The sequence below is a fragment of the Callorhinchus milii genome, unplaced genomic scaffold, assembly GCF_018977255.1.
Source record: "Callorhinchus milii isolate IMCB2004 unplaced genomic scaffold, IMCB_Cmil_1.0 Scaffold2, whole genome shotgun sequence".
NCBI lineage: Eukaryota > Metazoa > Chordata > Chondrichthyes > Chimaeriformes > Callorhinchidae > Callorhinchus > Callorhinchus milii.
In genome coordinates, this window is record NW_024704743.1 from 22,902,575 (window position 1) to 23,046,753 (window position 144,179).

General features: G+C 41.1%; 4 protein-coding genes across 7 annotated transcripts; 3 read left to right on the forward strand and 1 right to left on the reverse strand.

The window, feature by feature from the left end:
* Nucleotides 1-11,560: 11,560 nt before the first annotated feature.
* On the reverse strand, nt 11,561-24,188 carry mrpl32 (mitochondrial ribosomal protein L32). Its single transcript, XM_042331859.1, has 3 exons — nt 24,071-24,188; nt 14,261-14,442; nt 11,561-11,926 (listed from the first exon to the last, which is right to left on the reverse strand). Exons 1-3 carry the CDS (start codon nt 24,171-24,173, stop codon nt 11,675-11,677), a joined length of 537 nt encoding a protein of 178 aa, XP_042187793.1. The 5' UTR covers nt 24,174-24,188; the 3' UTR covers nt 11,561-11,674.
* A 367-nt stretch (nt 24,189-24,555) lies between these two features.
* Nucleotides 24,556-35,183, forward strand: psma2a (proteasome 20S subunit alpha 2). Its single transcript, NM_001292355.1, is given in 8 exon segments — nt 24,556-24,694; nt 27,459-27,535; nt 29,987-30,119; nt 32,144-32,266; nt 32,740-32,821; nt 33,396-33,469; nt 34,833-34,890; nt 35,009-35,183. Coding segments are annotated over 8 exon segments (705 nt in total). The 5' UTR covers nt 24,556-24,653; the 3' UTR covers nt 35,126-35,183.
* Nucleotides 35,184-40,671: 5,488 nt separating this feature from the next.
* Nucleotides 40,672-83,697, forward strand: LOC103176260 (uncharacterized protein C7orf57). 3 transcript variants are annotated; one of them, XR_006084861.1, is made up of 10 exons: nt 40,672-40,727; nt 41,428-41,453; nt 42,374-42,448; nt 47,628-47,681; nt 60,012-60,209; nt 64,151-64,253; nt 65,995-66,145; nt 68,167-68,294; nt 70,943-71,091; nt 71,185-71,335. XR_006084861.1 is itself a non-coding variant. In XM_007889696.2 (10 exons), exons 4-10 carry the CDS (start codon nt 47,651-47,653, stop codon nt 83,486-83,488), a joined length of 771 nt encoding a protein of 256 aa, XP_007887887.1. In that variant the 5' UTR covers nt 40,672-40,727; nt 41,428-41,453; nt 42,374-42,448; nt 47,628-47,650; the 3' UTR covers nt 83,489-83,697. The 3 variants fall into 3 exon arrangements, 2 of the variants coding, with proteins under 2 accessions (XP_007887887.1, XP_042188186.1); XM_007889696.2 differs by lacking the exons at nt 70,943-71,091; nt 71,185-71,335 and adding exons at nt 74,079-74,212; nt 83,463-83,697; XM_042332252.1 differs by lacking the exons at nt 70,943-71,091; nt 71,185-71,335 and adding an exon at nt 83,463-83,697.
* Nucleotides 83,698-92,999: 9,302 nt separating this feature from the next.
* Nucleotides 93,000-120,874, forward strand: LOC103176259 (uridine phosphorylase 1). 2 transcript variants are annotated; one of them, XM_007889691.2, is made up of 9 exons: nt 93,000-93,060; nt 93,377-93,477; nt 96,627-96,685; nt 106,319-106,433; nt 106,531-106,689; nt 107,865-107,979; nt 113,455-113,664; nt 116,278-116,424; nt 119,505-120,874. In XM_007889691.2, exons 3-9 carry the CDS (start codon nt 96,642-96,644, stop codon nt 119,672-119,674), a joined length of 960 nt encoding a protein of 319 aa, XP_007887882.1. In that variant the 5' UTR covers nt 93,000-93,060; nt 93,377-93,477; nt 96,627-96,641; the 3' UTR covers nt 119,675-120,874. The 2 variants fall into 2 exon arrangements, with proteins under 2 accessions (XP_007887882.1, XP_007887884.1); XM_007889693.2 differs by lacking the exons at nt 93,000-93,060; nt 93,377-93,477 and adding an exon at nt 95,530-95,693.
* The last annotated feature ends 23,305 nt before the right edge of the window (nt 120,875-144,179 follow it).

Sequence of the window (144,179 nt, forward strand, 5' to 3'; positions counted from 1 at the left end):
CATGCCCAGTATTACATTGGTATGTCAGCTTCAGGCGATATGAGTTCCAAGTCCTGATTTGGGGCCTGAACCCATAACATTCTGACTCAGTCATTGTGCCCCAAGTATCTGGAACTCCCTGAAACAGAAAGTTGTTCTGCCTCAATCTCTCCATCTTGTCCCATCTTCTGGCATCTATAAATTACACCTGAAGACTTTCCTCTTTAACCATGCCTTCAGACATCTCCCCCCTCTTCCCAGCTCTGAGAACCTACCCGCGTGAAGGGCATTGTATAAAAACAAGTTGATGTAGTCAAAACTATCAACCATAGGGAAGGAAATCACAACTAGCAGATGTGAATAAATAGGAAGATGTTTTATTGCAATAGGAAGACATAAGTTCGAGATGGGCTGAATTTTTAAAAGAACTTTTGCTAATTCAAGATCCAAAGAAACAAATAAATATCATGGGTGAGTCACTGCAACAAATGCTAATTACAGTAAACTCCTGATAACTCGATCTTGGCTTAACTTGTCACGATCACTTAAGTCATTATACTGTCAATATCGCAGGCGCATTTAATTATGTATTAATACATATGTATAACTTGCCACTACAGATAACTCGTCACTGAGACCTTTTTGCTTGGAGTGACGAGTTATCAGGAGTTTATTGTAAGTTGCAAAATGTACAAAGACCGGAGAAACAGTTGGAAAAATGGAAATATTGGAGACTGTGTATAGAAAATGAATCTTTGCAACATGAACTACAGCTTGAGAATTCTACCATAAACGTTGTTAGATTTATATACATGACAATGTTCCCTCCTCCCCTACTCCACAAAACACAGAGGTTACAGAATGTGGAGAAACATAGAACTATCAGTCTCATGAACACACTGGGAGCTGCTGTTAAAAATCTTACCAGATAGAGTAAAGAGAAATAGTTGCAAATTAACAACGAGAACCACTTTGATTTTAGATGTGGGGAAAGAACCGGTAAGCGAATATTTGACAATGATCTGTAAGAGGTCAACAGAAATGAAAACAGAAGTTCATCTATATATTTCATATATTTTGACAGGATGAAGCACAAAAGATTAATTCAAATCTTAGACAAGGTTCGAATCGCCGGTTTTAAGTATTAGACGTATTAGGAATCTTTACCTCTGTCAAAAATAATATTAATAATCCTTACATTTGATGTAATGCCTTTCACGTCGAGAGGATGTCTCAAAGCGCTTTAAGGGAAATACTGTAAAGCTGAGTGACTCCTTTTGTGGGCAAATGTGGCACAGCCCAGCAACGTCCCACAAACAGCCATGGCGTGACTGACCAATTTTGTTTGTTTTTATGAGGATAATAATGAGATAACAAAGGATCTGGAGAGGAAAGCAAGGATGCGATGCCACCCAATCTTTTCATCAGATACTCTGAATTCATGATGAGAAGCAGTCGGGAGAAAGAAATATTTACTTACCATCAATGGAAAACTGACAACCTATGGTAGAGTACTGACTGCTGATATGAAAGAGAGCTTTGAAGTGATACTCAAGAAATTAAACCAGATCACTTTGGAACATGGCGATTGTGAGTGAGTGAGTGAGTGAGTGAGTGGATTTGATGCACTGAGTGTGGTCCATGGGTGCGTGGGGTTATTGGTCAGAGTGTATCAGTATGCGGAAGCAAGTGCGAAAATTCCGGTGAAAAATGCAATGGTTCAAAATAGTCAGTAATTGTCGAATCTGTCACAAAACCCCTGCATGTCCCTCATGCCTTCCATTCCACCATCGATGGCCACACTTTCAGCCACTACTCCGCCACTGTCAAGCTCTCTGGGACGCTACCCTGCTTGTGGGGTGCTATATAAATACAAGTTGCTGTTGTTGTTGAGACACCCCATTTTTCATCCTCTGTCTATTCTCTGTTAGTTTTTGCCTGTCATGGTTGGGCAAGTCACGTTAATGGAAGGTGGCTCTTTAAGTGAAGTTTCCACACAGTGTTAGCTTGCAGGGAGCTTTGATTAATGAATAGGCCATAAGTCACTGTTGACATGGAAACTTTCCTCTCGGCAGCCAGAGGTCTTCAATCAGTGCAGCTTTCTCAAAAACAGGAAATTTGCCATAAAGTCAGATCATGCCAAAGCAAATGATTTAAACGTTTCTCCAAAAGTCTTTCCTGGCATTTATTTTCTTCAACGGTTGGTATAGAACCAAATAAAAACATAGACCCAAACGTTGCATTCTTGTTCCGTTGCATTTCTCCTGCTCAGAAAGCTAATTTATGTTGAAGGTATTTTTAAATAGACGTGCGGTGGGCGAGACCCAAGGGATATGTTGTCATCTGCATTTTGTAGCTTACAGGCCGAAGCTTCCTGTTTACAAACAGTGTGGCCTCTTCGGGTTATCGGAGATTGTGGCAGATATAATATTCAGTCCCAACTTTTACAATAAAGGTAAGTTTAGAGAGCGCAGTATATATTATTTATCGAACAGTCTTTTCCAACACAACTTTGCTGCAAGACATTATATCCGATTCATATTCAGACACCGTCATGCATCGTTCTTTGACAGCAGCAGCAGCATCTTAGAAGCTGCTCTAGATTATGACCACCCTTTCTCCCTACCTTCCTTCTGGGATGGTGCCATGAACTTTCAAAGCTTTAGAATATTTGAACAAAATTATTTTTTAACGTTAGACTGTGCTAGAACGTCTTTGTGAATACTGGCAGGCAATGAAACGTCTACTGTTCCATTTTGTTTATTGATGGTGTTGAAATCAGTTTATCTAAGCCAACATAAAGACACAATTCCTACAATTCCCAGCACCATGACCTGTGAAGGTTTCTAAGTGTTTGGCAGAAGACATTGCAGCAAACTTAAAAATGTCAAAATGACTCCCCCCACTACCCAACACCACCAACATACGCAGACAGCCATACAGTTCACATGGGATCAGGGCAACAATCCATATTAAAAGGAGGTGGTGTTCCCCAAGGAACTAAAGTTTATGTTAACACCACAATGAAAAAATTTGTATAGTGCCCTTCACATTGGGAGGACAACAACCTTAGGATAAAAGCTCTCTTTCAATGGCTTCCACACCCCTGTATCCTTGCTCGGACAAGAAGACGCAGCTTTCGGGGCTGTGAAGAGCAAGTTTAGGACAGGCATCCCAATGCCATGCTCTTTCACCCTATATTTTTATATTTATCTTCCTCAAATGTTTATCCAATTTCCTTTTAAGTGTTTAAATGTTTTAGAGTTAGTCAGAGAGTATACATTATTGGTGTAATGCAGCATGTAATACAAACACCTTTAAAACATCTACATCTTCTTTAAGGCAAAGTTGCTCATTTTTTGCACACGCAAGTTATACTTTCAAAATAGCAATTGAGCTGTGTTGGTTTCTTCATATAAAAATTTGCCAGATTTAAAATGTCATTGCAGTAATACTGGCTTTTGAAGTGCAATCCAGCTTCAGTTAGTAAAGCACAAGGGTTTAAATGTGACTGTGGCAAAATAGAATACAAACATTGCTTTTAGTCAGATTCTAAATAAGCATGAATGAAATAACAGCTGAAGCTTTGAGAAAATTCTTTGCCTGTGAATAAAATTCTTGCCAGTCATACAGCCATATTAAAGTATGCTCTGGTGGTGTTGTCATCTTTCACAGCCCGACATGTAAATTGGTTGTGAAGTAGCTTAGAGAGGACCCAGCGAAATAGCTTATAAGGAACCCAGTGCTGAGATATTTACTGTCAAACACTTCACCCCTATTACTTTATGGAGTTATTGGTTTCCATGTGGACATTATTGTTTCATTTATGTTTTAACCATTTGAGTTTTGACCAGAGTATATCTTTGTACCTTACAGAATGCTAGTTCAGTTTGAAAAAAATAAAGTTATATTATATTAAGGTTATATCATATTCCCTATAAATAAATCAAGGCAGGTGCCAGATAGCCATTAGATATAATGGAGGGCAATTTAGTGCTGCATTTGATATTTAGCACATCGAGTGGACCTGTATGTTTCATGACACAGAAGTCACCTAGTGTTGTTTAACAGTGACGTCTTTGAATCCGACTTGTTCTGACGAAGGGTCGTGGACCCGAAACATTGACTTACTTTCCTTTCTCCATAGATGCTGCCTGACCTGCTGAGTGTTCCAGTGACTTCTGTTTTTATTTTCAGTAACTTATTATTCTTGAATCTATTTATTCTTCAAGCAAATTGCTGTATAAAAAAACTTCAAATGAACACTGAGTACCTAAGTGCTAAAGAATTATTAGTTAATGGCTCATTTTGGTCATAAAGCAAAAAATCATTTCAGGATGTTGAAGGCAGGAAACGGTTTAAATTTCAGGGGTACTATTTGCCTGCGGCTTGGTTCGGTTGTCTTCAGAAATGCTTGTTCAAATTGTGCCTTGGGTGTGAGAAATTCCATTTTCAATAGGTAAAATAATTATTTTAAAAAGTTGATTATTTTCCCCAGGTTTGAACGTGCAAGAATTGGTGCTGATTTCTGCCCCAGGCATAGTCAACCCATGAACTGATGACTAAACTTGCAATTACGTGAGAACAACATCACTGATGCAATTTGCCTCTACAGCACTGCTCTGAACTTTTATTTTATTGTTTCAGTCAGTTACAGCGAAAGTTGTTGAAGCAAATGTATTAAATCACTTTTTTTTATTGGTTTCAAGAACATATCAAGCTTTATAGGTTTTGGGAACAGAGACTTGATATGTAGGGAATAGGGATAGGAATTAGACAGGCCACCCACATGTGCGCTCCCATTAAACACAAGCAGGATCATGAATCAGTCTTTGCCTGTGATACATGTGACTCTGAATCAAGGAAATGTTCTTGGTGCATTTCCCACATTCAGTGCTGGATGTTTTCAATCAATTACCAGATATGGGATGACAGAAAATTCACATTACTTAGAAAGCTGAAAAGAACACTGTGTACTCAGAGGATAATGTAAGGGTGTATAATTGGCAAATGCAGGGACATTCAAAAGAATTTTAGTTAATTGTAAGGACGATTAAAGCTTTTAAAGCCATTTACAATCCACTTTTGTACCTGTTTCCTTTGCTCAGCCGGCTCTGGCTTTCTGCACATCCCTCGTCCCTCCACTCCACCATCAGCAGCTGTGCTTTCAATCGCTACACCCCGAGACTCTGGAACTCTCTGCCTCAATCCCTCCGACCTTCCTCTTTGACCGCGCCTAGTCATTGCCCCTCTCTCCCTGACTCAGCGACAAGCTCCACCACTGTTAAGCACTCTGGAACTCTACCCCATGTTATATAAATGCAAGTTGTTGGTCTTATTCCCCCAAAAAACAAGTATTTTTAGGGGCTATTTTTTCTGTCAAAAAACAGTAGAAGATTGGTGGGGGAGGAGGAATTTAAGAGAGAAAGTCATAGGTAAATTTGGAAGAAATTCAGGATTTTTTGGGATCATCCCTTTAGTGTCTAGGTCCCAAACTTGTCTGGCTGTAATGTGGGTCCCAGCCAATGTGCGGTCAATCATACAGCATTGCGGGTAGGTGGTCTTCAGGATAGATGCACACAGTCACGGATCGCAATGAAAACTCAGCGAAATGATTGCTCTATGAAAGAGCCAGCACAGACATGATAGGCTTTTTCTGTGCTGTGAATTCTTATGGTTCTATGGGTGGGTAGTTGAGCACATGTGACACAAGCACTCAGTTTGTCTCACTTAGTGTCACTAGTCAAAAGTTCTCAGGAAACGTACCTTGTGCAGAGTGGTTTTGTTGCGTCAAGTCAAAGAGGTTGTTTTGTACCTAGTTTATATTAAGAATTTACATTTTCTATAGCACCTTATCATATCATTATCTTAAAACACTTTACAGTAACTAATGTCCAGTGTTCTGACTGAGTTTGTAGGCAAACCATTTTGCACACATCAAGGTCCTCTAAACTTCTGTGAGGTGAATTTTACCTGGAGGATTGTTTGTCAGTGAGAAACTTCCTTTTCTTTTTAAACACCAATTGTACCTTTAACATCAACCTGAAGAAAAGGCAGGTGGGATCTACGTTTATCTTTTCATCTGAAGAACAGCCCTTCAAACAATGCAACTTTCTCCCAATACTGCAAGTGAGTGCCTGCATGGACTATAATAAAAATAATAATAATTCTTGCATTTGATATAGCATCTAACTATGTCATGAGACATCTCAAAGTGCTTCGGAAGGTTTCACTGGGAACTGTGTATTTTGTGGGCAAAAGTGGTAGCCAATTTACGCACAGCAATGTCCCACAAACAGCTCAAGACTCAATGTGAGGTTTGAACCCATGATTTTCTGACTCAGAGATGAGAAAGCCAAAGCTGACATGCTCTTACGCTGGCTTGTAGCGATTGAAGAAAAAAGGTTTTAAAAGGAATGTATAGAAACATGCAACATGATCATGTCTTATACAGGGTGATTTGGATATGTACATGCCATCACCGTGTTTTGGTTTTTGTGACATTGCATGTTTGGGACAAGTAAATGGAAAGTACAGCAAAAGTGGGATATGAAAGTAGAAAGGGAAGGGGCGAGGTGAAGGGAGTAAAATGGCTAAAATCTCACCTGCCGATAGATCTTGTTTAAATTCCTCCATGATCTTGTTCTGCCTTAACTCTGTGATCTCTTGCCACGCTACCACCCTGTCTGCTACCTCCTCTTGACGAGCACCAGCCTACTTCGTGCTCCCCGACCGCCATGCCTCACCATCAGTGGGTGAGATTTCCGGCATTCTGTCCTTGCTCTCTGCTCTCCATCCTTGAGTTCCACCTTTAAGACCTTGTTGTTTGGTCACCATCCACCCCAACCCCACACTCCCTTCTTCTTCACCTCTCCCGCCTACCCCAGCCCGAACTCCCAGTCGGCTGTGAAGCGCTTTGAGACATCCTTCTGATGCGAAAGGCACTGTATCAGTTAAAATTGTTGATGTTGCTGTAACTGGGGCTGTTGTTTGGAATACCATACACACTATCCCTTCCTCAGCTGTGAAATCACAACAGTTGCAAATTGTTTTTCCCATCATTTCTACAATATTATTTTAATGAGTTAAAAATAATCTGCTAGAAAATAAACAGAATAAATATAAAGTCAGTACCAAAGGGTCTACTGTACTGCGTTATCTATACACAGTACATTTTTAAGCCACCTCTTTTTTATAGTCACAGGCTTATTAGAAATTACTCCTGACACTGCAGACACACATGGCCAGTTTAAACCTCACTAAACACAAATATCTAATCTAATATCTTGAGTCACTCAGGCACTGTTAAGATTTGTTGCTCGAGCAGAACCTAACATTGAATTCAAAGTCTATGGCATCCATTTAGTCTCCACAGTAAGCACGAACGAAAGAGGATTCCACACAGCTCACTTGAATCATTGTGTCTGGTTTGAGGCTATTTTGCAAAAGTTCCCTTCTGCTTCTCTCCCCCCGAAGAAAAACAGTATCTGAACAATTTACCCTTTAGGTATTGTGACCAGATATTTCTCAGAAAAGGTTCGTCTGTTTGCTGGTTTCCACTTAGCTCTGAAAGCGACAGTCACAAAAACAGCACTGTGACCACTAGAGACTGAACCGTTGCTATGGTGCTGTTTGTGGATGTTTTTAAATAGTCTCATATTTGATCGACAGTTTGATGCCTACCATTAACTCACAGACAGAAGAAGTCTTTACGTTCTTGTATGATGTCACAGATTCATGCCGTTTTACGGAGATTTTCTTCCCTGTCAATCCACCACCTTTCTTCAAGAACAATGACAAGATACTGTTCCCCACTTCCTATTTCTTATTTGTTACATAGTGCAAAATGCTAACAAAATAGCGTAAACGTTCAGCTTTCCTCCACCTCTGCAACACTGCCCATCTCCGCCACTACCTTTGCCCTCGAGTTGCTGAGACCCTTATCCATACTTTTATCACCTCCAGGCTTGACTGTGCTAACCCTGTGCTTTCCAGACTTCCCAACTCTTCCCTCCACAAGCTGCAGACTATTCAACACAGCAGTTTGTGTCCTCACCCTCAGAGGACCTACCATCCCCACCCTCGCCCGGCTACACTAGCTCCCCATTCTCCCAGAGGATCGAGTTCAAAATCCTTTTCCTCACTTTTGAAGCCCTCCATGGTCTTACCCCACCCTATCTCTATGACCTTCTAAAACCTTATCAACTTGCCCACCTCAACACCTTTCTTTTTGACTACGACTTCAATCATCTTCCCACACCACTGGCCCCCACCCGTCTTGAATCAACCCCCAGCTCGGGTGCAAACCCTCAATTGTCCAGCGCCTTGGGATGTCCTCTCGACATGAAAAGCGCTATATGAATGTACATTTGTTGTTGTAAAACACGGAAAAATAGACTGCTAAGTGTCCTTTTAATATATTTTTGCCAGCCGGGTGTCTGGCACATGCAGAAATCCATCGCCATGCTTCAGATTATCCAAACCAAACTGAGAATTCCATATATCTCACCTACACATGGAAATCCCAGAGACAGATTGTTGGTATGGAATGCGCACTCTCTCCCTGAAGGGATGCACCCCGCTTACCTAATTCCAGAAAGTATGAGGCGCAGGTTGGCAAGAGCCAAGGCTTGGGGACCGCAGAGTGTGCGGGTATTGCTGGATTCTAACCAGCGCAAACTTCTGTCATTGACATCGCTGTCTGGCGAGCTTTCCTACTGCCTGTCCATCTGGGAACACCCTACCCTTTAGGGCTTTGGTTTCCAGGGTTACCGGGAGCTGAGTGAGATGACTCCCTGCCCCAAGTGACTAGTCTGCCCTTCCAAATCCTGCCGATGAGCAAGGCTGGCAGTACTGCGATCAACAGTACCCTGGAATACTACTGACCCTCTTGGCTCAGGAACTGGACTGCAGAGATGGCCTGAGGGTTGGCTCGATTCTGACATTCCGTGGCCAAGCATGTCACCTTGGACCCAGTTCAGCTCCCAGCAGACCACTCTTTCCCCCCGGCCCCCAGGGTATTTTTTATATTTCCAAATTTTATACATTTTTTAATTTCCATATTTTATATTGCCAAAAAAACGTATCTGATTTCTTCTCCCCATATGGCCTTACTTTGTACGGATTCTTGAGCTGTTTTGAGGGAATAACACGCAGTGTGTGCTCTTTTCTATTCTTTCTTTTCCCGAGCACTGCAAGGACATCGGTCTTACAATGAACCAATTTGTTAATTTACACACGTTAGCAGTTTCTACCAATCTAAGCAAAACATTTCACCTGCATGGAGTATTAGATCACCATGAATCTATGCTCCAGGTTCAAGAGTTCTGACCAGGAAGACACAACGAAAGTGAACTCTGGCACAATATCCTTGTACCTTTTATACTCCACATTTGACAGCCTTGACAAATGTAAGATTTTGAAGCATCTTGATTAAAAGCAGGTTTGGTCTTCTGACAATAAAAATGACTTGTCAGCGAATAAAAGGTTGCTGTGAGTGTAGAGAATATCTCAAGGGCTTTTACAAAGGAGTGGGACTCTGAGCTGGCATTGAAGGCAAGACATAGATCTTAAAGTTGATCCACTGGGGGATATAGAGCCAGTGGAGCCCGGTGACAATGGGGGTGATGGGCGATTTGGAGCCAATGCAAATGTTCTAGTTTTGTTGATTGTGGACAATTTTTGCAAGAAAGCACAACATGGAATATCAGACAGGACCTGATAGACAATTGAGGTGTGTGCCTATACAGTATTATATTTCTTCTCTCCCCCCACTAGCCGTGGAAAGCAAGCAGGCAACTGATTTCCAGTCCTTCCAATTCTTTAACATGTCACTTTGAGCTGCTTGTTGGAAGACACACCAAATAATAACCGTTGCATTTGATAATAGTGCCTTATCATACTGTTGAGGTATCTCAAAATGCTTCACAGGATGTACTGTCAAATGGTTTTGACTGTATTTTGTGGGTGAAACACAGCAGCAAGTCTGTACACAGCAATGTTCCACAAACATCCATGGAATGAATGACCAATGTTTATCTGGGGGATTGTTGGCCCTTCTCTTTTCGAATAGTGCCATGGGACTGTTAACAGCCATGTGAACAGGCGGACAGTTATGTCTCATCCAAAGGACGGCACCTGCATCAACACAACATCAGTGTTTTGCCTCTGCTTAGTGATTGCTCCGAGCTTGGTTAAAAACAATACAGGGAATCTACAGGCAGAAACACTTACTGTGCTAACAGAGTAACACATGCCTTGTACCTGAGCAAGAGTTGATTTTATAAATCTGAAGCCTAACTTAGAAAAGGATATAGACCAGCAGTCCACTGTTACAGAAGACACAAATTCTTTATAAACATGTGGCTGTTCAATTAGAACGTCTGTTTAGCAGATGAGATTTAATCTACCAGTTACAATTGCCTTGAGTTTGCCAATGTTCAGATTGAGCAAAGTGTCCATGTGAACATGACGGAAATATTACTTTTCAAAGCAGGCTGAGCAAGACGTAGATGAACCTACTCTTCTCTGCTCCCGTCCATTCTTTCCAGCCGAGCATAAAATGGGATCCAATTCAAACTTGTTGGTATTCAGACTGAAGGAAATGCGTTCCCAGCAGGGTGTGGCTTGGGAGAGCCAAGATTGCAGGAAAATATGAGATACAATGGAGAGGATTGGATTTTAAATGTCAATGATGACAAATGGCTATGAACCCCTACCCCCACTTGGAAAGAGTTCACAATTAAATTAATTCCAGTTCATTTCCTTTTTGTTTAGCAAAAAATAACCTCGCTCTGACAGATCTTCAGATGGAAGAACAACAAATGTTGTCAGTCCTCCTTAAATTAGCTTCAAGTGCATAAGTTCTCCAAAAGGCTAAGTGAATGCAAAAAAAATTCACAAACATCTGACTCGTGAAATCACCAGGCCATTCACAACAGGTTTAGGACAGTCACCAGGCTATTCAGCCTGGCGCAGTTGTAGCACTCTCAATTATAGTTGCGAGGTTTGTGGGTTCAAGCCTCATTTCAGGATTTTGAGGTCAGTCTGGGCACTCCAATACTCTGGCTGATACACCAGTACAGTGCTAGAGGTGTGCTGCATTGTCAGAGGCACCATCTGCCAGAAAAGACATGATACAGAGGTCCAGTCTGTCTGTTCTGGTGGACTTTCAAGATCGCATGGCACTATTGAGAAGAGAGTTTCTCCCGGTATCTTGACTGACAATCCCCTAGATTAAATTGGCCATTCACTTCATGGCTGTTTGTGAGATATTGCTATGCACAAATTGGCTGTATTCCATGCTGCATCACTATGTAACTCTAATCCATTCCCCTTACCGTTAAATGTTTCCTCTTCAAACATTTATCTGGTTGCATTTTAAATGCTGTTGTGGTCTTTGTGTCAGTACCTACTTGTAGCTAAGCATTCCACTATTACATTTCTTTCCATGTTTGTCACAGATGACTAGACCCATTTAAAACCACAGCATGGTCTGTGGAAAATAGTTCTTTAAGGTAACACAATGTCTAGGTTTTCCGATTGCTGAAACACATTGCTCGTGAAACCCAGTCGAAAGTGGTCTCATTTGAATTGCTTTTATTAGTGATTTTTTCAAAAAAAATTGAGACAATTTACCCAGTTCCCCAACAATTTTTAAAAGAAGAATCATTAATCAGATTGGGAGTTCGCAGCATCAGTACTGCGTAAACCACAATGGGCGTTTTCTGTTCCGTTCAATTACCCTCTGGTTCTCAGTGTCTGTCATTTTCTCTCCTTCGTACAATACCACCGTCTCTACAGCGGGTGCGTTGTGTGGTCTCCCTTCCTGTGCTTGAATCTGAGCTCTTATAAGGCTTGTCTCACGCTGAACTTTTTGATAGCAGAAACTACAGAGAACGTGTTTCAATTTCAAATGCCCGCACTCTTGGCAGACCTCTATATTGTTCTGAAATCAGAAGAAATTGCAATGTAAGAAATCAATGTAAAATTACTAGAATTACCTGAATTTTTGTGTTTATTGAAGGCAGGCAGGCACGTCAGCATCAAGCACTTCAGATTTGGCAGAAGTCAGCTACTGCAGGCTAATCTCCCGAGTCTCCAATTTCAACCCCTCCCACTCACCCATTCCCCATTGCACTATTTTGCTTTCCCACACAAGCCATCTTTTGTGGTATCAATGAGTGAGATAATTAACCTAATACTAAAATACTTGTGCTGGGGCCACAGAGTTGACTGCAGGACAGACACAGACATCATTAAGTCTAGGCTGAGTATGAAACCCAGGTCCCAGAGGTGACAATGCTTTGTGCGAACCCACTTCACTAACCAGTCGATCCCCTGCAGATCTATATATGAAACATAGTAATTAGAAATAAACACGTACAATCAAGTTATTTTCAGATGTTACAATAGTACAAACATCTAACATCTAACAGCCTTTCCTCCAAATGACAGTAACTGTGATTGTGCAGCCCCTGGAACACATTCCCTCTGAGAGTGAGATTCTATTAAGAGCGTAGATCTCCTGTGGGCTCATTCACTCCTCAGCGTCCTCCAGATGTGAAAGGCGCTGTACAAATGTACATTTGTGGCTGTTGTCATTTTACTGGAATCTCGGTACACCCGGCTTCCCAGCAATAAATAAATGGCTGATGTCCAGGTCGGCTGATAGGTGCTGATGTTATTTCCTGTACACTGGGAAGGAAATGACATCAGCTGTGACCTGACTTTGTTACAACTCGATCTGACATCATGAATGGAGCCCAATGCATTATATATGGGGTCGCCCTGTTCAACTCGTTGCAATCCAAGTAAGGTTTGAAATGGTAATAAAACCAATGACTAGTGTCCGTGCAACATGTCAAGGTAAGACCCTGAGGCACCACCTAAATTTTCTAAACTATGAGAAGCTGACCCCAGAGCAGGCACTCAAACAAAGTACAAGACAAGCCTGGATAGTTGGGAAACTTGAAAACAATTATTGAAAGTAATTGTTGCTGCATGCTGTATAAACGTTATTAAACAGCTGAGGGGCTGTGTGCTAATGTGGAAAATCACAGCATGTAACAAATTACTACATGTTACAAATTATTGTATTGGGAAATATGAGCATGGGGAGATGTCAATTTTATTAAAGTGACCAGTATTATAAAATTTCCTCCTAAATGATCACTAGGCTTGGGAGAGAGCGGATTTGGTTTCTATAGAAATTGATAATTGGGAGTTTTTCCGCTTGCTACATTTTCATTCAAAACACCAGGTTTTCAAATGATTTGCTGGCAGTACTCAACTCGCATTTCAGGAGACATATGAATGGAGATCACTTGGTGGTATTTTGAGGTTCCACTGAGTCTAATATGGATTTACAAATGTTTTTTTATAACTGAAAGCCGTTTTTTTAAAAAACAAGTTTACATTCTGTTACACTGTTTTCTTGTTGTGTTTCTTGTGTGTTGTCCGGTTTTGTTTAATCACCAAGCAATCTAGAATAGAATTTGGCCTCATTGGATTCAGTGTAACCTATGAAATTACAACACCAGGTTGCAATGCTGAATTTCTATAACAGCTTTGCGTTCGTTTTCTTCCACAGTGCTTTGATGTTATTTGGTACAAAAGTTAATAATAATTCCTCATTGGTTATAGCACCTTATGCCATCTTTGAGACATCTCAAAGTGCTCACAATATTTACTGTAGAGACTGTGTATTTTATAGGCACACCTGACAGTTTACTTACGCACAGTGATGAAGTGAATGACTTGCTAAGTCGTAAAACATGATGTGGAACATTAACCAGAATTCAGGGCACAGCGGAGCATAAAAATTGTTTCAGATGTAGCTTAAATTCAGGAGGCAGACCAAGACCTCCAAAATATATAAAATTAGGATTCTAGAAACTCTATTCAAATCATGATTCAGCACAGCTAAGATATTTTACGGTTCAGGTAAATAACATTATCCTTCTCCATGGCTTATGCTATAACAAATGTAAGGATTATTATTATGTATTTTGAATGAAGAGCACTTTGTAGAGGTGGTAAAAGAGAGGAAGGGCAGACATGGTTTCAAACCTTCATTCCATCTGAGTCTAAACATTTTCTAATAATAATCCTTGCAATGATATAGAGCCTGATCACGTCTTCGAGACGTCTCAAAGCACTTCACAGAATATACTCAGCCACAGCCATTTTGAGGCAAGTTAAGAGACAACCCTTGACCTCCAAAGTAAAATATTGCTGCTTAAATGCAGTGTTGCTCCAGTGGCTTATTCTGTGCAAGTACCTTGACTTTCTCCAGTTTGTTCGGGTTTCTCCTCCTGCATCGGTTGACTTCAATAGTACGGCGCTTTTTAGGTGCTGCCATCCAGAAGATGCTGTCCAGAAAGCTGGGGCTGTTAGTCTCACCATCATCGTGAGACTCATTGTGAGGCAGAGCGACTGGAGCATGTACTGCCAATGCAGGAGCTGAGAGGAACAGAAGGAAGCAAACCTTGTCAGCACATTTGACGTTTAATCACTGTCGACATGTTTGAAACCACAAGGTAGCCATACCTTTACACCCGAGGCTTTGCGCTCAATTATACTACATCAGCTCACTTTGCAGTATATTCTGCAAAGCGCTTTTGAGAGATCTCAACGGTGTAGGAAATGTGCTTCAGAGATTCAACCGGTCATGGAAAATTGAGCCAATTAACACTACAGACTTTGTACTGTGTTTAGAAGCCGGGCAATGCACAATTCCCCTAGATCCATGGGGCCCACAGTTATAATAATAATAATAATAATAACAGTTAGCTTAAACTGACAGGATTGTAGCTATTGGCTTCCTGTATACAGGGAGAATCACAACAGAGATCATCATTTGCATACGAGTTTCCCAGGTACCTAAGAAATACCTGTAAATACTAACAGTGAGTGAGAGAGAAAAATTTATGAGAATACGATGGTGGGCAAGCAAAATGTGACCTTTGGACAAATGTACCAGACATTTGCACCAGCACTGGGCTCCCAGTTTAATTTGATCAACATCGAAAAGATTTGGTACGTCACCACCAGGAAAGGCCCGAGTGATGTGTTTATGTGTAACACGGATCTGACTGTGTATTCTGCAGAAAGCAAGTCAACAACTGCTGAGTCAGGATTTCATCATTGGTTCGCTCTGCATCATTTCATTCTAGGTGTTCGCGTGTAAAATGCACAGCCACTACATTTAATAATAAATAATAATCCTTGCGTTTGATATAGCGCTTTTCACGTCGGGAGGACGTCCCAAAGCGCTTCACAAAACACACTGTAAAGTGAATTGACTGTATATTTGTGGGCGAACGCGGCAGCCAATTGCGCACAGCAATGTCCCACAAACAGTCGTAGATTGAAAATGACCAATTTATTATTGTTTTTGTTTTGGAGGGATTATTATTAGGCTCTGTGTGGAGTAAGGAAACTTGCCCAAGGTTTCGCCCTCTGCCTGGAATTGAACTCAGGTCTCTCACTTGCAAAGCGAGTGCTCTAACCACTGAGCTACAGGACTCCACGACTCCACATTTGACAGTAAATCTTGTGAAATCCTTTGAGATGACCTCCCAATATGGAGGTGCTGTCTCAAATGTAAGGATTATTATTATTATTATATCATTATTCTGTCGCAAAGCACAAGTTAAGAAAGTTCCGGGATTCCAGGTTCACTGATGTTCTGACCACGTGCCTGACAGCCATCCACTTTTGGAAGAGCCTCAACTTTCTTAAAACTAAACAGACAAGATGGAAGCCACCCTCCTCGGTTTTCCCATCAACACTTCCAAACTTCTGGCTGCAATTTCCTCGATCCCTGCCTCTCTCTCCAGTCAGTGCCTTACCTTGGCATTCAGTTCACCTCTCGGTTTCCTTTTGTTACTCACATCTGGTTCTGTGTGTCTATGATCACATCCCTCCTACGCTCTCTCTTCTCCCCCTCCCCACTGACAAGGTATCTGTTACCTTCTCTGTTAAGAAGTGCTGCGGGATATTGCTCTACGTGAAGGGGGTTATATAACTGAAAGTTGTTATCAAAACTGAGATAATATCAAGAAATCGTTCAAGAAATACTGCAATTTTAAAAAAAAACTGCAACTTTCATTGCACGTGGGAAAAGAATTTCACAGAAAGATCATTTTAAATTAAAAAAAAATATATCAGTGTTTAGCAAAACAAAGGCATCAATGTGCATTCAGGGGAACCTGAAATTCTCTGAAGTGAAGGGCGGCTGTTGTTGAAAAGACATTTTCTTGGGGAGTTTTCGGACTCCACGATATTTCACAGAAAAGGGCTCAAGTGGACTTTATTTCAACAAATACAGACAGCAGAAAACAGTTTGTAGAAAGGAAGTGAACCCGGTATAATAAACTGCCTTCATTAGAGCTGCTTTCCAGTCAACGACACTATAACCACAACACCTGGCTCCTGTGCACTGTGCAGATAGGAGGTCTGCTACACAAGCACTCCTGGGATTTGCTGCATGTCCTCCGCTAATAGGAACGGGCACAGCCACCCCTGGTGGCGTCTCAAAGTATTTTTCATCTCTTGTGAATTTGACGAGATTTGTCCTGCTCTTAAATAATCTTATTTGTTGAGAACAGTGAGGGGCTTCCCACAACATCATCAAATCCCTGTCACCTCCTTCTCCTCCCCAATTCATTTATCTTTTAACAGTTCCACTTGTTTTACATTTAAAAGATTAATGATAATCCTTGCATTTGATATAGCGCCTTGTCGCGTCTTCGAGACGTCTCAAAGCGCTTCACAGAATTTACTGTAAAGTGAATTGACTGTATATTTTGTGGGCAAAACGCGGCAGCCAATTGTACACAGCAGTATCCCACAATCAGTTGTTGGTTGAGTGACCAAATTATTATTGTTATTTTTTTCTGAAGGGATTATTACCCCCAGAAAAATGATCCGCTGATCGATGAACAACCGGGTTCCTACGTACTAAGCAGAACTTTCCCCCAAGAGATTGAGGGGATAGAATTCACTGTAAGTAACGGTTTCTGTGGTCAGGAACGCTTGGGATGTGATAGGCACTGTATAAATGTAAATTTGTATTGTTGTACTATATCCTAAAAACTTTGCTCGCAATCTCAGAACATTTGCACTATATCTTTGCAGCATTTTTTTCTCACATTAGCCGCCTTTTCTTGTTACTGTACCAGGCAAAAATCATTTCATTTGGGGCTCAGAGAGGATAGCATTTTATCACACCAATTTAGCCTGGATCCTTAAAGTTGAAAAGACAGTGGTGTATTTCATTGCATCATCTAACTCTCTGCTTGTCAGTCTTCCCAACTCTTCCCTCAAGCTGCAGATCATTTCTACAAAACTCTACAGCTCATGTCCTCTCCCACACCAAGCTCCATGATCCTATCACCCCCATCCTCGCCCGACTCCATTGGCCCCTCCATCCCCCAAGGATAGAGTTCAAAATCCTCGCCTTCAAGACCCTCCACGGTTTTGCTCCTTCCTACCTCTGTGACCTGCTATCCATATTGATATGTCCACTCCGCTCAGCAGGCTCCTGCGTGCTCCATGTCCCCTGACCAGCCCACCCCACCATCGGTAGTCGGGTCTTTAGCCTCTTTGCCCCCACCCTTTGGAACCACACCCCATAGTAGCTTCACCTCACTTCCTCCCTTGACTTCTTCAAGGCCCATCTCAAGATCCTCCTCTTTGACAGCACTCTCCTACCCCTCCCCATCCCAGATCCAAACCCCTAACTGTGAGGCGCCTTGGGACGTCCTTCGAAGTGAAAGGCGCTGTACAAATGTAATTTGTTGTTATTGTTGGGGCCTTTTAGTCTCCTTTCCACTCGAAGGAAACATCTAGGGTGAGTGAAAGGACGCAATTTGGAAATCTGCCCTCCTGCGACTAAATCTGGCCAAATCTAGACATTCACAATTATAATTTAATCGTGTAAAATCTGAAAGTTAATGAGATGATATAAATGAAATTAAATGTCAAGTTGTAATGTTTTGGAAACAAGATCAAAAATAGCAATTATAAATACATTAACTTTTAAGAATAGTCTTTCCAATTCCCTTCATGAACTGTAAAATAGCCTGCTTTGGTTCCTCAAGATGCTGTAATCACCTTTTCTCCTTCCTCTCCCACCAGTCCCTCTACAACTTTCTTCAATCGGCTTCCACCCCATTTGGAGCGGTAAGTGTGCCCAGGCAACTCATCTCCAATGACTCTCTCTCCATCTGCAACCAGCGCTCCTTTTGTCTCCTTGTTCTCCCTTTGCTACCTCGAAAACCAGCAATGATTTTATCCTTCTCCATCATCTCTCCTCTCTGCTCCACTTCCACACCTCTGTCTATTCCTAGTTTCACTCTTACGTATTCCAAGATCTTCACTTTGTCTCCTCTTTGGCTTCTACTCTCACAATCACTTGCAGTGTTCCTCAGGACTCTAACCTCTCCTTTTCACCATCTATTTGCACCCCGTTGGTGACATCATCTGCAGACATAGGGTCCACTTCCACGTGTACAAGGAAACTTTATTTTTCTGCCTCAAACCTCAATTTCAGGACCAACTGCATATCAGATATCAGATGGTTGAATATTGACAAGACCGAGGCCCTAACCCTTGGCTCCTGTCAGCGACTCCTCATCTCAGGCACTGACAGCATCACTGCCAATGGACGGAGGGAGTGGACAGGTTGATAAGGGGTCAGCAGGTCAGAGAGATAGGAAGGGACAAGGCCGTGGAGGGCCTTGAAGGTGAGAATGAGGGTTTTGAATTCTATCCTCTGAGGGATGGGGAGCCAGTGGACCTGGGCGAGAGTGGGGGTGATGGGGTCACGGAGCCTGGTGCGGGAGAGGACACGAGCTGCAGAGTACTGGATGATCTGCAGCTTGTGGAGGGAAGAGTTGGGGAGACCGACAAGCAGGGAGTTGGCGTAGTCCAGCCTAGATGTGATGAATGCATGAATGAGGTCTCGGCGGCCTGAAGGGTGAGGCAGTGGCGGAGTCGGGCGATGTTGCGGAAGTGGGGGAAAGCAGAGCGGGTCATGGTATGGATGTGGGGGAGAAAGGACAGTTGAGGGTCAAACAAGACACCTAAGGTTCCGGACTGGCTTAGTAAGGTGCAGTGTGCATCCATGGATGGTGATGCACTCAGCGCCTGAGGTGTGGAGGCGCTGACGGGAGCCAATCGGGAGAGCTTCGGTCGTGTTGACACTCAACTGTAGAAAGTTGGCTCTCGTCTTGGCCTTAGATATTCTGTCAGGACAGCAGTGGTCCTGGAGTCGAGGATGGAGGCAGAGAGATAGATTTAGGTTCTAATCTGACACAAACTTAGAAGCCCTTTTTGTCTGAACTCCTCTCCACTAAAAATACCCCTTCAAACACTAGTGGAACACATGGCAAATAGAACAAGCAGTGTGCATTTTTTGCACAATAAAACCAATAAAACAGCAATAAACACAGCATAAGGCATTATTCTCCCTCCCAAAAAAGAGCGAAGAGCTAAACCAAACAAAATTCCTCACTATTCAGACAGAATGATGCCTCGCCAGATCAGCCCAGCATCCTGTTGGCCTTCTCTGAGCCTATGTAGCAAGATTCACAAACCGTTATTATATCAATAGTAACTTTTGCTCTATGATTCAAAATCAATTTAAGATTGAATATTCATCACCCGTTGTCACCAACATTCATTACATCTCCCAAATAGAATCAATTGCAAAAAAAAGAGGCAATTTTCACATGTGGTAATTCTGCTCAGGAAGCACCTGCCCCTCACCAACTACTTGCATTTATATAGCGCCCTTCACACAGGGTAGCAACACAGAGCACTTTTCACCCTTTAGAAGTGTGAATGCAAAGAAAAAAATAGAGGCACTTTGAATTGAACTGATAAACCATTGCCACAGTAGACAATAATCCCGTATCTTCAACCTGGCTCTGTGGTAACACTCGTCTAGAGTCAGAAGCTTGGGGTTCAATAATAATAATAATCCTTGCATTTGATATAGCGCTTTTCACGTCGGGAGGACGTCCCAAAGCGCTTCACAGAAAACACTGTAAAGTGAATTGACTGTATTTGTGGGCGAACGCGGCAGCCAATTGCGCACAGCAATGTCCCACAAACAGTCGTAGATTGAAAATGACCAATTTATTATTGTTTTTGGAGGGATTATTATTAGGCTCTGTGTGGAGTAAGGAAACTTTCCCAAGGTTTCACCCTCTGCCTGGAGTTGAACTCAGGTCTCTCGCTTGCAAAGCGAGTGCTCTAACCACTGAGCTACAGGACTCCAAGCTCAAGCTCCATGTTGGGACTTTGAGCTCCTGACACTGCATTGTGGGTGGTGGGGGGTGTCAGAGGTACTATCCTTTAGATTTTAGTCCTTTGATATCAGTTCTTACCATCATTGTGAAGAAGAATTCACGAAGCATTGGACTGTTCATCCTTTCATTGGACTGTTCATCATTGGACTTTTCCTATGTCCTGCCAGTGAATACAGTCTGCCAGCAGAAATTGTTCTTAATAGCTGGGAAGGTATTTAAAAAATACAATTTGCAGGTTTCAGGACTGGAAAGAACAAGATGTCTTGTTCAGCTTCTAAAAGTGGAGAACCCCATAGTGCCAAATTGCCTGAGCAATCATTTGTAATTTGTAAAGCTTTACCTAATGCTATCTACAATCGCTTTCAAGTGTTTTTTCCTTTCGACTTCTGATGCAAGGTCATATATAAAATTCATATTTTAATATAAAAATCAGAATTTGAATGCATCGGAGTCCTGTAGCTCAGTAGTTAGAAAACTCGCCTCGCAAGTGAGAGACCTGGGTTCTTTTCCCGGCAATCCAAAATGTTGTGAAAGTTTCCTTACTCCACACGCCCGTTTACTGAGCAGTAAGTAGGAACCTGATTGTTAGTCGATTAGCCGATCGCTTTTCCGGGGATGATAATAATACCAAACAAAAAAAAATAATAATTTGGTCACTCAGTACACGACTGTTTGTGGGACACTGCTGTGCGCAATTGGCTGCCGCATTTCGCCCACAAATATACAGTCAATTCACTTTACAGTATATTCTGTGAAGCGCTTTGAGACGTCTAGAAGACGAGAAAGGTGCTATATCAAATGCAAGGATTATTTGCTGGGTTAGAGCATTGTGAGGCAGGTTAATTTTATCCTACTGATAACATGTTGTTGCAATTGTAATTCTGCAATAGTCTAGAAAATGACCTTTTATCGGAGGGATTGATCTTGTGCTATGGACTAGAGAGAGGGGGAAACATTTCTCCAACACTGGGAAGACAAAGGGAATGGAGAGAGAATCAGAAGATTATAGGTTCAGCCTCACAGATATTGCAGTCCTGGGGAAAGCACTGCCTTGTCAGATATTAACGTGAGGTCACATCTGTATGTTCTGGACATTATGCGTCTATTGTATGTGTCATACAGATTTTATGGCACCATTCAAAACAAAAAATGCTGAAACTGTATAGGGCCCTGGTGAGACCACACCTGGAATACTGTGTGCAGTTTTGGTCTCCTTATTTAAGGAAGGATGTATTTGCCTTGGAGGGGGTGCAGCGTAGATTTACTAGGTTAGTACCAGGGATAAAGGGGATGAGTTACGAGGATAGGCTCACCAATTTGGGCCTATATTCTCTAGAATATTGAAGAATTAGAGGGGATCTTATAGAAACCTATAAGATCATCAAAGGGCATGATAGAGTAGATAGTGGGAGATTGTTTCCCCGGTTGGAGAAACTAAAACCAGGGGTCACAACCTTAAAATCAGAGGCCAGCCCTTTCGCACTGAGTTGAGGAAAAACTTCTTCACTCAAAGGGTGGTGAATGTATGGAACTCACTACCCCAAAGGGCTGTTGACGCTCAGTCCTTAGACATATTCAAGACTGAGATAGATAGATTTCTTACTGCAAAAGGGATTAAGGGATATGGGGATAAGGCAGGGTCAGGTTATTAGCTGGAGTTGGATTAGAAGATCAACCATGATTGAATGGCGGGGCAGGCTCGAAGGGCCGAATGGCCTACTCCTGCTCCTACATGTTATGTTATGAAGGGAATTTCTCTCAGTGTCCTGGCCAAAACAACCACTCACCTTGCAAGCGAGATCTGGGTTCAATTCCCGGCAGGATGAAACATTGGGCAAGTGTCCTTCTCCACATGCCTGACAATAATCCCTCAAGAAAAAATCATAATAATTTGGTCACTTCAATCCACGACTGTTTGTGGGACACTGCTTTGCGCAATTGAATGCTGCATTTCGCCCACAAATATACAGTCAATTCACTTTACAGTCTATTCTGTGAAGTGCTTTGAAACATCTAGAAGACATGAAAAGTGCTATATCAAATGCAAGGATCATTATTATAATTGATAATTCCCTCCATGGCTTCTCGTTAGTTAGGTGTGTACAAATTTGCTGCTGCATTCAGCTACAAACATAGTCACTATACTTTACAATAAAATCCTGTAAAGAACTTTAGGACATATCTGCTCAGTCAAATGTAAGGATTATTATAACCGGCACTTCACAGAATGTACTGTAAAGTGAATTGACTAAAGTATATTTCGTGGGCGAAACACAGCAGCCAATTGCGCACAGCAGTGTCCCACTAACAGTTATGGATTAAGTGACCAAATTGTTATTTTCTTTTGGAGGGATTATTACCCCGGGAAAGCGATCTGCTAATTGACCAACAACAGGATTCCTACTTACTGCTAGGTAAACACAGTCGTGTGGAGGAAGGAAACTTGCCTAAGGTTTCACCCTGCCAGGAATCGAACCTGGTAACTCTCACTTGCTTTTAACCAATAAGCTACAGGACTCCAGTGTGAACCTGAATGGATAAAAAGGCGTAGAGTAAAATTTGGCAGTTTTGCAGTGAACATTGGCAACTTTGTGTTGACAACACATGATGAGCTCACATGAGGCCCTAAGTATGCAAGATGAATATCATCATGGACTTACTTCAAGATGAAGTACAACAAACCCCAAAAGTACAGCAAACTCTTAATTCATCAATTTAGCCGTCCTCCCCATTCTATATCTAATGGGACATACTTTTTTTTTACCAATTTCCTTCACCTTGCCCCCTTCAAGGCCCGTCTCAAGAGCTTCCGCTTCGACTGCGCCTTTGGACGTCACCCTCCTTACCCTCACTCTCCCTGCCCTTTCACCCACCTGATCCCAAACCCCGGCTCGGGTGCAAAACCTTGACTGTCCAGCGCCTTGGGAAGTCCTCCCGAGCACGAAAGGCGCTATACAATTGTAATTTGCTGTTGTAATTGTCGGCGCAATGCTGGGGTCTAACCAGCTAAAACCGCCGAGCTTGCCGTTGATGTTGCTGTCCGGCAAGCTTTCCCGCTGCTTGTCCAGCTAGGACCACCCTGCCCGTTAGGGTCCTTTGACTTGCAGGAGCCGAGTGGCATGACTCCCTGCAACCCCCCCCCCCCCCAGTGACCGATCTACCCTTCCAAGTCCCGCCGATCAGCCAGACTGGCTGCGCTGTCGTTAACAGTGCCCTGGAATACCACGGACCCGCCGGGCTCAGGAACCGGACCGCCGAGACCGCCCCGGAGGGCTGTCTCCATTCCGACATTCCGTCGCCGGGCGCGTGACCTTGGGAGCCAGTTCAGCTCCGAGGGGACCCCCCCACCCCCCCGCTTTCCTCTCTCTCCACCCGCGCGCACCCCCACCCCACCCAACCACCCACCCAACCACCACCACGAAGCCATTTCGACACGAGAAATAAAAGCGAGCGCGCGCGACCTTGACGGGATGATCGCAAACTCGGGGGGGGGGGGGGGGGGGGGGGTTGGCTTTGCGCTCAAGAGGGTGCACCGCGTGACAAAAGAGAGGCGTCTTCTTCGGACCCAGGAAGGAACCAAGTGCTGCCATTTCAATCAACTTCCGGAGGTGACCGCGTAGCAGCTGCTGCTGAAGGCAGGTGGTGGGTGGGAATGGATGGATAGAAAGATGGGGAGTCCTCTTCCTTCCTTCCCCTACCACACCCTACCCTGCCCTCTCTCTCTCTCTCTCTCTCTCTCCCCCCACCCACACCCTCAGCAGGACTCTCACCTAAAGCCGGCGGCTGTCCCAGCGCCTGCAGCAAAGCGGCCCAGGAGCGCGCGAGCCGCCCCAACAGCAGCGGCAGCAACAGCGGCTGCACCGGCGGCGCCATTGTGACGATCCAATCAGAAGCTCGCCCGGAGCCGACGCGGGGTTCCAACCCCGGCCGCGCGTGCGCCGAGGTCAGGCGGCCATCACGTGACCCTCGTCCCTTTCTTCCTTCCCCCCCTTCTTCCTCTCCCCCCCCCCTTCTTCCTGTTCCTGTCTTCCAATGACGTAGGCAACGCTAAGCGTCGGAGCGCGCCCGGGGCGGCGGTTGAACGCTGATCGCTCGCGACCCACCAACCAACCAACCAACCTAGCTGCGCGTGCGCGGCAGTGCAAAGAGCAACGAATCCCCCCCCGGGGGCCAGGGCCGCGTCCCAAATGGCACTACAACTCCCGCCATGCAGTGCGCGGCGCGCCGCGGGGGGGTGGCGCGGCGCCCGCCGGGTGATGTCGTCGGATAGGCGCGGGCGAGGGGGCGGCTGGGAAGGCGGTGTTGCGCAGGCGCGTTGCCCTTCTGTGGGAGAGCGTCGACCCGGGTGAGGATATGGCGGACCGGGGCTACAGCTTCTCGTTAACTACGTTCAGGTAAAGAGCGAGAGGGGGAGAGTGAGAGAGGGGGAGAGAGAGCCTAACACCCGGGCGGGGGGGCCTGTCCCCCACATCAACCTGTCCAGCCGCCGCCGCCTCCCTCTCCCTCTCCCCCCTCTGGCGGGGCCCGGCCCGCGGAGCCGAGCCGAGCGCTTCACAAGTTTGCAGAGTCACGGCCTGGCGCTGGGGGAGAGGGAGAGGGGGAGAGAGAGAGGAGGGAGGGAGAGGGGGGGGAGGGAGAGAGAGGGGGAGAGAGAGGGAGAGTTGTTTCTTTTTTATATAAATATATATACTTTTCCTTTCAAAATAAAAGTAGTGGAGTTTTTTTTGTGTGTGTGTGTGTGTGTGTGACCCACCGTTGTTTCCTTGGCCTCGGAAAGGGGAGGGAGAGAGGGAGGGAAGGAGAGGGAGGGAGGGAGAGAGGGAGAGGGGCCGCTCAGGTTGCGCTCTGGTTTCCTGTGCGCTTTTCTGAGGGGACGACGACGACGACGTGTGGAGTCAGGATGTGGGTGAAGGGCCTCCCAGAGCCCGGGCTGCTGTGGGGGGGGGGTGTGTGTGGGGTGTGGGGGGGGATTCTGTCGTTTCACTTTCGTTTGCAGCTCTCACTGGTCGGGGTCGGGGGGGGGGGGGGGTTGTTGTTCGTCGGTTCCGGCAGCAAAAGCACCGGCAGATACACCACTCTTTCTATTCCGTGCTTCACTTGTTTAGTCAATTCCCTTATTTGTCCGCCAGCAATTGCACCGGAGGTCGCGAGTTTCTGATCCTGGTTTCGTTTCGTCAGCTCTGGGCCTTCGTAAAAGAAGCTTTGCTGCTTCACCCAACGGGTTTGATTTTCTCCCTTCCCCCTCACCCCACCCCACAAAAAAAAATCACGAGCTGCCGCTTTGCATTACTGAAAGACCGAGGATGCAAACAAAAAAAACCACACATTTGTGATTAAACCAGTGATGGTGAACTTCGTTTTTCGTTTGAGGGGGAAAAAAAACGGTTCAAAAGTAATCGAGTTTTTCTGAATTCTCCCCCGAGTTATTGATTTTTTTTTTGCAAATTGTTAATGATGAATTGGCTTATCAATGCTACTGGTGTTGAAAGGACTATTTGTTGATTATAGTCCAGGCTGACATCCTTGTGTGGGACTGGGACTGGGAGAGCACTGACTGCACTATTAGAAATGTCATCTCATTTGTGATGAGAGGTTAAACTGGAATCCCGTCTACCTGTTCAGTGGATGTTAAAGATCCAAAGACACTGTTTAAAACAAGACGGATATTTCTCCTGGTGTCCTGACCGACAATCCTCCAGATAAATTGGTTATTTATCTCACATTTTTTGTGGTATCTTACAAATACTGTTGTTGCATTTCCCCACAAAAATAGTCTCTACTCTTGCCAGTAACTTCTGCAAAGTGCTTTGAGACATTTTAATGTAATCTGGGCTATACAAGTTCTTTGCTTTCCTAGTTGTTTTTAATAATTGTTTGAAAATGTCATAAGAATTTTATGCAGGATTTCTGAATAACCTGCATGTAAAGTGCTTTAGGATTGACTGACTAATTAATGAGTTTCCACCAAACTTAATTGTAACATATTACCTCGTAAGCAGCTCAGGTTAATTGCAGAGTAGGTTTTCTCTTAACTCACAACCACATAGCTACAATTTTAGATTTGCTGTCTGTCTACAATCAAAATAACTTTTCAATTGTATTATACAACAACAACAAAATTACATTTGTATAGCGTCTTTCACTTTGGCAGGACGTCCCAAGGCGCTGATAGGATCAGAAACCCAGCTGACCCCCACAAAAAATGTAGGATGAGGGTTACAGTGAATCACTGAACTACTTTGTATCCCATTAACAACAACAACAAAATTACATTTATAGAGTGCCTTTCTCGTCGGGAGGACGTCCCAAGGCGCTGGGATGGCTTATCAGTGCAAAAGAACAAAATAAGAATGTCTTGGATAAACTGATGTGGATGACTTGAGTAGTCATTAACTTATCATTCATTAATTATCATGACTTGGGCTGCAAATTTGACATAGCATGTTTTGGCAAAGATCATCGAGCAGTCCCGGTAAATTTAGTGAATGTCACGGGTTTATGGGGAAATGTTAGGAGAAGTCATGGGCATGGAAATTCAACTATACCTCTTACCTCCCAACATTTCCAATTTCTAAATCGGAAGACAATAAAAAAATACACCTCCGAGAACTGATGGGCTTTTCCAAGCATAAATGTTTTTGCTATTTTACTCCCTTGTTAATCATTTTTCTGTTTAGCATCTTTCAAATGTTGGACTTTCTTTGGATAACAAACTCACTACTAGTTTTAAAGCATTGTCTGCCCATTAGATGAAAGGGGGAAACAAAAGAAGGATACACATTATGGTATTGTGTTGGGTACATTAGATTGTACATGTGGAATTTAAATGTCTGAGTAACCTTTACTCATCCTAAGCTGTGTGGTATTTTTGTCTTTACTGTTACTGAATGTTGTATGTATAAAGTAGTAACTGTTATACTTTGATGTACTGTATGTTTGTGACAGTCAAGGAAAGGGATATCAGCACTGGGAAATGATGGAGAATTCCAGTGTTTGTAGCTGATGGCGACATCAGGAAATATGCAGAGCGGAGGGGAACTTGACTGAAAGTGTGGCTGAGGACAGATCTCCTGCTGTTACACATTCCATGTTACGTTCCATGCTATTCTAAGTCTGATTGCTGTTATACAATTTTATGTGTTTTGTTTTATCTTGCAGCCCTTCTGGCAAACTTGTGCAGATTGAGTATGCTCTGGCAGCTGTAGCTGCAGGTGCTCCATCAGTGGGAATCAAAGGTATGACAATTATATATCCACTGACCTCCTCTCACAACCTCTTTCTCCACACCCACTCTGTCACCCTTGTCTATGATCACCCGCTTGACCTGGTGATTACCCGGGCCCTCAGCATCTCGGACCTCACCATCACCAACAAAGCCAACTAGTACCAATCCTTAACTCCTCAATCCCTCAACCCACCTCCATCTCCTACCGCCCCTGGAAAAACATCTCTCTCTACCGTCCGCTGCTTTGGAGGCATCTGAACTCCTCCCATTCTGGGCTTCCTCCCGCACCAACCTATCCACCTCGGTCACTCTCCTCCACAACTCCCTCTCCACCACTCTCGATGGTCCCATCACTTCCCGAACAGTCCCCTATTCAAGGAAGTCACCCTGGTACACCAGCCACCTCCTCTCCCTCAAGGCACAGGTGCCTGCTGCTGCACGCACCTGGCTCAAATCTAACTTAACAGTCCATCGGCAGATCTGGCTGGACCTTATCAAAATGTATTGCTCTGCTAAATTGTCCTTCTACTCCATGACAACCTTGGAGGTCAAGGACCACCTCAGGCTCTTCTCCTCCATCACCAACTGGCTACTCTACCCACCCTCTTGCGCCTCGCCCGTCCTCTCCTCCAACTCCAACTGCGAGGTGATGCTGGACTTCCTCGAAACCTAAGTCCCCAATTACCCCGGTCCTTGCCAGACTGCACTGGCTGCCTGTCCCAGAGGATCGACTTCAAGATCCTCACTCTTGTCTTCAAATCCTCCTCTACACCCCCTACCTCTCTGACCTCCTCCTCACAACAGTGCCCATTGCCTTCGCTCCACTGGGTCTGGCCTCCTCCTTGTCCCCAAATCCTCTGCTCCACCATCGATGGCCACTACGCCCCGAGGCTCTGGAACTACCTTCCTCACTCCCTTCACCTCACCCTCTCTCTTCCTATTTTCAGGTCTCGGCTGAAGACCTTTCTTTTCGACCGCGCCTTTGGTCACCTTCCTCCCCCTCCCCCTGGCTCAGCCCCGGGATCCGTTACTGTGAAGCGCTCTGAGACGCTGTCAGGCGTGGAGGGCGCTATATAAATCCAAGTTGTTGTTGTTGTAAATCGACGGAATCCGCTCAGCTGCCTCTGCCTTCCGTCTACTTCCCCCTCACACTCTGGCGCCTACCCATCCCTCCCTCCACACCTTCGAACCTGTCTCCCACTCCTCACTCAACACCACTATAATAATAATAATCCTTGCATTTGACGTTTCAAAGTGCGTCAAAGAATATCCTGTAAAGTGAGTTGACTGTATATTTGTGGGCGAAACGAGGCAGCAATGTCTCAACAGCAGTCGTGGATTGAATGACAATTTTTTTTTCTTGATGGATTATCATCAGGTTATTATTCTGATTATTATAATAATTTATTGATGCAATTTATTATTGTATAGCGTGAAAGGCACTATACAAATGTAATTTTGTTGTATTTTGGCTATTTCAAAACCGATGGTGTTTTTATAACTTGTTTGCAGTGATTTCCTTTTTTTCTCATTATTTTAAATTCGTAAAGAGAAAGGAAGCTCTTGTATAAATACTTGCTTACAAATCACCTCCATCATTTTGTTAGTTTGGTTATAATAAAATTAGAAGGTATTTCATACAAGAGTGTCTTCATTGGCTTTATGGAGTGCTGTAGCTCAGTGGTTAGAGGACTTGCCTCTCAGGCGCGAGACCTGGGTTCAGTTCTCGGTAGGGCGAAATGTTGGGCAAGGTTTCTTACTCCACACGCTTCTGACCTAGCAGTAAGTAGGAACCGGTTGTTAGTTGATTGGCAGATTGCTTTTCCTGGGTAATAATTCCTTTAAAAAAAATTGGTCGCTTCAATTTACAACTGTTTGTGTAACACTGCTGTGCGCAATTGGCTGCAGCATTTTTGCCCACAAAATATAGTCAATTAACTTTACAGTATATACCGTGAAGCGCTCTGAAACGTCTCGAAGACATGATAAGACGCTATATCAAATACAAGGATTATTATTTACAGGTGAGTGATGAATTAAATGAAAAACTTAAATATTGAATGTTGACTGAGCTGCATGATGGAATCAACCAGGTCAATCCCTGGCATCATGTCTCAACGAGGAAATGAACGTGTAATACAATTTACAATATACACTTACATTCATGTTGCACCTTTCACGTAAGGAGGAAGTCTCAAAAGTGCTTGTTAGCAGTCCGTAAAGATCAAATAAATTTTGAGTTCATATCATTTACCTAAAAAATACAGTCACTAAATTCTATAGTAAATCTTCTGAAGCGTTTTGAGATGTATCACTTGTAGGATGAGATGCTATATCAACAATAGCAACAAACTGCATTTTTTATAACGCCTTTCATGTCAAGAGGAATACAATGTCAAATGTAAGAATTATTAGTTATTCTTAATCGATTATATGCAAATGTTTGTTTCTATTTTTTCAGCTTCCAATGGAGTAGTACTGGCAACAGAAAAGAAACAGAAGTCAATTCTTTATGATGAACAGAGTGTACACAAGGTGGAGCCAATCACCAAGCATATAGGAATGGTGTACAGCGGAATGGGTCCAGATTACAGGTACGTGTTGCTGAGAGAATCATAGGATACCAGTAGCTCGTTTCTTGTCTTACCCTTTAACTCGTTAACGATCAAGAACCTTGGAATTTTAAAGCTTTGGAACTCGCTCACCTATTGCAGGCAATGGAAATTAATTTCCTTTTTTCGATTGGCAGAGAGGTTTCTGTACAAGGAAATAGAAATGATAGAAAGAGTAAAATGTTGGTTTACTGCGTCTTCTATCAGGTTTTTTTTCACTAAAGAACAACAACAAATTGCATTTATATAGCACCCTTCACATCGGGAGGACATCCCAAGTCACTGGTTTGCGTCCAAGCTGGGGTCGAGTGGAGGTGGGAGGATGACCTAAACCACGGTCAAAGGAGGTCTTGATATGCCCTTGAAGGAGGTGAAGGAAGGGCTTCAGATGTTGGGGATAGAAAGGCTGAAGGCCTGACTGCCGATAATAGAGCGGGCGGGGGAACATGGAGCAAGCCAAGGCCCTCTGAGTGGAGGGAGAGGGCAGGTTGGTAAAGCTTTAGTAGGTTGCAGAGGTAGGGAAAGGCATGACTGTGGAGGGCTTTAAAATTGAGGACGAAGATCTTGAAGGATTCTCTTGGCGATGGGGAGCCAGTGAAGGCGGGCGAGGATGGGGTGATAGACTCACAAAGCTTAGTGCGGGAGAGTACACAAGCTGCAGAGTTCTGAATAATCTGCAAGTTATGGAGAGAAGAGTTGGGAAGTCAACAGGAGAAGAGATGTGTAAGAGGTTGTGTTCAAAATTCTAAAAGGATTTGATAAGGTTAACATAAGTAGGCTCTTCTCACTTGTTGGGGGTCCATAACCGGGCACACCACAAGTATAGGATAGCGATTAGAGGATCTAAAAAAAGAAATTGAGAGGAACTACTTCATGCAGAAGGTAGTGAGAATGTGTGCTTGCTAACCAAACCAGTGGTTGAATCAGAGAGTATAGATACATTCAGGAGGAAGCTAGATTTTCACATGAGGGAGAGGGAAATATTAAATAAAATAATAATGTAAATTGATGTAAACCAGCTTTCAGTGGTATACTGTAATTCCAGTTTTTACTGAACAACAACTTGCATTTATATAGCACCCTCCACGCCAGACGACGTCCCAGAGCGCTTAACAATGGTGGAGCCCGATGCTGAGCTAGGGGGAGGGGGAGGTGACCATAGGCATGGTTGAGGAGGAAGATCCTCAGGCGCAACCTGGAAATGGGGAAAGAAGGGGCAAGGCGAAGGGATTGAGGGAGGGAGTTCCATAGCTTCGGGATGTAGTGGCTGAAGGCACAACCGCCGATGGTGGAGAAGAGGATTCGAGGGACAAGGAGGAAGGTGGAGCCAGTAGAGCCGAGGCAGCAGGTAGTGCTGTGAGGAGAGAGAAGGTTGGAGAGATAGGGGGGTGCCAAGGCCTGGAGGGAAACTCTAGAGAGGATCTTGGTCGATCTGCTCTGTGACGGAGCAGTGGAGTTTGGTAAGGACTTGGGTAATCGGGGTGCGAAGTTTAGTGCGGTTGAGAATGCAGGTAGGGAGCTTTGGATTAGTTGAATTTTGTGAATAGTGGAGGAGGGGAGGAGGACCTTCACTTTCAGATCTCAAGCAACAAATCTGAGCAATGTATAACATATTCTGTGAAACGCTTTGAGACGTCTCCGTAATGTGATAAGGCGCTATATCAAATGCAAGGATTATTATTATTATACTGCTGGCACACATCAGCGGACTTGGCTACCAAGGACAAGCCCTGAAGTATGTTACATACATGCAGCACCGTGTCGATGTCACCTGTACAAGGTCACAGGGTTCAACTGTCATTTGTAAGCCTGTCAGTGGCATGTTGTCTTGCTTGCTGGACAAATTGAGATGCCAGCTTGATAATTAGGATAATTTCTTGGAGTGGAAGATGATTTGGGGAATATTTGCCCTGTTTAAAATGCAGTATGTACACACTCTACAAAAGCTAGACCATATTTAACATGGTACTCTAATTTATTGATGAAAAATTCTGGTTGCCCCACAGAGTCCTGATACGCCGGGCTCGTAAATTGGCGCAGCAATACTATCTTGTGTATCAGGAGCCCATCCCCACAGCCCAGCTAGTTCAGAGAGTGGCCTCTGTTATGCAGGAATACACACAATCTGGGTAAGTACAGTTATTTAGTTTCTTCATTTTCATGCTGTATACTGGGTCACAGCCAGTGCAGAGGGGGAAATTAATCATAACTTTTAAACTAGGGTTATATCAGCGCTATATTAGACTTCTGTCAGAGTAAGTTTGCTGTGCCCAGGAGCGGGCTGAAGGGTTGCTGCATTGGGCTTGAAGAAACGGTTAGATTGAAAGTGTTCCATTTTGTGACTGCGGAAGTGGTATTTCAAGACCGTTAATAGTGAAAGGTTACCATGAAGAGGAACCCTGCTGCCAATTATATCATCAAAAGAAGTGGCAATAATATAACTTCACTCTAAATGTGACTCATATTCCTGAGAGAAACGACTTAAGATCAGAGACTTAGCAATAGAGCTGCTGCAATCAGTAAATGATGTTCCTGCATTGATTGATGCAGTGCTGTTTGAAATAGTGCACGTGTATATGCAAGTCATCTTTCTCAATTCCAGGGGTGTCCGTCCATTCGGAGTGTCGTTGTTGGTTGCTGGCTGGGAAGATGGTCACCCACATTTGTTCCAATCAGATCCATCTGTAAGTGTTTTAGGAAGACACTTGCTCTCCTAACCTTTTCTGAGCTTTGCTTTCCAGATGTAAGATAAGCTCTGAATCACTGCCACCCTTAACTGAAACCTCCTCAAATGGGCATGTTGTAATCTTAAGTGAAGGCCTGTACATTGGGATGCTGTGAATTTGAACCTGCTGTGTGATGGTTGTCAAGAAATGAAAACTGAGATTTGTTTAATTGGTTTTAAAATGCTCATGGGCTCTTTGTGGATATTTACTTTCAAGGTGTGAGTGGGTAAAGGATTTACTGCACTTTTTGCACTTACTAATATTGTTTTCAATGTTGAAGTAGGCACAAATATCAGATTGAATAAATTCACTTATGGCTGGTGAGGAGTAAATGGGCAATGCCTTGGCCTTTTTCTTGGTGATCTTTCAGTATTTTTCAGCTCTGGAAGTGCAGAACCATTAATTGATCTGGCTTAATGCTAACTGGATTCGATGTGCAACTTTGATCTGTTTTCTTTCATCCCCCTCCCTTTTTTGGTGTATTGCTGGATAGCAACATTTTTATCAAGTTTTGTTTTTTTATCTTAAACAGGGTGCATACTTTGCATGGAAAGCAACAGCCATGGGGAAGAATTATGTAAATGGAAAGACTTTCCTTGAAAAAAGGTACAGTAACAGTCACAGCTTAAATTTACACAGACTGATTGGGCTTAAATATGAGAGAGGGAAAGGGGAGATAGAAAGAGAAACAGCGAGTGAGGGAGAGAGGGGGGAAGTGAAGGCAGAGTTTGGAGGAGGGAGGGAATCAGTGCTCACGGTTTCCATTTGAGGGAGGTGGGGGGATATCTGTCCTGCTCCATAGTCTTCACTGTGGAGGTGGGGAGGGAGATGGCAGCTGGAAGAAGGGTTGAGAGGATAGAGAAAAACATGCTCGCCTCGCTCTGGTTTGTGTGCTTTCTGCAACTCAACGTCAGCAAGACCGAGGCCCTCCTGATTGGCTCGCGCCAGCGCCTCCACACCTCAGGCGCTGGCAGCATCAGCCTCCACGGCTGCACACTCAACCTCACTAAGCCAGTCAGGAACCTGGGTGTCTTGTTTGACCCTGAACTGTCCTTTCTCCCCACATCCGTGCCATGACCGGCACTGCCTACCACCACCTCCGCAACATTGCCAGACTCCGCCACTGCCTCTCCCCTCAGGCTGCCGAAACCCTTATCCATGCATTCGTAACATCAAGGGTCAATTACGGAAACTCCCTCCTCATCGGCCTTCCCAACTCTTCCCTTCACAAGCTGCAGATCATCCAAAACTCTGCAGCTCGTGTACTCTCGCACACCAGGCTCTGTGACCCCATCACTCCCACCCTCACCCGACTCCACTGGCTTCCCATCCCCCAGAGGATCAAATTCAAGAGCGTCATCCTGACGTTTAAGGCCATCCATGGCCTTGCCCCCTCCTAACTCTGACCTGCTGACTCCCTACCAACCCGCCCGCTCCCTCCGTTCAGCGTGCTCCGATCTGCTCCATGTCTCCCGCCCGACCTGCCCTACCATCGGTGGCCGGGCTTTCAGCCTTACTGCCCCTACAATCTGGAACTCCATCCCACAGTCCTGTCGCCTCACTTCCTCCCTTGCCTCCTTCAAAGCCGGTCTCAAGACCCTTCTCTTCGATCGTGGCTTTGGTCTCCCTCCCACCTCTCTGCCTTCCCTCACTCCTACACCACACCTCCCCCATGCTCAGGTCCCGACACTTGACTGTTCAGCGCTTTGGGACATCCTCCCGACATGAAAGGCGCTCTATAAATGTAATTTTGTTGTTGTTGCTCCAGTCCAACATTATTAACTGTAGTTCAAAATGCAGACTGCCGTGATTTTTAAAAATATATTATCTTAGATGAAGGTGACACAAACTTCTGATGCATATAGTACTTAAGAGATGTGATGGCCATGCAGGAAATGTTTATTTCAAGGTAATGTGCTGTCTTCCTATAATAAATATTAAATTCTATTGTTTTATCTTTTGCCCGTAGGTACAATGAAGACCTAGAACTTGAAGATGCTATTCACACGGCAATCTTAACACTAAAGGTCATATATTTTATCTATTACTATAAACAGTGTTGAAATATTTATTCAGTGTTTGCTTTTGTAGAAAGGTATTATACCGCCTTGTTTTGATTACTTTTGTTTTTCTCTTCCTATACAGGAGAGCTTTGAAGGACAAATGACAGAAGATAACATAGAGGTTGGAATCTGCAATGAGGCAGGATTTCGAAGACTCACTCCAGCAGAAGTGAAAGATTATCTGGCTACCATTGTCTAATAACTTTCAATCTGATCAGGAGCGAGTTTTTTTTAAAATAAAAAAACTACTGATAATTACAATTTTGACACCTTTTTATTAAAGCCTTTTTTAGTTTGGAAATAGTCGAGTAAGTTGTCAGTATAATGTAAAGCTGTAATGAATCTTTCTAAGAGTTGCGCGAGTTCAAGCTTTGAATAAATATTCTCGGTTTAAAATATAATGCAGATCTGTGAAACCCCCGCAATTCGTTCATTCCACAATCTTAATGAAAGAACTTGTACATATTTTTCTAATTTTCTGATTCCTGTAATAAGGTTTCTGGGTGTTGGCAGGTTGATATTTCATTTTAGTTCCATCATCTTGTTTCTCGTTTTATAATAGCACTCTGCATAATAGGTTTTCTGCATGACTAAAATTAAGGGGAACGGTTAGAAGTAGCTTTACAAAAACACTTGGTGAAAGTTCCTATAAAAACTTTCATTGTGTAGCACTGGGAAGAGCGATAGGATAACAGACTATTATAAACTGTATATAAGCTGCATAGTCTTCTACAAAGGAAAAAAAAACTCCATCAAATAAATTGAAAAACTGGGTTGGAGTATTACAGCCCTAGCTGGCTCAGGATCGAGTCTACTAAACCAGAAGGCTGACTTGGTTTTGATATCCAAAGCGTTCAAAAGTGATTCAAGTGATCGGAGACACTACCCTGTGTGAACAGTGCTATATAAATGCACTTTGTTGTTGATGTTCCTCTTCCGAGCATTTCACTTTGGAGCCAGTTAGTCACTAGTTGGTCATTTGGAATCTGACAAGCTCAGCGCCATTAGTTCAGGAGAATGAGCCGAGGATGAAAAATATCGAGAAAGGGAAATGGTATAAAGCAAATTAGTTTATCTTTAGTAATTAGCATTGTTTTTAGGTGCTTATTTTAGAAATACTGAATACTATTTGAGTGTACTCCACACACCTCTGTTTGCCTAGCAGTAACTAGGAACCCTTTTTTAGTCGATTGGCGGATCACTTTTCCGAGGATAATAACTCCTCCAAAAAAAATTGGTCACTCAATCCACGACTGTTTGTGGGACACTGCTGTGTGCAATTGCCTGCCAGGTTTCGCCCACAAATATAGTCAATTCACCACAGTATATTCTGTGAAGCGCTTTGAGACATCTAGAAGACACGATAAGGCGCTATATCAAATCCAAGGATTATTACTAAACTACTACTAAAAAAGTCTGCGATTCAAGAAGGATCTCAATAATCGATTGACGTAGAGACATGATTTATACCTCATCTGAAAGGTTTGCATCTAGGAGTGACATGGGCATATTTGTTTTCGGGTATCTCCTATCGTTCATGAGTTATGACCTAAAATATATTTCAGTTTTGCGTTTTTCACTGCAGCATGTGTGTAGCCAAGTGGCGGCGGAAACAAAATAACATGAAGCTAAGCCGCAGCAACAACAACAAAATTACATTTATAGAGCACCTTTCATGTCGGGAGGATGTCCCAGTGATTACAAATTATAAATTTATCATCATAAAGATGCCTAAGCGAAAATCAAACCTTTCAGGGATAATTAAGTGTGTCTTGTCTGTCTGTGTGTCGATCTACATTCCATATTGGATCCTCTGGTTGCAATGGGTACAGCTAGTAATAAATAAGAATAAAGTGGAAACTTTGGGAATTGAAAAGCCTATACACCTAATTGACCCAGAAAGACAAGAATTTCACTAGCTTTGACCTAACAGTAGCATGCAGATTAAAACGTTTTGTTTTTAATTTGTCAACAGTAACCATTTTTTGGCTAAAATTTAAAGTCCAGTACTTGACTCTGTAAAATCTGAGTTTTTTTTTACAAAGATGTTTATTGATGCAGTGATGTTGCATGATTTATAAACCGAGGAAAATGTTTTACTAACTACTTTAAATGGACTAATGGCCATTCAATGCATATACAGTATGTACATTTTAAAAAATATTGCCATGCCCATTTTGCACCTTGTTTTCTTTGTTCATAAAGTATTGTTTGTGCCCTTAAATTTATATCTAGTGCTGGACAAGGCTGCTGAGGCTACCTTTGTAGATTGATGAATAATAGCGAAATATCCGCAATGGAGGATGCTCAATTTGGTATCGCATACAACAGTACAATGATCCGCAAAGTGAAAGCCGGTTTGTACCCACCAAGCATTGAAGGCTTTCCTGCATGTTTAACCAAAAAACATTTAAAAATATTAATTAATGTTGGAGGTAGTTGCTCAGGATTGAATCAATTTCCCAGATTTATCTTTCCCAGTTGGCCCATTGTCCTGCTCCAACCTGCTTTTCCATATCACCTTTTTTTTAAATTCATTTCGCTTTCCAGCTTTATATTTCTCTCGACACTTGTAGAGTAATAAATGGTGGCAAAGACTCGTTGGACCAATGTTTCTGTGCTGTAAATTCTATGCAAATGTAACACCTTTACAACAACAACTTGCACTTATATAGTGCCCTCTGTGCAGGGTAGCGTCTCAGAGCGTTTAACAGTGGTGGAGCCTGACTCCGAGCCGGAGGAAGGGCGGGTGACCGTAAGCACTGTCGAAACGGAAGGTTTTCAGGTGGGACTTGAAAAAGGGGGAGAGAGGTCAGGGCGGAGGGATTGAGGGAGAGTGTTCCAGAGTTTTGGGGGCGTAGCTGAATGCGCGACCTCCGATGGTGGAGCAGAGAGCGCAAGGGACAAGCAGGAGGCCGGTGCCAGTCGAACGGGGGCGCAGGGTGGTGGATTGGGGAAGTGAGGAGGTCGGAGGGGTGGGGGAGGTGCCGGGGAAGTGAATGGATTTTGAACACGAGCGTGAGGATCTTGGAAGTCGATTCGTTTAGTGACGTGGAGCCTGGCCGGAACCGGCCAGAGCCTGAGCTGCTCATCCAGTTGCCCTTCAGAAAGAATCTATCGTCAGCAGTAACTTGCGGGTAATTAATTCCAATCCTAGAATTAATTACCCGCAATTAATTGATTGATTGACTGATTAACTAATGCGAATGAAGCGCATGCATTTCATTCCTGAGTGTGCATATTCCCCTTGTCGGTTACTTCCTTATTAAATGCAATGTTCCCCACACACCGCCCCCCCACCCCTCACCACCCCGACCCCCCAACTTACCTCCCCACTCTTTCGTAACCCCCTCAACCCTCACCCTCTGGGGTGGAGGAAGCCTGTGATCTAATGCAGCCTCTCCCACTACCCCACTCAAGTTGTTGCTCTCCCACTGAGCAGCAGCAACAATTGCTAAGTGACTTCACTTGCCCCCCCCCACCCCCACCCCCACCATCGTTATCAGTTACGTTGCAAACTTGCACCCCCCCCCCCCTCTCCCCCCCCCCCCCAGGCTATGGTTGCTAAGCAAAGAGGAGTAACATGTCAATGGGCAGCTGTGACCTGGTGCTTTTGTCGTCAGATCCCCCTCCAACACTGGGTTTGCATTGTTAGCAAAAAGGGAAACCTGTGCCACAGGTCAATATAAACCCACACACACACACACACACACACACCAATGGTCGTTACTGCCACCACAGTTTGGCTGAAGCTGGACCTGGATGTCTGAGCTGCCCATGTCCCAGCTCACACTGACCGAGAGGTATGGGACACACACACACACACACACACACAGAGGGAGAGAGACTCTCTGCAATGTCCCATCAGAAGGTAAAGGGTGGACCACCACCAACTGTCGCCATGGAGACCGACTTTGTTTACACACAAGAGAGAGAGAGAGAGAGAGAGAGGCTCGAGCCCAACAGAGAGAGAGAGAGAGAGAGAGAAGAGTTATACAGAGAGAGGGGGTGAGAGGGAGAGAAAGTGTGTGTCTCTGTGTGTGTGTGTGTGAGAGAGAGAGAGAAGAGTTATACAGAGAGAGGGGGTGAGAGGGAGAGAAAGTGTGTGTCTCTGTGTGTGTGTGTGTGTGAGAGAGAGAGAGAGAGAAGAGTTATACAGAGAGAGGGGGTGAGAGGGAGAGAAAGTGTGTGTCTCTGTGTGTGTGTGTGTGTGAGAGAGAGAGAGAGAGAGAGAAGAGTTATACAGAGAGAGGGGGTGAGAGGGAGAGAAAGTGTGTGTCTCTGTGTGTGTGATAGAGAGAGAGAGGTGAAGAAATGGAGAAAGAGTGAGAGGTGGAAGGGGTGAGAGAGGAGGGGGATAGAGAGAGTGTGAGAGAGAGATAGAGAGAGTGTGGGGGAAAGAGGGATAGACAGGGAGAGGGGGTGAGAGAGGAGGGGGATAGAGAGAGTGTGAGAGGGATAGAGAGTGTGTGGGGGAGAGAGGGATAGACAGGGAGAGGGGGTGAGAGAGGAGGGGGATAGAGAGAGTGTGAGAGGGATAGAGAGTGTGTGGGGGAGAGAGGGATAGACAGGGAGAGGGGGTGAGAGAGGAGGGGGATAGAGAGAGTGTGAGAGAGAGATAGAGAGAGTGTGGGGGAGAGAGGGATAGACAGGGAGAGGGGGTGAGAGAGGAGGGGGATAGAGAGAGTGTGAGAGAGGGATAGAGAGAGTGTGGGGGAGAGAGGGATAGACAGGGAGAGGGGGTGAGAGAGGAGGGGGATAGAGAGAGTGTGAGAGAGAGATAGAGAGAGTGTGGGGGAAAGAGGGATAGACAGGGAGAGGGGGTGAGAGAGGAGGGGGATAGAGAGAGTGTGAGAGAGGGATAGAGAGAGTGTGGGGGAGAGAGGGATAGACAGGGAGAGGAGGGGGATAGAGAGAGTGTGAGAGAGAGATAGAGAGAGTGTGGGGGAAAGAGGGATAGACAGGGAGAGGAGGGGGATAGAGAGAGTGTGAGAGAGATGGAGAGAGTGTGGGGGAGAGAGGGATAGACAGTGAGAGGGGGTGAGATATAAATACAGACTCTCTTATAGATAGGAGAGATAGTACATCAATTTATACACATAAAAGGGGGAGATTAGAGGAGCAACGTAGAGAGATAGAGGGAATATACACAGTATATAATATATATATAAGAAGACAGTAATATCGTGTGTGGATATATGGGGGACAGAGGAGATTAAAGAGATAGGAGGAAAGTATATAGGTAAGGAACAGAGAGCGACAGTGAGATAGGAACAGAGAGAGATAGAGAACAGACTGACTGGGGTCAGACACAGGTAGATCAGGAATAGAGAGAGACTCTCTAAATCCAAGTTGTTGTTGTTGTAGTAGAGGGAAACAGACGTGGGGGGGGGGGGGACAGGTAGAGAGATGGGTTAGTTAGATCAGCTTATGTGAGTCGGAGGCTGAGTAGAGGGTTGAAAGATAGAACTACATCGGAATAGAGATAGCAAGGAAATTAGAGAGGGATAGTGGGGAAGATTTAGGCGACAGAGAAAAAGAGCAATAGAAATCGAGAGAATAGAGGAAACAGAGATAGGAGAGGGAAAAAGGAAAGCGAGTCTGTTAAAGAGGGAGACAGTGGAAAGGAGCAGAAGGAATATAAAGAAAGAATTGAGGGAGAGAACACATTTAGAGAGAAAGACGGTCCAGAACAGGTTTGGCCGAAGAGATTGGGAGAAATAAAGGCGCTCTCAGGAGGGTAGATCTGCCACAAACCCAGAGCGAAAGAAGTTCAGTTGGAGGCTCAGTCACCTCACTAGGTAACATCATGTTGGCTTGTCTTTCACGCTCGGTTGGATTGGTTCTAGGCAGAACAAAATGTTACATTTTGAAAATAAGTTTCTGAAATAAATAATTCTTAAATTGCTTGAGACATAATTCGAGATGGCACCGCAAAAAAGGAATCTCTAAACGTTGATTCACGTATCTGCTAACATCTCAATGTCATTCTTATACTTGTGTAATGACATCGATCAAGTCTCTGAGTCTTCACATTCTCGGTTTCCAACTTTGCTATGTCGAGTTGGATCTCGGTAATGCCTACGCAACTTGAAGAACCAACTTCAAGGGGAATCTGACTGCATCTGGAACCGTTCGAAAACATTTGTTGTACATTGTTGTGTCCCTCGAAGCAAATCTTAATGTAAAAGTGATTTGATGCTATCTTAGAGTTTCCAAATCTTAGTCCGTACTGAGCCCCCAAATTCAACAGCCGCCTTGCACTTATATAGCGCACTTCATGCAGGATAGGGCCTTGGAGAACTGTAGTGACAGGATTGGACACTGAGGAAGGGAGAGGTGACCGTATGCGCAGTCAATGAGAGAGGCATAGAATGGGATCCAAAGGTAGATAAAGAGAGGGTGAGATGGAGGAACTGTGGCAGGGAGTTGCAGAAATTAGAGGAGTAGTGGCCCTAACCTGACCAGCAAACTAACCGGCTTCCTCTCTCTAATATACAGGGGAATCCTGTCATTGCTCCAGTAAGGTATGGCTACACTTATAGAGCTATTGTTTTGTGGATCCGCGTTAATCGGAAAAGCTATACTGTACATCCGACTCCTGACGCTGACTAACCAGCTTCTCAGGGTGTAAATGACTGAATTCCAGATCATCAAGTAACTGCTGATGTCCGTTCCTGCGTCTTGCTTGCTGTATGCTACGCAAGCGTTATTTTCTATCATGTATTTAATTCTTCATGTTTGCCCAAGGGAACAACAATCCATTTTAGGTTGTAAAATAATGCAGTGATGAATATCGCTAGCTTGGGCTTCAGCTGAACAAAACACTGAGCATTTGAAACAATATTTGATGATGCTTCTAGTGATTGATATTTAAACCAGGGTATAAGATTTTAGTTGGAGCGGTTGATATTTATAGTTGAATGAGTGAAGTTGTAATAGGAAACTTGATGCATACATGAGAGAGAAAGGAGAAGGGAATACACAGCCTCTCATAGTATGTAAACATTGGCAAATACTAGTTGGATCGAATGGGCTATTTCCATTCTGTAATGTTCTGTGTAACAATTATAGATTATTTATTAATATGAGATTAATTTATAGTGGGCATAGAATATTTAATAATACAGCTTCTGATGAATATTCAATTTTTCCATAATTTAAACTTTTAATAAAGAGACTAGTATTCAATTTTTCTCTATTTCATAATAGAATAGAAAAAAAAATTTCAAAATATGTCTCGCCTAATATTCAGGAAATTAAAAGCCAAACTTAAATTCCAGCATATTTATTTTGTTCCAGTACAGAATGTCATATTTTTTAATGATACAGCAGAAGTGAATGTCGGAATCTTTAATCGTAGGTAATTACCTTTTGATTCAGAGAAATTATTCAGGTAATGGAGAGCTCTGGTTAAATAATGTTCTAAAAAAACCTCTTGTATTAGTATTGGATTATTTCAGGGATCCCTGGTCCTGGACGACGGTGTGACACAATTCCATATTAGTAATACCTTAGCCAGGTAAGTGGTTGATTCTTTAATTATGAGTTTTGTTTGACAATGAAAGGACACCAAAGGCAAACTTGTTATTAACTTTACCTGGCATCCACAAATTATACTTTAAGCGTGGTTCTCAATACAGCAGTCCAGACAAGAAAACCCTGGGACACCATCCCCTCTTTAGCTTTGGGATATTGAAGCCAATTAATAATACTACTAATAATAATCCTTACATTTAGTATAGTGCCTTTCATTTCAGGAGGACGTCTCAAAGCACTTCACAGGATACACGGTAAATTTATTTCTTCTCGTCTGTATGGGTGAATAGCACACCTCAAGATGCAATATCTAGTGAGGGATCATGAAAAGTTAAATTTAATGTATGGTTGGTCGGACAGACAAAGGTGATGCGCTCGGAAAATCCAATTTTGGAGGAATTTAAAAATTGAGAACATGTTTGTGCATTACTACAAAATGAAAATCATGACATTGCAATGTAGGGTACATTTTCAATAAAATATTCATTTTGGATATCTTTAATATGGGAATGTAACAACAACAACTTGCACTTACATAGCCTCCTCCACACAGGGTAGCGTCTCAGAGCGCATAACAGTGGTGGAGCCTGACTCCGAGCCCGGGGTGGGTGGCGGTGGGGGGGCGGGGAGGGGAGGAGGTGGCCGTAAGCACGGTCGAAGAGGGAGGTTTTCAGGCGGGACTTGAAAAACGGGAGGGGGCAAGGCGGAGGGATTGAGAGAGAGTGTTCCAGAGTTTCAGGGTGTAGTGGCTGAAAGCGCGACCTCCGATGGTGGGGTGGAGGGTGCGAGGGATGAGCAGGAGGCTGGTGCCAGTCGAGCGGAGGCACCGGTTGGTGCTTTGGGGAGTGAGGAGGTCGGAGAGGTAGGGAGGTGCCAGGCAGTGAAGGGATTTGAACACGAGTGTGAGGATCTTGAAGTGTAAAGTAATAGTGTACTTCAAACATAACCTTTTGAATAATTTTATACATCAATACTTGAACCGTGTTTCGACCTCAGCATTCATCTCTTGAGATACAGTCAAATGTTTTGTCATAGTGCAAGAAACTTAACGAACTCTGCAGTCTAGCCACTAGATGGAAACCCAGTGCCATTTAAAAAAAATCTCGGTGAAAAATAAAGGTTTATTGTACCTAAATAATAATCCTTGCATTTGATATAGCGCTTTTCACGTCGGGAGGACGTCCCAAAGCGCTTTACAGAACACACTGTAAAGTGAATTGACTGTATATTTGTGGGCGAATGCGGCAGCCAATTGCGCACAGCAATGTCCCACAAACAGTCGTAGATTGAAAATGACCAATTTATTATTGTTTTTGGTTTTGGAGGGATTATTATTAGGCTCTGTGTGGAGTAAGGAAACTTGCCCAAGGTTTCGCCCTCTGCCTGGAATTGAACTCAGGTCTAAATAAGTGGCTTAGGGTCAGCGGGGCAAATAGAATACCAGGAGTGAGAACATGGATTCTTCTTTGTCATATAATAGCTGACAAAATAATTTAAATTAATTGTATTCTAATGGCTAAAATTGAAAATTTAAATCTCACTTCATTTTGAAAGAACAAGATGGTAGGAGTCAAGCTGACAACAATGAGATAGAAGAAACCATTCTCCAGAAGGCAGAGGAGTGTTCTGTCTTTAGCAGTTGGTTAGGGTTAGGCATAATAAGATCATAAATTCTATTCTTGTGACAACTGTCTCATCTGGTGGTGCTCCTCAATTCAATGCCCCATGAAAGTTCGCTAGGTTGACACTGTTTATACAAATACACAGTCAATCCCCTTTATAAAATATTCTGTGATGCACTGTGCGATGTCTCAACAACCTGATCAGGCGCTATATCAAATGCATGGATTATTATTGGTGTATTATTTATACCATAAATTACAAATGTTTTTATTTTTGTTTAATTTTTCACTTCATTGCCCTTATGTTGCCAAGGAAACCACTCTGATGTCACAACGTTTGCATAATGTTAGATTTTAGTGTTTAAATTTAATATAAAAAGTAGATTAAACAAATTATGGTGCCCGCAGCAAAATTTAATATCCAATGGTAAATCAGAACTGCCTATCAAGGTCCTATACAAGTTACTCAGGACTGTTTTCCTTTTAAATTATAAAGTTTACACCGGCAAAATTTATATATTTCCCTGCATCTATTTATTTGCCTGTACATTTGTTTGCTGAGTTGGTGTATACAGTGCTCTTAACTATTTAGTTGACCCCGTGGTGGAGAGGTTATATTTCTACCCACCCCTTCTTCATTTCTTGCAGCAGTTACACACCCACATACTTGAAATTGCATAATTCATTTTTAATCTATAAACCATGTTCAGATTAATTAAACTGAAATCTCAATAAAATGTTAACCTTTGGGCAATTTTTCAATTCATTTCATTGTCTGTATTTTGAAATCCCTCAATATAAGTTTAAACAGAAAATGCAAACCCTCAAGGTTTACTTTAAATGGATTTTTTGGTATGTGTGTTGGTTTAGAACAGGAATGTCAAACTTTGTTTTGGAATTATAATTTGGGGTTAAAGCTGAAAAAAGATGGCCTTCACTGGCCCAGAAAAATAGCACAAATGGCTGTGGTTCATTTTAGACCATTGTTATCCCTGGGTTAATACTCCTGCAAATCACTTTTTTTATTAATCTAACATGGTGTTTAGAGCCCTGGAATTTATGTGGGGACTCATATAGTCTAGGCTGACAATTCAATGCAATGCTGGGGAGGTGTTGCAATGTTGGAGGTACTCTCCTTTCAATGAGAGATGTTAAAGATAGGACCTGTCTGCTTCTTCAGATGGACATTAAAGATTCCATGGCACTATTTGAAAAGAAAGGGGAGTTTCTCCCAGTGCCAAAAGCCCCCGCAAACAATTGGTCCTTCACTTCATGGCTGTTTGTGGGACATTCCTGTGTGTAAATTGGCTACTGTGTTTTGCCTAAAAATACAGTCACTGCAGTTTACAGTATGTATTGTGAAGCTCTTTCACATGTTCTGATGAGAAAGGTGCTATATCAGATATAAGTATTAATTTTATTGGGCCAGTTGTTTTGCTAAAGTGATCCGAGAGGTTGGTGTGAGAATGCAAAAGTCATCAACAGGCTGCAGATTTGAGATCGGAAAACATTTCTTCGTACATGGGCTTGTTAAAATATGGAATTCACTATCATGAAAGGCTGCTAATTGCTTTGAGAAGTTCATCTTATGTGAAAAGTATCATCTTATATGAATCTACATGTTGTTGTAGATGCAGAGGTAATTGGAATCCTTGATAGGGAGATAAACATTTGGGAAGTAAGGATTTTAAAGAATATGGAGAAAATCAGATAAATGGGTAAAGGGATTTGACATGATCTAATACATTGGTGATACTGGCCTGATGGGCTGAATGACCTCGCCTTGATCCTGTGTTCATATATTCCAATTTCTATTAATCTGGAAAGTAATAATAATAATTCTTGCATTTGATATAGCCCCTTTCTAGTCAAGAGGTCACCTCAGGAACACTTAACAGGATATACTGCAAAGTATAGTGCCTATCTTGTAGGTGAACCCGGCAGCCTATTTAAGCACAGTGAAATCCCACAAACAGCCATGAAGTGAGAAACTAATTTTATTTAGGAGATTGTTGGCTAGGACCCATGGAGAAACTCCCTTCTCTTTGAGTTGAATTTACGAAGTTATAGTCAAATCTTTGTTTATATGTCTTATTCGCAACTTGGGACACAGATTTAGGTTGGATACTATATTTGAGAGATCCACACATGGAAGAAGAGCTTTGACCCTGATATTCTGTTCAGATATTAATGCACAATGTTGAACTGCAGCCATAGCCATTCTCATGTTCTTGTTACTGGGAAGTGTGGCTTAAGTCTTAGAAACTCTTACATTGCTCCACTCATGGAGATGAAATTTGTGGTGTTTCATCACGTTTGATATGATAATTATTGCCTAGTATTAACTACTGGCTTATCGACTCGCCATAATAATCAATCAGTACTCAGTGATAATTATCACATCAAACACATTATGAACAATGCATATTTCACCCCTTTTTGCAACAATAACCAAAGATATTTTTGTGATGTTGCATCGTGTTGCCCACTGTCATCTGCAGGAGCATTAATAAATCATGCGGATATGAACGCTTAACAAATGCTCATATTTGAAAGCAAGAATGAACAAAAAACATCTTGTGCTGGAAGTAAAACAGTTGAAATTAATCAAATTAAAATGGCAAATTTTCCCACGTTTTAATATCTTGAAGCCTGGAGGAGGTATTGACAAAGTAGATCTAAATCAATTCCAACCCACATTATCCTATTTTCATAAATTTAAAGGCAATGAATCATGTAGATCACATAAGTTTTCAATATAAAAAAAACTCAATTTTCAATTCATATTATTATTGTAGGAACTGCACAAATTCAAAACATGTTTGAATTATTGTAATAGAAGTTGAAAGTTTGAGTTTGTTTAACTTTACCATTTATTGGACAAGGAAATTAACAATGTTTCCTCAATAATAAGGATGAGGAAAACATTTGTAATTTGAATGTGGGGGAAGTTTTCAAAAGATCTTTGGAAAACCATACTAAGCTTTTTTTCTTCCACTAACTCATTTATAATACATTATGTATGAAAGCATCTCAAAGAATATGATATCAGTTAAACAAACACTCCTCCAGTACTTGTTTCGCCCACAAAAAAACACATTCACTCCACTTTACAGTATATCAAACGAAGTGCTTTGAGCTGACCTATCAACATGAAAGGTCAAATGTAAGGATTATTATTATATTATACCAAATGGAAGTATTATTGTTATTATCACCAACCTAGAGTATCAGGTGAAACCAGTGGTGGCCAAGTTTTATTGTCAGCCAACAAAATTAATTTAAAATAAATTAAGAAATATTCCATCAAAAGATTGAAAACATGCTACCAATTGAACATGGACTTACCTAGACTCGTGCGAATGTATGGGCGGGGGGGAGGGGGAAGGTACGCTTCTTGACGGCTCTATGTTTGGTCACCACTAGTCTAGACTGTGATGAGTCTTGGACACACAGCCTTACGGTCCAGAGCTGAGAATGCTACCCACTGAGCCAAGCTGACACATAATACGTAATTAATCTCTTTTTATTCTCTAACAGTATTTGAAAGAAGGAGCAACAATATGTCAACCCATGGCCAATATAGTGAGTGCGGTAAGTTTTTCCTCTTATTCTAAACCCCTTTGTAGCACATTAAAATTTTATTGTTTTCCCCTTCAATCTGTCTACTCCTCTCCTGAAGGTGGTGACTTAAACTTCAACTCGCTTGGTTTCACTGGCTCCCCATCACTCAGAGGATACAGTACAAGATCCTGGTCCTCATCTTCAAAACCCTCCACTGCCTTGCTCCTCCCTTCCTCTGTGACCTCCTAACACCCTACCAACCTGTCCACTCCCTCCGCTCAGTGGGCTCCGGCCTGCTTCCAGCGGCTTGGGTTGTCCTCCTGACATGAAAGGCACTATACTGTAATGTGTTGATGTTGTCACCGATTACCCAGTTGGCTTTCATCTTAGAAATTGCAATTCGTGAGTGTTGATCAGGTATTTAAAGTATGGATATAAAATCTTAAAAAANCCTTCCATTCGATATAGTGCTTTTCACGTCTTCTAGATATCTCAAAGTGCTTCACAGAATATACTGTAAAGTGAATTGACTGTATATTAATGGGAAACGTGGCAGCCAATTGCGCACAGAAGTGTCCCACAGACAGTTGTGGGTTGAAGTGACCAATTTACTATTGCTTTGTTTCTTGAGGGATTATTATCAGGTGTGTGGAGTAAGGAAAGTTGCCCAAGATTTCGCCCTGCCGGGAATCAAACCCAGGTCTCCTGCTTGTGAGGTGTGTCCTCTAACCACTGAGTTGCAGGATATCCAAACCAAGCTGATCCTGCTCTCACTCAGTGTCTACCCATAAACATGTTCTACCGTTGGAGAAGCTTAGAGTGCTTAGGTGAATTGTTGAGACATTGATGCTGCCTCTTGTGAGATTAGCTAACTCAGTACTGATTTGGAATCAAACCTGGGACCTCCCCGGTTTGCACAACTTAGTTTCACTTTAGTCAGTGTCGCTACAGGCTGAACATTTGGATATTGAACTCTATGTTACAGTAGGGTAACATGTAATACAGCGGCAGAACTTTCTTACTTTATATTCTGTCTACTTTGAATTTGTGACTGTGCCAGCAAGCGGGTATGATCTGTACTATAGCAGAACACTACGTACTCAGATGATCATAAAATTGCTTTATTGGATGAAACATCTCGTTTCATCTCTTGCTACTGGAAATCTCACTGCATCGTTATTTTATCTTAGAATCATAGAATTATACAGCACAGAGGAGGCCATTCGGCCCATTGTGTCTGTGCTGCTCTTTAAAAAGAGCTATCCAATTCAATCCCATTCCCCTATGTTCTCCCCATAGCCCTGCAAACTTGTCCTCCTCAAATAATTATCTACTTCTCTCTTAAAGTTGTTATCGAATTGGCTTCCACCACCATTTCAGGCAATGCATTCACAACTCACTGTGTGAAAAAANTTCTCCTTACCTTCCTTCCGGTTCTAGTGGGTGCTGCGCAGGTTCACCAGAATTCTACCAGGCCAAAAAGGGTTAAGTTAAGAGGAAAGGCTGCGTAAACCTAGATTGTATTCCCTCGAGTTTAGCAGATTGAGGGGTGATTTGATGGAGGTTTTTAGGATGATAAAGGGATTTGATAGGGTAGATGCAGAAAAGCTATTTCCTATGTTGGGGGAATGCAAAACAAGGGGGCATAGTCTTAAAATTAGAACCAGACTATTTAAGAGTTAAATTAGGAAGCATTTTTTCAATCAAAGGATGGTAGAAATCTAGAACTCTCTCCCCCAAAAGGGCGTGGATGCTGGATCCATCCACGCCTTCAAGAAAGAGATTAACAGAGTTTGGTAGGTCAGGGTGTTAATGGATATGAGGAGAAAGTGGGAAATGGATTTGAAATTATTCTAGTAAAGATATAGATCAGCCATGATCTAATTAAATGGCGGAACAGGCTTGATGGGCTGAATGGCCTACTCCTGTTCCTATGTTCCTATCAACAATTATTTTAAATTGATGTCCTTGGGTCACCGACCCACCCACCAGTGGAAACAGTTTCTCCTTGTTCACCCTATCGAATCCCCTTATCATATTAAGTCTCCTCTTAACCTTCTCTGCTCCAAGGAGAATAATCCTAGCTTCTGTAGCCCTGGTGAGACCACACCTGGAATACTGTGTCCAGTTTTGGTCTCCTCATTTAAGGAAGGATGTACTTGCCTTGGAGGGGGTGCAGCGTAGATTTACTAGGTTAGTACCAGGGATGAAGGGGATGAGTTACGAGGATAGGTTGACCAATTTGGGCCTATACTCTCTAGAATATAGAAGAATTAGAGGGGATCTTATAGAAACCTATAAGATCATCAAAGGGCATGATAGAGTAGATAGTGGGAGATTGTTTCCCTGGTTGGAGAAACTAAAACAGGAGTCACAACCTTAAAATCAGAGGCCAGCCCTTTCGCACTGAGTTGAGGAAGAACTTCTTCACTCAAAGGGTGATGAATGTATGGAACTCACTACCCCAAAGGGCTGTTGACGCTCAGTCCTTAGACATATTGAAGACTGAGTTGATAGATTTCTTATTGCAAAAGGGTTTAAGGGATATGGGGATAAGGCAGGGTCAGGTTATTAGCTGGAGTTAGATTAGAAGATCAGCCATGATTGAATGGCGAGGCAGGCTCGAAGGGCCAAATGGACTATACCTGCTCCTACATGTTATGTTATGCTACTCTAGCTGAGGCCTAACCAGTGCTTTATAGAGGTTCATCATAACTTTGTGACTTTTGCATTCTATACCTCTGTTTATAAAGCATAGTATCCCGCATGCTTTTTTTTAACAGCTTTATCTCCCAGTGCTGCTCCTTGGTCTCTCTGTTCCTTCACCCCTTTTAAGATTGTACCATCAACTTATATTGCCTCTCCTCATTCTTCCTCCCAAAATGCATCACTTTACATTTCTCCACATTAAACTTCATCTGCCACGTGTCTGCCCATTTTACCAGTCTGTCTATGTCCTCTTGCAGTCTGCTGCTATCCTCCTCACCATTTACTACTTTTTCTAGCTTGATATCATCTGTAAACTTGGAAATTGTACTCCCTATACCCAAGTCCAGGTCATTTATATAGATCAAAACGACCAGTGGTCCCAATACCAGCCCCTGGGGGACACAACTGTACACTTTCCTCCAGTCAGAAAAACAACAGTTCACAACTACTCTCTGCCTTCTGTCTCCCAGAGAGTTCAGTATCCATGCTGCCACTGTCCCTTTAATACCGTGGACTTCTATTTTGCTTACAAGTCTTCTATGTGCCACTTTATCAAATGCCTTTTGAAAATCCATATAAACTACATCAACTGCACTACCTTCATTCACCCTCTCCATTACTTCATCAAAAAACGCTATCAGGTTTGTTAGACACGATTTGCCTTTCACAAATCCGTGTTGGCTGTCCTTTGTTAACCCATACTTTTCAGAAATTAATTTTGTCCCGGATTATCATCTCCAGAAGTCTCCCCACCACTGACGTTAGGCTGACTGGCCTATATTTCCCCGGGATTATTCTTCTGCCATTTTTTGTACAGGGGAGTAACATTTGCAACCCTCCAGTCGTCTGGCACCACCTTGGTGTCCTAGGATGATTGAAAGATTATGCCCAGAGCCTCCGCTGTTTCCACCCTTACTTCCCTCAGTAACCTTGGATGCATCCCATCCTGACTGGGTGCATTATCTTCTACAATGCAATCTGTTAGCCAAACATTAGGAATCATTTAGTTCCTGGTGCACTACTTTTTGAGTACCCCTGTTCATCACTTTCTCTAATTCCTAAATTACAATCTAGAATATATTCTCATTTCATTTGATCAATATCAGCAACATTATTTTTGAGAACAGGATTCTATCTTGTATAGTATAAGGTGACATTTAATGCAAAAAAAGCCTGTGGGCATTTGATTTTCTTATTGATGGGCAATAGTATGTGTTGGTTATTGCCCCATATCAGCATTTCCCCTTGTAGTGATGAGCGAAAAATGTAAATATTGTATCCAGTGGATTGTACTTGTTAAAGAAAATTCTTTAACATCTGTTGTTAGTGTATAACGGTCTATAATTAGTTTGACAAATGGACACTTTGTGTAAATAATTAAAGATCATGAAATTTAGCTGGAATCGTGCGAAAAATCATTGCTGCAGTTCAACTGCTGTAGATACTTTTTAGTGATATAATAATGATCACATCTGTTGCTTGCATATCTGTTATTAATGCTGTAATTGTTGGCACTGATCAAAGTGCTATGGTTCTGTGAAGCTTGATGGGATACTGGGCTAACTCAGATTGATTTATTGGTGTTGTTAATTTAAGGTGGTATTTTGTGATGGCACACAAAAATGTCAACTTTGAAGTTTAAAACATCATTCAGCAACAACAACAACTTGCATTTATCTAGTGCCCTTCATGCGGGTGGCATTTCGGAGCGCTTAACAGTGTCTAAGCCCAATGTCGAGCCGGGGAGAGGGGGAAGTTGACCGTAGGCATGGTTGAAGAGGAAGGTCTTCAAGTGCGAACTGAAAATGGGGAGAAAGAGGCAAGGTGAAGGGAGGCGTAGGATATTGTGGCAAAGTTCCACAGCTTCGGGGCACAGTGTCTGAAAGCATGGCAGCTGATGGTGGGGTTGGGGGAATAAAAATGAGAGCAAAAATAGTAAAACTGGTTTTAGACCCAACCATTGTTTTGAGACCACTCAAGGACATGATAAAGCACTATATCAAATGAAAGGATTATTATTATTATGCAAATTGGGTTCACATCAGGAACCAGTCAGTAGTAATAGATTGAAAATTGTGATGTTTTTAACAAAACATCAAGAAAGTTAAGAAACATCATGTTGCATCCTATGAACCCGGTTGTTAGTCGATTGGCGGATCGCTTTTCTGGGGGCAATAATTCCTTCAAAAAAAAATATTGGTCACTCAATCCACGACTGTTTGTGGGACACTGCTGTGCGAAATTGGCTGTTGTGTTTCGCCCACAAAATATATTGTCAATTCACTTTACAGTATATTCTGTTGAAGCGCTTTGAGACGTCTCAACGACGTGATAAGGCGCTATGTCAAATGCAAGGATTATTATTATCACCACTAATAATTATCACATTAACTAAAATTGCTGTCAAGACCCATTGGCCCTGTGGGTAAATCAGTTAACCCACTCCCTACCTCCGACTTGGCCATAATGATTTGGCGCTAAACCAGCCTAAACATGTAAACATTTCCGCGCTAGAGAGTACTTTCAATTTGTATCAGTTTGTAAATTTAACAGTTGAGACTGTGGCCGTGTGAGTTTATAATAGGATTTTCGCATTCAAAGCTCATACTGCCAATTTACTGAACATTGGAGCACATTCGCCTGGCAATGTCAGTAAATTTAGACAAACGAAAAATCAGTTGAATAAAACTACACTGACCTGTCACTAGACAGAGCAGGTTAGTTTATTTGCCAAAGCCCCTCATATGAGGATGTGGATTAAGCACATGATCTTGAGTAACCAAGTGTGCATAATTGGACTTCAACCTACAGAGCATCAAGTTGACTGTCACATCATAAACTGTTCTGAATAAGTCCTTGATCACACTGAACCATATTTATCTGTCAAGTAACTGATGAAACTGAGGCTTGGGATGAAAGCTGCTAAAAGGCATTACAGGTTTGTGAACATACTGGGGAAGGGATTCTTCCCACTCAACTGTTAACCTTGCAAGTCAAAGTCCTAATGAATCCGATGGTTTAGCTAGACAAGCAACAGGAAGCTTGTTCTCAAAAGCAAGTCACATATCTTTACCTGGTTAAAATCAAGCAATATCCGAATACACACACTGTGGTGCCTAAGCCTTGGCTATTGTCAACCCAAGCCTAATACTTTCTTGAATTCAGTAAGCAGAGTGCATCCCTCCCGAGAGAAGGTTTTACATTCCATTACAGGAAGTTTTCATGTGTAGATAGCATACATAAGTGGAACTATCTGTCTAGTTTGGATACTCTTAAGCATGGCGATAGGTTTCTGTAAGCGTAGGACACATTGGCTGACTAAATAAAACCCACATGGTTTGGTTTAGGCTTGGTCTAGTTGTAGAATGTCTGGTTTGCCAACCTCTCAACAAAAACATTTAGATCATAAGAGTTGCATTTCAGATGTTATTTCCCTCATGTGAACAGTTTATATTACTCATTTGCAACTTCATAATAGAATTATTCCAGTTGTGCTTGAACCTATGCCCTTATCTCTATTGGCTCTGTTCCATATTTGTTTGATTTGTGTTCTGGTGCAGTATATTTCCATTTTGACCATCTGCCCTCTGATTGAATTTGGCTGTGTTCCAATTTACTTGACTTTTTGCAGACTTTTCCTTTTCTTCCTCCTCCAATTGTAGTTAAATCATCCTAACAGTATTTTGTTCTTTTGTTCTGATTATGTTGTGATTTATCCAGCTGCGAGACTTACACTCCAACTCCATTCTGTTTTTGATTTATATATTTCCTTTCCGGCATAACTTGACTCTGCTGATGTCTGTATGTTATATAGTGAAAGACCTGAGTTCAATTCCAGGCAGGGTGAAACCTTGGGTAAGTTTCCTTACTCCACACAGAGCCCTAATAATAATCCCTCCAAAACCAAAAACAATAATAAATTGGTCATTTTCAATCTATGACTGTTTGTGGGACATTGCTGTGCGCAATTGGCCGCCGCGTTCGCCCACAAATATACAGTCAATTCACTTTACAGTGTGTTCTGTGAAGCGCTTTGGGACGGCCTCCCGACGTGAAAAGCGCTGTATCAAATGCAAGGATTATTATTATTATTATTATGTTATACTCTAAAGTGATCTTAAAATAATCAGGAGGCATGTTTTCGCATTTTGTTGAGGGGTGGGAGAGTGTTCCAGGCAGTGGAAATCTGGAACACTCTCCCCCAAAGGCTGTGGATGCTGGATCCATTCAAATTTTCAAGACTGAGGTGGATATATTTTTGATAGGTAAGGGTATCAAGGGATATGGGGCAAAGGCGGGTAATTGGAATTGAGGTACAGCCGCAATGTAAGAGAATGGCTCAACAGGTTTGAGGGGCTGAATGGCCTACTCCTGTTCATTTGTTCCTCGCCTCTGAGAGCTGCTTTGCATCGGCTGAACACTGTGCTCTGATACCCCCTGCTCCCTAGAATTACTTAAATTTCCCATTCAACATTGTTGTCACTTTTTTTTCCAAATTCTGAAACATTTTTGTTAATGCTCCAATCGCAGATTAGAGTACTTTTCTGGGCTTTGATGCTGGTGTTTTAGTCCTTCAGAGGACAGAATAATCACGCATTCATAACGTTGGCAAGAATATAAAGCTAATTGTAACATATGATAGATTTTATGCTATGAAAAAATATTTTATATTTTAATCTGATTTAATTTGTTAGCAGCTCCCATAGATCTAGATTGTTTTGCATTTCCATGAGAACATTAGTAATAGGCATTAAAATACAGGAACTTATGGAGGCTAGAATCTGGTCACCTTTTCATTATCTTTCATCTTTAAGTTGGTATAAAGATCTCTTTAGTAGCACTTTCTACATAACAATAAAAAGGGTAAAAATACCACTGATTTTATTTGAGAAATAGAGTAAGTCACATTCAACATTTAATTTTGCTCTCTCTTCATGAGACCAAACTTATGTAAATTTGAGATTGGTGTACATGATTTTATGTTAATATTAAACAAGACGTTAAATGCAAAGTTAATAATTTATTAGGCATTAGCAAATTCTACATTACAAAGTATAGTGTTGTTTAAACACTTCCTAATTGATCTCTTAGGGGGATTAAAAAGTCTACGTAATAATTATCACAGCACATAACACAATTTCGCCCTCTTTCCCTTATTTGGCAAAATGGAAGAAGTTTGTAACTCTGATCTTGTTTTTAGTGATTTGCGTACGTGGACACCCAAATCCCTTTGTTCTTCCACAGTTCTTAGTTTCTCACCATTTAGAAAATATTCTGTTTTTATTTTTGGATCCATAGTGAATGACCTCACACTTCCCCAAGTTGAATTCGATCTGCCACAATTGTGAAGTGCACTATATAAATGCAAGTTGTTATTGTATATCTTAGACTGCGAATATGGTTACCTCAGTATTCCCTTCTCTCCTCTCTCTTGCTTGACTTTCCACGTCATTAATGTCAAGGCACTTTTTTTGTGAAGGGCACTTTGGAATGCTATAGAATAGTGGGATTGGATGTCAAGCAAAGGGGTGTGGGAGGTGATTGACCCTATGCACAATTGAAGATGTAAATCTATGGTGGGATTTAAAGGTAGAGCGTGGCAGGTGGAAGGTGTGAAGCATGGAATTCTTGTGGTTAAAAGCATAGTTGGAGTCCTGTAGCTCATTGGTTAGAGCACTTGCCTTGCAAGTGAGACAGCTGGGTTCAATTCCAGGCAGGGCGAAACCTTGGGCAAGTTTCCTTACTCCACACGCCTAATAATAATCCCTCCAAAACAAAACAATAATAAGTTGGTCATTTTCAATCCACGACTGTTTATGGGAAACTGCTGTGCGCAATTGGCTGCCGGGTTTCGCCCACAAAATATATATGGTCAATTCACTTTACAGTCTATTCTGTGAAGCGCTTTGAGATGTTGAGAAGACGTGAAAAGTGCTATATCAAATGCAAGGATTGTTATTATTATAGTGACTGAAGACATGGCCACTGGTGGTGGCATAGAGTGGTCAGGGATACACAGCAGGCCTATGTCAGCTGAGCGAAGGGGATGGGCAGAGAAATGGAGTAAGAGCAGATCAGAGAGGTAGGCAGGCGCTAGGGCATGAAGGGTGAGGGTGTATGTGAGGAAGTATGTGAGGGTGAGAATATTGAAATCCTGAGCATGCAAAATGTTGTTATTGTTCCTTAGGATGTTGGAACTTCCAATGTGAGGGGCGCTATATAAATGCAATTTGTTGTTGTTGTTGATATTACACTTTGAAATTACTGGCTGTGCTTGACCTTAGTATGCTTTCTGTTGAGTTACACAGCTCTATTACCAAGCTAGACAACATATAGTATTCCGATAGAGAACTGCACCTTTGGAAACAGCTTTGAATCCTGTCCGGACTGCTGTTTGACATACTGTTGGTTGGCACTATGGATTCTAAGTGAAATTGATCGGGACCTGCTGTGCTCAGTTTTCAGTAATCATTAATCCTCCACAAAATGCTGCAACTTGTTATTGCTTCTGAGAAAGGTTATATGGATGGTTAGTTTGAGAATTGGGAATGGATACAGAATGGGTGTTTTTCTAAGATTGGAGTTAAGCAATACAGTGTAGGCAATCGCCAATAATATACAGGGTGATCAAAAAGTTGTGATACCATTACAATGTCTAATAAGTCTTAAAGAAATTATGATTTTTTTTTAGATAATAGGGTAGATATCATGACTTTTTGGTCACCCTGTACAATCCCTACACTTTACAATCCTCTGAAGCACTTTGAGATGTCCTTCTGATATGAAAGATACTATATCAAATATAAGGACTATTATTACTGAGAACTATTTTACAAATGTTGGTGATTTTTACATTAATTTAGCACCTTTCAGAAAATTCATTTTAACAGTCTGCCTTTATACTTAAATATAAATGTGTATCTAAATAACATTCAAATGTATTTTCCAACATGGGTTTAATGTACAGACTAATGGATTTTGTCAGTAGATTAAAAATAAATAAATGAACAAATCCAATCAATTGAAAAAGCACACGTTTTGGTTATTATAGTGGTAAGTTGTAATTCTTGCATTTGGTAAAGCCCCAGTGTGTAATATGTCAAATTCTGGTCTATGCCCAGTACCACCATGGGAAAAAAAGTACTACACAAAATAGATGGTATATCATCTTGTGATAAAGGAATGGAGTGTATGGGTGATGAACCAGTAGACAAGCCTTACACCTTAATTAAGACTGAACCCGCAACTTGGTTATGTGCATGTACTGGACGAGCAGTGTGTTAGAGGTTTTAGGTTCACAAGGGAGATAATGACAGAGCTGTGTCAGTTGATTGAGTCTGTTTTAGGAGGATCCTCAATGTCTATGTGCAATTGAATGCAGCAATTATTCCCTGAACACAGGGTCATTTCAGGAACTAAACAATTGTGGTATATGCACCAGACAGTATATCCACAGGATGTATCAAGAGCCAGGAAAACCTTCCAAGTGCATAGAGGTTTAATCTAATTTTATTGTACAAACGTGAGGTCCCTTGAAAAAGCAACATTTATTTCCAGAAGCTCTCAAGGCATCTCACAAGACTTGGTGAAATCAACTGTTGTTTCAACCTGAGTACTACTCAACATTAATTACTCCTCGTCTATTTTGACTTCTAAAATACTCACTTCTATTTTATTTTAGTTGCAGTTTTGTGATCATAATAAAACAAACAACATCAAAATTTACATTTATAGAGTGTCTTTCATGTCGGGAGGGTGTCCCACAGACGCCCCACCATAATATGGATTAAAAGCAAATGATTTTAGTTTGAACAGTTAGAATAGAGGGGGAGGAAATTAAGTATGCAATGTGATAATTTGCACACCAACAACAAATTGTATTTATATATCGCCTTACACTTTGGGAGGATGTCCCAAGGTGCTGGTCAATGAGATTATTTAGGGAGAGTCAGTGGACCTAATAAACGAGGTCCACTCGTACACCACTCCCTAAATACTTTCAGTTGCCCTGGTTTGTATTCTTCAGTGTACTACAGAAAGTGGCTTGGAGTGTCCAAACAAGTCATTCATTTTATCCAACTAGTGCTCAATAAAACTTATTACGTAGAAAACAAGAAGTAATTTTGTAATAGATTTATATCTTTGAAATTTGCAAAATAATTTCTTGCTAAATCTAGCTTTACTACAATATAAGAAGATTAGTGTAAAGCTATTGCATCAGTCGTTGCATTTTGATGAAAATGAAGTGCTACAAAATAAATTTACTTTTGCTGTAAATACTATTTATAATCCAATACATTAAAATATCTGGCAACCAGATGTAAAATGTATAATACGCTGAATTTTCTACTTGGATTGTGTTACTGATAGCTCCTCTTCAACTGAAACACAAAATGTATTGCATTTATTCTGGCAAACAAACACACTACATGGGAGTGAGTCATTTAAAGAAAATAATATTCAGGGAATTTGCTTATTATACCAAAAAAAGTCTTAGGCACCGGAAGTAAAAGGTGCTGATCATGTTAGGGTATATAGAGCACCTCTGGAGGGGTAATCTATAAAATTCTAATAATTCCTGATAAATAACAGAGTCGTTGAGGAGAATGTACAAGCTTGGACTTGTGAAATGTGACATTTTGACTGTTGCTCAGTATGAATCTGGCTTTTTAAAACCCATATCCCACTAACAGTCAGTGAAAGGTTTCTGTGTAAACCTTTCATTTAAAATGTTTAGTGTAAGGCAATGTTGTGAATCCTGCTTTACAGATTTTAATGTTGATTATGGTGTCGTGGGTGGGGAGAATTATTCTGGATGAATATAACAGGATCAGTGAGGAGGTTTATCGTTGTGCATGTAGTGTCATATGCATTTCCAACATTGTATTCCAATAGTGGTGAGGTCATTTGAAATATTGGTATCATATTTGCAGGCCATGATATTCATCACATTGATTGGGCCTGATTTGGACCCTCACTCTTTACTGATATTTCACCACTCTGATCGGTGAAGTGCCTGAAACTGACGTGGACCATAACATTTAACTGTGGTTAGTGGGATACTGGCTTTTTAAAAGCTGACATCTCTCTGTCAGTTCACTGACTCATTCAACCTCACAAATCTCAGGCAGAAAGGTACAGAAATAGCAAACTATAGTCTTTTTTTGCAGGAATAATATATCTCAGTATAAGTGAGAAATGCTCATTCTATGAGATTTGTGGAAAGTTAAGACTATGGTTTGGAAATAAAGATATTTTTATTCTGCACATGTTAGACTTGGGTGATAAGTTCAAATTTGTTTGACTCTGGTTATTACAGATTTGTGGTAACTGACAAAATAATGTTTTTATTAGCAAACTGGTGTCAGAATTTCTAATTTAATTTCAATGAAGCTTCCCTGGCATCTGAGCAGCAATCTGTTGTAGTAAGTGATTTGTAACAATACTTATAACTGTATTTTGGTTAGATTGCTTCTTTGCAACAAAGCAAAGGTTGGTAGTTAGAGACATATCACAACAGTAGACTAATTATCAAAATGATGCTTTCTTGAACCTATTTCGGAAGCTGTTTGACATTTTAGTGGAAACAGCTAATTGGGGAATTACTGAAACACCTTGCTATAACATACCAACGCGCTTGTGTTTCTGTAGACTGGTTTTACCACGCTCCTCGGAAGCCAGTTAACAAACCAGAGAGAGTGGAAGTACAACTTCCACCAACGTCCCAGATCCCAGGCCTAAGTGACCTTGCAGAACCTCACAAGGAAATTACCTTTGATAACCGCAGAAAATGGATTCGAGACACAGACTCTGACTTCATAAAGCTTTCCAAACAAGGAGGCAGGCCAGGTAAGCATACTCGTATCCAATGCTTGACTGCTTTTTTTCTCCTCAGTATTTCATTCATGTACTGTATCCTGTATATAGCTGGTATTATATTTTTGATTTTAGGGATTGAATCATCTTGATTCAATCCCTAAAATTTATTTTGGATATTTTGTATTTATTGAGTATATTTATGAACAGTTAAATTGCCTTTGGAGTGCAAAGGAGTGCATGGAGTTCCAGAGGGTGGGGGCAGAATGGCTGATTAGCCCGTCTGTCAATGGTGGGGTGAGGTGAGGTGGGGGACGTAAAGCAGGCTGAAGCCCACTGAGTGGAGGGAGCAGGCAGGTTAGTAGGGGGTTAGCAGGTCGAAGAGATAGGGGGGAAGCAAAACCATGGAGTTCGTTGAAAGTCAGGACCAGAATCTTGAACTGTATCCTCTGTGTGATGGGAAGCCAGTAGAGTCGGGCGAGGATGGAGGTGATAGGGTCATGGAGCCTGGTGCGGGAAAGCACACAAGCTGCAGAGTTCTGGATGGTCTGCAGCCTATGGAGGGAGGAGTTGGGGAGGCCGACAAGCAGGAAGTTTGTGTAGTGGAGCTTGGATTTTATGAATGCATGTATGAGGGTCTCAGCAGCCTGCAGTGTGAGATAGTGGCGGATCCGAGTGATATTGCAGAGGTGGGGAAAGACGGAGCGGATCATGGCATGGATTTTGGGTATGAACGACGGTTGAGGGTTGAACAGGACGCTGAGGTTCTGTATTGGCTCTGTGAGATGTAGAGTGCATCCATGGAGGGAGATGCTGTCAGCGACCAAGTTGTGGAGACTCTGACGGGAGCCAAGCAGGAGGGCCTCGGTCTTGTTGACATTCAACTGCAAGCAGTTAGCTCTGATCTAGGACATGATGTCTGACAGGCAGTCTGTCAGGAGAGCAGTGGTCCTGAAATCGAGGATGGAGGAAGGGTGGTAGAGTTGGGTGTCGTCCACATACATATGGAAGTTGACCCCATGTCTGCGGATGATGTCACCAAGAGGATGCATGTAAGATGTTGAAAAGGAGAGGGCCAAGGACAGAGCCCTGATGGACACCACACGTGACGGTGCGGGGGCTGGAGAAGAAGCCGTTAATGGCGAGACAGTGCGAGAGGTAGGATTTGAACCAGACAAGGGCAGATCCGTAAAGATTGAGCTGAGAGGAGAGATAGTGTAGGAGGATAGAAGAATGGTCGACAGTGTTGAAGGCAGCAGAGAGGTCGAGGAGGACAAGGAGGCAGAGACAGCCCTGGTCACCGATATTCAGAATGTCATTAGTGACTTTGACCACGGCTGTTTCCATGCTTTAGACAGCATGGAAATCCAAATGGAGGGGTTCGAAGAGGGAATGGCGGGAGAGGAAAGATTGAAGTTGGGAAGCGATGACTCGTTCCAGGGCCTTGGAGCGGAAAGAATGGTTGGAGATGATGATAACTGGAGAATAGGGAAGTGGATTTTTCTCAGATGGCGTATCCTTCATCCCAACAATGTAATCAATAAGCAGTATGGAGTAAAGAATAGACGTGTACATGTCTGAGTATGTGAGGTTGGAGAAAAAAAGAATAAATACTGTATTATAATAATGTTATAATATAATACTATAATTGTTCATTTCAATAGTACATTAATCCAGAAGTCTCACTGGCACACAGTCTGATTAGCCTTTGCATATTTTCATCTTCATATCTTGGAAACTAGACAGTACTCCTCTGATCATACAATGCTAAAATTGTGCATTCTGCCCAAACTTGGGGAGGGATAAAATCTCAATTACTCCAAAGATGGAGTGGAGATTTTTGGAGGTGACAAATCACTTCGCGTGTGGCAAGGAAGAATTACAGTGTGCCCAAATGAGTGAATTATCAACCAGCAGATGGCAGAATTGTTCTGCCTGATTTCAGCTACCCAGGGAATTCTGTCACTGTAGGAATCAAAAAATAAAAGTTTCTACATTGAATACAAGGCATATTCGTGCTTTCACTTGCTCTATTCCTTGAATACGAATGCTCAACCTTCTTGTCACTGCTGTAGTGGTCTGGAAGCAAACTAATAGAGAAAAGGTAACGTATGCCTAATTCTGTATTGGCCTCTACTTTTGTCCTGGAGACATTTCTTTAGAGTCCTTCCAATGGTGAAGACATAGACTCCGAGATGGAGGAAATCAATCTGATAACCCCTTGAATTCAATCTGTCATTGATGATCTGGCTATTGAGTAAGCGAAGTTCCCAAGGTGGGATGACTTAATTATTACAAATGGAAAAAAACTTTGATCATCTGTGCTAAAAAAACAGAAGAGGACTTCACACAGTCTGGTGTTCATGAATTTCTATTGATGATGCTGGTAATAGTTTATGTCAGGATCAATGGAGCAAGCCAATTCTCAGTTTTTTTTGTGATGCAATACTGATGAGGTGAGTTTCGGCGTTTTAACCATATCAGCATAAAATCCAGTCAGAGTTCATTGTGTAATAAACCTCATAAGTGTATGATTCATCCAGTGTTAGGCCAAGACAATTTCTGCTTTATTATTGTTATTGTTATTATTTCTTCCATCTGATATGAAAGGCGCTATACAAATGCATTTTTTTGGTGTTCTTGCTTTAGGACTCTGTACAAATAATGTACAAAGTAGCATAATCTCTTCTTTTGAAAATGTATTTCTGTGTATTTCTTCCCATTTTTAGGGTGCAAGATTATTTAGGAGAGGCAATGATAATTATAAATGTTATAAGCAGGGTATCATCTTGAATAGTATTTTCTCGAAATTTTTCTTTCACTTTAACAAGACATTTAAGATTTTTATTTATGAAATTGTAACAGTGATTTCTATAACGAAAACATTGTTGAATAGACATTTATTTTAAAATTTGTGTTTTTTTAAAAAAAGATTGCTAACAAATATCATAATAAGTTACAATTTGAAATGTAATCAGAACTTTCTGTGTGGAGTCCTGTGGAGTAGTGGTTAGTATGCTTGCCTCCAATCGAGAGGACCTGGATTCAATTCCCAGGCAGGGTGAAATCTTAGGCAAGTTTCCTTACTCCACATGCCTCTGTTTACCTAGCAGGAACCCGATCGCTTTCTGGGTGTAATAATCCCTCAAAAAAAATGTGGTCACTCAATCCACGTCTGTTTGCGGGACACTGCTCTGTGCAATTGGCTGCCACGTTTTGCTCACAAAATATACAGTCAATTCACTTTACAATATATTCTATAAAGTGCTTTGAGACGCCTCGACGACATGATAAGATGCTATATCAAATGCAAGCATTATTATTCTGCGAAGTGCTTTGAGATGTCTCGATGAAGTGATAAGGCGCTGTATCAAATGTAAGGATTATTATTATTATAAATGTGGCTTCATAAGAGATTCAGTATCATTGATATCAAATCTGTTACGAAACATCACATCACATTTTTTTGTCTATTCCTAAAGACTGGTCATGAATGTGAATTCCCTCTGCACACACTATGACACGCTAGTAGCCATTACGATTTCAGATTTCATTTCCAGTGTTCCAAATCAGCGATTATGCAGCATTTCAGTGCAATTTCATGGGATATCAACATAACTCAATTAGCATCACATAAAGTATTATTAAAACGCAAGCTCCAGGGTAAGGAACAAACGACAGGGCTGTCAGTGGGAAACTAAGATAATGGTGTGGAAATCTGGGAAGCGACTTCAAACCTAACTATTTTGTTGAAGTTGGTGGGGTGGGGGTTGGGAGGAGAGAGAGGTTTGGGGTATTCATAGCAGTCATTAGGAGTAGTTGGAAGCATGTGATGTTTCATAATACAATACCCAAGGCGCATAATCTATCACATAGCATTTTCACCCCAATACTCTAACCTTGAGAGAATTTTTTTTACAAAATATTGGCTTTAAAAAAATTAAAAAATTCTTTATATTCTGACAAATGAACAGATTTGCTGAGGCATCATACTCCTCCTCCAAAGAAGACCTCTCCAATTCTATACTTGCAACCAGACTGGTATGTACATGGGCCACCATCTCCCAGGAGCACAGAGTAAGTACAAATATACATTTACAAAGTAATGATATTGAATTGTGGATAGTATTTTCTTTAGAATACAATAACATTTCACAAATATTTTTGGCCACATTGGGTGGGAAAGGGGTAATATCCAGAGGTCAATATTGAAATAATAGAATTGTAAGGTTTTCATTCACTTACTCAATTTCATTCACTTATTAAATATTTATTAACATGTTTCAAACAGCTGTGTGAGGAGACACAATATTTAATAGCATAAAGCAAATGTCTATAGATATTCTGTCCTCCTTGTGAGAATGTAAGTAGGCGTTAGGATTGTCCCCACCCAGCTCCTGATATTGCTGCAAGCCGAAGCCCTAGTTGGACAAGCAGCAGCAAACCTGCTTGTGCTCTGATAAAGTAGGCTTTGTGGTTTTAGCTGGATGAAATTCGTTAGTACACGTTGTACTCTCTGGAGTCCTCAAGCTTGCCAACCTGCACTTCAAATACATTAGGTAAGCAGGACGTGTCCTGCTGAGGAGAGAGTTAACACTCCTTACTAGGTGAACGGAAACCATATGTATGTGTAACTCTTAATAATTTCACTTGGAGACTTTTACACATTGTGCTGGGTTTCCATGTGTCTCAAATACCTATCTTACCAAAATAAATCTGTGCTTATTGTGAAAAAAATCTAATTATGGAAAAAAACTTTCAGTGCAGAAGCTAGAAAATACTCGAGTGGAATCCCAAAATATTATCATTGGGATGCAGTGCTCTGACAGCCCCATGTGTAGTGCCACAGAATGATAAGACATTTGAATCAATTTTCCACGTGAGGACCTAATCTTATTCATGCTGTTCGCGGAACGTAGCCACTGGTGGTCAGCGATGTCACTACAGGGAGGAAGAGAAAATCAGTGATTAGGGCTGTTCTTGTTTCCTGTGACGAGTTATGGAGTATCATCGGCGGAAGTAACAGAACAAAGTAAAGCTGGACATTGTCCTGTTGGGGGTTGCTTGTGTTTAGAGCTAGAGAACGGGAACTCTAAAGAGCGCAGAAGAAATGTGAGGAGGTGGAAGGAATTAAACAGATTTTAAAATCACATAATCTGTCACACTTGTTGATTACTTGTTGTAGTTTAAAAAATGTAACACTTTACCCAAAAGGGGAGATTTTTAAAAAATATTTCTGGATAACTTTTTATGCTAGTGATTTTCTATTAATATAGCAAACTTAATTTTCTTGTTACCTATTGACAAAAACAATTTGGATTTATTTATTTGTTATCTCGCTCTATTAACACATATAAAAATGATGCTCCGAGTAACTCATAAAGCTGCATTTTAACTGAGGGTTTATGGCAGTGATTCAGATATTCAACGGAGAAATTTCTGTTCCCTTTTTTTCCTGTTTAACTATGAAAACTAACTTTGTAATGACATTGCAAAAGCAATGGTCACATCTATTAACACAATAGTCATTGCTTGTTATAGTTTCATCATGGTTGTCTAAATATTTAATTATCTTGAAATCTTACCAAATGATCAGTTAATGATCAAAAGTTAAAATCATAATACCTTTTATAATGTAATGTATTGTATAATATAATAATATTATAATCATAATACATTGAGAAAGCATTTAAATACATAATTATACGCACATGAGGAGTAACTATGACAGACTTCTGTAACACATTGAAATACGCACGAGAAACAATCAATTTTTAAGGCATTCATGTCAACAGCCTGAATGAAACTTTACTTACAGGGTGCCCAAGTGGTACTTGCCTGAGTACATGGTCCATCACGAGTTCACTCCTAAGCATTCTGATGTGAAGCGAGCAGCACAACATACTGAAAAGAAACAGTTGCAAAGGGAGGCAGAAGATAATGAGAAGGAAAATAAAAGAAAAGTAAAGGTAATCAAATATTTTGCAAATTACCTTAATTGATAAAGTCAGATCTTGTTTCTTTAAGTAAGGCAAAGATGGAAATTACATATGATTTAGGAGCAGCCATGTGTTATTTGTTAGTGACTAAGAATGCTGAGGCTTAATTTGCTGACCTGGTCTTGTATCTGCATTAGTTAAAAAATATATTTTGCTGTTCAATCCGTCATTATTCCTGTAGCAAATACAGTATGCAACTAAACTAATACCTCCAGGTAGCCTGATAATGGCCACAAACTCAGCTCTCTTCAGAGGTGATACAAATCTCATTTCTATGTGAGGTTGACAGGCTCTGTCATCCTAAATAGAGTCAAGAGTATCTTCCTTTGAGTATATTCTAGTTCCAACTATTCATGGAGATGTTCCTTATTTATATTTAACTTCCATACCTGTCTGATGAAGACAGGAATGGACAAGTGAAGTCCTGTAGCTCAGTGGTTAGAGCACTCGCCTTGCCAGCGAGACACCTGGGTTCAATTTCAGACAGGGCAAAACCTTGGGCAAGTTTCCTTACTCCACACGCCTTATAATAATCCCTCCAAAACAAAACAATAATAAATTGGTCATTTTCAATCCATGACTGTTTGTGGGACACTGCTGTGCCCAATATTTTGAATCAAAGACCTCAGGCCTGGCTTAAAAGAATCAGGAATCATTCCATATTATGTTTATCCGACTGTTAATCACACATAGATTTGAACATGATTCAAACACCTTTAGAAAAGAATTAACACATAACACATTAAATATCACTTAATTTCTGGCTCCGAATATCTTCTTTTGCTGTGCAATGAAATTCTTTATCACAAGAATATACAACTCCTTATTACAGCCTACTTGCTTACATCCCACTCCACTACCCACTGCCTCTGCTCAACCTCCCCAGCCTATCCCTCAGATTTACCAAACCTGTGCATAACCTAGGCATCAGGTTTGTTCCAGTCTCCTGCACATCTCTTGTCCCCTTCGCACCACCATCAACAACCCAAAACTATGGAACTCTTTTTCCTCAATCGTTTCACCTTGCCTCCTCCTTCCCTGTCTTCAGATCAAAGCTGAAGACCTTCCTCGTCGACTGTGCCTACAGTCACCTCCCCCCTCTCCCCAGCTCTTAGACCCTACCCTGTATGAAGGGCACTATATATACAAGTTATTGTAGTAGTCTGGCAAAGATGCATGAAATTGCACACATTTCATTCTTCTTTGCCAGATACTGGGCTTAAAAAAAAATAAAAATAAAATGTGATCCTCACATTTGGGATTCAGATCTTGCTAAACAATTTCAACAAAGACAAGCAAACTGACTTTTAGTTATCTTTAACTACATGATTTTCAATTTTAAGCGCTCTGAGATGCTACCCTGCATGGAGGATGCTATATAAGTGCAAGTAGTTGTTGTTCAACTGTATTCAACCAGTGATCTTAGCGTTGCCATGTTATTCTTGCCATGGATATATACTTTGGTTTCATCTCACTTAAATATATATTTTAACATGATGAGTTATGTCAACATTGGGAACTTGAACAAGTTCAAGCAACTTGAACACTCAGCTTGTGACGTCGGTAGAGATAGCGGTTAAAGTAAGGGCACATCAGGATTAACTCTGTAAATTATTAATTCAGCTCCCTGCACTTTTAGGCTCAGTAACTTTGCTAGCTAAAACCTTCAACATATGTATCGAAGAAAATTAATTATTAATTCAATTATTTAATCCTAATTATTAATTTAAGATTAAATCTTTGTAGGGCAAATATTTATTAAAAGAATGTAAGATTTCCTCTTTTAAGAACATGTTAATGATCAATAACAAAAAATTATTTATAAATAGCTCCCTCTGGAACATTGTTTTTGTTGATGAAATACAAACGTGCTGGACCTATAGCAGGTATAACTACCCAGATGAACTGCACACCTCCATTATTAATACCTGCTGCTTTTAATATTGCTGCCTTATCTAATTCTGTTAAAAATTGTATTTTCTGCACTGCAGCTGAAATTGCCAGCAATTGGAAACAAAACACAAAAGGAGAAAATGTTTGGTTCTACAACCAAAAAAATAGAGTCTTCTAAAACAGCAAGAGGAGATCACTTGGCAAATAAATGCACATTTCCACCCATGTAAGTAGCAATCTGGAAGGGCTTGTTTACATGCAGTACCTAGTATTTTCCATATTTAATGGATAGTGTTTGCCTGTCAGAAAAGTGCAGGGACATTGTCATTTGACAATTGCTTCACGATTTCAGTATATAAGTAATGTTGACTATCAGATCTACAGTGTAGAATTTGTGGAGCAATGAAACTCACAACCTCCTCTGCTAAATTAATGTGAGGCAAAAAAATCTGTCATCTAATGCATTCATACGGAACTTGCCTGTACTGCTTGTAGTTACTTTAAGTTACTGTTAGTCATGAAGCACTCAGCTAGTGAGATAGTTTTTTGGCCTGCCATCTGTAGTGAGAAAGACTTAGTAAGGAATAGGCAGCACATGAACGTCATTTGTTCAAGAATCTGTGAAGCTTCATTGCCCATCTTATTGATCTACCACATGTCTTCAGTGTATGTTTGAGCTTTGCCAGATGCTCCAACACTGCCCTAGAATTATCTGGTGGAGCATGTTCAGGGATGCCACATTTCATTAGTGCTGTCATTCTGTGTTTTAACATTATACATTCTCTGAACAATAGTTTTAAAGTGGTTTTGTAATGGGCATACTTCACCAACACCATGTACATCAATGTGCACCCAAGATTTTCTATACTTTGTTCCAGGTCTCACCCATATCACATGGGGAGTTATTAAGGTGAAGCATGAAGAACTCCTCAAAATAAAATCCTCGGGAACATTGTGCTATGCACTTGCTGATTATAGAGTATCTTTCATTGGCAGAGGGTTGACATCAGAATATCCCCTCTGAAGCAGAATGCATGAACTTGCAAGGGCAAATGATATTTTACCTACAAAATAATTAGAATTTCTCTCTTTCTCTCTCTCTCTCTCTATATATATATATATAATGGTATTTATATATTTATAACAAAAACGAACCTATATATTTAGCTGTTTTGTTTATAAAATTGATATTACTTACTTTCAGTATAGGTGTAGTGATCGCTCTCCAGAATTATCATTTTGGAGTAATGTAAATTGTCTCAGTGAGGGATTAGTGAATAGTTTCAGAAAGGTTTCTTAGGTGGGTGCCTGAGTTATTCAGGTTTTTTTTTTTGCTGCCTTGATGAATTCCCTCAGGCCTCAAACTGGGGTATACCCAACAAAAAAGCACTGCTCCATTTTCCAGTTAAATGACAACATAAAATTCTGGCTTAAGTTCCTCAGTGTCAGTTTGAATTTCTTTCTTGCATTTTTGCATTGCCATAAATTAATTACCATGTCACAAGAGTGGTCTGGGTGAAGAAGGCCTTTAATCCATTTAATCTCATCCTTCTAGAACACCCACCCTACTGACTTCCAATTACAGCATAAAGCCCTTTTTTGAATGACTTCATCATCCTGATCTCTACCATCTTTCCTGGTAACCTCTTCTAGTTGTTGATTACCCTCTGCATTAAGAAATTACTACTGTCTGTTTTGAAATTGTCCTTTGCAATTCTAAACCTGTGTCCTCTTGTTCTACAGTCTTAGTCCATCCAAAGGCATTGTTCTAGGGTTACTTTCCAAATCCTATTTAAAAAAATGTATATACACCTGTAAGATCTTTGAGATATCTCCTTTGAAGACTGAAGAGCCCTAACTTGTCTAATTGTTGTTTTTAATTTCTCTGTAACTGGGGATCATCCTCATTACTCTCTGCACTGCCTCTAGGACCTGGGTTGGGCAGCCCCTTTATGTCAGGACGATCAGAGCTGTATGCCATACTCTAGGTGCAGCCTGATGAGATGACTATATAGCGCGATTATGACCTCTGGGAACCCAAAGCAAAACCATGGAAACTTATTTTGTTGATTCACAAAACATACGTTTTTGTTACGAGGGGATGGTTTGACAGGAAACCATCCACACTTTGGCATTACGCAGGTTTTCTGAAATGTTATTACAGAACCCTAGGTTCCAGTTCACCAACCACTTGTATTCCTTCCTTCAAGCATGATAGGGTCTAGGAGTGCTACAAAATGGTTTAGCACCAAGCCACGGGGAAGGGAGATGATCATGGGTACGGTCGAAGAGGTAGCAAATGGTACTTTTGTCAAGGGGTCTGGGCAGTAGTCCCAAATAATTACTTGTGTCAAAATGTTAACGAATTAAATTTTTAATTTTTCAGTGTTAGTCTCTGACAGAGTCAAAATCTGACAGCCAGACAGAAGTCTTTTTCAGAATGTGGTTCTGACCCCTTACAACAAGTGCAACAGGGTGATAGTTGCCTAGATGTGATGGTCGTATATATATATATGTGCTGTTTTCAATGGGAATTCGCAGCATCAAACTGCAATGAAGGTATAGCAAGGCAGGAGGATCCTGAGCTCTGTGGGACAACTGTCACTGGCCTCATTCGCCTTGCGATCTAGAGGAGTCTTTTTGAAGCCATTGATAACATTGCCTGATCCTAGCAATGGAGGAAGGATTGGTTGGAGTTGGCACTTCAGGTCAATTTTGCTGGTGGTTCCAAGGAGAGGATGGCTAATGAGTGGAAGGCTAGTGCAAAGGTAAGATTAACAAGACAGGATGATTTTCAGGGACATCTTGGTGTGTCCTCAAAAGTGGGGGCCAGCACAATGGAGAAATTAATGACTGTACATGATTTGTTCTCAGATTATGCACAACTGCAGCCAGTAGGGGGCACATAGAGATACCCTACAGATAGATGCAAGAACTGATGGTGACAGAGCAGATAATAGCTCCACTGATACCCCTGGAGGGAGAGAAAGAATATGGGATAACTGGGAGCTGTGGCCGACAAGGTACATTGTTATTAACGATCATTCGTCTTAACATTGTTTCCAACATGACTTCCAAAAGAAATGTGTTCATGTACTCTTATTTGTTTCTTTCAGCCTCAATGCAGTCACCAGTTTGTAGGGAGCTCTTGTACCCGCACTTCAGCACATACAGCAGTAGCACAAGCAGCAGCAAGAGTAGCAATTGCCAGCAGCTGTTAACTCCTGGAGGAAGAAGAGGTGATAAGGAAGATGATAAGGACACCAAAGAAGAGAATGGAAGAGAATAAAAGACCCAGGGAATGATGGCTCACTCCTCAGCTCACACATGACAGTCCAATTCTGCAGCAAGCAGTACATTTGCACAGTGCCACTCACAGCAAGGCACCTCTGAGGGGAAGGTAGATGATGGAACCAAGCAATAAGCTCTGGAGTGTTGAGGTGGAAAGAGGGTGAGAAGTGTAGCAGAGCCACGAGACGTCTTTACAGTAGGTGTCTTGAGGTGCAGCTGTCCCTTACTCCTGGGGCAAGTGGAGATGTTAGGGACAGTGGCATTGACCTCTGCCTCTTCTTTCTCCCACTCCACGTTGGGGAAATGCCGTCTGGTGTTCCCTTCTTTCCCTCTCACATATAAATGATGCACTGCAAGGCAGGTGCATACAATGGAAATGTGTAACCTGGCTACACGTGGAGTCCTGTAGCTCAGTGGTTAGAGCACTCGCCTCGCAAGCAAGAGACGTGAATTAGATTCCCGACAGGGCGAAACATTGAGCAAGTTTCCTTAATCCACATGCTTCTGTTTACCTATCAGTAAGGAGGAACTCGGTTGATAGTCGATTGGTGGATCGCTTTTCCGGGGTAATAATTCCTTCAAAAAAAATTATAATAATAATTTGGTCACTCAATCCATGATTGTTTGTGGAACACCTCTGCCTCTTCTTGCTGTACGCAATTGCCTGCCTCGTTTCGCCCATAAAATATACAGTCAATTCACTTTACAGTATCATCTGTGAAGCGCTTTGAGAAGTCTTGAAGACGTGATAAGGCACTATATTAAATTCAAGGATTATTATTATTATTACATATCAAACTCATGGCATTGTTAAGGAGCTTGTTATTTAATATAATTATTATTGACAACTAACTATTGTCTTTAGTCATTTGTTTGTCTGTGTTCATATTTCCTCTATGGATATCATTATTTTTTAAATTCATCAGCAACATTACACAAGGTTCCAAAGAACGGTATATCTGCATTCTCACTATTGGTGGGAAAATGATCAATTTCCAAGATATACTGTCAATGCACTTTACAGTATATTCTGTGAAGTGCTTTGAGACATCTCGAAGATGTGATGAGGCGATATATCAAATGCAAGGATTATTATTATAGAGAATCTGTTCAGAACTCATGTAAAACTAAGGTCTTTTTAAGAGTTGGCACAGGATCATCTTCATCTATCTTCAATAAACAGGTGCAAATAACTTACAACAACTTGCATTTATATAGCACCCTTTATATCGGATAAGGTCTTTGCGTTTCTCATTAGTGGGGTCGGATGCCAAGAAGGGGGGAAGGTGAGATGACCGTAGGAGCAGTTAAAGAGATCAATTTTAATTTGGGATTTAAAGAAACCGAGAGGAGGCAGGAAATTCCAGAAGTTAGGGGTGTAGCGATTGAAAATCACTATATTATATATATATATTTATGTATATATATCATATATAATATAGTATATATATCATATGAAATAAATACATGAAAAACGTTATATCAAAGGCAAAGATTATTTATTATATAATGATTGAAGGCTCAGCCACCAATAGTGGCACAATGGTGGTGTGAAGGGTGGGAGGGGGGGCGTGGCGATGATCAGTTAATTGGAGAACTGATCCCCACTATCAGCGGTCAAGTCTTCAGCCTTTCTGCCCCCACCCTTTGGAACATCCCTCATTCTCTTTGCCTCACTCCCTCCCTTACCTCCTTCAAGGCACGTCTCAAGACCCTCTTCTTCGACCGCGCCTTCGGCCAACCTCCTGCCCTCCACCCTCCCCGATCCTGACCCCCAGCTCAGGTCCAAATCCCTGACTGTCCACTGCCTTGGGACGTCCTCCCGCCATGGAAGGCGCTATACAAATATAATTTGGTATTATATTGTATCTAGAGTGTATTCCATCTCAAGTGCATAAAACATTCATGTTTAAAATTGCACCAAATCATGAACAAATTTGAATATTAAATCTACCTCATAAATAGTGAGAAAATATATCCTTTTTGAATCAAAACTTCTGTTCCAGTGAAAACTCATACATTAGGCACTCTAGTGCCTATTTGTCCCCATGGTGTGACTTACAGAGAGATAAAAACTGTATTTTTGCTTGTCTATATTTAGATTGTTAAAATATATAGAGAATGGCCTTTTGCATACGTGGTTGTTCTCCAGAAGCAGTGTACGATGACATCGAACATGTGTGTGCCAGTGGGTGTTCAATTCCCAAAATGTTTAATGATTGATTTTAGTGCTGCTGTTCCAGACATTAATGTAGACACTTTATTACTGAAATGAAAGGAAAATTGGAAAGGGAGCCACCCCATGTCACTCCTCGCGTAACTTCTGGTGACTGGTAGATCTCTGATAGTATACAACAACAACAACAAGATTCCATTTATAGAGCGCCTTTCACGTCGGGAGGACGTCCCAAGGTGCTGGTCTAGCTCAGCCAAGCTATGGTACCTGGCTGGCAAGACCCAAAACAAGAGAGAAGTTGGAGAAAATCTAATTGATCTGATCACAGATAAAAAGGTACTCTGCAAATGGTATTTAAAAAATGAAAAGCACAAAATTAAATTATTGTGAAGTTTTCCCACTAATATTTATCGCTGTTTACAAGCAATAGTTTAAACACTGAGGTGAACACAACGTGACCAAAAACAAAAAAAAGATATTTTGAGGATATCTTGAGAATGCTAAATGCTGCTCCTTTCCTGTAATAAGTACCCTTTTATTTAGGCCCTTACCAAGAATAGAAGAACCTGTGAACATCACCAAATTGCTTAATAATGAGTACGCTAACGAATGGATCCAGCAGCAAAAGGAAGGGAAGAAAGGACTGCAGGATGTGAATTCCAAGGAAGAACCTGGAGGTAATTTTTCAGGTTACTAATTGTGAAATAAGCGCTTTGTGACGTCTCAACGATGTGATAGGGGGCTATATGAAATGCAAGGATTATTATTATAACTATAAATAATTATAAATAAATATGAAGGTAAAAAGGGGGAATATGAATACTTAGATGTATTTAAGGGATCGGTACATGAGGGAGAAAGGAATAGAAGGTTATGCTTGAAGGCTTAGTTGAGGAAGGGCAGGAGGAGGCTCATGTGGAGCATAAACACCGGCATAGACCAGTTGGGCCGAATGGCCTGTTTCCGTGCTGTATATTCTAATGTATTCTAATGTATTCTTTTAAATGATATGTAATAGAGAAGAGGCGTTGGAGTTACAGCATTTCTCCACAGGAATGGAGAAAAAACCGAGGGCGCGATACTTTCCACTGCTGTCTTGACAGAATGTCTGTCAGATATCAATGGATGAGAGCTAACTTTCTACAGTTGAATGTCAACACCACTGAGGCTCTCCTGATTGACTCCCGTTAGCGCCTCCTCACCTCAAGCACTGACAGCATCACCATCCATGGATGCACACTGCACCTTACTAAGCCAGTCCGGAACTTTGGCGTCTTGTTTGACCCTCAACTATCCTTTCTACCCCACATCCGTGCCATGACTCGCTCTGCCTTCCCCCACCAACATCGCCCGACTCCGCCACTGTCTTACACCGCAGGCCGCTGAAACCCTCATACACGCTTTCATAACATCCAGGCTCCACTACACAAACTCCTTGCTTGTCGGCCTCCCCAACTCCTCTCTCCATCGGCTGCAGATCATCCAGAACTCTGTAGCCCGTGTCCTCTCCCACACCAGGCTCCGTGACCCTATCACCCTCATCCTCACCCGACTCCACTGGCTTCCCATCACACAGAGGATACTGTTCAGGATCCTGGTCCTCACCTTCAAAGCCCACCACGGCATTGCTCCCTCTTACCTCTGCGACCTTCTAACCCCCTACCAACCTGCACATTCCCTTCGCTCAGCGGGTTCTGGCCCACTTCGCGTCCCCCGCCTCGCACCCTCACTTGCCTCCTTCAAGACCTATCTCAAGACCCTCCTCTTCGACCGTGCCTTCAGTCACCCTCCTTCTCCGCCCACCCTCCACTCTCCCCGATCCCCAGCTCGGCTCCAAAGCACTAATCGTCCAGTGTTTGTACAGTGAATAAATGTGCTATACAAATGTAATTTTGTTGTTGTTTCACGGATATCTTGGTGGACAGATTAAAAGCAGCATAGTCAGGATCCTACAACTATGTTACATTTGTGTACATCTTTCACAACATTGTGAAAATATATCTGAACTGACATTATTCCACATGATTATGACCAAAGTAGCAATACAGGAATTGTTAGCATAAAATGTGTCTTTTATATTGTATATATATGTACCCTGTGACAATAAGTAAACATAGAACAAGAAAAAAGCTATTTGGTCCATGCTATGAAGTGCAATTTTTGTTGCAAAACAAGTGCTACCTTATAATAATAATAATAATCCTTGCATTTGATATAGCGCTTTTCACGTCTTCTAGACGTTTCAAAGCACTTCACGGAATATACTGTAAAGTGAATTGACTGTATATTTGTGGACGAAATGCAGCAGCCAATTGTGCACAGCCATGTCCTACAAACAGTCGTGGATTGAAATGACCAATTTATTATTTTTTTTGAGGGATTATTATCAGGCGTGTGGAGTAAGGAAACTTGTCCAAGGTTTCACACTGCTGGGAATTGAACCCAGGTCTCTTGCTTGTGAGTGCTCTAATCACTGAGCTGGAAGGATTCCGAATTGATCACGAATTCCATTTAACTTGTTTAATTTCCTGACAAAATGTTTGGCGAGGTTTCTTCCTATCCCAGAAAACAAATCTACCATTATCCTTATAACATTCAATCTTTCTACACCTTGGAACCAGCTTGTGTGTAACCAGTTCTAGTCATTTAAACTTGCATATTGTGGGGCTGAAAAAAAAGACTAATATTGCAGTAATAAATCTACTCAAACATCAATAAAAGCTTTACTATTGTAATATTAATCCCAACTACTAAAACAATACAACAGAAATTTACATTTATACAGCGCCTTTCACATCAGCAGGACAGTCATGGCTTGGCACCCAAGCTGAGGGTGGGAGCCGATTGGTAGGGGAGGGGCAATATGATCAAAGGTGTAGTCGAAAAGGAAGGTTTTGAGACAGACCTTGAAAAAGGCGAGGGAGTTATCGGGACTTCAGAATAGAGTTCCAGAGAGCGGAGAAGTTCCATAGACCGAAAGCCCAATGATGGGCGGTTAGAGCGAGGGACATAAAGCAGTCCAGTGCCCCCTTAGAGAAAGGAGCAGCCAGTTTGGTCGGTTTGAGGAGATTACAGGGGTAGGATGGGCAAGACTTTGGATTTACTGATATTGTTATCTATTTGCTCTGTCGCTTTCTTAAGGATAGGAACCACATTTACTTGTTTCTATTCTATCTCAGTGGTCATTGTTCCTTTAAAATCCTACTTCTCTTAAAGCCTTTCTAATGCACGAATGTTCAATAATCATCCTGAAATCCTTAGCCTTTTCTGCTATTGAATGTTCTTTTGTTTTACACATAAGTTTCAATTTTTCAATTTCAATGTGCAAAATATTACATTTATCAATATTAAAGTCTATCTACCATTTTTAGCCCAGATTGCTTTAAATTCTATCAATCTTTCTTTTTCTCATGAACTGGCTACATTATCTGCTGTTGTTGAAGAATAGGTTAGGGTATTACAAGCAGGAGTCCAGGAGCAGATCCTGTGCATAAAGTTTGATTGCAGATTTAACCATTGCTTACTGAACCAGAGTTTTTGAAGTGTGCATCATGCAACTGAAGGCTCTGGCTTTTTTTGTATTTCACTAACTACCAGGGTTAATCTTTTCAGACATCAGTACTTGTTGCAGTAAAGACATGATTGTGAATGCATTGAAGGAGGGAAAAATTTAAAATAATGGGCAACAAAACATAAACTAATGAAAAATTCCATCTGCAGACCTGGTTCCCTTGAGCAAGTTTCAGAAGAAGATAGAACAGAAAGAGCTCCTTAGACATGGAAAGTCACATGGAAAGAAAACTATTTCCAGTAAAGGGGCCCAAAAGAGTACCCACACAGATTCTGCAAGTGACTCCAAGTCTAAAACTTCATTTATCCTGAACAAGTAAGTCACTCTTGTAACCTCCTTCAAGCATTGTCATCAATGCTTCAAAAAAAGCTGCATTGCATAGCACCATCCCTATAGTATTATTTTTGAGCTCGATTAAAAAAAATGTTATAGTAAGTGACATGAGGGATGAATCTCTGAAAATCCTTTACTGGTGACTCTGAAGTTTGATTGGAAATTGCTCACTTCTGTTAAACCTGGGATTGTTATGGAATATTTTCTCCTTTTGTCCTCACATTTTTTTTAAAAAATGTTAAGATCCAGATTGCTAATTTGTATTAGGGAGAGATCATCTGTGCAGATGTGGCCAATATTCAAATAAAGTTTTTACTTGATTACCTTTGACGTTCAGAGAGCATTTGTTGAATATTTTCCTCCAGGAGATGGAGTGATGGATGAGGTTCACAATGGGGTAGGTTTTATGAGTATGTGGAAAGAATAGGCTTGACGAGTTGAATGGCCTTTTTTGCATTCTAAACTTTTTCTCTTTTCATGCGGATTACTGCCTGGTCTACCTCCCCAGTGTCAAGCCACTTCACCTTGCTGACTGGATCAATCCACTTGTTAATTAATGAAATATTAGGAAGTATATTATATCATATTATTATACTATAATATATTAAATTATTATATTATTTCACCCAAAAAACATGGTCACTACACTTTACAATATATTCTGATAAGAATATAGACTTGATAAGGCGTTGTATCAAATGCAGGGATTATTATAGTATTATTAATTGTGTGATCTGTCTTGCTCACATGCAAGTCATTATATGAACAGGCTGTACATTGCACATGGTTCAAGTGCTTTGAATTTTTAAATTTTGTCTCATTTTATTCAGATCTGATCTGCTAAATCAAGCAACAAATAGGAAGGAGAACAGATTTGTCTTCTGCCTCTAGCTAAATCCAAAAAGAGTGATAAAACTCATCTGTTAATTTTTGTTTTGTGGCATGCTGATTATATATAGTCCAAAACCAAGTTATATATTCCGTAAGCAAAATTTGCCAAGTTATCCTATCAAAATATTTTCTACATTGCAGGCTTTTATTGCATATAGTAAATGAGCTGTTGTTTCCCAATGCATCAAATTCAACAGCTGTCCAAGATTATCCCAGGAACATCATCCTTTTACAAGAATTAATTGAACTCAATAAATTATATCTCCAGGGTTATCTAACCTAAAATGTACACCACAGTGGAGACTTTCATTGTCCTTCATTGGTTTTAAAAAGTTTACTCTTTTGTCTACTCTACACAGCAATAAACTATTCTCTGAAACATCTTGATGTACCACGTATCAACCGAGAGTCAAGAAATGGAATGTAGAAATTGTTGTTGAAGCTATTCAATGCATTCCTACAGCTTTCTCTATAGCCAATAAGGATAATGGCTCAAATTAGCACTGCAAGCCAAAGCCCTAACCCAGTAGAGTAATCCTTGCCACAGCAACAACCAGCGGAAGCTTGCCAGGCAGTTCCCTGAATAGTAAGCAATGCGTTTTTAGTTGTTTAACCACCTAATCATACTCTGGAGTCTCCAAGTTTCCAAGTTTTGGCTATTAGGTTTAGAATTAGGTAAGCAGGATGCATCACTCAAGGGAGAGTGCTCATTCCATTCCTGGCACAGGGAAATTTCCATGTGTAGGTGGCGGAGTATGTGGAACTCTTAGTCTGGTTTGGATACTGCTAATGTGATGGATTCCAAAAATCAGGGTCCTTTTGGGCTTACTGCCAGAAAAGTATTCTTCATGCATAACAATTAACTTGTCAGTCTGCCAAATTCTGGTTCCTTCTTCAGTTGTCCTCCCTACAACCTGTTTTATTATATCAGTTTTCCTCATCCTTAAATAAATCCAAAATAACTTTATGACTGCACTTCAAAGGAAATTGTCCTCTAAATAAACCCTTTGAAATCCTTCTTTCCAACTAATAGGGCAGTTGATTGAATATTCACGTAAAAAATGCTTAAATGTGTCTATATCCTAACTAGCTGAGAGATCATGAAGGAGAACCCAGATCGACAAAATCTAATTCTAAATTAATTAATTCTACCTTTCCTTAAAATAAACTAGAAATCGAACATTCTTCATCTCACTCTTCTTAGCTAAAATACAGACATTACTAAATAGTAACAGCATGTCAGGAAAATTTACCTGTAGACAAATGTACACAATTGTAAATGGAATTGAAAAAGTAAACCCAGATCAATATTTAAAAGGTATCAAGACAGTAGAACAAGAGAACACAGGTTTAGAAGGAGTTTGTGAGATTCAGACGATTCAGAGGGGTCCTTGCCGAGATGCAATTTATTAAATGGGACTGAAAAAGTAAACCCAGATCAGTACTTTAGGATGCACCAGGATGGTAGAACAAGATGATATAGATCTAGAGTTTCAAAGGGCAATTTCAGGACTGATATCACAAAGTTTTTCTTTACGCAACGGGTAATTAACAAATGGAAGAAGTTGCCAGGAAAGGTAGTTTAGGCCAGGACACTGCAATCATTTTAAAAAAATAGTTTGATGCTGTGATGAGAAGGCGTCTTTCACCCACAAAATACACAGCCAATCCACTTTACAGTATATTCTGTGAAACGCTTTGAGACGTCTCAACAATGTAATAAGGTGCTATATCAAATGCAAGGATTATTATTATGAAGAGGGTGGGTATTTGGAGGGATGAGATCAGATAGGTTGAAGGGTCTTCTTCATCTAAACTAATCTTGTGATAATAATGTATTCTGAGTAGGAGGGAAACAATATATTTGTTTTGGTCAGCTGGGTGTCTTGACACAAGTGGAAAGCCATCACCATGCTTGAAGATATCGAAACCAGACTGAGAATTCCATGAGTGCCACCTACACATAGATTTCCATGTCTAGAATGAAATGCATATTTCACCCCAGAGGGACACAACCTGCTTACCTAATTCCATAGACGTGGTAGAGTATTGGGAACAGGTTGGCAAGAGCCAAGGATTGGGATCCCATAGTGTACATTAGGTTACTACCTAGTTTACCATTGAAAGCACTGTTATCCCACTGCTCGTCTACCTAGGACTTATTCTACCTGTTAGGGATTTGGCTTGAGAGTTAATTGGAGCTGAGGGGGAAGAATTACCCCATTGACTAGTCTGCCCCTCCAGGTTCTGCTGATGTGTACCATGTAAAGAAATACATCCCGCTATCTGTCTTAAATTGCTTTTGACAAACCCTGAAGTTGTGCTGTGTTATTCCGGTGCCTTTATTTTCACTATCCAACTTACATCAAGACATGCATTTATGTGCATTCATCCCTTCATGCAGGGTAGTGTCTTGGAGCCCTTAAAACTTCCTGCAAATATAGCTGTACCTACTATTCATGTATAAGAATATATGTTCTATTTTACAACTGGACAAGTGTTCAGCCTTTATCTTCGTATTTTGTCTTTAAGTTGTGAAGTTTCTTCCTCACCTTCTGTCATATGCTTTGGGTGGCTCAGACAGCATTGATGCTATACATCACATCATGTACTTCTGAACTTAGCATCTCTATTTCATGTTGGAGGGGGTGACCAGAAGTTGAAGGCATTTTGTTAATCACCACCCACCTATTTTCTCTTTTAGTTGGTTATGTTGCAGCTATATATTGGGAATTATTGAATTTTATAGGATTCAAGTTCCTGATGCACCTGCAATACTCATTATTAAAGGTGAATCGTTCAATGGTATTTCTTAGTGAACAGTAATGAGATTCCATTCAAACATGAACTACTCCCCAGTTACTGTAACTACAGGATAAACTGGAAAGTAACCAATCCTGCATATTTCTGAACCAAATTTGGGTGAATAAATGTAGCCAGAACAGCGAATTCAACGAAGCAGACTGTTCTGCAATCATATAATTCCCTTGGTATTGCTTGGCCATACAGTTGGCAATAGTGGTAACAGAAACAACATTTCAAAGCGCCAAGTTGTGAATAGTGTATGTAAAATTAATTCACAGCAAAATGTCACACTGTATGCTTATAGGATACATGTTCAAACTTGAGTTTCCACAGAAGTATTAAATCCAGAAATCTAGGAAAACTGTGACCTACTTCCCAAGGAGAGAGGAAAAGGTGAAAAAAAGCTGAATTCCATTACTTGGCCAATCTTTTGATGGGCCTGAGGCTACTGGTCAGATGTCAGTTCAAGGGGCAGATCAGCATAGGAAATATGTTTATAAAAAAGGGGGGAAATAGCCACTGCACAGTGGAAAATTGGTATTGGGGCGTCTTCCCAATGTGAAAGACGCTATACAAGTGTAATTTTGTATTGTATTGAAAAGGTGTTCTCTTAAGTGGTAGCTAATTCACATATCAGTTCATTTAACTCAGATGGTTTTGTTTTCTATTACCTTCACTCGATTATATATTGTAGAAATCTATAACTGAAGTCTATTTGTTAATCATATTGTTTAATGCATCAGTTCAATTGGCTGGTTGAAAAATAATGTTAAGTGTGCCAAAATAGAGAATAAAGGGAAAGAAAAAGTTGTAATATAAAAAATAATATAAACCTTGCAGAAATTTAAGTCTCAAAATTAATTTTCGTTTGCCATAATTACCCCCAAATAACTCCAGACATCTTAATTTACATGAGTAATGATCAAAATGTGATTTAGGGCCCATTGTGTGCTAAATTTTGTCCATGTGTAACATGCTGTACAACTTGAGCATGAATATTTTGGAAAGCAATACTCTCCTAGATATACTAGTGCACCTTGCTGTATGTATTTTTTCTGCATACACACAGTGACTTGACTGCTCTTCAATTTAAAGTCATAATAACCAATTTAAAGATATTGAAGATCTTTTGGGGAAATACACAGTTTAAGAATATTGGCTTCTACGGTCATGCCTACTTTTACAAAAGAAATTGATTTGTAATCTGATGACAAGTTCACTTGTGACGACAACAAAAACAAATCACATTTGTATAACTCCTTTCACGTCAGGAGAACATCCCAAGGCGCTGGACAGACAGGGATCTGCACCCGAGACTCACAGTGCTAAGAGAAATAAAACATGCTATTTAAGAATATGAAGGATTTAAAAAATTGGATTCCGGTAGCTCTTTTTCTGCCGTGATGCAGCCAATGAGAAAACATTTCAAATTACTTTAAAAATATGTCTTTCCTTGAATATTACACAACTAACAGTTGTTCGGTCCTCTTACTCATGGAAATAATTATCTTGTCGAAATATTCATTCAAAGTATAAAATGTCTGAATTTAAACTTGTACCTGAAATTGACACGAGGAAGTTGCAATATTTTGTTTCCAGATCAGCAGTCGTTTATTCCTTTTAATTAATTAGAACTGAGATCAGGAAGCATTTTACACAAAGAGTGGTGAAGAAGTGGAAAGCTGTTCTCCAGAAAGCTGTAGAGAAAGAGTAAATAAATGTTTTAAAGAGAGAGAGAAACAGATACTTGAGTAACAGGGAAGGGGTATTCAAGGATTTGACTCTAGGGGTAGGCGAAAGAGAAGGAATAAAATATCTGTCAAGATCTATTAAACTGGTGTAACATGCTCAGTGGATTGAATGGCCTCTTATCGCTATTTTCATATGTTTGTATGTAGTAGCTGATAACTAACAAACAAACCTGTTCGTACTGAAAAAAACCTGACTAATAACAATGGCATTTTAAAATTCAATAAATCACTCTCAGAGGTAATTTTATATTCTTTTAACATTTCCATTTCTTAAATTAAATTTTAAATTGCCTTGGAGTACTGCAGCTTCAGAGCACTCCAGTTGCTGGTCTTAATAGTACTCCTGGGTTCAATATAGTGATATGTATGATAGTGAGACACACAGCACACTCCAACAAAGATGGCTTGAAAATAAGGATTCTCACGCTCAAACAAAATATAATAAAAGTCTTGATGGTGAGACTCACATTTTAACATTGTTCATGTTAGCTTACTTTGTGTACTTGATTTAGTCTTGTTATGAAGGGTGTTGCTTAAAATGAGTTAATGTGCTTTTTTTCTCATTTACAATCTTAGATTCAGAAACGTGCCAGCTCGAATAGATGCTCACAGGCAAGACGTGAAAACTCAGACATTATGAAGCCATGATCATTATAATATGAAATGAATTCTCAGCACTATAAAAAGAAGAAATTGCATGCGTGCCAGGAGACAGTTACTAATTCTGAGTTATAAGAATGAATTGTAATTATTATATAATCTTTCATATTTATCCATTGCTTTGCAAGAGCTTCATTTCAATTATTTTACCACTGATAGACAACTTAATATTCAGCATACCTCTGCCTATTAATGTATTTAAGTACTATTGGGGTTCATTCTGTAAATGATTAGTTTGAGTGCTAATTCTTTTTACTGTTGATTGCAACTGAAAGATTTGTTTTTAAAGTGAGGGCTGGAACTTGCCTTTTACATTGGAGCTCATAGAAATGTTAGTATTTGTGTTAAAATCTTTAAAGTTAAAGACTGCCTCTGTCCTTGAAAAATTAATGACAATTCAGAGGTAGTAGTCCTTTTATATTAAAAGCCAACATGCAAGACTTTTTTTCAACGTGTTACCACAGTGACCACTCAATGTACCACTAGATTATATTGTGTTTGTGGTCTCTTGAGCAGGGAAATGTAGTTATAAACCACTGCATCACATGCTCAGATTCCACACTGGAACATTATTAACTGCCCTGGAGACCAAACATGAGATTCTTTTCAGAAAGGAGACAAATACATTCATTAAAATACACATCACCATCATTTTTTGATATTCGTGTTTCCTTCATCAAGCATATTTTTTTTAAAAAAATCCATACCATTCACCTTGCAGAACATCATGCCCATGATAAAACTGTTAGCAAGCATATAAGGACACATAGGCCCAAGTTGTAGGTCTGCTGCATTCCTTGATAACCTTAAGTTTTCTGTTTCTTATATGATTCCAATACCTTGACCTCTGCCACCATTCAGTAATTTGTTCCACTGTTAATTACTTATAAAGAAATATCGTTGTGTTTGTTCTAAAATTGCTCTTTACAACCCTGAACCTGTGTCCCCTTGATCTAATGCCTAATGTATCTGAAAGCTGAAATGTACATTAATGTATTCTTCCAGGTTTACTTTCTCAATTGCATTTAATATCTTACATACTGCTATATGGTTCTTCTTGGAAATCTCTCCTTTCAAATCTGAAGACTACTGGCTTACCTAATTGCTCCTTACAGTTCATTTCTCTAACGTTGGAAGAAATTGATTCATATAATATTCAACCAAACTGACTGTAATTTATATAATACAACAACTATAAAATGGCGTGACATGATATTAATTCAAAGCCTTGGCTAGGTTTAATAAAAAATGGTAAACATTGATATTCGCCAATTTTCTGTGATGTTCTATAATTAAAATCAAATAAACTTTCAATGGTTTTCAGTGTCATTGTGCTTGAATGATTTGTGAATTCCACAATTTAAAGTTCATAGAAAATCTATGGACAGAAAAGTCTACAAATTGTATGTTCCACATCTTCTTGCCACACGTTCATGGTAATTCCAGCATTCCTAGAAGTTGATGATCAATGTTGGCACTCAATTGTTAGTTCAGTTTCATATGGGTATGTAAGTAGGTTTAAAAATTAGGTTTTCAAAATATACAGTATCTTTTTTGCAATAATTGTAGTAATGCTTTCATTTGCCCCAGTGCCTTAGTTTCCTCTAAGCGGGTGCTCCCATCTGTAAAAACAATGCAATTATCATTCTAGTTTACCTTGGAATAATGTCACATGGCGAAACTTAATTTTTGGCAACTTTAGAGAATAGAGGGATATAGGAGAGGAGAATAAGAGGGGTGGGGGCTCATGGAGTATAAACACCAATGAGGACCAGTTGGGCCAAATGGCCTGTTTCCGCACCATGTCATTCTCTGTAACTATGATGTGTGTTGAAAATTGCTTTAAACACACTGCATTCACATATGCTACCTCTGTTTTTCTATAATTGTTTTGCTTATTATTGACAGTGCTTGTGTTTGATCATATCAATAGTTGAAGCACAGACAAATTCATTGCTTCCTTTAGACTTTCTGCATTGATATTGCTTTGGGAATTGCACCAGCAATAAACAGACCTATTTTCTCTGATATTCTGTAGGGTTTGACTGGAGAGCAAATAGGTTGACATATAGTGTGCTGGTTTATTGTTAACTGCTCTGTGGATTAACTTGATGCAATATGGGCTGTAAACATAATCCTCCTCATTCTATGCGAACCATTGGCTTTTGAATTTGGGTTGTTGAAATTCAGCCCCAGCAGTTTGTGATCAGCGAGAATTCAAAACTGAGCTCTACAGAGGCATAAGCAGAGGAATTTACAGCTCCATATGATGCCTAGTGTCTCACGTTGTGTTTTCTAAGCAATGTTTTTCAACCGATAATAGTGCACTTGCATATATTTACTACACAAACTGGGTCCTAAGATGAGTTTCTATGTGTAACTTAGACTCCCGGGCTGCCTAGACTAAAACAAATCGCTGAGTCAAAGTCCCATTCTGTAACTTACTAATTGGTTCTTCAATGTTTCAATCGTGCTTTGGTGTCTTGGCTGGCAGGTCTGTTTCGTGTCTTTTTTCTGGCAGAGCAATTATGATGAAATTGAGATGAAGCCTACTCTCCCTGACAGCTTCCCTTGTGTTGATAATGAGTCCCATGGCCTAGGCTGGGGCTTGTCCCAACAATCATTTAAAGGTAACCGGGAATTCCTCCTCTCGCCTCATTAGCAGATCATGCCTAAAGAAAAGGCAGTCCCAGCAACTAAACATTACATTTTAAAAATCATACTCTTCTAAAAAAAAAACCTGTAAGAGGATGATTCCACTTATCCTGAGAGGGGTTCTTTACCTATTGCTATCATCAAATGTTCCTTTAAAACAAGTCCTTACAGACAGCACAAATCATAGCCTATTTAGGCAATGCCATTAAGGGAGATTTAATACAGTGGATGGATGAGTTTTCCTTGGCCAAATAGGCTTTTCCCACACTGACTTTTCTTATATTATGTTCGCCTACAAAATACATGGTCATTTTGTGAAGAGCTTTGAGATGACCTACCAATATCAAAGGCCCTGTACCAAATGCAACAATTATTATACTCTTTATTCTTTTCCACGCAATTAAACCTGCGCAGACATTTCTGTCAAATCAGTGTTTGACAGTGTTCTAAGACATGTTTGTAGATCTTTTAAAGAGTCTAGATACCCGATAAGAAATTAATTAAATTTAATCTCTCATTTATATCTGGGCTGGGAAATGCTGACATTTCTTTTCAACACTGAAACCCACAAGGGCTCAGACAATAATCAGTGAGATGTGTTTGTGGTATATCATTCAATTTACTGCACTACATTTGTTGAGTTCCAGTCTACTTCAGTGGGCAGGCTAGCCTCAATGGATGCATGCTTTTTCACAGTGATGTTATTGTTTGCAGGCCTAACTGAAAGAGCTCCGTAATTCTAAGTTGAGATGTCTTACAAAAACCTGAATTAATTGTTCTTAAATATGCCATCTTTAGAATTTACCCCAGGGAGGATAGGAAACTGAACTCAGCACTTCCAATAGCCATTAAAGAGTAGTCATCTTAATGTAATGCTTGTAAGGGAGAATAATATCAATAGTCGAGCATTCTGAATTTGCATTAAAAGACAATGATCAGTCAATGCCATTTTGATGCATTGGAGATATTTTTAGCTTAGACACAATTTCCAAAGGGAGCTTGAGACTGTCAGAGTGCACTTTTTCTTGACCCTTCAAGCCCACAAGGAATACTAGCTTCCACCGTCACCTTTGCTGTGAAATTCAATCTCGTGTGTAAGAAATGGTGCAGAAGGCTGTGCTTTCTTTCCCCCTCCCTCCAAAGAAAATCTGGCATCAGAGAATCTCAGAGTAAATTGATAGAAACTGCATTAAGTAAAGGAAAAGGGCAATATCAAATGGAATTTTGCAAAACGGTTGGTCTTGAGAAACTTTATTTCCTATAATAGAAGAAATTGCGAAACTCTGTGTCAGATTACACATTTATTAGGAGGGTCTGAGAGACACTGGGTCATTCTACACTGTTGCTAAGACACATCACATTTCCCGTGTTCACAATATGGCACCGATTTAGGAAGCGTGTGTTTCATTTAAGAATTACTCCACTACGATAGTGAATTTATTGAATTAATGTTCAAATTGACGGTGCTCTAGAACAAAAACAAATTCCACAACATGTTATAGGGTTTTTTACTTTGCCTTTTAGTGTTGGGTGCTGTCAAAGAGGAAGTCTTTATTGGGATTTATTACTCAGGAATGTATTGTACTTAACTTATTTTCTGTTTCAACATGAACAATCCTGTTAAGAATTGACCTACAATTGACCAAAACAACAATAAATTGGTCATTTTCAATCCAAGACTGTTGGTGGGACACTACTGTGCGCAATTGGCTGCCACGTTTTGCCCACAAATATACAGTCAATTCACTTTACAGCGCTTTGAGACATCTAGAAGACGTGAAAAGCGCTATATCAAATGCAAGGATTATTATTATTATTATAATTATTATTATAGTATGACTGGGTTTGGGCTATTGATTGTCTGAAACCAACTTTTAAAGCCGATGATTCTTTTTTAACGATGCTGTACTCATTTCTAAAATATTGGGCATAAGGTAGGGGATGGTGGAAAATAGATGGTTTAAAAATTATTGTGATTACTTATGCAAATATATATTGTAATAGGCAGAAGTGAAAGTTAACGTTCAAAAATGAAATTAGACGGACGCAAATTGGGGAAAAAAAAGAAAGGGGGGAATCTAGGTTAAAAGACTTAGTCTTTACTGCTTTTATGTTTAATTCAAATTTGTGATGTGGATATTTAATTTATGTGTTATTTGAAGCTTTTAGAGTTTAGGGTTAATAGAAGTATAGGGTATGCTGCATTGTGAGAGTCAGAGGTGCCGTCCTTCAGATAAGACATTAAACCAAGGTCCTAGCTACCTATTCAGGTGGATGTTAAAGATCCCATGGTACTATTTGAAAAGAGAAGGGAGTTTCTCCTGGTGTCTTAGCCAGCATTCCTCCAGTTCATTCACCTCCTGGCTGTTTCTGGGACATTGCTTTGCACAAATAGGATAGTTTGTTCACCTACAAAAAAATATAGCACCCTTCACAAAGAGTAATGTCTCAGAGTGCTTCACAAGCAAAGAGGTTGGACACCGAACAAAGGAGAGAGGGAGAAGGAGGTTGCCATATGTGCATTCAAGGAGACAGGATTTGAGGTGGGACTTAAAGATGACAGGTAAGGCAACATACAGTGATACAGGAAGGGAGATCCAGAATTAGGGGCATACGAATTTAAGGCTTAGCCTTCACTATCCACAATGTACAAATATAGTACCTCTACAGAAAACTGTGAAGTGCTTTTAGACACGTCAACATGATAGGGAGCTATATCAAATGCAAGCGTGTGTTAATATTATGTTTGAACTTTATTAATTTTTTGATGCAGTAAAACTCCCGATAAATGAGATTATTGTACCAGCGCAGGTTAAAACTGATATATTGACTTAACTCATTCGGTATTGTGTGAAGCAGCACTCAACAGCTGACTCAGGGAATAAAATAAAATAGCAGGGATTTGCTTTATTGTGTTGATTTAACAATGTCAACAATATTAACATGGCAGCCAGTTTGCACACAGTTGTCCCACAAGCAGCCATGAAATGAGTGACCAATTTTATTTGGGGGGATTTGTTGGCCAGGACACCGGGAGAAACTCCCTTTTCTTTTCAAATAGTGAATGCCATGGGATCTTTGGTTGAGCCTAAAAATCTTTGCTTTGTTATGGCTCCCATTCATTGGAGATTGGCATTCGAGTGAAGCTAAAAATAGGACGCTGACTTTTTGAAATGCCCATTTTTCATCAGAGTTTCTTTTGACACTCTGCCACAGCTAATCTAAGGTTCCATCTATATGTCTCATTGGCAGTGTATGTTAAATCAACAGCTTAAGGAGATCATGAAGCAAGACGGGTGTTTTTATTACCAGCAGTTAGTGGCAGAGGTGCACAGATAAAAGTACATTTTTATGCTTTTAAAATTTATAGTGTCAAAGGGTAACACAGGTACAATTTCTTCATGACTGGTTATTAAAATACAGTATATAGCTACTGAAACTATACTTGTAAAACAAAGTTACCTTTAAACACAGGTAATGTGAATTTCAAAACTGCTGACAAATTCTTCTAGAAGGAGATACCATTAGAGGAGACATTAAAGCACCCTTCATAAAGGTGAAACATGTTTTATAGCAGATTCAATGCGATTATCACCAATTCTGTTGGTTTCAGTTGGTGTACTGTATTGCTGAAAGCTTATTTTTCATCCCGTGGCTATAATAGTGTAGACTAAATTCAAACTGATATCATGATAAAATGAGTGCTGGTGCTGGTGTGGTGCTCGTGTTGTGATATTGCTGGCGTGGTCATGTTGCTGTTAATAATAATCCTTGCATTTGATATAGCGCCTTATCATGTCTTCGAGGCATGTTAAAGACTGTTTGTGGGACATTGCTGTGTGCAATTGGCTGCTGCATTTCAACCACAAATAAGCAGTCAATTCACTTTACAGTCTATTCTGTGAAGAGCTTTGAGACGTCGAGAAGATGTGAAAAGTGCTATATCAACTGCAAGGATTAGATTATTATTATTAAAGCGCTTCACAGAATATACTGTGAAGTGAATTGACTGTATATTTTGTGGGCGAAAGTTGATAGTGTGCTAGCGTGGTAATGCTGGTGCTATGGTGCTGCAATTTTCTACAGCTTCTCCAGTAGTGCTCCAGATCATCTTCAAAACACCTGTGAAAAGTAGCACCACTCATCTTCTTTGACCTCTCTGTTGCCTTTGACACTGTCAACCACTCTATCCTCATCCATCGCCTCTCCTCTCACCTCAACCTTCACAGCTCTGTCCTTGACTGGTTCAGAGCATACCTCTTATACCGCCTCCACTTCATCTCCACAAACATTTTTTCCTCTAGCCCCCGTACCGTCTTATGCTGCGTTCCTCAGGGCTCTGTCCTTGGTCCCCTCCTCTTCAATATCTTTATGCTCCCTCATAGTGACATCAACCACAGACATGGGGTCAATTTCCACATAGTTCTCACCTTCAAAGCCCTCCATGGTCTTGCTCCCCCCTACCTCTGCGACCTCCTAAACCCCTACCATCCTGCTCACTCCCTCTGCTTAGTGGGCTCTGCCTGCTTCACATTCTCCGCTTTGCCCACCCCATCATTGGCTGGCGGGCCTTCTGCCACTCTGCCCCAACCCTCTGGAACTCCATCCCGAGGTCCCCTCCCTTGCCTCCTTCAAGACTCATCTCAAGACCCTCCTCTTTGACCGTACTTTCGATCTCCATGCTTCCCCCATTGCCCTTCACCATTCCCAATCCTGACCCCCAGCTGTGGTCCAAAACCTTAACTGTCCAGCACCTTGGGATGTCCTCTCGACGTGAAAGGCGCTATACGAATATAATTTTGTTGTTGTTGTGGTGGTGCTATGAACTCATCGAACACATGCTGGGTAGCGGATGTTAGGACTCTAAACAGTTGGCAGGCTACTATTACCAAAGAACTAATCTTTTGCCCATGTCTCAGGCATTTGGGACATGAGACCAGATATCTGCTGGTCAGAACAGGCAGTAAGTTGTAGCCGAGCAGTATGTAACAGCTGCTATAGTGCCATTCCCTCATGTTCCTGGGAGGTCTCATGTTGTTTTCTGTGGGAACTGCCATTAGGTTTCACGACAAGTCACTCAGGCTTACCTAATAATAATCCTTGCATTTGATATAGTGCCTATCACATCTTCGAGACGTCTCAATGCACAGAATATGGCAGCCAATTGGGCACAGCAGTGTCCCACAAACAGTGACCAAATGTTTATTTTTAAGAGATTATTACTCCCGGGAAAGTGATCAGCCAATCGACTAACAACCGGGTTCCTACTCACTGCTAGGTAAACAGCGGCTTGTGGAGTAAGGAAACTTGCCTAAGGAATCAAACCCAGGCCCTCTAGTTTGCGAGGTGAGTGCTTTATCCATTAAGTTACGGGACTCAAATGCTAGGATATAGCTTGCTCCTCAGATGTCTGCAGCCATTATCTCGCCAGTGAAGGCTGAATAGAAAGCCACTGCCCTTGAGCAGCTTTTGGCAGGAGACTGACGACACGTGCATTGACTTTCCTATCTGGACCTCAGTCTGTCAGCAGAGGCTGAAGCTCTCCCAAGAGGCTGAGACAGAGACGTGCCTTATGTCAGTGCAAAGTTTGAAGGTGTCCTCAGGGTTCTGCATCACTCTTCCCCTGGTACTGAAGGATGTAACAGTCCAAAATTGCCTTACATTCAAGCTCTGGGCTCCATTCAATGTCCCTTAGGGCTAGAGTGGGCATCTGTGAGAGTAACCATCCAGTATAGATAATGCCTATTTTGCTGAGGAGTCCGCAGAATTCATAGGAGTCCTTTCACCCAGAAAGACAAGCAGAGATGCTAGTGATATTTATTGGAATGGGCAACCACAATGATAGGTTCATTGCACCTTGAGACATCTCAACGATATGATAAGGTCCTATATCAAATGCAAGGATGCTTATATTATAATTATTATTGTCAGTGCTGCCTGCACTCAGCGGTTTCTGTGTAATTATGATGAGGGGATTCTCTGGATCAGTCAAACAATGTCAGTTCGTTTGCGATACTTACAATACAAATTGATGTCCCAGGGTACTTAATAGTACTGGCTTGGCACTTGAACTGGGGCGAGTGGGTGTGGGGCCCGGGGCCGAGGGGGGTGGGGGAGGGGAAAGATGCAAAACGTCTATGAGAATTGTCAGACAAGACCTATCATTTCTGTTGCCATGTTGCCTGTCAATTATTAGATTATTTCTACATGGGTAATCTTCCACTTTCTTTCTGGTGACTGACTCCATACTTTTTGATATTATTGAGGTCAGGCTAATGGGTCTGCAGTGAACAGGTTTAGTTTTGTCGCCCTTCTTTAATGTAGCGAACGGATGTTGTTCGGTATTAAAGAAGCATTTGTATAGCACCTTTCATGTCGGGAGGACGTCTCAAAGAACTTTCGCACTACTGACAGGGTGGGAGCATGAGAAAGCACAGTCGAAACGATAGGTTTTACGGTGGGTTTGAAGGCGGAAGGGCAGGGGAGAGATTTCAGGATTAAGTTGCAGAGGCAGAATTAAATGAGAGGATTATTATTATTATTATTTATTATTATTGTTAATATTATTACAATCAGCATTGGGCAAACAATAGCGAATGACAATATGATCAAACAGAGCCGCAGAGCCTGCAACCTGTTCAAATGCGCTGTGTGAAGTCGATCCAATTGTGTCCTTTGTTGTTTTATTGGTTTAAAAAAAACAGCAGCCTTTTCTAGCCAGTGAGTGCACTTGGCAAGACTTTGCTTTGGTGACAAATTACAACTGAACCTTGTACGTGCACTTCCTTCTTTTCTTTTCCTGCCTTCCTGGTTTCAGATCCTGAATGTCGTCTAAACACATGAACGTCAAACCCCGAGGGTCAGCGAGAGCAGCTCTGGCCACGCTTTCCCACGCTCTCTGCTCTTTCCTTTCTCTCTTCTTGTGGACTTTCTTGTGATCTTTCTTCGTTCTTTATCTCTCTCCCCCACCCCTTCTCTCCTTCCCTCTCTCTCTCTCTCTCTCTCTTCCCACTCCTTCTCCTTGTGCACTTTTCACTCTCTCTCTTTCTCTCTCTCTCTCTGTCTTCTCTCTCTCCTTCACCCTCTCTCCTTGTGCACCTTTCTCTCTTTTTTCCCTCTGCTGATTCATCCACACTCCTACCCACCACCTCCCTCCCTCTCTCTCTCTTAACCAGGCCCTTGTTCTTGCTGTTTGAGAAAGTCCTCTCCCTGTGGTGTTGGGGCTGCAGACAGACAGCTGTTTGTGTGAGGAGCTGGGCTGGGCTGTGAGCACCAGGTGAGTGTGAGAGAGAGTGTGAGAGCTGTGAATGGAGAGATCAGTGTGCTAACCCTGACCTGCTTCACAGATACTCAACACAGCTGGCTGGCTCCACACAGATGGGGCTTGCTGTTATCAGGAAGGAAGGGATCGATGGGCAAAGTGTGGTGGTTCTTTTTTTTTTGCTGTTCAGTTTTGGCATATTGCAAGGCGGCGGAGGGAATGTGGTTTCTGTGGGTAGGGAATAGCAATTTACCAAGATCAGACACCCGACTGCAAGTAATGTCAGCCTAGAGCAGCGGTAGCGATCTCGCCTCTAGCAGAAGATTGTGGACTCGGGCTCCAAGTCTAAGATATAGATAATAATCCTTGCATTTATAATAATAATAATAATAATAATCCTTGCATTTGGTATAGCGCTTTTCACGTCGGGAGGACGTCCCAAAGCGCTTCACAGAACACACTGTAAAGTGAATTGACTGTATATTTGTGGGCGAACGCGGCAGCCAATTGCGCACAGCAATGTCCCACAAACAGTCGTAGATTGAAAATGACCAATTTAATTATTGTTTTTGGTTTTTTGGAGGGATTATTATTAGGCTCTGTGTGGAGTAAGGAAACTTGCCCAAGGTTTCGCCCTGACCTGCCTGGAATTGAACTCAGGTCTCTCACTTGCAAAGCGAGTGCTCTAACCACTGAGCTACAGGACTCCGCTACAGGACTCCGATATGCCATATCATTTGATATGATATAGAGCCCTATCAGGTCTTCCAGACTTCTCAAAGCGCTTCACCGAATATACTGGAAACAGAATTGACTGTGTATTTTGTGGGTGAAAAGTGCAGTGTGCAAATGACTCCAAAGCAGTACTGGGCATGTGTTGCATTGTCGGGGATGCCATCCTTTGGAAGCTATGTTAAATCAGTTTGGGTGGACTTTAAAGATCCCCTGTGTGTGGCTGTTTGTGGGACATTGGCTGCTGCATTTCACCCACAAAATACACAGTCAATCCACTTTATAGTATATCCTGTGACACGCTCTGAGACATCTCAATGACTTGATAAGATACTATATTAAATGCAATGATAATTATTATAATAATCTGAGCCCATTCTTTAACTACAAGATTTAAACGAAAGCGAAAAATGCACCATCAGTAACTTGTTATTGCAGAATAGTCCTATATATTTTGAACCTATGTACTCGTAGTTATGTGGTCCAGAAGTTATATACTCCTTTTATATCAAACTTCAACTTGAATTTATAACATTAAGCTTTTCAATACGTGCCCCAAAAAAACTTTCCAGTCATTTTCAATAGAAAACAATTAGGGAGAAATTACTTTAAACGTCTGTTAACACGTCACGCCAAGGGAAAAGGGCTCAGTGACAAGTTATCTGGAGTGGAGAATTAGGCACATGTATAAATTCAGTATATAAAAAAATGCTGCCAGGGAATTGATAGCATGATGTCTTAAGTCGCAGTGACAAGTTAAGACAGGGTTGAATTATCAGGAGTTTAATGTATTTATATAGGAGTTTTGAGTGATCAAAGAATTACTTCTTTATAATAATAATACTCCTTGCATTTGATATAGCGCTTTTCACGTCTTCTAGACGTCTCAGAGCGCTTCACAGAATATACACCACCAACAACAAGATTACATTTGTATTGCGCCTTTCAGGTCAGGAGGACGTCCCAAGGCTCTGGACAGTGTACGATGGTTGTTTGGGTCTATGAAATCTCAAACTGTCTTCTAATGGCCTTTGTCAGCTGTTCAGCATTTCTGCATTAATAATAATCCTTACATTTGATATATCGCCTTATCACGTCGTTGAGACGTCTCAAAGCGCTTCACAGAATATAGTGTAAAGTGTGTATTTAAATTTATATATAAACTGTACAGAGCACAGCATTTTTAGTGTGGAGTCAACCAGCTGTGCACATGCGCAGTGAATGATATCCATTTTCCTTTTGTGCTGTAAGTGAACTTGTGATATAATGGGGTTCTATTGTAATACCATACTGTGCCCAACCCATTTTTCCGTGGCTTTCTCTATTTCTCTGACTTTTCTCCCTCTTACTGATGTATCCTTAACTTTTGTGATGCTCACCAACTTCCTATCTCTCTCTGCTTTGGCTTCACTCTTTGCCTGTATCTGTCTCTGTAGTCTTCCTACACCGGAACACTGAGACAACATTACCAAGTGCTACTTGAGTAGATTGCAAATCTGGTAATCTTGTGCACAGGCACACAACTAATTTTTTTTCTCCTTCTAGCATCACAACTCTGCTTCATGTTTTCTTTGGAGATCGAAGCAGATAGGGTAGACTGGCAATCGTCAGCAGTGGGAATTCCCACTGTATAATGCCTGCTCTAATTCCCACTGTATAATGCCTGCTCACAAATATGTATGTAGAATGTAAAGGTTTCTATACAGGACATTTTAGTTATGATGCATCAGTAAATACAATGACAACAAATTACATTTGCATAGCGTCTTTCACATCGGAAGAGGTTCAAAGCTCTGGGCAGTCAAGGATGAATGGGATGGACATTAAACAGACTATAGAGGAGACACTTTGGATGGGCTTTTATGAAAACAAATTGATTTTTTTAAATTTGAGTGGTAAATGTAAGTGGCTTGTTCCCCAGTACTGCTTTAGATTTTGTCTCTGAGAGTAACCAGAAGGGAAAAGGCTGGTACTTCAGAACCAGTTGTATTAAAGCAGTTCTGAAGTGTCTTCCAAAATAAACGTGGCATTGGTTGTGACTGAAGAGAAAAGTTGTGAAAGAAGAGAACAAATGTATCTTGTGAGTGAAGGGTGACTTGAGCAGAAGAAGGAATTTTAAATCCAGGCAGTATATTTTGTAATCGCTCCTGGAATAGTTACATCAGTGGGTTTCAAAAGGGACCTAGACACATTCCTAGAAACTAGATTCAAAGTTATTGGAAAGAATTGAAAGAATCTAATGTGATGTTGGATGGGTAGATTAAATAGATCAATGGTCTCCCTAAAACTATGTTACTATGAATAAAACATTGTTGTTCCACATTCGTTCCAGTCACATATAAACCAAGTTAATTGCTACATTGAATGTGCTAACCTATAGTTATAATGATATTGCTGCTCTAAACTTACAGTGTGTTTCTTTCCTTTGAAAGGTTTTAGATCACAAAATGGAGTACAAACAGACTAACGATGAAAAGCCCACGTCTTCCAAGTAAGACATCTAAGAATTACTGTTCGTTTCAATGTGTCATATTTTTAAAGTCATCAGTAGGTTCCTATGCTTCTACGGCTCATTTTCAGCATCCAGTAAACGATTTGGGTTCTATCCTGTGGGCAATGTTTTTTGGGAGTCAGTAGTGGGGGAAGAATCGGGATTAACGTTGATTATTTTATTCTTAGAACCACCTAGACAGTGTCAATTAGTGTTTCTTATTATCTGTACCTATGATGTAGAAATGTACATGATTTTTAAAAGGGTATAGGAAAGAGACAGGGAGAGGGGATTGGGCAGGGGAGGTCATATAGAGTATAAACACCAACACTGATTAATTGGGCCGAGTGGCCTGTTTAGGTGTTGATGAATCTGTGTGAAAAAAGCATTCCCAACTAAAGTAAAAGTGATCCCACACCGCTGCAATTATTGATTTTGTAGCCAAATAGCTAGCTAATTCTCTCTTGAATTTGCTGACAAACTGCCTCCATCCTCTCCCTGTGCAATCCATTCTGTATCTTCCCTGCTCGCTATATAAAGCTATTAAATCTAATCTGTTCACCTTCCCTTTCTGTGTGTGTGTGTGTGCCAATGTGTTCCTAATAACATGCAATTTTTGTCGTTGTCGATGAGTTTCGGAATGCTGGTTGACGCTTGCAATTTGGCAGAGCTGAGCTTACTCAACCATCGAGAATCTGTTTGTATATTTTCAAATGCTTGCTGAATACAGTTCGTTGTCTCTTTTAATTACTCATCTGGGCTTGTTGCCATTTGCGTTACTCTCTGCAACATTGCAAAATGACGGAGCCAATTTCCTTTCTTCTATGTTGACCTATCCGTGAATCATAACCAGACTATGAATTATTTGGAACAGTAACAGACAAATTAAGCCTGCATTGTGTTGCAGACAGCGTGTTGAGCAAGGTGGTGTTAAAACACATCACTAATAGGCCACATAGATGCTTCTGCAGTGTGACACACAATCTTATCAGCATGCGACCACATTCAGTGTCAGCAGATTTCCCCCTCCGCCCCTCCCCCACACTCATCCATAGCTACTAATGGTTGTCTCATTGAGGTGATGCATTTTCATCTGCAGAACCTGCCAAACCCCTGCCAGCACCAGCCAAGATGATTAATTCACTGAAATTCGGCGTCTGGGCAGGCGGGGGGGTGGCGGGTGTTATATAGGCGGTTTGAACAGCAGGGTAAGCAAAACACGACAACATTGTTAGCTTTATTCTATAGCTAACTAATCTTTGTTGCGCACAAAGCAAACAAACTGCCAAATTGAAATGCAGATAAGCCATATCTATTATTAATAATAATAATTCTTGCATTTGATATTGCGCCTTATCCACATTGTCGAGAGGTCTCAAAGTGCTTCGTTGGATTTACTGCAAAGTGCATTTTGTGAGAGAAACATGGCAAGCAGCCAGTTGTGTACAGTAATGTCTGACAAGCAGACTTGGAGGGAGTGACCAATTTTATTTGGGGGATTTTTGGCCAGGAAACCGTGAGAAACTCTCTTCTCTTTTCAAATAGAGCCATGGGGTCTTTAACATCCATCTGAACAGGCAGACGGGACCTTGCTTTAACATCTTATCCGAAGGATGGAACCTCCGACAATGTCTTATAGAGATTGAGAAGCTTAAACTGCTGTCATATTAGTTGGGTAACTTAAGGTTGGTTGCTGCTTGTATTAAGCACGTGGAAACCCCCACTTTGATGCATAGAGTGTGTGTCTTGTGAAGCTAAAGATTTGTACCCCACCGAAAGTAGGGTCCAGCTGAGAAAAGATCAAACATAGAAGGCCAGACTTGAGCTGATGGGACAATGCACGGGAAGAACTGGGGGGACAAATTATCAAAACTACCAGATGGGAGAACACAGTACAAATCTCTAGGGCATCTTAGAGACAGACTATGGTAGACTGAATAATTGCCTGCCCCAATCCCAGTGTGAGTTTTGCAAACCAAAGAAAAGAATGTAGAACAAAACAAAACCTAAAAGGAAATAAAGCCCCTGTTTGTTCAGTCCTGTTAACAACCATTCACTACTGTGCTGGCGGATGGCAAGTTTTACGACAACTTACAAATGGCTGTCACGCTTCCTCAAAATAGATTTATTTTTTAAAAAATGTGATCCCATTTATTACAAAAATAGAGCTTGCATTTGCACAGTGCCTATAATTACAAGATGTCTAAAAGCATTTCACAGGTAATTGGTGTGTATACGAAGTGTATATTCATTGTAGTTGTAGTCGCATACAAATATCTTTGTGTTTAATCATTTTTTATAACTATCAATACTATCAAGTGTCAGCTTGGCGCAGTTGGTAGCACTTTCACTTTGGAGTCAGAAGGTTGTGAGTTCAAGCCCCACGTTGAACTCACAGCCGAGACTGACACTCCAATACAGTAATGGGGATGTGTTCAAGTGGATGTTAAAGAGCCCAAACTACTTGAAAAGAAAAGTGAATTTCTCCTTGGTCCTAGCCAACAGTCCAGCAGATAAATTTGTTCAATGACTTCATAGCTGTTTGTGAAACACTGCCATGTGCAAATTAGCTGTCTGGTTTATCTACAAAAACACAACAACAACATCAAATTGCATTTCACGTCAGGAGGATTCTCAAAGCGCTGAGTATGCAGTCCCACGTACACAGTCATTACACTTTACAATAAAATGCTATGAAGGGTTTTGAGACATCTCAATGATGTGATAAGGTGCTATATCAAATTAAAGGATTATTATTATAATACTGTATTATCAAACTTTAAGAAGGCAACAAAGCAACCAAGAGCCCAAATTGTTTATTTTCATAAGTTTGTCTAATTTCTACATAATTGATGTATCCCACTCCTAGTCTCAGCATACACATTTGGCTGACACCCTTGACCAAGTTGATATCCCCCCCAAATGCCCCAGTATTCTAGCCCCCAGCTTGCGTGCAAACCCTTAACTGTCCAGTGCCTTGGGACGTCATTACGACGTGAAAGGTTCTAGATTAATGTAATTTACTTGTTGTTGCTGTTGTGTTTATAAAATGTGGTAGAGCCCATTGTAAGGTGGTAGTTGAGGTGCATAAAATCCCAATCCATGTTATATTGGGCCCGAGATAGCTGGATTCTGTATTCATTGTGGTCCGATTGTGACTAAGGATTTGGAAATCAGCTTCTTTTAGTGGACAGGAAGCCAAGGTAAACAGTCACTACATTTCACAGTATATCCTGTAAAGCGCTTTGAGAAGACCTCCTGAGGAGAAAGCCATGACACCAAATATAAGGATTATTTTTAAGGATTATTAAAATGATCAACTCCAGTGACCCGATGACCTGGAAGTTAGCTATTTTCTAGAGGATAAGCTGCCCAAAGAATGGTTAACTGTGTATGTGCTGGTTAGCTATGTATGTGCACAGAATGAGGTCCAAACTCCATTTTCACCAGAAGCAAACTTTTGTTATATAGAAGTGCATTACAACTGAGCTCTACACTTGTAAATTTCATAGGTTTTGGACTTTTAATGGAGTGGAGGAGGCTTTAGTTACAGTGGTACAAAAGTACTACCCAATAAAGGTGAGGCCAGATTTTAATTGAAAGAATCCTTGTTCTTACTTCAAACAAGCTACTTAATGAGAGAGATATCGAACTGCAGATAACACCTTTCACCATAAAAGACCATCTTGAAACCCAATATGAACTAAAAATAATGTAAATAATTATAATAACAAAATAATTAATGTGAAGTGAATGTTATGTAGGCAATTTTTGCCACCGATAATGCAGTAACATTTGATAACAAAGGTTTATAACAGTAAAGATTAAGTCTTATTGAGATGATCTGATGTAAATTGAGCGAAATGTGATTTCAATGCATTCACAGCACTATAGGGGAGAGGTCTTTGCGATGGGGTCCTCACAGTGTAATGTAGACACAAATTGGAGAGAGCAATGATAGGAAAACGAGTGGGGCATTTAGTCCATGAAATTTGCGTCCCTATTTATTACATCTCGGCAGTCTTTGTATATTTCTTATCCCTTTCCCTGCGCTTCCCCTAACGCCCTGACTTTGCAAGTGTCTTATCTTTCCTTTAACCTTAAATCAATTAATTCTGCTTCTGTGTATTTCTGGGAAAGGGCATTTTACATTTTCTCAACTCTTTGTGTGAACTTTCCAAGAGAAAAAAAAGGCACGTTTTATGAAAATTACGAAGAATTGGGATCTAAAACAATGGATAAGAGCATGTTAATGTGAATGAAAGAGTTATTGTATTAACTACTTAGTGTATATCACAAGATGATACTGATACCTATTCTGGGTAAAAGTGATCAGTTAAAGTTAATTTATCTTACAGTAACTTTATAGAACTGTGAAAAATGTTCAAAGTGTGCTACAGTAAAAATAATGCTTGTATTTCAAATAGTACTTACAATGTTGAAGTGTCACAAAATGCTTCACAGAAAATTGCTTTTATGTATAGTGGGTGTATAACTTGCAGGTAACGACAATAGATAATTTGCCCACAATAAATCCTGCAAACAGTACATCAGAAAGCATTACTCTGGATTTACTTTCGCAATCCCATTAATAATCTTTTGTGCTTATTTCAGGTCCCCCACCAGTTTGATATTTTCAAGGCTAAAAAACCCTAGCTTATAGTTCATCCCTCTAACATCAGGGACCATCATCGTGGCTCTCCTCTGGACTTCCACTGGGGTTTCAGCAACTCTCTTATATTACAGTGACCAGAATTATACACAGTGCTTAAGAAGTGGCCTAACCAGAGCATTAAACAGCTTGAACATAACTTTTAGGGATGAGCTTAACTGGAGTCCTGTAGCTCAGTGGTTAGAGAACTCGCAGGCGAAATATCATGCAAGTTTCCACACGCCTCTATTTACCTAACGGTAAGTAGGAACCCAGTTGTAAGTCAAATGGCAGATCACTTTTCCAGGGGTAATAATTCCTTTTTAAAAGAAATTGGTCACTCAATCCACAAATGTTTGTGGGACACTGCTGTGTGCAATTGGCTGCCATATTTCACTTACAAAATATAGTCAATTCACTTTACAGTATATTCTGTGAAGTGCTTTGAGACGTCTTGAAGGTGTGATAAGGTGCTTTATCAAATGCAATAATTATTTATTATTATTATAGTCCAGCAACCCATTTGCCTTGTTTAACGCTGCTTCAACTGTGCTAACATAGTGAGTCCCTTTCAGATTCCTCCATAACACGTTCCAGCTCATTCGCAGAGTACTGGTGTCTCCTAGTTTTATTTCCTAGTTGCAGTACTTTGCATTTAACGGCACTGAACTAAAACATGAGGGTACATATCTAACTTGTGAATTAATCACCCAATGTTATTTCTGTCCTCCTGATTTTAAATTGATACATCAAACATTATAAGTCAGACAGGATAGAAATCTGACCATGAAGAGAACATTAGGTAGTTTGATGTGAAATATTTAACATAATTGATGTTTTTTGATAAATACAATTCCAATATTTTTCTTAACATTGTGAACGATGTGAAATATCTGACACATGTTCCCCTTCCCTATTTCCAACAGTGAGTGGGTTTAAACTTCTAACAGCTCCAGAACGGTACTTACACTATTGTTATATGAGAAGGTTTCCAGCTGGCGAGTGTCTGTCCTAGCTGACCCTCCACTGGCATTTCAACAAATTGACCATTGGCACACCGATACTAAAATAATAATCCTTGCATTTGGTTTAGTCACATCAGGAGGATGTCCCAAAGTGCTTCACAGGATTTACTGTGTACTTGTAGGTGAACTCAACAGCCCAATTTGCTCACAGCAGTGTCTCACAAACATTCCTGAAATGAATTCCTGGGAGATTATTGGCTAGGACACAGGAAGAAGCTTCCTTTTCTTTTTAAATAGTCCCGTGGGATCTTTAACATCCACCTGAACAGACAGACAGGACCGTGGTTTAATGTCTCATCCAAAGGACAGCACCTCCAACAATGCAATAGATTCCCAGCACTGCATTGGGGTGTCAGTTTAGACTATACGAGTTCAAGTCCCGGCATGTTAATTTGGCTTTCAGTTTCCTCCTCTATTGCCATAAAACTGTACCTCATCTTGGGTGTGGTTGCATAGGTACCGACCATACATCTACAACTTGTCTTCACTTGATAATCATATAAAATGAGCAATGCTAATTTCCTAGCATTCCTAAATATAAATATCATTAACATCTTATTTAATGGTCAGTGTTAAGAAATATCGCAATTGAGTTTCCTTTGATAAACCGTTTCCTGTTTGTTTTTACGAAAAGATGTAAATCTCGACAAAAATACATATTCATACCATGTGGATGTGACCTAGTGATGAAATAGATGCTATGTGTTTGCTGTTGCAACACCTCTTCAAGGAAGACTGCACTCCTTCATAAACAAAACTACCAACAGATCGCAGACGCTAAGATTAATCTTTCTCGTTGTTCTGACTGATTACCTGCCTAGAATTTGTAAGGTAAATATGTTTTGGGCACTGTTAAGGAATCTGCAGCAAGTACACATGTTTCTGTATCTTTTGCTTTGCAAAACCATCATATGGCCAATAGTAGCAGCCCTTCCTGTACCCTAGATGTGTGCATTCGTCACAGGCAATAATCATTGTGTGTCAGCCTGGCTCAGTTGCTAGCACTCTTGCCTCTGAGTCAGGAGGTTGAGTGTTCAAGCCCTATCTTGGAACTTGAAACTCATTTAGTTCAAGCTGACACTTCAATACAGTGCTGGGAGTCTGCTGCATTGATGTAGGTGTCATCCTTTGAATGAGACATTAAACTGAGGTCCTACCTGACTGGTCAGGTGGATCTTATGGCGCTAATTGAAAAGAGAAACGAGCTTCTTCAGAACAACAAGAAAGATTAATCTTAGTGTCTGCATATCCTGGCCAACCATCCCCAAATAAAATTGGCTACTCACTTCATGGGTGTCTTCTAAATATTTCTGCGTGCAAATTGGCTGCTGTGATCGTCCACAAATCACAAAATTACTACACTTTACCGTATCCTGTGAAGCGCTTTGGGACATCCTCCTGACGCTATATCAAATGTAAGAATTAGTATTATAATAATCCTTGTATTTGATATAACACATATAATGCCAAACTTTGCAAAGCACTTGTTGGCCAAGGAGATTATCGAGATAAATTCCCTTTTCCTTTTCAAATGATGCCAAGGACCTTTTACGTTCGTCTAAACTGGCAGATGGGACCTGGTTTTAATGTTTCATCTGAAGGAAGGCACCTCAAACAATGCTCAACACTGCATTGGAGTGTCAGCCTAACCCATGAATTTAAAGACCCAATGTTGACGTTGAACCAACAACCTTTTGACCCAGAGGCGAGAATGCTATCGCTAACTGAGCCAGGAGTTCAAGGAACTCAGAACAGAAGCTCAGCATTGACAGTGGGTGTCCTTTGTTACTACAGTGTGTGGATGTTAGTATCTGATACAGCAAGATGTTTCTTGAGCAACCAGCAGGAGATTGAGAAATTACTTTAGGCAGGGAACTGAAAGCTCTGGCAGTGTAGAAAATAAGCACTTTGCTCGCTTCCACTGGTAGAGGTAATACATTATTCATGTGATCATGGCATGCTGAAATCCTCTTTCAACTCATTGCGTTGGCGATAGAGTATTTGCTTATTAAATCTAAATCTGGGACAAGCTGCATGACTGAGTAATAAATAAGAGCAATAACATATCTATCAATCCTGGGAAAGCCAATATTTACGCCATCTGAGTATGTCATTGGTAACAATAGTCATCCTCCATTGTAAAGTCAGCAAAACAGCTTGAAGTCAACAAGCAGTACACCGTCACTTACTGCACTACAGAGAACACAACATGGGAATAATTGAGCTTAAAGGCAATCTTTGTGACTGGGGTTTCAGTGTGCACCAAAATGGCCTGATGTCTTGATTATACACATTGAAAAGACAGTAATTCACCCTTAAAAAAGCATCTGGACACATAAAAGAAGATTGAATTTGCCTCTCAATCAATTTCTGTGTCAAAATGCTATAGTGCAAAATGAGTTGTGGCATTACACTGGAGACAGTAGAATTGCACATACACAGAACATTGAGATCAGTTAGCTTGATAGGAGACTAGTTGGGTGTATTGAATAGCTATAAGGATCTCTAAATTCAACAGCACATTGGAATCAATGTTGTTTTCCAAATTAAATACTTGTAATATATCATGTGGTAGGAAGGATATATTGGATGAAAAAAAGATAAAGGTCTGTATCACAGCTATCTAAGTTTAATATATTAGAGGAGTTTAGTATTGCAAGTTCATTTCATGCTACCCATTATCCTTGCTTCCTTCAGCAACAATTTCAAACAGCTTCCCTAACACAACAACAACAACAATTTACATTTGTCATTTATATAGGATAATGTTGACTATGATTGGGATTTCCAATTAAAACTCTATGCATAACCCTGACCAGAATTAATACCCATGTCTTCTTTTCACAGATCTACCTAAATAGGAATAGACATTTTCCTGACATTGCAGCCAGTTTCACTTTCACATTGGAGCACTGATACAGTTAGGGGGAACATGCATATAGTTGGAATGTGGTTAAGTGTGTACTATTGTAAAGCTGGTATCACACTAATTGAGAGTCCAATGGAATGTGTTTCATGGTCATGATGTTGTAGGGTGGTGGTGGGAGGGGGTGGGACGGGGGAGTTCTGCTTCCACTCCAGTTGGAGACCAGTTGATTGTCATAAGATTGCTAAATTCATTAGCAGTGTTAATTGTTAAATTAACCAGGAAACTCACAGGGATTTATTGGTTGGTACCTGTCATCCATCCACCTAGTGAGGGCTCAAACCTGTTGAATATCAAATGACCAACTAGTGACTAGCCTCCTTTGGAGGGAGGTATATGAGGTCTCCTTGGAGCAGAATTGGCTTCAAGGTGACGTGCTTGCCAACGGAATGTCAGAATTGAGCCAATCCTCTGTAGTGCTTTCAGTAATCCGTTTCCTGTGCCATATGGGTCTACAGTACTGTAGGTTACTGCTGATGACAGCCAAGCCAGCTGGCTCATCAGTAGGATGTGGACAGCCATTCTTCCCACTCAGTTCCTGTTAACTCTGCAAGCCAAAGTGCTAATGGGTAGCATGGTCAGTAGGAAGCTTTCCAGGGAGCGCCTGCAAAGACAAGCTATGCGGTTTTAGCTGGTTAGACTCTAGCAGCACCCAAATGCAGACTCTGGGGTTCCCAAACCGTGTTTGTTGCAAACCTGCACCTTATAGTCTCTGGAACTAGATAAGCAGGATAAGTCCCTCCAGGGACACATTCCATTCTTTTCCAAACTCGGGAATTTTCATGTATAAATGGAATCCATGGAACTCTTAATCTGGTTTGGATACCCTTAAGCATGATGATGTTTCTGCATGTGTTAGACATCTGGCTACCCAAAACAAAATTGTCCAACGGATGTTCACACATCATTTGAATACAACATCTAGGTCTTTCAGTCTGTTGAAATAGCACTAATTCTTATGAAATAATTAAAGTAAGAGCCACGCTCACTGTCCTGAAATTTCACAGTAGTCTGAATCCTTTGCTTTGCAGAGATGGCTTGCATATATCAAATCGTCATTTAGTATCACAGAAAGAAGATATTTTATATCATTTTGACCTTGGGACCAGCACTCATGATTTTGTTGCTATGTTTGGAGATATCAAAGTAAGACATTGAATTGATTTTTTTTATCAACATTTCAATTAATGAGTTTTGTAGCATTCGGGGAAGCACTGATCTGCCTATTCAATCTTTGTGTCAGTTTGTATGTGTAGGAGGCAGTCGCTGGCGAATGAAAGCTTTCAGTCAGCACATGGCTGAAATGTTGGGCCTGGGAAATGCAACGGATGACATTCCCAACATTTGTGAAGGAACTGATCGTTACAATATGTATAAAGTGGGGCCTGTCCTAGCAGTCAGTGTAAGTATCATTGCTATCAGTGTAAGTAATGTCACATTGTATGTACAGTATATGCTATCAGTGTAAATAACAGCTCAGTGTATGTATCTATACTATTGTAAGTAACATCACAGTATAAGTATCTATTAGTGTAAGTCAGGACGGTCCAACCTTTTGGCTGCCAAGAACCGGATTCTCTATTTGAGAAAGGTCCGCGAACCGCATAACCAAAATTTTGTTTTTTCTTTCCAGAAACATAACAACACTTACACAGCACCTTTTCATGTTGGAAAGACATCTTAACACTTGGCTGGGCACCTGAGCTGTAGGTGGGAGCCTAGAGAGGTGGGATGGGGCGGGGAAAAGATGACTGAAAGTGTGGACTTGGGTCTTGACGTGCCATGAAAGAGGGGAGGGAGCGAGCAGGAGTGACTCCAGGAATGGAACTCCAAAGAATATGGGCAAAATGGCGATGCTGGGGCAGATGGGGTGGGGGGACATGAAGCAAGCTTCCTTCTCACACTCGACCTTCCTACTGCAATCATTCTCCTCTCTCTCACACACTCTCAATTACTCTCTCTCACTCTCCCTCTCTCCCACACACATGCTCTGTATCCCCTCAAACTCTCTCTCAATCACCCTCTCTCAATCTCCCACTCTCTGTTCTCTCCCTCTCTCAATCTCTCACTCTCCCCTCTCTCACACACAATCTCTTTCTCACACCCCCTTTCTTACCTCTCTCTCACACACATACTCTGTCTCTTCTTCTCTCTAATTCCCTCTCTCTCCTAATCAGCCGCGCGGTTCACTATATGCAGTGGCAGGAGCTGGTAGTTGCTAAGGACGCTGTTGGTAAGAGACGCGCTTGGCTTCCTGACAGCCTGGCTCCTGCCACTGCCATGGGAGAACGTTCACCAGGGAGGGAGGGAGCGGAAGTTGGAAGGTTGGAAATGGTCTCGGGTCAGATAAAATCACCCGCCGGGCCGGATGCGGCCCGTGGGCTGCCAGTTCGACCAGGCTGGTGTAAGTAATGTCACAGTGTAAGTAACGTCACAGTGTAAGTATCTATGTTGTCAGTGTAAGTAATGTATCAGTGTAAGTAACGTCCCAGTATAAGAAATGTGTAAAGTATCTATGCTATCAGTGTAAGTAACAGCTCAGTGTAACTAACATCGGGAATTTCTATTTCATTTCAGCACGGGATGGGGATCCCATCAATCTCAATCATGTTACATGAACTCATCAAGCTGCTGTATCATGCCAAGTGCTTTGATGTCACTGCCATTCGCATTGGAACCTCAGGTGGAATAGGTACAGTATTAGCCCAACAGTGAGAAGCAGATCACTTTGTGGGATGTCCTAAGCAAGTCCTGCACGCTATCATCAGCCTTCCAATTGCTGATGTAGAATCGCACAGGCAGTCAAGTGGCTGTTGTCTCTTTATAGGAAGAGCCTCAATGGGGCCACATGTGGCTGTGCTGTAACTGAATGCTTGAGTGCTGACATTGGGTGGCCAAAGTGGCTACGTGTCTCAATCTTTATCTTGCTAAACACAAGAAATCATATCGGGACCAGCGAAAGTATGATCAGAGGCTTGAAATTCACTCTAGCCTTATCCTGGGTTATGTATTAACATTTTACGATTCTGTTAGACTGTGGAAAGTTCTTAAAGCCCATCTGGAAGTAGGTTTTCTGCAGTACTTAAAACAAACGAGTTTTGAAAATAAGGTTGGGTTTAAGATTTTTCCATAATTGTGCTGGTTTTCAGATTTTAAGACAAAATAGACCCGCAGGTTAGAGGAGGTGGAATTTCATGCCACTGAGGCCAAACGTTTCTCATAGCTTTAGGTTCTAGACCGCTGTTTTAAACCTTTAAGATTAAGTGGAATTTTGTGGGGAAAAAAGGAATTGGGAAAATTGCCTTACAAATTAAAACTCAATTTCAAACTTTTTTTGGAAAATTCCACCTGCTGTCGTATTTTAAGCCAATATTTGTCAGCCGGGAATATGAGGCATTTTCACCAATGACCCTTTTATATCACAGAACCCAGTGAGACTGTAGGGACTTGCTCTGATTACATTATGGGATGGATTCTACAGCACTGATGACAAGCTAACCATGTGAATGTTACTGGAATTATTTAGTAGCTGTGAACTCCTCATGGCAGCAGAATGAATAATAATAATAATATTAATAATCCTGCATTTGATATAACGCTTTTCACGTCTTCTTGACGTCTCAAAGCGCTTTGAACAACGCAACTCATATATTCGAACCTTGAACTTTCATTTTCTAGCCGCAGTGATTCACTTGCTGTTTGTGAGATGTGTAAATGGCGGGGATCTGTAATCATGCTGCACGTGTGGGCTGAGAACCTATAGTTCGAACAACCAGTTTTACAAAAAGCAATTAAGAAATGAGACTGTGAGGATGATGCTCTTAAAATCAGGGTTATTTATAATAATAGTAATAATTCTTGCATTTGATAGAGCGCCTTTTCACGTCTTTGAGACGTCTCAAAGCGCTTGTAAAGTGAATTGACAGTATATTTTGTGGGTGAAACGCGGCAGCCAATAGTGTACAGCAGTGTCCTACAAACAGTTGTGGATTGAGTGACCAAATTACTGTTATTCTTTATCTTTTTTTTGGAGGGATTATTACCCCCAGAAAGCATATGCCAATCAACTAACAACCAGTTTCCTACTTACTGCTCGGTAAACAGAGGCATGAATATGGAAATTTGCCTAAGGTTTTGCCCTGCCCAGGAATCGAATCCGGGTCCTCTTGCTTGCGAGTCGAGCGCTCTAACAAATATGTTACAGGACTCCTTTTGGGAGTAGTTGCAGAATCACATCGGCGGAATTGGTTTGTGCAGGTTTACATTTTGATGAGATGAACAGATACTTGCTTAGTGTGCACTGACAGTGCAGATAAGCCGTCAGGACACAGGTTATTCACAAAACATCACAGGTGGCAATGTAAACCAACGTGGCAGCGGGGTGGCCCTCATTTCCCAAGCTTCCCTTGGTCTATCCACCTCTAGCTGTTTCTCCTCCTTTGAACACCTCACCCTCTACCATCCCTCCTCTCTCTCACTCAGAATCGTCCTAGTTTACCGCACCCCCAAACCTCCTGGCTCTTTCCTCACTGATATCGCCTCTCTCCACTCATCCCTGTCCCTCTGCCCTGAACACCTGCTCATAATGGGTGATTTCAACATCCACCTAAACTCCCCTTGCACCACCTCCTCGGATTTCACTGCCCTCCTCTCCTCGCTAAACCTCACCCTCCACATTGACTCGCCGACCCACAACTGCGGCCACTCCCTCGACCTCGTCATCACACGTGGCCTTGACATTTCCGATGTGTCCATCACAGACAAGGCCATCTCAGACCACTTCCTCATCTCCCTCGCCTTCCGCATCGCCTCCCTTCTTCCAAGCCCTCCACATTTTTTTCCTCCCCTATAAAAAGCTTCCCCCTGGATCCCTCATAAATGCCCTCTCTTCCTCGGACCTCCTCTCCCTCTGGCCCTCTACCCACAGTGATCCTGATGCAGCTATTAAGCTGCTGAATGACCGTCTCTCCACAACCTTCAATTCCCTGAAATCCAAGGTTGTGTCCAAACCCACCTGCTGCCCCTGGTCCAACAGTCATCTCTGCTCACTCAAAACAGAAACCAGGATGCCCCTGGGCAGATGGCAGAAATCTGGCCTCACGATTCACCGCCAGCTGTGGCTTGAGCACCTCCACACCTACCGCCTCTCCCTTTCACAGGCCAAAACTGACTTTTACTCCAAAGTCATCCTGGAGGCAAACAACAATCCAAAGATCCTGTTTTCCACCTTTCATCACATCCTCCGTGCACCCCCTCAAGCCCTCTCTATCCTCACATGTGAAGTGTGAAGAGATCCTACGCTTCTTTGCCTCAAAAATTAAAAACCCCCTCCGCACCCAGCTGCTGGTCCCTCAACTCCCCTTCTTCTCCTCCAAGCTGGCAGACCTGGTCAGCCAGTTTCTCTCCTCTCCCTGAAAACCGCTGTTATCAATCCCTTCCTCAAACAACCCACCCTCGATCACTCTAATCTCTCACACTACCATCCCACTCCGTACCCACATCTCACCAGTTCTGGACAGGCTCCACTGGCTCCCCATCACCGAACAGATCGACTTCAAGATACTCACTCTCATGTTCAAATCCCTTTGCTCTTTGGCACGTCCCCACCTCTCCGACCTCCTTACTCCCCAATCCACCACCCGGCATCTCTGATCGACTGGCACCGGCCTCCTGCTCGTCCTTCGCACCCTAAGCCCCACCATCGTAGATCGTGAAACTCTGGAACACTCTCCCTCAATCCCTCCACCTTGCCCCCCTCTCTCCTCTTTCAAGTCCCGCCTGAAAACCTTCCTCTTCGACCGTGCTTACGGCCACCAAACCCCCCGGCTCGGAATCAGGTTCCACCACTGTTAAGCGCTCTGAGACGCTACCCTGCATGGAGAGGGCTACGTAAGTGCAAGTTGTTGTTGTAAATGGCAACACATTGGGAAACATGATATTTCAGGATTATTCCTTTTGCTTCTCAGATTGCATTGTCATTTTTTTTTTTAAAAATCACAATATGTCCAAACGCATCAAGATGGAGAGAGAAAATGTTAATCTTTCTGTGAATACTGACCTTAGTATTATTGGTACAACCAGCAGGATATTTAAATCAGATCTCTGCAATAGCCTAACCTACGTAGAGGTCGGTGCTAGCGGAAACAATGTCAAGATCCCGTTAGTTCAAATATTGTACACTCACATTTTTCTGACTCCGTGTCACTCTCAGAACATCAAAGTGCATCCTGATATCAGTGACAAGAAATTGATATTGAAGCACACCCTTTTGCTGTCTTCAGTGATCAGATCATTCTGCTTTGGTGTTGCAATGAAATTCCAACAGCCCTGTCCTGTGTAAATTCCAAATTGAATTTGTATCTGTCTGAATGGAGTAACACAGATGACAGATCATTCTATTCTTGCCATTTCCATGGGTCCTACAAGGACAACCCCAATTCGCTCGGAAGGGGTATCAATGATCGGTAAGGGCCTTAATGGGTCCGACTTGTGACTCGCTGGGCTGGTCAGATGGCAATCGGGACAAGCTGCACAGATTTTCTTTATGTCTACATGTAAATCCGGCCAATAAAAGTGAAAAATAATTCTATGTTTAATCTTATCTCGACATAAGTGGCCCGCCCAGGGAATGGAGTGTGCTAGCTCCATTACTTTACCTTTGAAACCCTGGGACACTAATAATATTTGTAATAATTTGCACTTGATATAACCCCTTATCACGTCTTCAAGACATCTCAAAGCGCTTCACAGGAAACGCTGAAAAATGAATTGACTGTGTGTTTTGAGGAGGAAACGCGGCAGCCAATTGTGCACAGCAGTGTCCCACAAAAAGTTGATTGAGTGACCAAATTAGTATTTTATTAATGATCTCTTACTAGGATTTGTTACGTCGATTCGCCAGACTATCAGCGTGTGCCCAAATATCACTTAGGTTTGGTAGTCCAAACAAGCCTGATCGGAGTCCACCCTTGTTAGCACCCTTGATTGTGGCAACCTTTTACCGACTCACACACAGGAAAAACAAACAATACACTCCTTTAATAATAATAATAATAATCCTTGCATTTGATATAGCGCTTTTCACGTCGGGAGGACGTCCCAAAGCGTTTCACAGAACACAATGTAAAGTGAATTGACTGTATATTTGTGGACGAACGCGGCAGCCAATTGCGCACAGCAATGTCCCACAAACAGTCGTAGATTGAAAATGACCAATTTATAATTGTTTTTGGTTTTGGAGGGATTATTATTAGGCTCTGTGTGGAGTAAGGAAACTTGCCCAAGGTTTCGCCCTGACCTGCCTGGAATTGAACTCAGGTCTCTCGCTTGCAAAGCGAGTGCTCTAACCATTGAGCTACAGGACTCCACACTTTGCGTGTAGGTTGAACACCAATAACCAATAAAAAGCAATGATAGGGTTTATCCCCCATCACAGCTTGTAATTTTCATCATAGAAGTTCAAAGTATAAATCTAATCCTTTTTTTTGCTGATCTGTTCAGTTTGTAAATTAATAATTTCTATGTGGATGTCTTTCCAGATGATTCCTGTAGCGCCTTGGGACGTCCTCCCGACGTGAAAGGCGCTCTATAAATGGAATCTTGTTGTGTTGTTTTAGGTCCTAAGTGATTGATGTTCTTTGGGGTTGCATAAATCACAGTGGAGGAGGAGGACTCGAGAAGAGGGACAGAAACAAATGGGGGTGAGGGGTTGGAGTGGGGAAGGGGGGAAAGAAACATAAGCGCAAGAACCCTCAAAGGGTCATCTCAGGAAAAAGCCACAGGACATTTGAGGAGTAAGCTTCAAACAGGAAAGGGTACATCCACTGCTCCTTGCATCACAATTTCAATAGCTAGGAAGCCAAATCAAATCAATAATTAATAATAATTTATTAATAAATATATATTTTGTGTAAGAAAAATAATAATCCTTGCATATGTTACAGTGCCTTATCACATCATCGAGATGTCTCAAAAGTGCTTCACACTGTAAAGTGTGTATTTTATAGAAAAGTCGAGGGTTGATTTGAATCTTAGAAATGTAATATTGTGTATTTTCAATTCATAAGTTTCCTATTTTTTCTTCAAACTCTATCATTTTGAGATGTGTTATAACAGTAGTGTTACTTATAAATGGGCTTTACTTTATTGGCTCTTTTCTATTTTTCAGGGGTGGAGCCAGGTTCAGTTGTGATCACCAGGACCTCATTAGATGCTTCCTTCAAGCCATACTTTGAGATGAATGTATTGGGGAAAACTATGATTCACAGCACACAACTGCACACATGTCTGGGTCAAGAGCTGCTGAAATGCAGCAAAGAAATCAATGAATTCCCCACTCTGATCGCTGACACAATGTGCACATCAGATTTTTATGAAGGTGAGAAACGTGATCGGTGAGCAGTCCTTTGACCTTTTTTTTTGCATGCAGCGGAATGATTTTGGAAATGGATAAGGTTCAAATTAAGATGAGTCCTTCTTGGGTGCTGTTCCTGTACACCTCTATCTGATAACCCAGGTCTCATTCCCACAGCTCAGATTAAGAATTATGAAATTGTGTTAGGGGTGAAGCATGGCAATGAGTAGATATTTGAATAGAGAGTGTAGCCGTACATGGGTAAATTGTTTCCATTTGTTGATCAGTCCAAAACAAGGGAGCCTAAATATAAGACAGCCACTAGCAGATATAAATGAAGACAGTGAGAATGTGGAAGCTTCTCTGCCGGAAGCTGCGATTCAAGCAAAAAGCATCAACGTATTTAATGTGTTCACGAGGTAGAAGGGAATAAAGGGGTAGAGCAGAGGGGAATAGGAGGGGTGGGGGCTTGTGTAGAGTATAAACACTGATACGGACTAGTTGGCTGATTGACCTGTTTCCATGCCTTATCATTTATGTAATTCTATGTAATAATGTTACGTGCAGCAATTCCAGAGATTGGAATCATTGGTATTTTTGATAACTTGGATGAAACAAAGTGTGGATGAAGAATTCTGCTTTTCCGTAGGCAGTTGTGAGGTTCAGATCATTCAGATGGTGTTTGTAGAACACATCACTGTAGAAAGCAGAGCAAACAAGGGGGAGTGCAAGCTGCCTGCTGTCACTCTTCCAGTCAGGTCTTGACATACACAGACCCATCATCTGAGATTTTACCTTTCAACAGAATGATTGTCTACTTCTTGCATAGGGCTCTGCAGTGATAAATGGAGGAAAAGGGGCGTTATGGAGAGTCTATCAGTTGCAAGCTTTGTGAATATTGATTTGTGGAACCCTGCAAAGTTTCATCCACTGAAAAGTGGGAAACTATTGAATAATTGGAGAAGGTTGAATTAAAAGATAGCACTCTGTCACCAGAGAAACAGTGTTTGTCTGGCTGAGTATGTGAAGAGCGTTTCCAGATCTTGTCTCTGAACGAAATCTTATCACCATTTCACAGTGGAAATACATCTCATTGAAGATGTTTAACGATGGCCTCACATTTTGAAAAGAAGGAGATAATTTAAGATGTCAGTAGCCATTTTCCCTTATAAATTTACAACAGCATCCAACAGAATTTAATCCTTGAGAACAATTTCACACTTTGATTGAATACCATGAACTTTAACCTTGGTGTTTCACTCAGCAGATAGCTGTTTATTGTCATTTATACCCCAGACACGCACAGAACCCATCATTTAAACATGCCAGTTTGGATCTGTAGGTGTCTCTTCTACACATTATCAACTAAACTCATGGATTCAATCTGAGTCAATATAATAGTAGTAATAATAATAATAGTAATCCTTGCATTGGTATAGAGCCTTATTACACTGTTGAGAAACCTCAAAGCACTTCACAGGATCTTACTGCTAAGTGTAGTGACTGTATATTTGTAGCCGAATGAGTTAATATCTCACCTGCAGGAATAAGCGTGTGTATGGTGCACAGCATCGGAAAAGATCCATTTAATTTATTATATATTTATAAGTGCTTCTCAAACTGGTAGAGTCAAGTTAAATAATAATAATTTGGTCACAAAATCCACGACTTTGTGGGACACTGCTGTGCGCAATTGGCTGCCGCGTTTCGCTCACAAAATATACAGTCAATTCACTTTGTAGGATATTCTGTGAATTGCGTTGAGACATCTCAAAGACATGATAAGACGCTATATTAAACGTGAGGATAATTATTATTATAAATTTAAATGCCATTTTGTTTTTCTTTTCCTGCATCTTTTACTTTATTCCGCTGATTTTCTGCTTCATCTTTCTCCTCTCCTCCTCTCCTCTCGGTGTCTGATTTCTTTTTCCTTCCACCTGTTTACAATTCCATGGGCACTGGTCTCTCAAGCACTTTGCCAAGCGACTATTATTCATGTGTGAGACTTGACAGTTGGTGTTTGCAGACTATTCAGCAGCAGGGGGCATAGTAGCAGAGCCTGATGCTTGCCATTTACAAACACATAGCTTTCAGTAGCCTTCTCCAAATAGCAACCAACATAGGTAGCTGTGGTTGATTTTCACCTTTCTAACTCAAGCCAACTTGAGATTAAGTGTGTACCTTGTGTGCTCTCCTTGCTGAGGCCTGCTAGTGTGACACTTACTGGGGATTCAAACCTTAAGTACATAAGAACACAAGAATTGCTAGATAAAAGAAGAACAAGGTCCATCCAGTTCACCTTCCACCACCCTGGCAGTCGCATGCACATGTTATGTCCCAAAATACATACTGCATCCCAAGATATTATTTCCTAAAGGAAATCTATTTCATTTGATTTTTAAAAAATCAGTACTTTCTGCTTCCACCATCTCCCTAGGGAGCCTGTTCCATACTTTTACTTCTCGCTCACTGAAACAGTGTTTCCCCAGACTTCAATCCATTTGGCTGTCTTTTCATCTGGCTTTCCCTTTTCTTAAATGTAGCGAGGTCTATTACATTCTTCAAATCTTGATGAAAGATATTCTGGTGCAGATTTTGTTTTGCTGGAGTAACAAGGTTGTTTAATGCCTACAGGCCAGGCTCGCCTGGATGGTGCTTTCTGCACTTACACAGAGGAGGAGAAGATGGAATACTTACAGTCTGCCCACGCAGCAGGTGTTCGCAACATTGAGATGGAGTCCTCTGTTTTTGCAGCCATGTGCATTCGAAGTGGTATGAAAGGTAATTGGCTGCATGTTCAAGACTCCTCATGGAAGTCCTTTGAGTACTGATAGTTCTTAGAAGATGGATTTGATTGCTCTCATTCCAGATGGGTTTCAGCAGCACTTTAGTTTACAGCATATACAACAGGTGTTTCACAATGGACGGTGGGGGGCAGGAATGGGGGGTGGGAATCGTGAAATAAAGTAGCCAGACACCACCTGACATTTGTATCTCAAACTTGCCTGCGGCATTTATAATTGATGAACATGTAATTTACTTCCTCATTAAGGCATACGTATTCCCCAAAGTTTGGATTAAATTGCCTGACTTTGAAAAGGTAATATCAAGCACAAAGTCAGGAATTTAATTCCTGAACTGAAATAGGAGAGTTGCACCACATCTGGGTCTGTTCAGTATGAACAGAATACCATCCTTGTTGGGCAGTTTACAACGCCTGTCCTGCTTTACTCAAGGGTACGCTGCAGCTGGCTTTAGTGAACTGACACATCTGATAGTGATCACTGGGTTTAGATCAGGGGATCACCATCCTGATGTGCTTCACAGCTGGCATCCAGGGCCTGACAGTACATGATCACTCACTTACTCACCACCTTCCACTAATATCATGAACGAGAACACACTATGGAGGAAAGACTCCATCTGTGTCTGGATTTACTCTCTTTTCTTAGCATTTGGGAGCAGAATTTGGCAAATTGTCTAATTTGTTTGAAGCCATTTTTTTTGAACCGTTCTTACGGAAAACTAACTTCAAAATGAAGGCTGCATTTAGGAACAATTCAGCGCAAAGCACTTTCCTTCCTTCATCTTAACATTGGTTTCTAAAACAAGGCAATTTCAGGCAGGAATTATTTCTTCCGGTAAAGAGAATGCATCGTGCAACCTGCAGCAAATCCATTCTGAAAGACAGTTGCCATGAAAAATGTGAACGTTTTGTGCCTTGAACTTAACAAGAGACTTGAAACTAAATACCCCTTTTTGAAACAAAATACGCCAATATACTTGACAGGAAACTTTGGGCATACATGAAGGTGAAAGCAATGAAGGGAATATAGGAATAAATTAGAAGGGAATAGGAGAAGTGGAGGTTCGTGTAGCTATATAATATGTAATTGTATAGTGTTCTGCAAGTTACAAGCAAAATGTAATTTTGATAACTCATTCCCTGACATTGATGAAAATAAAGATTTGTAATGAAGATATTTATTGTGTAATCTAAACCAGTTAGTGGTGAGCATTATCACCATCATGTGGAGTATTGAAAGTATAAATTAAAAAGAGAAATAGGTGCGTCTTAACCAAAGCCTAAAGGGTTAGACTATTGTTCTTATTTGGCAGAGGTAAGCCAAATAAATGGGTCTTAAATGGATTGAGAATATCAACAGGGTAGCTTCACTGCTTGCAACAATTGATGTGAAAGTCACAGCACTTAACATGCAAACAAATTGTTTCTTCACACATGCAGAATCCTAACTGCACTAAATCAGTCGTGTGAGATGGAACCACTATGTAGCGAAGAGTTAATAACTAGACCCACAGGCTGCTGCTGCAACTGCGTTGCATCTGTCAGCTGGCTTACTGAATGCAGACAGATTTGTAATTTAAATTAGGGCGACTGTGCCATAGGACCTGAATTTCAGTATTGGTGTTTCTAGCCAATTAATCCTCGCACAGAGACAAAACAAATAGCTAATGCATATGAGGTGTTGGAATAATCTTTGCAGCTTTTTTTTAGCAAGTAACATTAATATTTCTAAAATAATAGTAGTAATTTTCAAAATAATTTTTAACTTAATAATGTTTGATAATCAGAAATAATGATTTAGCAATAATAATAATTTAGACACTGCTGTGCGCAATTGGCTGCCGCGTTTTGCCCACAAAATGTACAGTCAATCCACTTGACAATATATCCTGTGAAGCGCTTTGAGACGTCTCAACAGTGTGATAAGGAGGTGTATCAATTGCAAGGATTATTTTTATTATTATAGTCTTTGCATTTTGTGGTGTGCTTACCTATCTTTCCTTTAGCCTGAGAAGTGAAGGTACCTTGATACTGAGAGGTGAACAACAACAACTTGCATTTATATCGTGCCTTTCACTAGGGGTAGCATCTCAGAGCGCTTAACAGTGGCGGAGCTTGACACACAGCTGGACAAAGAGAATAGGTGACCTTAGGAGTGGTCAAACAGGAAAATCTTCAGGTCCGATTTGAAGGTGGGCAAGGAGGGGACAAGGTGGAGGGAGGGAGCAAGGTGAAGGCACCTTTACCCTGAGATGAAGGCAGTCAAGGCCTCTTGTTCCTTGCCATCCTGTGCTGCTTTACGTTCACAGAATCCATAAAGTACAAGTGAAGTGATCCGGACCCCTGACTTGCTCGGGTGGTCGTGACAACATGGCTCAGGTCTGCATTGTCCTTTGATAGTAATAATAATCCCTGCATTTGATATCAAGTCTTATCACGTCTTCGAGATCTATCAAAACGCTTCACAGAATATACTGTAAAGTAAATTGACTGTATATTTGTGGGTGAAGTGCAGCAGCCAATTGCACACAGCAGTGTCCCACAAATAGGCGTGGATCGAAGTGACCAATTTATTATTATTATAATTTGGGACCTAGAAGAGTTTGGGGTTTGCCTGCAGGAACAGCACTCATTCCCAAAGTGGAACGTTTCGGTCCGATTCGGTTAATGGCGGTGAGCAGGCCTAACCTCACTCAGCAATAAAAAAAATCTATTAAAAATCTGAGGCTGGTGTTATTCTGGAATTTGCTCCACTTACGTTACTTAATGGTTTGAGCAACATCACCGCAACGGGCAAGATACCACATTGGGTAGCTATTGTGCATCTATCGTTGTAGCCCTGGGGCGCTGAACAGGCATCATAGATTGCTGAGCTGGTCTTTTGGCTAAAGTGACTCCCATTGTAATTCTAGTGTGTCTATTCAGGACCAGGTTTTGTATTGTGGAGGGCTCAATATGGGGCTTCAGCTTGGATGAAGGATTTGTTTGCTGTTGTGTTTCTCACCTATGCTATCACATTTTTCAGTAAATCTATCACGTTATTGTTTCTATGTAGGTGCAGTGGTGTGTGTGTGCCTCCTGGACAGACTGAAGGGAGATCAGATCACCAGCTCCCACCAAGTGCTGAACGACTATCAGATAAGACCTCAGAAGTTAGTCACTTGTTTCATAAAGAAACAGCTAAAAAAAGCTCTAGAGCCTCAGAATTTATCCAACCGGGTTTAAAGGTCCAGCGATTTTCTTTACTTTTAAATCTTTCAAGTACAGGTATTTAACATTTGCACTTGGACAAAATGTCATGCTGAAATAAATAAGTAGCTTCAAAGGTTGCAGATTTGATTGTCTGTAAGCTTGCTGGCTTGATAACTGGGGAACATTTTTATTTATAAAGTTATTATAAGGAAAGATAGTTTACACTTAAGTAGATTAGGACCTAAGTTACTTTTGTCAAACATGAAGCCATCGATTGGGCTTAATTTAAACTAGATTTGAATGGGGAGGACAGGCATAAGGTTCAGGTTTGTTGGTGCTCAGGAGATGGGGAAGGCTGATGTTTTTAGGAAATGGGAACAAACCAAACAAGAGGGGATCTATCTAAATCAATACAAATCCAAATTTACATTGTATAGCGCTGCAAATAGCAGGAACCAAGAATAGCAGAAACATCTCAGATAGCAACAACAACAACTTGCATGTATATAGCAGCCCTCGTGCAGGGTAACGTTCCATAGAAGGACTAGGCAACCAGACAGAACGGTTAAGGTGCAAAGAATACAATTGTATAAATACTTGAAGCCTTTGGATAGTGAAACTAGAGGCACTGGTGGCAGATGGGGTTTATAATCCGGTAGGAATCCCATGGTTAAATCTGGATGAGGGAAGTGAATAGAATTAACATGGGAGCAGGGTTTCAGGAAAGATAGCAGGAATAGCGAGCTGGAGGAGTTTCCATATCTGTAAGGGATACCAGGGATTTAATGAAGATGAGCTAGCATTTGCATTATGCTGTATCCTATTCTCTGACAAGCACTTTATTGACTGATCTTTCAACAAATCTATTTAATCAAAAAATCAATCAAATGCATATACATATTTACTTACCTGTGTATTTAATATACTGTTTCTCCTTTTTTGTATTCTGTGTTTTTAACTTGTGAAGTACTTGCACTTCCAAATGCCTGTTGTTCGTTCCTCTTTGTTACCAGGTTCAGCAATGTAGTTGATATGGCTGATGGTATGTGGATGCATTGTTGTGAAACAGATATATTTCACTCATGTACAAACGAATACAGTGTGAAGCCTATTGAGGTAGATTGCACAATTAAAATGATTTTAATGCAGTTTATAGACACAAGATACAAGTCAGGGCTTTTCTGGGTGATATTCTGCTTGACATCTGTTTCAATAAAATTTGCTTTATCTTTATCGGATGTTATCTATCAATCCATTTTAACTTGATATCCAAAGGGGTTCAGACCTGCTTTAAGCTAGACGGACATGTTAGCAACTCCTATTATATCTGGGGAGCTGACGCAGTCTGATGGAGTCTGAGTCACCACATTTTATATTTTACAACCTTGCCCTATGCTGCTTACAGCATGTGACACAATAGCCCTGGTGGGCTGAAGAATTGAATAGAACCCAATCTATAATAATAATAATAATCCTTGCATTTGATATAGCACTTTTCATGTCTTCTCAACATCTCAAAGAACTTCACAGAATATGCTGTAAAGTGAATTGACTGTATATTTGTAGGCGAAGCGCAGCAGCCAATTGCGCACAGCAATGTCCCACAAACAGTCGTGGATTAAAAATGACCAATTTATTATTGTTTTGTTTTGGAGGGATTATTATTAGGCGTGTGGAGTAAGGAAACTTGCCCAAGGTTTCAAACTGCCTGGAATTGAACCCAGGTGTCTCGCTTGCAAGATGAGTGCTCTAACCACTGAGCTACAGGACTCCAGTATTTACATACATACAGTATATAGATACAGAATCGAGTACAAATGCACCACATTAACTCAATGACCAAAACATAAATATTCTTCTATCAGTGACACATACAATGCTCTCAGTACTGTAGTCTGTTGCTGTTCCAATCATCTTGCTAATATAATAGCTTCACAGGTAATCGTTGTCGTTTGTAATTAAAGGCTGTATTTGCAAGCAAACGTGACAGTCATTTTATGTCCAGCCCACACACAGTCGTTAAATAAATTACCAATTTATCTGGAGCACCCTGGAGAAACTAATAATAATAGCAATGATTTTTATGATAATAATTACAAAAGTTTTTCAATTCGTCTTTTAAATGGTCTCATGAGATCTTTAATGTCCACCTGAGCAGACGGTGGACTTTGGTTTGAAGCCCCCCCTGTCAATGTTGTACACCCAACCCTGCACTGGAGGGTCAGCGTAAACTACACGCTGAATTCCCGATGTGAAACCTGAACCTACAACTTTCTAACCAACAGAAGTGTTGTACTGTGTGTGAAACAGATTTATTTCAGGTATCCAGCGGATACACTTTGTGTGTATTACACAAATAGCGATTTGTGTTTCTTAATCCTGTTTGAAAACCAAATGTGCATTCCAAGTCAAATTAGGGTAAATTAATATTATTTTCCAAGCACACAACAGTGTCCATTTCACGAGTGTCAAAAAGACAAACGCTGCGGGAAGGCACTTAGTAAAAATACTCGACAAGTATTTATACTTCAAAAGTAACTCCAGCTTTCTCTGACAGCTCATGTGGAAGAGTTAACCAAACCCTCTCCTCTGGTTGTTGACTATAAAGAGGCCATCCTAGTTAGCTCCTCTCGCTTGGTGCTCTAGCATAATGATAACAATACTTACATGTCATGTAGAACCTTTGGGGCGATGTCCCAAAGTACTTCACAGGATATACTGTAAAGTGGAGTGACTGTTTTGTGGGTGAATGTGGCAGTTAATTTGCTCAGGGCAATGTTTAACCATCAGCCATGAAATGAATGACTAATTTTATCTGGGGGATTGTTAGGTAGGACACGGGGAGCAACTCCCTTCACTTTTCGAGTAGCGCCATAGGTTCTTTAATGCCCACCTGGTCAGGCAGATAGGGCCTTGGTTTAACACCTCATCTGAAGGATGCATAGAATTCTTTAACTTGTGTTCATTGTCAGTAAAACCATTTTTGGCGCATTCATGTGCATCACATTCAGCAATGAGCAACTTTTTCCTTGGCCCCTGCATGCACATGGTTTATAGACATTTACAATTATCCAAGACCTTCCTCAATGTGGATTCTGCCTCATCACTTTTGCTTTCACGATCCTTAGTTTCCTGGTACGCTTTGCTACTGATACAATTTCTTTGAGGAAAGATTTCACCTCCAAATTACTTAGTCACTAAATGTTTCTGTATATCATCTGAAGCGCTTTGAGATGGCCTCGTGACATGAAAGGCGCAATACCAAATGTAAAGATTAAGCACCTTGATTTGTTGAGGGTTAGCAGAGAGGCCAAAGACAGGTCACAAGCATCCCAGATCCAAGTCTAGATCAGAAGGATGGTAAGTTGGAAAGTATGTGCCTTATTAAGGACAGAGAGGGAGAAAATTTGGTTCAGCATTTTGCGCCTTTGGCCGTTGGCAATGTCGATGGAAAATCCCATTCAGTTGCTGACATTGCCGAAGACGATACACTCAATGCTGAACAGAATTTTTACCTTGTTGTTACCTGTAAATGTTTCATTGCAAGAAGTGGGGAAAAACTGAGATAACACATTCTGTAGATATGAGGTTTCTGAAAATTTTTAAACATGTACGACAGAAGCAAATTTTTCAATTATGTTATTATTTTGCACAACTTTCAGCAAATTTCGTTTTGTTGATTTTCTCTTTAAACCTGAATATTCCCCATAGCTATTAAGCAATGCTATTGACTGACATTATCATGTCTACCAAATTGGCCCCCTGCTTAACTGCATGAAACACGTTTTCTTCCTCTTTCTGTTATGGCAGCTAATTAAACAAATCCAGCGTCAAATATTTCAGGCTGATCTGATTTTTTTTTATTGTTACTATGATACGACAACATAAATCTCTGACCAGAAATCTGACCAGGATCCAAATCGTCTTAGGGTTAATGAACTTTGTTTCCATTCCGATGGTTGCCAATCGGATTTAGGAATAATGAGCTGAGCAGCACTTCAAAAATCTTTATGATCGAAGCCACTTAAAACACAAAAAAACTTGCTTCTAAAGTTGTTTTTTTTCTCTGGCTAATGTGTATCTGGGAGACGGGCCAAGACTACAAGATTTCATCAGTTTCTTTTGATGGACAGTCTGATTTGAAGCCCATATTACAGCCCCAAAAACCTTTAATATTTATAAATCTCGATTTTTCTCTACTGAGCAACGTTCAAACTTTTGGGAGCTCTAGGCCTAACCAATAGAAAAATATTGCTTTGTATAGGAGCAGAACTAGATTTCACATGGACACTGACATGAACTGAGAGGTAAAGCAATTATTTCCAATGCTACCTATTACAAAACAGATATTCGGGCTTCTTGCCCAAAATGACACTCTTGAAGATGCTCTCATTTTCACTCCCAGTACTATTCTATGGGTTTCTCTCTGCATTCTTTCCAATCGCAATCCCAGGACTGAAATCTAAGAATGAAGGTCAATACTGGGAGCTTGCAGACACTAGGTATTCCTGAAACAGGTGTCAACATTGAATTATAAAGTAATGGGAAGTCATGTGTTTAATAGGCAAACTTCCTTGCCTTTCTCTGAACATGAGGGAAATAGGGCTGCAACGACTGTGGTGTTAATGAATCTACTTATATTATTATGTAAACACCAATTAATAACCTACATATTCTGGCAGGCTCAGACCTGCAAGCTGCCCTGATTAATAGCGGTATTCAAATTTTAAAAGCGTGAGCTTGGTTCAAAGAAAAACAAAGAAAGAAATTATTTATAAAGTCTTTCATGAGCAAAGCGATGGTTGAGGATGATTTTTAAGCACTCCGAGACCCTACACTATGTGGAGGGCATTATATCAATGCAAGTTGTTGTTGTTGTTGTTGTAATACTCATAATTATATTGAGCAACCTGAAACTCTAGACGTTCGTGAATCACCAGTAATGCTTACAAGCATTCACTTCACAGTTGATGTAGGACAACAACAATAACAATTACAAGAAGATAACATTTGTATAGCACCTTTCACGTCGTGAGGATGTCCCAAGGCTCAAATCATCTGCTGCGTTCACCTACAAAATGTGCAGTCACTCCTCTTTATAGTAAATCCTGCAAGGAGCTTTCAACGTCCTTCCAACATGAAAGGCACTATATCAAATGTAAGGAATAACCACTGAACATGTCCACTCATTGAGGTCAAAGGCAGATCACAGAGGCCTGGATCCAAGGCTGAATCCGAAGGATGGACAGGTTTAAAGATCTGTGCCTTGAAAATGAGTTGGAACACTACAACCTAAACTTCTATTTTTGAATAGTGCCACAGAAACTTTCACATCCATTTGAACTGGCACACAGGCACTCAGTTTAATGTCTCAACTGGAGGACGGCACCTTTGACAATGCAGCAAACTCAGCACTGGACTGGAGTGTCAGCCTCGACCGGGAGTTCAAAGTGTCTCTTGGGACTTTAACCCACAACCTTTTGACTCAGAGTCAAGAGTGCTACTAACTGCCAGCCTAGTACACTGACATCAGGATGCACCAAGACAGTAGAACAAGAGGATATAAATTTAGAGATGCAAAGGATAATTTCAGGATAGACACCAGAAAGTATTTCCTTATCCAGAATGTAATGAATGACTGGAACAGGTTAGCAGGATGGGGTTTGTGTGTGTGTGTGTTGAGACTAGGATACTGGACTCATTTAAGAAACAGCTGATGTTGTGATGGGAAGGTGAGTGATCTGGAAGGTTGAGATCAAATGAGCCGAAGGGTCTTCTATTAAGCCAAGGTCTTGTTTTCCTTTTCAGAAGGATAGACATTAAAAAATTAATTATTTATTGAATCTGATTCCTTTGTTGTTGGTGAAGTGCATCAGGCTGCCACATTTTCTTGCCAAACAACAGTCACTATACCTCAAAGTAACTATTTTTGTGAAGCGCTTTGAGATGTTGGATGTTTTAATACCTTATATCAAATTGGCCCCCTGCAGTTAAGCGGGGGGCCAATTTGGTGGACATGGTAGTCTTATTGTAAGACTGGATCATCCCAGCCCATTTATAGTCAAGAAAGAAAAAAACATTTCAAAGAAACGCATTGAGTAACAAAAAAGCTGTGATTTCATAAGCATACCAGCTAAGAGACTGTTAATCTTGCTTAAAACACAACTTGCATTTATATAGCACCCTTTATGCAGAGTAGTGTCCTGGAGTGCTTGACAGTGGCAGCGTCTGATCCCGAGCCAGGGGGAGAGGGAGGTGACCGTAAGCACGATCAAAAAAGGTCTTTAGGCGGGATTTGAAAGCGGTGAGTGAGGGGACATGGCGGAAGGGATTGAGGAAGAGAATTCCAGAGAGTTCCAGATGTGCTTACAGATTTATCTGTATGAATTCCTGTACTGCTGGATGGGTCAATCAATCAGATCCTCTGATGTTGGATATTCTGAGTTGTTTTACTTACCAATTTCAAGGCTCCTGTAACTGAATATCCTTTCCAGCCTCCACATGATTGAAGTGTAGTCTGTGCAAAATTGCCAGCAGATTTCAATGAGGGACACATTGCAGGACTTCAGTCAATCAAGATATGGAAGGATGCATCCTTCACATATATATTGTCACTGATCTTTGGATCACCGCACAAAGTTGTTGCTGATAAGCAATTGCCTGTGATGTTCCCCGATTCTAGATCAGTAACCAAAGATCTATTAGACGTTCGAAGGGAGGTTGCGTGTAGGGTTTGGCAAAATGATCAGACAGCTAGATTCCAGCAGCTGCAGATATGCAATTTCATACCCATCTTGGCTATGCTTCCACCATTACATATGGATTAGACAAATACTTTGAACAGAATGTACTATCCTTAGTTGTGAGTTCTTTACCATTGGATCAGTTTGCACTACCATTGAAGCGATTCAGTCCAGTTTCTGCCCCTACTTTTACCTCTAAGTCAGGGGGAATATGGGATCAAACCCAATGTTATGACTTGAGCTCAAAGCTCAGAATAAAACTCTAGTGTCATACTTGTAATAACTGTGGATTACACAAGTATTAGCTGGATTTGTGGAAGTGCCATAATAATCCTTGCATTTGATATATTGCCTTTCACATCGGGAAGATGTCTAAAAGCACTTCACATGATATTCTGTATTTTGTAGGTGAACATTCAATGTTACACTGTAATTATAGCATCAAATAGATATGAAATAACCCAAATTTCACCCTCAGTTTCAGAAAAACAAAACTCCATGTGTGACAATAAGAATACTTTAAAAAAATCGTTTCTTGCTACTTTGCCTCTTAGCTTTGTGCTCTTCTTAGAACATAAGTTGTAAAGGCTGAGTGAGCTACACTGCAGGAGTTACTGAGCCAGGCAGTTGGAACGAGATAAGCTAACAAGTACACAATCAAAGTAAGATGATAAATTAAATTCTCTGGATAAGCAGCTGCATTGCTACTGGCTATTAACATAGCTCCCTCATGTTGTTGATCCAGAACCTGAGTCAGTCAGGAGCTTTCTTCATGAAGTCAGATGCTTATTAACAGTATTTTTAATAAATGATCATTGACTGAATGTTGTAGAATGACTTCTTATACTTTTGCCTACTACTGAAGTCTAGTTCTAATGATCTATAATTTCCAGGAAAATTAATACTCTTTTAGGCACCTTCAAGCCCCCTGGTGCATAAGGGACGATGAAACATTCTGTCCCTTTATATTCAGGCATCACATCAACTTTCACTGTCAAATCAATTGTGTTTTGATCCCCGGGGGTGATGCTAGGTGGACAGTGCTTTGGTCAGATCGAACCTTGAATACTGCATACAATTCTGATCACCGTGACATAAGGGACTACTGCTAGAGGCAGTGCAGAGGAGAGCAAGAGTATTTTGTGGGTGAATAAAGTTACTCCACTTTATGGTATATCCTGTGAAGCATGAATGATGCTGTATCAGATGTAAGAATTATTATTAAAGTCTTTGGAGAAAGAAAAAGGGATGGGATTGGAGTCAATAATTCCAGTGAGGTAGTTAGCACCAGCAACAAAGTCAACAGCTTGCATTTATATAACGCCCTTCATGTGGGGTACTTAGACGAAGTGGGGCTTGACACTGAGCCGGGGGTGAGAGGAGATGACTGTAAGCACAGTCGAAGAGGATGGTCTTGAGCTGAGATTTGAAAAAGGTGAGGGTGGGGGCAATTCTCCATGATTCTACTTCTGAGTTTCACAATTTAATGTCTTTTCCTATATAATCAGGCCCGGATTTTGTCTCACAGCATAAAATCCGCATTTCTAAAGGCAGTGTTTACCTTCTATTTTGCTAGTTCCAGCAATCACCAATATGATGTACAATCTGAAGCACATTATGATCACTTGAGTCTAAATGCTTCATTGTTGTTGTTTCCCTGTTGTATTATTGTTAAAGACTAGTAAATCAAAAATAATATCACCTCTGCTCCACAAATTTACACTTTTTGATTAGAGCCAGTCTTTATCTTAAGTAATTTAAGTAATTTATTTCTGCTTCCATCCTTACGTGCTTCTCCCCATAGCTAATACTCTGGCTAAACATATCCATCTTTTATATTACTTGCCTGTTACTAATTTGCCTCCCTTGGCAGCTCAAATTTCAACCCAAATTAATTTTACCATTTTGCCCACTAATACACAACTAATAATATCAATGACCAGCGTACTATAATATGATAATATGACATAGTATCACCTCTCCCACAACTTACTAAGTCTCTTCTAAATGTATTATTCGTCTTTCCAGCTGCATCTTTGGTTTCTTCCACAGTTTCCCGTTTATATCAATGTTCTCTCATTTGTTGTAAAACCCTCTATTTCTATCACTGTTAACCATACTGCTTATCTTTTGCTCTTATGGTCACCTCCCCCTTTAGCCTCATGAGCAGACTGTGGGGCAAACCTCAGGATTGACAGTCATTTGGTCTCAGCTGTCCCCAGCACATTTCAGCTGCACAAAATTACAAACTTCAGGCCTTTCAGAAGACCCTTCAGTCCAGTTGATCTGAGTCTTTCTGAATACCCACTCTACCATATTCTTATTCCATCATCAGATTGTGGTCATCCTGCCACCTGCACCCCCCTTGCCCTCCAACCCCCAGCTGAGGTGCAAACTCTTGACTATCCAAGGAATGTTCTGCCTTGGATCATTTTCCCAAAGTGAATGGCACTATATAAATGCAATTTGTTGTGGTTGTTGTTGTTTTCTTTAAATGAATCATGCATTTTTGACCTCAACCACCCTTGAATATCCTCTGTTTTGGTGTATTAAATTGGATTGAAAAAGTAAACCCAGATCAATACTTTAGGATGCAGCAAGTCAGTAGAACAAGAGGACATAGTTTTAGAGTTGCAAAGGGCAATTTTAAGTCAGACACCAGGAAGTTTTTCTTTAAGCAGAAGCTAATCAATGACTAGAACAGTTTGCCAGGAAAGGTGTAGAAGCCAGAACACTAGACTCATTTAAAAAGCAGCTTGATTTTGTGGTGGGGGGGATAGGAGGGTGAGTGTTCTGGAGGATTGAGATCGGATGGATCAAAGGGCCTTCTTCAACCAAACAAATCTTGTGACCTTGTGATCCTTGTGATTTTGTATACAAAAATACCTCCTGGTGCGTGTCCTAAAATTGCACTTCACGACCCTAAACCTGTGACCTCATGCTTTAGTATATCTGAAAGTCGAACTCTCTTTTGAAGTAAGGTAACCACACCTGTCACATCCTGTAGAAGCACAGTAACTGTTGCTCATTCTATGGTCCAGTCATTTATAACGGAAGATGGAGTGGATAGCAGCGTTGGAAAATATACAGTAGGGAATTTGTGATAGAAAATGTTTTGAAGATTTGAGAAAAAAGTTTCGTTCTTCAATGGCCTAAACCCTCTATACGCTTGAATTAATTCTCTAACTACAGCAGCATTTACAAGTGCAAAACCTACCAAACAAATTTACTTTATGTCAATATAATGTACATGCAGAAATCGCTACAGGAATCTCTTACAAGCGAGGGGTTCCCAGGAGGTATTGTACAGATCCAATTTGACAGCTTGACAAGTAGCCTTTGCCATCACCTGAAAAGGCTTTACAGCTTCAACAGGGAAGGTGTTTAAATTGTTTTCTCTTTTTGTTTAAAAAATTAAACATTTTGTTTAATTCTTATCTTTTTTAATATACGTTTCATTAAGTTATTTTGTATGATGCATGGAAACCAAGGAATGCACATAAAGCATGACGAAGCAAGAATTTCTTCCTGCTAAAAGAAACCAAAAATACTGAAATAAATATTTTCATTGTAGTGTTTACAATGAAACCATGAAACACGTGAAAATTCTGCCATAAGCTTTTGTGACATCATTAACCTCTCCCTGTCCTCTGGCACTGTTCCTTCCCCCCTCAAAACAGCCATTATCACCCCCACCTTGAAGAAGCCTTTCCTTGACCCATCACAGCTATCCAGCTGCCGGCCCATCTCAAACTTCCCTTTCTTATCCAAGGTCCTTGAGAGAGCCGTTGTCTCCCAGCTTCGCTCTTTCCTCTCCTCCCAATCCCTCCATGAAACCCCCCCCAATCGGGTTTCCTTGCTGCCCACAGCACTAAACTAAAATATATAAAATATAAAATATATATAAAGTGCAAAATATATAAACTAAACTGAAAGCACTAAGCACACCATTAAACTGGTCAAGGTCACAAATTACATCCTGACCATATGTGACCAGGGCACCCTCTGCCTCTTCATCCTCCTTGACCTCTCCGTCGCCTTTGACACCGTGGACCACTCAATCCTCCTCCACTGCTTCTCCTCCCACCTCAACCTTCAAGGTTCTGGCCTTGACTGGTTCAGGTCCTACCTTTCACACCACCGCCACTTCGTAGCAGCAAACGTCTTCTCCTCCAGCCCCCGCACCGTCTCGTGCGGTGTTCCTCAGGGCTCTGTCCTCGGTCCCCTTCTCTTCACCCTCTCCACACTCCCCCTAGCTGACATCATCCGCAGACATGGGGTAAATTTGCACATGTATGCAGATGACACCCAACTCTATCTCTCTGCCTTCACCCTCAACTCCAGGACTACTGGCGTCCTGACTGACTGCCTGTCTGACATCAAGTCCTGGACGAGGGACAACTTTTTCCAACTGAACATCAGCAAGACCGAGGCCCTCCTGATTGGCTCGTGCCAGCGCCTCCAAACCTCAGGCGCTGGCAGCATCAGCCTCCACGGCTGCACACTCAACCTCACTAAGCCAGTCAGGAACCTGGGTGTCTTGTTTGACCCTGAACTATCCTTTCTCCCCCATATCCACACTATGACCGGCACTGCCTACCACTACCTCCACAATATTGCCAGACTCCACTACTGCCTCACCTCTCAGGCTGCCGAAACCCTCACCCACGCATTTGTCACATCAAGGCTCGATTACGGGAACTCCCTCCTCATCGGCCTTCCCAACTCTTCCCTTCACAAGCTGCAGATCATCCAAAACTCTGTAGCTCAGGTACTCTCGCGTACCAGGCTCTGTGACCCCATCACTCCCACCCTCACCCGACTCCACTGGCTCCCCATCCCTCAGAGGATCGAGTTCAAGATCTTCGTCCTCACTTTCAAGACCATCCATGGCCTTGCCCCCTCCTACCTCTCTGACCTGCTGACTCCCTACCAACCTGCCCGCTCCCTCCACTCATCAGGCTCCGGCCTGCTCCATGTCTCCCGCCCTACCCTCACCCCTACCCCACCCCTCCCCCATGCTCGGGTCCCGACACCTGACTGTTCAGTATAATGGGACGTTCTCGCGACGTGAAAGGCGCTCTATAAATGTAATTTTGTTGTTGTTGTGTCATTGTAATGAAATAGATTTGAAATGTAGACATTGCTGCATAGTGCAAAATAAATGCTGTGCCTTCCTTCTAATGTAAGATTAAGATAGGGAGGGCTATGTGCTAATATTGCGGTCCCTCAGGAGAAGGAGTGCATATAGTGTTTGAGATGCTGAGGGACATTTCTAAAAGTCAGACAGTCTGGTTTGTCATCCAGGAATATGCAAAATCTGAACCATAAAACGTGTCTAGTCAAGCATTTTCTAAAATGTGGATAATGTACGTCCCCTAAAGGAAACCAAACTGCATTTTAAATTGGCCTGATTAAATTCTGCTTTAAATCATTGCTATTGTACAGAGAGAGAGAGAGAGAGAGATTGATCCATTGTGGAAGCTTTTAAACAGATACATGAGCACATCATATGCATATTATAGTGTAAATTTAATGCAGATGAGAAACATTCTTCAGACTATTTATTAATGTAGCTTTAATATCTATGATTACATGTGATTAACCATACTAACTACCATCAATCCATAATACGTCAATCTGTAACCACTTGATATTCAATCTATAACCCTGTATATAGTATAGTCAAGTTATCTTCTTGTTTATTTTTATTTATCTATATGGGTCTCTTATCTATCAAACTGTCCCTTGTTTTGTAATATTCCAGATTTCTGCACTCATTTCAGTGAGTTTCTGCTCCATTTAAATCAAATCTCAATGTACAAAGTCGTGATATGAATACAAAGGCATTCTGGTTCAGCACAAAGGGCAGGTAAGCTTTGAAGCGCTGTTCCATTGTACACATGTCAAATGTTTCCAGTGACCTATAAATACCAGGTTGGGTTTGCAAGTGCGAGGGTAAATTGCCAGGCTTTAAATACCTCACCCATTACAAAACTGGAGCCATGTTATGAAAAATGACTAACTGAAATGATGAGTTAATTGGAGTCCGAAAATTGTAAAGCAGTCCCTTCCTCATGGAAATGCCACAAGAAATGCTTTTCTTTAATATCATTTTAATCCTCATGAAATATTTCATGAGGTGATTTATGTTGCGGTTATGGAGGAGGGGAATGGTGGGGTTATCAGATGCTTGCTATGACAATTATCACATCACATTTTGCACTATTCACCCTATATCTCACCCCAATCAGCTGCCAGCTTCCACTACAGTAGGTGCAGGTTGGGTTTTGCTGTTAACTTATATAATTTTTCTCTATTGTTTTTCAGGAATCCATGATATTAGGTCGCTCTTTATTGCAAATAACAATGAAATGCCAGGGGACAGGATCCCATTCTTTCTTTATTAACAGACTTAAAGGATCTTTTCTTCTTCATTCACTAATGATATTGAAGATTTAGAATTGAGTAAACAGCAGCAGAAAGTCATTTGTTAGCGATAAATTATTACAAACTCTGCTCTCCTTCGAGAAGCCATTAAAATGCTTTTCTTATCATTGCCAAAATCGCCAATTCAGCACGTTAAGGCTTTGTTACAGGCCATTCATGAGGAATGGCAGCAAATATAGGAAGGTCATTCTAAACATGTGGCATTTAGTCAAGGTCAGAGCTTAGCTACTCAGATTGATATAGCGCCTTATCACGTCTTTGAGATGTCTCAAAGCGCTTCACAGATTATATTGTAAAGTGGAGTGACTGTGTATTTGTGGGTGAAATGCAGCAGCCAATTGTGCACAGCAGTATCCCACAAATAATCATGAATTGAGTGACCAAATTATTATTTTTTTTGAAAGGGATTATTACCTGGAAAAAAAGCGATCCGCCAATCGACTAACAACTGGGTTCCTACTTACTGCTAAGTAAACAGAGGCATGCCCGGGAATCAAACCCAGGTCCACTCGCTTGCGAGGCGAGTGCTCTAACCACTACACTACAGGACTGAACCCCTTCTACATGAAGTATCTGTTCAATGTAATCACAGCTTTAGAATTAACCTGACAGTGTGAAATTAGTTCACGTTTTTCTACAAGAAACATTCTATAGTAAAGCTTGGGAAGCCCTTTGAAATATCTCAATAACATGAAAAGGCACTATGTCAAATTCGAGGATTATTTTGTATATCATAATAAAAAAACACACTTGGGAGGTGAATCAGATAATCCATATAAATGAAATAGAGGAGTGAAGAATAAGGAAGTTTGAAATGGCGTTTTAATCAACTTTAGTATCTTCGTACAGGACAGCAACAGCTTATTTTTATATAACATCTTTCATGTAATCTCGAGTGGGGGTGGGGGGATGTGGGGAAAGGTTGTTGTGATCAAATCACAATTTAAATTGCTAATTATTGACTAATTTTAGGTGGCAACCCCCAGCACATTTGATTTTGGACAATTGTTAGGATCAAAGCCAAGTAAAAGCGCTAATGGCTACCTTCAATTGCAGTGCGAACATATGTATCAGTGTCGCTACACAGAATACAGACCTAACTCAGAGGTATTCCCTTATCCCATGAAACAATACCCAACTGCCACGATTGTTGACAACAATAACATAACAGAAAATCTGTGACTGTCTTCAAGCTCAAACCTTGTGTCAGAGTCAGCTGATGTGTTCTTTTGGAGGGTTTAAAACCCAATCCCAGAGTGCATCGAGCAGGTCAATGGTTAATCCCGAAGGTGAGTCAGTTTCTGGGAGGGCAGAGTGCAAAAGAGAACAACACCCTGGATTGCAGGGGACACGGGGAGAGAATAGGAATTCACAAGGAACTGAAACTGCAGCACGTCACAAGCAGAAAACCAGAGGTCTTGTAAGACAGTGTATGTCGCACTACAGCAAGGACTCTACCTCGGAGTTTGGGATTGACAAATCCGTCAGTGAGTTACGCATGTCTGCCTCATGAGTTCAAAACACTGCATCACATTTTAAGTGTGGATTTATTCATGTGGAGGAGTGGAGCGGCGTGAATGGAATGTGACAGCAGACGATCTGTGCTGTGAGGGGAGCAGCAAAGCTGGGATTGCTTGTGACAGTGGGAGACACGTGCGTGGAGTGAAAATTGGAAAAAAAAATGTTTTCTTTATGCCGAAGGCTCAAGACTTCCGCGAGGTGGGGGAAACATGTTCAAACATCCAGATGTTTATGGCTGTCATGAGCAGCATACATTTTCTCCTCTTTATTCTGGAAATAGATAGATAGCTCCAGATACAATCACCTGGGCTCGATCAATACTTAAGTGGGAGAATCAACTACTTATTACAAAGGCAATATATGGCCATCACTTTAATAGGATATTCTCCATATCAGATTGCAAAGAATTGAGTCCAACGCTTAATTTACAATTTAACTTTTGGATTACCACAGTTTTTCAGATATGAACTACATCATGAAGCTTCTAAGTATACCTCTGTATAGTTCGTTGCTTTTCTTTCTTGCATCATTTGAAAGTGCTGACTCTTATTCCCCAATAGTTCTCCAGTACCTCATTTAAATGTCCATTATTCAAACTATTCGATTCAATATCAGGTTGGCTCAGTTGGTAGGACTGCTGTCCTTAACCAAAGGCCTCATCTATTCAATCAGATGGATGGTAAAGATCTCAGAATATTATTTGAAACAGAAGGGAAACTTATCAGACAACAAAATCCGCACGAAGCACTGGAAGTCAACATTCTTCAATCTCTTTTTGTGCAGTCACCAGATCGCTCTGCACCATATATAGGAAAGTAACAAGTAAATGGTGAAAATAAAACAGCTCAATACATCATTCACTCAAGGGAGCCTCACTAGTTTGGAAGAGGCGCTTGGCAAGTCTCTCTGTTTTCTTTTGCTTAACCTGGGAAATTTTGGAAGATAACCACTAGCAGATCTGAAAAGAAGTTTAAGAGGAATATCTTTAGACAGAGGCATGAGAATGCAAAACTTACTGCCTGAAGCTGTGGTTGAAGCAGAAAGCACCAACATATTTAAAAGGAAACGTGATACATACATGAGAGAGAAGGTAATAGAGGGATATAGAAGAGGGGGTTAGGAGGGGTGTATAAACCCCGGCATGAGCTAGTTGGGCCAAATGGCCTATTTCTATACTATCATGTTCTATGTAATATTATTTAACCTCATACAAATGGCAGAAAGAGACCATTCGACTCATTGTGCTTGTCTCATGCTGGCTTCATGTCAGTCTTCTCTAATCCCAGTTATCTTCTTCACAATCTTTTATATAGTCAAATCTTTGTATTGCCTGTTTTCCTGATAAACTTATCAGTCCAAAAGATGCGACAGTAAGATGGCATCATTACACATTGGAATATTTAAGTATTATACTGTGACGATATGGAATAAAAGGGTTTCACACCAGAAAGCTTCCCTTGAGGTGAGCTTCAAGTTTCAGTTGAGCACTTAAAGTTAAATACTAAACAAACACCAAGTGTTCCCAGCTCGGAGGTGGAGAGAACTGGAGCACAATTCAACCCAGGTCAACCCAGCAAACATCCTGGTGGTCAGCTAGGCTATCTGCCTGTCTTTACTGTCTGTCATCACTGTCAGGAAACACTGTCATGTGTCTGTGGCAGATCCAAAGAGGGGAGCAAAAATAGCAAAAGAGGTTTGAGAGATCAAACCAACTAATGTGGTGCAATAATCCTTATAATAATAATAATAATCCTTGCATTTGGTATAGTTCCTTATCACTTCATCGAGACATCTCAAAGTGCTTCACAGAATATACTGTAAAGTGATTGACTATGTATTTGTTATCCTTTGCACCATAGTAGTATAATATTTTGTACATTCCCAGTTCTCAGCAGAAAATCACTTTTATGCAGTGAACTCTACTTTGAATATTCTCAATGCTGAGTCACATTTCACATTGTGGACATTAAAAGTTACTGCCCAAGGGAAAATCACCAATTAATCCAATAATTGAGGGCAGAATGGGCTAAATTAAACCCATTAATGGTTTTGAATCACTACTTTGAATGTTAAGCATGCATTGAACTGGGTTTTAAAGCCTACCTTTCTGTAAGACAAGTGACTGATCATAAATCTGTTCTTGAGTGTCTAGTGTGCAGAAACATATTCCAATATCAAGAAATATTATCGTGCATTAAAATGAGTATGATGCAATTACTGAGAAATTTTATGCAGTATATAGTCAGCAATAATAATTATAATCCTTACATTTGATATAGCACCTTTCATCCGAGGAATACTTCATAGGATATACGGTAAAGTGTAGTGATTGAGTACTTTGTGGGCAAAGACATGGCCAATTTGCTGACAACAATGTCCAACAAATAATAATAATAATAATCCTTGCATTTGATATAGCGCTTTTCACGTCGGGAGGACGTCCCAAAGCGCTTCACAGAATATACTGTAAAGTGAATTGACTGTATATTTGTGGGCGAACGCGGCAGCCAATTGCGCACAGCAATGTCCCACAAACAGTCGTAGATTGAAAATGACCAATTTATTATTGTTTTTGGTTTTTGGAGGGATTATTATTAGGCGTGTGGAGTAAGGAAACTTGCCCAAGGTTTCGCCCTCTGCCTGGAATTGAACTCAGGTCTCTCGCTTGCAAAGCGAGTGCTCTAACCACTGAGCTGCAGGACTCCAAATAGTCATGAAGTCGATGACTAATTGTTTTAGGGATTTATTTGAGGGATTGCTGTTCCAGACACCAGAGAAAATCAAATCTATTTTCGAATAGTGCTGTGGGGTCTTTAACATTCACCTATTTTTAATGTCTCATATATGAATTTTGTGCTCTAGCTACAATGTATTGAAACAACACCCAGTTGAATTGTTTTGGTTGTCTGGTGCAAGTCAAATCATCTTTTAGTTTTCCTACAAAATACACAGTCACTACACTTGACAGCATTTACCCGTGAAGGGCTTTAATTTCAATGCTATAAGCGCTGCATGAAATGCAAGGATTATTATTATTATTTATGAAATGTTATCAAGAGGGGGTTTCAGTTATGAATAGAGGCTTGAGAAGTTTAAGGATTTTTTTTACACTCTAATTGAAACGGTTATGGAGTGGATCCTGATAAAGGTGATGAAGACCTATGACAGGATAAATAGTGATAGATTATTTCCACGGGTTGACAAGTTTGTAATGAGAGAATACACATTTAAAACAAATCATAAAAGGAATTAAAGGGGAGGTGAAAACAAATCTTTATACAGAGAGTAGTCAGAATGTGAAATTCTCTAACATAGAATCACAGTTAAAGGAGAGTTCACAAATTATTTTATTCATAATAATAATAATCCTTACATTTGATATAATGTTGTTCACATCAGGATGGTGTCTCAAAGAGCTTCACAGGATTTCTTATAGAGTATAGTGACTGTGTATTTTGTATCTCAAGCCAATTGGAATTGAGGAGAATATACATAGATATAAGATGCAAACTGAAGAGCAATATTAAAGAGTATGCAAAGCAAGTAAGTTATGTTCCCCCTCCAATCTGTCTCATGGGTGTAGCTGTCTGCTGGCCAGATCTTTACATCTTTCCTTCACACATTATTCCTGTGACATCCTAGCCAGTGAGTGTTGGCATGCAATATGACCATACAATATTACAAGCAGAACCTATACTCAATTGATGCCTGATCATGTGCAAGAGCTCCTGGATAACAATGGAGAATGGAAACAGATTCTTTTGGCTGATTCTTTTCTCTAGCCTAGTCTGGAACCCTAATAAGATTATTCAGCCCAAACCGTTTTCAAATCACTTAATTCCCTTGCACCTCCCTACCTATCCAATCTGCTTACTTCGCACTCCAACACCTGCAGCCTACACACAGATGGCTCCGGCCTCCTAATCGTCTTTCGTGCCCTCCGCTCCCCACCTTCAAATCCCGCCTAAAGGCCTTCCTTTTGATCGCGCTTACAGTCATTTCCCCACTGCCTCTCCCCTTGGCTCATTGTCAGACTCAGCCACTGTGAAGCGGTCTTGGACTCTACCCTGCGTGAAGGGCGCTATATAATTGCAAATTGTTGTTGTTGTTGCCAGAATGCATACCGCAATGGCTTTCTGGGTTTGTATGATTCCAATAGTTCATGTTCGGAAGACATCCCAAAGAGCTTCATAGTCCTGGTTTGGCATCTGAGCTGTTGCGGGTGGGGGGGCGATGTGGGTAGGAGAGGAAAGATGACTAAAGGCATGGTGAAAGAGGAAAATCTTGAGATGATCCTTGAAAGAGCTGATAGAGAGTGTAAATCAGAGGGACACCAGGATGGAGTTCCAGAGAGTGGGGGCAGATAGATAAGTGCGACATAAATGAGGTTCAGTTTGTTGTTTTCTTCGCCCACTAAGGAAGCTAAAGGAGTATGTCACACTGAGCTGCTAGCATTCTGCTCTGAGGTGATCCAGCTTTAGCTCAGTGTTCCCACAATTGAGCAGGAATTTAAAGAGTTCCTTATTAAGAAATCCCATTGAGAAATGCACACTTGACTGAAATGACTTTGGCATAAATCTTGGGAGGAACGATCAATACAGGGTCAGTCAGTGAGAGAGTGGCGCTTTAGCCAGAGTAGCACTTGAAGGCTGTCTGTAATCCGGCGAGACCGGCTATCAAGATTGACTGACAATATCCAGAGGCTGAGCTGTTTACAGAAGGTGGTAGATGATGGATGTCTGCCATTGACAGATTGATGAGAGACGTGAGTAGTTTGGCTAACTGTGCTCAGCCAACTTTTAAACTGCAATACTAGGATACGATGCTCCAGGGCACTACAGTGTTATACCAAGTACCAACCTGTCGACTTTGTCTGCTCAGCTGGCTCCGGCCTGCTTCACGTCCCCTGTCTTGCCTGCCCCACCATTGGCGGGGTGGGGCGGGAGGGGGGTCTTCAGCCTCTCTGCCCGCGCCCTCTGGAACTCTATTCCACAGTCCCTCTACCTCACCCCCTCCCTTTCCTCCTTCAAGAACCATCTCAAAACCCTGCTCTTTGACCGCTCCTTTGGTCAACCTCCTACCCCTACTTGCCTACCCTCCACCCCTCCTGATCCAAACCACCAGCTCAGGTGTGGATCCCTGACTGTCCAGTGCCTTGGGACGTCCTCCTGATGTGAAAGGCGCTATACAAACGTAATTTGTTGTTGTTGTTATAATATCTCTATGTGTTTGGTTACTACTATGTATTGTATTCTCTTTTGTCTCGGAGGTTTGCAACGCAACCAGCAGACAAATTGTTGAGGTAGAAGAAAGCACGGACATCATTCTGTTAAACAGGTTAGCTTTACTACCTGAATCACAATCCACCATCTACGTACAGTACTAGCAACAATCCACATATAGTATAATAATAATAATATTAATCCTTGCATTTGATATAGTGCCTTATCACATCTTCGAGATGTCTCAAAGTACTTCACCGAATACACTGCAAAAGTGAATTGACTGTATATTTCACTTACACAAACACCTGGTCTCTAGCTGTGGAAGATAAGGAGATTTGATTTCAAGTAGAACTGGTGGATTATTTTACAGTATTTTACACTGGTTAACTGGACTATTGTCTCCTAACCTGAGGTGTTACCCAGAGCTATCACACTGAGCCGATTCTGAACTTTTGGGCTCCACTCATGGTCTGTGTCCAGCTAAATAGACCATGTGGAGATGGTCCTGTTAATGAGCCCACAATATGGTACTGCTGCTTCTGGGTGAAGAGTGGAGAGCAAGAGACTTGAGTTTGGGCTTGTGAGAGCTTTTTACTGCCTCAGGTCTAGCCACTCACTACCTGACCTCCCCACATTCTTGATTTGCCAGCGATTAGCCAGAGATTGCTTTCTGTCACTCCATCCCCTAAGGTTACAGATCACTCACTCCAGCTTTCCTCTTTGGTCAACCCCCAAAGATGGCAATGGGTCAGCAGTCATCTTGCTAGCAAGTGAACAAGCAGTACTGAATGAATTGATAGGTATCTTGGGCCTAGGAAAGCCTCTCACATACTCTTCACATACTGTTACAGTATCTGAAGAGATTCGGAATTGATTCCCGCAGCAAAACTGCCTACCCAGCATTGTAAATAGTTTTGTATCATATACCCATTTACATTTCGACCAGTCCTTTCTGCAGCCAAAAGGATATTGGGAGACACAGTCACTTCTCTCTTGGCTACTGTGTCAGGTTGCTAAGGGTCTTTGTGCAGGCATGTGGGTCCCTTCTGCTCTGTCTTAATTATTTTTGTGGACTTTTACCCCCACTTAGGACAGTAGATGGTATTTGAGAAGAGAGTTTTCTTGTCCGACTGCTTTTGATGGCCTTTTCTTGCTGGCTAATGTTAGGTATAGTTACACACTGTCCCCAGTGCGCTGCAGTACTTTGCCAACCGCTTGTATATGAGTCTAGATGTTAGTGTTGGCAGGTGGTCCTGTTTAGTCCTTGACTGATGTAAACACACAAGCACACTGGAGTGGGGAATCCAAGTGCCTTTTTTTTCTCTTCCTACTGCAAATCTAACTGTAGTGCCCTATAATGACACAACAGCTGAGGTATGGTGATGGTGCATGGAATGGGGATCAAACCTGGAACAGCATTTTTGGGCAGTTTCACACTGTGAGGTGGATTTCCTGACTGCGGAATTACTCTTTCAGTTTCACACCGTGTTTTCCCAAAACTGTCGCATTCTTTAATGTGCCCAGATACCTTAATGGTGATTTGCATGCATTTCCATTCTTTTGCAACCAATGTTTCATTATCAAAAGTCAGGATTATTTTTCATCTGTTGCTAAATTGATGGATTTGCATGATTATAATTTGCATTTCATTGGATGGATTCATTTACCACCAGCAGTGAATCATGACCCCAAAACATCAGTGGCACGATTTGCATTTGTGTTCGTGCAATAATTGGGTGTTAATGCCTCATATTTATCACACAAGAAATGTGCCTAGAATAATTTTTATAACACAATTTTACAACAATAAATCCTCACCCTTTCTTTAGCATTCTGAGCAGACTTGTCAGTTTCTTATTTTGCCACGGTTCCCTTACCTCACCTAGACCGCCCAACCAGGATGGTAAACACAGACCTCCTTGATCTTCACCAATCCTGTTGTCAACCCCCAAGATCACAAGACAGGTTTGGATGAAGAAAGCCCTTTGGCCTATTTTCATGTCGTCCAAAGTTCATAAGGACAGAACAGTAACAATTATCTCCTTCTGGTTTACCTTATAATTATAATACTGTTTGCATTTGCAATAGTGCCTTTCATGTTGGAAAGACATCTCAAAGTGCTTCACAGGGTTCACTGTAAGACATAGTGACTGTGTATTTTGTAGGTGAGTATTCTTCTCTATGGGAATCTGCTCAGTGTCTGCCTTCAGTACTGGCGCTAAGATTGACAGCTCAGCATTCTTTGACACAAACTTGCATCCACAGTACCACACCACCCTGCTCTGATGCTCTGCCATCTAATCATCCAGCTTCTCCACTTTCAATCCAGTTTTTCCAGACAGCGAAACACAATTATAACTGTTCTATGAATTTAACCCTGCTGAATTATTCGAAAGGAATGTTTGAAATGGTTAGACTGATGCCACGTAAGCAGAAACTTTATTTCTATGGACTGACCAATTCTGCTTATTTTCAGGTCATGTACCATTTCTGCTTAACAGAAATTAAATATCACAGTAATAATATCATGGCAGCTGTATTATAGTGAATTGCAATGTTATAAATCAAGGTCTTGTTAATATTAATCTTTACATTTGGTATAGAGCATCTCATATTGGGAGGATGTCTCAGAGAGCTACACAAGGTACACTGTAAAGTGTTGTGACTGAGTATTTTGTAGTCAAACACAGCAGCCAATTTGTGAATAGCAAGGATCCACGAACAGCCATAAACAGATGACCCAATTTATTTGGGGGATTGTTGGCTAGGGAAAACATGCTTCTCTTTTTGAATAGTACCATGAGATGTTTAGCATCCACCTGGACAAGTAGACAGGTTCTCAGTTAAACGTCTCATCGAAAGGACGGCACCTCCTCCAATGCAGCACAACCCCAGTACAGCAGTCAGCTTAGATTATGTGAAACAGCACATCCATTTAAAAAAATGATGGCCCCATAAGACAGGATCTAAGATAGTGGCTCCGAGCTCTTTCACTGAATTCATTATTCAGGTGTCAGGAGGGTAAAGCAAAGCATAAAGCATATTTTAATGTCATTCATTAAATAAAGAATGTATTTATGTACACGGGAATTTTGACTCCATTGTTACATATTTGATGATTATAGAAATAAAGCAACAGTACTGATCATGCATTTCAAATCCTGCAATCTAAAGGCCAATGTGGATCCCGCATCTCAGGTAGAGAGGGCAACAAACGGTTAAAGCTCGGCTTCATTTTGTGGTTGACTTCAGAACATTTTAAATATGCTACAAAATCTCTTTTCTGAACTTATGGCTGTTGTAAGAAGCTTTTTGTTTTTACCTGTCTACAAATGATAGAAAATTACTTCAAATTGCTGTTATTTACAGGAGTCTTCCTGTTCTGGATCAGAAGAAACTGTACTGTTTTTGTGCTCCATGGAAATTAACAGTCTGCGTAATGGACAAGACTGTCCTTTAGCTTTTGTACACAGACACGTTTGTACAGCATTTTGTTTTGTACATAGCACACACATCTTGGTAGCACAGATGTGAAAAGAGACTTTTGAAATTACTTTATTTATGAAGGTAATATTTATTAATTATAATTTTCTTTGAAAATCAGAAATTTGAGAAACATACTATCAACAACAACAATAAAATTACATTTGTAAAGCACCTTTCACGTCGGGAGGATGTCCCAAGGCACAGGACAGACAGAGGTACAGACCCGAGCTGGGGGTTGGGGTGAGGGAGGGTGGAGGGCAGGGGGTGAAGCAGGGAGATCGAAGGCACGGTCAAAGAGGAGGATCTTGAGGTGGGTCTTAAAGGTGGCGAGGGAGGGGGCGAAACAGAGGTACTGCGGGATGGAGTTCCAGAGGGTAGGTGCAGAGTGGCGGAAGGCCCGCCTGCCAATAATGGGGCAAGCGAGACGGGGGAGAAGGATTGAGGAATTAAGGACATTGTGTTGCAACAACATGACAGCAAGCTCAAACAAACTCTAACAGGACATATGATATCCTTCAATACCCAATCTTATTCCCAAGTGGTGAAGATGGCTATCATTTCCAGATATGGCAAACAAATCCCATCACTGGAAAGTCAAGGCCTGACAAAAAGTGATCTGCTATGGCTCTTTGTGCGCACACAACATCACAGCACAGACGATCACAACATCCTTCTGCGTACAAAAGACATCTACCAATTGAATACTGTCAGGTGAGAATCATTCAGCTCCAAGTGACTTGGTGATACGATGGAATTTCATATTGGCCTTTTACCTCTTGGACACGAGTTTTGTCTCCAGCCAGACTGTTGGGTTGAAGATCTTCTCTTTCGCCTGATGTGAAAATCAGACTGATGTGAAATTTCCAATGTGAAATCAGTTTAGGCAGTCTCAGTATGAATCTATACTACTGCCCTTAATTTGGCATTAATTGTTAACACTAATAAGAAAAATCCTTGCATTTTATATAATAATAATAATAATCCTTGCATTTGATATAGCGCTTTTCACGTCGGGAGGACGTCCCAAAGCTTTAAAGTGAATTGACTGTATATTTGTGGGCGAACGCGGCAGCCAATTGCGCACAGCAATGTCCCACAAACAGTCGTAGATTG

Coding starts and splice junctions, on each gene's coding strand:
- mrpl32 (XM_042331859.1), bottom strand. CDS start 24,173: ATGGCGCCGCCGGTGCAGCCGCTGTTGCTGCCGCTGCTGTTGGGGCGG. Junction 14,443..24,070: donor GGGACAGCCGCCGGCTTTAG/GTGAGAGTCCTG, acceptor TGTTCCTCTCAG/CTCCTGCATTGGCAGTACAT. Junction 11,927..14,260: donor ACAAACTGGAGAAAGTCAAG/GTACTTGCACAG, acceptor TTCTGATTTCAG/AACAATATAGAGGTCTGCCA.
- LOC103176260 (XM_007889696.2), top strand. CDS start 47,651: ATGTCAACCCATGGCCAATATAGTGAGTGCG. Junction 66,146..68,166: donor AAAATAAAAGAAAAGTAAAG/GTAATCAAATAT, acceptor TCTGCACTGCAG/CTGAAATTGCCAGCAATTGG. Junction 68,295..74,078: donor AAATGCACATTTCCACCCAT/GTAAGTAGCAAT, acceptor CCTTTTATTTAG/GCCCTTACCAAGAATAGAAG.
- LOC103176259 (XM_007889691.2), top strand. CDS start 96,642: ATGGAGTACAAACAGACTAACGATGAAAAGCCCACGTCTTCCAA. Junction 106,690..107,864: donor GGCCTGTCCTAGCAGTCAGT/GTAAGTATCATT, acceptor ATTTCATTTCAG/CACGGGATGGGGATCCCATC. Junction 107,980..113,454: donor TGGAACCTCAGGTGGAATAG/GTACAGTATTAG, acceptor TCTATTTTTCAG/GGGTGGAGCCAGGTTCAGTT.